The 144,179-nt window shown below is 41.4% G+C and overlaps 1 protein-coding gene across 1 annotated transcript; it reads right to left on the bottom strand.

The window, feature by feature from the left end:
- Nucleotides 1-24,134: 24,134 nt before the first annotated feature.
- Nucleotides 24,135-135,495, bottom strand: LOC124795760 (mucin-2). Its single transcript, XM_047259843.1, has 10 exons — nt 135,489-135,495; nt 124,985-125,157; nt 97,452-98,009; nt 73,000-75,824; nt 68,574-68,874; nt 55,412-55,482; nt 54,682-54,902; nt 44,305-44,432; nt 36,184-36,357; nt 24,135-26,970 (listed from the first exon to the last, which is right to left on the bottom strand). Exons 1-10 carry the CDS (start codon nt 135,493-135,495, stop codon nt 26,809-26,811), a joined length of 4,620 nt encoding a protein of 1,539 aa, XP_047115799.1. The 3' UTR covers nt 24,135-26,808.
- Nucleotides 135,496-144,179: the final 8,684 nt, after the last annotated feature.

Raw genomic sequence — 144,179 nt, 5'->3', positions numbered from 1 at the left:
TTCTGCAGAATAATACTGCAGCAACAAAACATGAACGAGAGGAAAAATGAACGAAAATAAAACTTAAGTCGCAAAGGAAATGTGCCATATACAACACATAGCAAAACATATCATACAAGCGTCTGCCAACAGCGAAGTGTGTCATATGCTTTAGGAAGACTATGCATTGCTTCCTAACAACACATTTCCTCTGATGAGCGTGACGTCAGAGCTGTTTACATTAGATTCGTTTGATCAGTTGCGGGCGGGCTCTTGTGCATGCGCAGATGAGTCGCATGTAAGTAGTACCTTCTCCCGCTTCTGGCTACGGATGTGTGGCTGGGCGCCACTACCTAATATTGTCCCGGTTTGGAAATGTAGATCCTGGGCTATGCACAGAGCAGTCTGAGCTGTAGTGGGGAGGTGGGAAGTCTCCACGTGACCCGTGTTTATGTTTAGTGATTTTGCTGTTTCCTCTTCATTTATTGCTCTCACATTAAATGAAAACAAAACGGATTTCTGTGACCGGGATCTATCAAATGAATTAAAATACGTTCACATGTTTATGGAAGGCTAAAATTTTCTCCACCTTTCTGACAGTCAAGCATTAATCGCCTTGCAGAATAATGGAGTTGTTTTTGTCGGTTTGCTAAAGAGATTTGACTTTTATTAATCTTGAGCGATGAGGCAGTCAATTTATTTGAAACGAAGTGTTTAATTTCACACTGTTGGTTAGTTTCAACTGTTCGCTGCATTTCAAGTGCATGTTTTCCATTTTCTAGCTCGCATGGCATTATGTCATAATAAAGAACCAAACATGAGACAATACAGTACTGGTACTCAAGAAAATTTACATCCGAATCTGGACATACGAATGTGCACTTTAAGCCTAATTATGCATTTCAGTATGGTTGACGAAATTCCTGTACTCTTGAAGTATCCTCTGATGTCTTGTTTCTTTTGTGAAATAGCGCGAAATCTTTTAATGTTTTACACGTACAAACATACGAGCTTCCTGCGTCATCGTAGCTGCGCAAGAGCAGGGGCGCCTGTTATCTGGCGCTCTCTGGCAACTGCTGAAACGAATCAGTTTCTAACACGTCACGGGAAAATATTGCGAATGGTGGTTTGAAAAGCGTTACTTTTTGAAAGTAAATTTCCTTTTACACAAGATGAACTATGTACGATGAATTTCTTAAATCACAGAGCGTTTGACTCTCAATTAAAAATCAACTCTTTGATGATGACCATCTAGAAGAATTTCGAGCCCAGAAGGTCAGAAATTTACGTCATTATTAAAAATTTTACTGGCACATTTGTGTGATATATCTCAGAGTGTAACACGCGCAGAAAAGATCAACATTATATGTGGAAGCTTAGCTTCTCTTGCAGTTTATTAATCTTCGAGACCACGGTTATATGTGAAAGCTTTGTTTTATTTGCAGCAACACTATGTATATTAATTTAAACCATTAACTTTTCCTATTTGTATTTTCGCACTACTTATGTGTGATCTTGCTATTGGCTGACTACATCACGTGTTGTATGCTGTCTTCGGCTGGCGAGATCACGTGACATCAGCTATTACTGGCTTACAAAATCGCGTCGCAATCTCGATTTCAATGCTTTGGAAAGTAGCATGAGCTGTTTGGTGGAATTTGAAGTTATACCTTCATAACAGGAAACTATGTAGCGTACATGTTGCTGCACATCAAAGATCTTTCCAAAACGTGTTTTTTCTCCCCTTAGTTTCGTTTTCTAAAGTGCCGGGAAATTCTACATCACCATATAAAACCATAAACATTCAAAGTACTGATAAATTTTACAGTGTCAAGGAAAAGTGTATTTTCACCCGGGAGAAAGTGTATTTTCAACCGGGAAAAATCCGGGAATTTTTTTCCCTCGTCCATGTATACACCCTGAATGTCTTCTTCAGTGCTGTCTGGTATCTGAAAGGAGCAAATGAGGGTGATGTGAGCTGTAGACGAGTCATCATGATGCTGAAGAGGAGTGGCTAACATGAAGATCATGCCATCACAGAGCTGGATAGGGAGGTCTGCAGCAGTGAAATAGGAGGCGTCAACTGTGAAGCTAGCTCCACTTGTAGATTAAGACTACGCAGATACATTGGAATCATGTAGCCTGATAATCTCTGCTGGACAAGTGTCACATGCGGCACTTGTGTCATGTTGTGCACTGGTAGGGGTGAAACATTGAACAGTCATCACTGCTTGCAGCAAGAACCTCATCATGCATCTGCTCCTGTGTTGAATCTGTGGTTGTAGGAGGGTATTCTTCCCATGTCCAAGCTAGTTTAATACTTATAATAGAAACTGTATCACATTTCCTATTGAGAAGGATGTCCATTGTATTATTTTCAGGGCTGAGTAGCCTATGTGGCCCAGAGTATCGAGGTTGGAGTGCTGTCTAGACTGTATCATCACATAGCATGATGAACTCACAATGTGTCAGATTGCTATGTAGAACATTCATGGCAGGAAGTGAGGATATGGGGCTGGCAAATGTACATGAACGATATGTGAGCGAAGCTGCTCAGCTAAAGTAGGAAACTTGTCCCAAGGCAGGAATTCTGTGTGCTTGACAAACTCTGCAGGTAGCCCTAGAGGCTCACCATAGAGGATATCATTGAGAGAGGCGTGCAGGTCATCTTTGTTAGCTGAGCAGACGCCAAGTAAGATCCACAGCAGGGTCTCTGCAGATGGTACACAGTTGTATGTAACTTGTAGACACCACACAAGTCACATAATCTGGCAAAGAGTAGAGACTCAAACTGGCATCCCTGGTCAATAGTGATGGAAAAGGGGTGTTCGGAAAGCGAAACCCACACAGAAATGAAAGTTTGCACGACAGAATCAGTCCGAAAGAGGTCTGTCCTCGACCCACCTAGTTACCTGGTCAGTAGCTGAAAGGGTGTGTCTGAACCCCTTGGATGAGAGAAGGGAGGCCACGATGTTGAGGTGCACATGTCAAAGGTGCCCCTTCAGTAAATCGGTTTTACCCAGTGGAGGTTGAGTATACCAGCCAACATTGTGTTGTTAACATAGTATGCACACACAAGTCCATAAGCAGCAGTCATTCTTCATACTGGGCCAAACAAAATGTTTCATGATGAGTTGGGTCATAGAGTCAATGCATGGATATGTGAGGTTGTGGAAAGTGGAGAAAACTGTCCAATGGACAGGAGCCAGAACAAACTGGCAGAGGTTGCCTGTAGACATGTTACTTAGTGTCAAGTGTGAGGAACTGGGGAGGGAGCAGGAAATTAAGGTCAGTACTGATTTAGGGTTCTGTTGAAGATTTTGAAGTTCAGTATCATCCACTAGGTGTTCATCCAAGTCCTGTGGAGAAGTGATGGAGTTCACTCATGACCGATAATCTCAACCACTTTGCCTGAACCTCTGATGTACTGAATGTTGGAGATCTACTGGCTAATTATGTCCATGTGATGGAATCTTCATGGAAGAAGGTCCTTTGCAGGGTTGTGAATAGTGGCAGCCAGTTGTTTATGATGAGTAAAAATCATAAGCTCATGCCCTTCAGTGTCATTGTGGAAATATTGTTGACCTTGTATACCGATATTAATTCACAGTTGAAAGCTGACCACATACACAGAGAAGCAGTGTTTCTTTGAGAAAAATTGAAGGGGTTGTGATGTATCACCAACATGCTGTTGTCGAACTGCACCATTCAAAGAGTTACTCCCATCAGCTGTGAAAGAGATGTGAGCGTCCAGTAATGGGTGCATGACTGTGAGAGTATATGAAATTCATCTGAGCACCATACCTTCCATGTCCCAGAGGTGTTCTTACTGGCCAGACCATCTGTCAACGGGGTCTGGAGAGAGGCGGCATAGGGCAATTGTCTACCATAAAAATTTATCATGCCAAGAAAATGTCACAAATTGCAATAGGTCGTAGGTAACAGGAGGTCATGGATAAACGCAATGTGGTCAGATGTCTGGTGGATAGATTTGGCAGTGATAGTATGGCCGAGGAAGGTGACACTCCTGTGGCTCAATTGTGATTTATTGTGGTTAATTTCCACGCTGTGCAGTGAGAGATTGTGTCAGATGTTGCTCATGTTTCTCAGTAGAGGGGGAGAAGATCAGGATATCTTCAAGGTAGGCATAGCAATAAGGCAGGTTAAATAAAACAGCGTCACTGAACCTTTGCTAAGTCTGAGCCACATTTTTCAGGCCATAAGACATATAGCAGTATTCAGATAAGCCAAACAGTGTAATGATTGCAGCTGTGGGGATGTCATCTTTGAACATAGGACTCTGGTGGTATGCTTTGCAACCGTCAAGAACACCAAACACTCATGCCCTGCTAAGTAGCTGGATGAATTCCTGAAAGTGGGCTCTGGGCAGATTGTCCACAATAGTTCAGGCATTAAGTTTCCGATAGTTACCACACAGCTGAAACAAACCATCCTTCATAGGCATGATGCGGATGGGAGAAATTACACTTAAAAGCTCATTAATAACTGCTGTAGCATGATGTAATGTTTTGGAGGTGAGGCAGCGTGAGGACCTTCCGTAATTGTTATCCTGTGATGAGTACCTTTAGTGATAGCACTTAGTTGTGAAGCCTGAGTATGCAAGGAAAGAACACAATTACCATCTCACAAAGACTTCGTACAAGGAGGCAAAGCACTTTGAGGAGGAATGTGACTCATCTCAGTTTGTGCAGACAGGGGCATGATGGTGGTGTGTGTTGGCTGTGAACTGAAGAGGTGGCTGAGTCTGTGTTGAATGTGTGCCAATTTCTGTGATGTGGCATTTAAAATGTTGGAAGCTTGGATTGTGTGCACTTATGATGTCTATCTCAGTGTGTTGAATAGTGAGCTCAAACAGGGTGTTGGTTAGGCAAGCCATCAGCATTGAAAACTCGGATAAATTTAGGAGACGCTGATCAGATATCGAGGAATACATTACAGCAGAAATACTGAAACAGTCTGGGATGTGAGAGCCTGTCACATGATGAATCAGGGATGTTGTCTGCAGGTTTGGAGACACAGATTTTTTTTGGAAAGTCAGTACCATGAACTGGGCTGTAAATGTCTGTGACGTGAAATGTCCAAATGAACTGCATCTGTGGTTAGAGATGGAGCCAGAGTTCCACTGTGCCACAAATGATGATGTGGAAGCCGTTAGATGCGTAGTGAGCGAGTTTCACAGGAATTGATGGAGTGAGATTGCAAGAGGATGGGATGACACTGACATCCACTCCAATGCCCATGAGAAAGTTCAAGTTTTTGTAGCAGTTTGAGATGTAGAGTCACCAGCAAGCCGTGGTTGCTGTACTCAATGACTGTTGTCCAAAACATTGCCCTGCAGGAGCGTTGCGAGCCATGGTGCCTATATTGGCTCATGCGTAGAGTTTGGGTAAGCACAAGGAGGACAGCAATTTCTTGTCACGCTGCAACAGGTAATGTGTAACTAGCTGAGCTTGGGTAAGGAGGTTGTCACCTGCGCCATCTGTTGTGCTATGCTGTGCTTCTCTTACCTGACCAGATAGTGAGCTGGCAGGACTCACTGGAGCTTGGAAATCTGAAGCTGGATGTGTCCAGCACTGGCTGCTAGTGGCTGCAGGCTACTTTGCTGTGGGAAGTCAGCTCTCATACAACCTCTACTATCTGAGAACATCTATGGAGAAAGGAGAGTGGAGCCACTGCTGCCAACTTAGTCATCCACCAAGATTTTGTATTTGAGAATAGTTGCCTGTGCCTGATAATTCTGTATGCCTGGTCTTCCATCCTAAGCTTGCTCCCCAAAGGGTCATCAGAATGGGAAAGGAGCTGCAGTTGGAATTCATGCAGAAGCTTGATGAGCCATGATGTCCAGATTGCAAAGTCAGGCATGACTTCAGGGCCCCTTGTGTGCTCGCAGGCGGCTCCACAGATGTGAAGGCAATCTTGGACTGAGGTGTTTTTCATGGATTATATGGTGTATAGCATCTGCCAGTGGAGGCAGTAGATGTTTGATGACTCTTTTTCCTTGCCATAGCATACTCGAGCTGTGCTGGCAGCCTCAGTAGTAGGTCGCTGATAATCATGTGATCACATAGGTGACTAACTAAGCAAATAAACTTGGCATTATTGTCCAGGATTCCATGTAAATCTAACAGGTTGTCGACCAGGCCAAACCAAGTCTTTGAATTTCCCTTTTGTAGTTGAATAAGATTGGGAAATCTGCTTGTGAGAAAATGTTGCATAGCCGATGGTTGAATTGCCATGTGTTGTGGAGGAGTCTTTGATATACCGTATTTACTCGAATCTAAGCCGCACTTTTTTTCCGGTTTTTGAAATCCAAAAAACCGTCTGCGGCTTAGAATCGAGCGCAAAGCAAGCGGAAGTTCTGAAAAATGTCGGTAGGTGCCGCCACAACTAACTTCTGCCGTCGAATATATGTAGCGCTACACAGGCATGGTTTGTAGGCACAAAGATAAATACTGGCGCCAAAACCTCTGCGTCAGTAAATAGATTTTTTTTTAAAAAAGGTGGAAGACGAGCTTTTTTTTCTCCGCCCCGAGTTTCGACCACTGCATTTTCATACATTATCCAACGAAGTAAATACAAACTCCGTATTGTTCATCTTCGAATGTAGCAGAATTTCAATGTACTACGAAAATCCGACTGGCAAGACCGTTTGGGACGTTTGTCAATATGGACAACTCTATGTTCTGAAATTTTTCCTACCTGTGACAAGAGATGGTTGCTAATAGGAACTTTTATGAATTGTGAATCACATGCAGTATTCTCTTCACCATAAGAATAATATGAATATAAACATTTTGCCATGTTTTCTTTCGTGTTTGCTGCTATCTCATTTAAATCCTGCCTGCCTAATAAACTACGAAACTAGAGTGAGACAACAGCAAATGCGGAAGAATATACGTATCATGTTTATATTCGTATTAAGTGACACAGTCAGAAATGAAGCACGGCAACTGACTAGATTTTCAAATCTAAGATGACTCTAATTTCTGTGCAGAATTTGATGTACTAAAGAAGCGGCCGCAAAGATTTTCAAACGGAGAAAAATTTTCGCCTAACTCTCGTTCAGAACATGTTCTATCATACGCAGTCTATTATTTGGTTCTTGTTGATCATTGTCAAAGAAAGCAGCAGTGTAAGTAACAACAAATAGCAGTCTCTTGCCATTGTTTCGCTAATGAGACGATTCCTCTCTCTTTTTTTTTATTGTCAGCAGCAGTAGCGCACACAAAAGCAAGCTATGCCGTGAGCGGCGACAGTCCGTAAACACGCACTATCAGAATGCGACAAACAATGCATGACACAGTACAGTAATGCATTTTCAGCTTAGAGTGACGTAAACACCTATAACAAAGAAAGCGGCACTTATCAGATCGAAGCAAAATAAGCAATAGATTCAAACCAGACGAAGCATGTGAAAAAGGAAGGGTACCCGTATAAATACGGACGGAGCGCCTGACGCATGCTAAGCATGCGTCTTCCCCGCATGCTAAGCTTACGACTCGAACCAAACTACTGTAGCTGTATCGTCATTCATTCGACCTAAATTGTGTCTCATATTACAATGGACCAACTTTGATTCGATTTGGACGTGCGGCCTAAAACTTTTCTCTCCCCTTGAATTTCGAGTCTCAAATTTCAGGTGCGGCTTAGATTCGGGAAATTTTTTTTCCTTTATTTCGAGTCTCATTTTTCAGGTGCAGCTTAGATTCGAGTGCGGCTTAGATTCGAGTAAATACGGTCGGTGGCTGCACTGGTACCTCCCTAGTAGATGGTGCAAAATCTTGTTTGGCAGTGTCATCTGAAGGGAATGTGATGCATCACCCAAGTTCACCAAAGTGGAGGTAGTGAGGCATTGTCTGCATGTGCTACATGATGTGGCAGGAAAGGATAAGGGGTTCAGGTGGGACGATCAAGGGTGGAAGGCTGAATGGTATCTTGCAACATGAATCTAGAATAATTGTCCTCCATCTGTAGTGGGTAGGATGTCAATTAAGGTGGTATGTGCATTGAGGTGAAAAGTTGTGATATATATTCCTGTTCCAACTGGCATAGGCCATGATCTGGTGTGTGGCAGATGGAACATGGTAGCCACCATACACTGCCATTTGGACTGCAGCAGTAGTACACGGATCCTGCCATTGTGATGCAGACAAGCTTAGGTTTGTAGCATGAAGGCCAGTGTGGCACATAGATGCATAATTAGGTGAATATGGTACTTGCAATGTTGTCGTTGCTTGTATTTCACAGTCAAAGACTGAAATATAGGGATGAAAATCTGGATCTGAAGCACTGCATGCTAGGTGATCCATTGTCTGTTGGCCAGCTACAAGTAAGAGTAACACCCAAAATAAAATGAATAATTCGCAAACGAAATTGTATTTGGAGTCTCCACTGTTGAGTATCACACTCTGTACTCAATGGGGATATGAGAAGACACCACTTTAGATATATAATTGACTTTATTGTCAAAGAAACTCAACACAGAAGCACAAACAGGAATGGAAAATAATATCAAAGGAATAATTTGTGTAGTTATCTGTAGCCACCACATGTTCCCAAAGTTTGTACCACTTACCATGGATGCTGTTATTGTGCGGGATGTTCTGCATTAGTTGCTTACTTTCTTCCATTATGATGGTTTATTGGCTCTATCTTGCAGCAGTTCAAGTGTGTTTTGCTTCTATCCCAGTTGCATATTTTCATACTTCAAGCCATATCCTAAAATGTATGTGCATTTTATGTAACACAGCATTGTCCTTCAACCTTTCCGATGATTTCTTTGGATCTCATTGATAACAACTAAAATAATTAGCAGAATAGCTTAAGTCAGGTCATATTGTTCTAGTCACATATAGCAAAAAAATATATTGATTCTCTGTAAGGCCTATTCTCATCAATCTTTTGCCATCCTCAACTTCTATGAAATTCAATCCCCTAGGTGTGTAACTTGGCTTGCACTAATTCATATCAAACCTCTTCAACTGATATTCAAAATAAGTTTTCTGATTAAAAATTATACCATCTTCCCTCTTATCTACAGTAGCATTGAAAAGTATTTTGCAGTAGGCGTTAGTCACAATTACATAAAAATAAGTGTGGAATAGAAAAAAACTGCCCATGGATAATTGAAAAGTAAGTAATTATAACCAATTTAGCACAAAATTATATTTAATTTTTTTAAAAAAATTACTATACATCAAAACTGAAGTAACAACGCTTCAGGCTCAAAAGTAATTATTAGTACATCTAAGTATGTAAGAACAAAACAAAAAAATTTTGCAATGTGAAGAACAACTTATTAATTTGTTGCATACCCATGGTCTTTCATCACAGCTGCACATCTATATGCCACTGAATATACAAGCTCTTGTAATAGATCAAGTGGGAGTTTTCGCCATTTGTCCAATAAGGCAGCAGCAAATTTATCCTTTTTTGAATAGCTTCTTTAATGAACATGTCAGTCCAATGCATCACAGAGGTGTTCAGCTGGATTTAGACCTCAGTGCTGGCTTGGCTGCTCAAAAAGCTTGACCCTTTTTTTTCCCTGAGAGTATTTTTTTTAAATGGCCGAAGGTGCATTTCAAATATTGTCCTACTGAAATATCCAATTACAAGGCATGTTCTTTCTCCAAAGTGGAACCAGATTCTATTATAAAATGTCACTGTACAGGAAATAATCCATTTTGGCTTCTATTTGGACTAGTAAATGAGCCTCATGTCTATAAAACAATCCCCACACCATTACGCTGCTACCACCATGTTTGATGTTTGGTATCTGGTACTTTTTGTTGTCCTTTTGGGTTTTTGGTCTATGTATATGTGCACACAATCAGAAGAAAATACATTAAATTTACTTTCATCATTCCTCACTCCATAAAACCTTACATCAATTTGTAGCATTTCAAGTTCGATGTTTCTTTGCAAACTCTATCCTGTCCTTTCAGGTTTTATATATATGACAGTCATATACCATTTAAATCAACAGCTATTAAGTGGCATTTTACAGTAGAAACATGTAGGTTCAGTCCATGAAGCTGCTCCAGTTCATTCCTGATTTGTCAGGCTCATTTTTCTTGGATCAGCAGCTGACTGCTTACAAATCATTCTGTCCTCCCTCTTTATTGTTTTTTGAGGATGGCCTGATGTTGGCTTATCAGCTACAGTTTCTTCCTGTCAACTCCACACACTTATTAGTTTGTGGCGCCGATGATATCAACACCAGTATCAATCTGAGCATCATCTTTGAACCTAGCAAAACATTATCTTTGTATAGTTCCGCCATCCAGTTTTCTGTAAGCCTTACTTGTGTAAAGAGGTAAATAAGTGAACTCCTGATTATAAGGTGTTGTTCGGTGTATCTCACCAGAGCATCCACCCCCCTGGTGACCCCGAGTTGTAAAGTATTCCGTTTTCGCCATTTTACTGTGTCCGTGGCCTCCGCATCGGTTATTTTCGCGTGTATTACATCAACACAATATTCGAACAATGGCTTCAGCCCAACGCCTAACGCCGGATTTTGTGATCGATATGCATCGTGTTGCAGGCGATGTACACCTGCCAGGACTGCAACACGATGCCTCTCACTCGTCGATTATGCCAATTTCGTTGGACGTTTTCGTGCCTGCAACAATAAGTGAGGTTAGGAGTGTGCATGACTCCGGCTATCAGACGCCTTTGTTCCCGCCACATGTGCCCTCCCTCATCGACAGTGCAGTTACCTCTTACGGATCTCTGTGCAGTGCGGGATCAATGTTGATTTCTGCAAATGCTCCGTTGGATAACCTACCACCGCCAGGACAACGGTTTGCCGCTCCATGTCGAGCAACTAGGCAATGACAACCCTTCACAACTTTGGAGACGGCTACGGGCCCTGGTCAGCGACGATCTACTTTCTGACACAGCTCTCCTTGCCATCTGGACAGATAAACTACCTCCCCACATCTGCTTTGCTCTGACTCAGAGGTCTCCCGAACCTGTCGAGCAATGAATGACAATTGCTGACAACCTACATGAGGCATCACTGCTCTATTTCGCCAGCCACTGCCTACCTGGCAAGTCTCAGGTTCAGGCTCCTCATCATGCAGCTGGACGCAGCCGGGGCCGCACTGTACCGAGCGTTCCGCTCCCTCCGGGACGCAGTATACAAACAGCTGGGACGTCACCGGCTCCGCCCTCAGTCACGCCCCCTCCTGCAACTGAACTGGCTACGGCCTCCAAACCTCGGCCACCACCTCTGGCAACAAACTTTCCGCAGGTAGCTGCACTACCCATACTGTTACTTCCACACCCAGTTTGGTGAGGCGGCACGGAACTGCAGACCATACTGCTGCTTCCCAAATGCAAATCGCAGGTAGGCCCGGGTGCCGCCTCCTGCGCACAACATGACAGGCACCTCCCAGTAATCCATTCTGTCTGTGAACAACTGGATAATTATGGACGATTTTATATTAAAGACATTTTGTCGGGATACTTTTTCCTAGTGGACACAGGCACCGATGTTTCACTGCTGCTTACGTCCTTAGTGTCGTCGAACATCCACCCTCATCATACTTCACTGCAAGCTGTGAATTCTACTAAACTACAATGCTGGGGTTCAACCTCCCACGTCATCTCACTCTCTGCAGACTGCAAACTGGAGTGGACTTTTTTAGTGTGCAATATTGAGGAACCTATACTAGGCATTGACTTCTTGCGACACCACAAACTTTCACCAGACCTAGTGTGAAATCACCCGTCCAAAACTCACTTCCCCTGTGCTCCGTCGAGCAAACCCCCCCCGTGACATCTCATCCGTACATGCTCGGCTCTGTCGATGATGTTACAAGAAACAACGCACAAGTACCTTGTCGAGCTTGAAAACGTCGCTCGCCTACGCAAGGAAACCTTCGAGCTCTCCCTCCAGCTCCACGAAACTCGGCTCCAGCTATACAATGCTGCAAAGTACGCAAGCACACTTCACCCCCCCTCGGCGCCTTTTCGATCCCTCCTTGGCGTTTCCAGCACATTCACATTGACATTGTCGGCCCTCTCCCCCCCTCTAACAGCTTTCGTTATGTTCTCTCGTCTATCGACCAAACAACTCACTGGGTCGAGGCTGTCCCACTCCCCAATATCATGGCTGAAACTGTTGCTCGAGCTTTCGTCAAGTCATAGGTATCGTGTTTCGGATGTCCAGCTATCATCACGACTGACCAGGGCAGACAATTTGAGTCGGCCCTGTTCGAGATTTGTAACATTTGTGGCATCCGGCGCATCCATACCACAGCATATCACCCACAAAGTAACGGACTAGTTGAGCACTGGCACCACACTTTCACGATGGCTCTTCGATGCCACGACTCTCTTTGGACAGAGGCCCTTCCCCTTGTACTACTCGGCATTCGTGCGATCTATAAGGAAGACCTCAAAAGCACAATAGCCAAGTTTGTATACAGCCAGAACATTGTTCTCCCTGGTGAACTTGTGAGCCCTTCCGCTTCTCTCCCTCAGTCTGACTTATCTTCCTTCATGGACCGCGTCAGACGCCACTTCATCAACCTCCACATCCCTCCGCCCGCCAGCCATTCCCGCCCTAAGGTTCACGTCCCAAAATCTCTGAACAATTGCGAGTACGTCATGCTCCGAGATGACACTGTACGTGCTCCCCTCCAACCCTCTTGTACCGGCCCGTACTGAGTTCTCCGGCACGCAGCCAACACCTATGACGTCCAGATAAAAGATTCAGCTGTTACGGTCTCTCTCAACAGACTTAAGCCTGCTCGTGTCAAGCCCACTTCTACCCTCTTTCAGGCTGCGACCGTGCCACTCACTGTCGTGGCTCATGATGCTCCGACCACTCCCTCCACATCGGACTTACTCACTCAGTCAAGTGACTTCCAGCTCCAATCATCGAGCTCTTCTCCGACCTCGCCCTCTACTCCAGTCTCACGCACTCAGTCAAGTGATCACATGCTCCCCATGTCGAACTTACCTACGATCACGCCTCCGCCGCCGGGCCCTTCTCCAGTCCCTTCGACCTCTCCCCCAATGCCTGCCTCGCCCTGTCAAGGTTTCTCACGCCCCCCATCTTGAACGTGCCCTCACTCGAGGTGTTTGTGCCTGTCCTCCCAGACATAATCCATGACATCTCTATAATACTATGCAATGACACACTGTCTGTCGTATGTTTCCCTTCATCCAGTGCTCATGACACAACCTCCACCATTTCCTGCCAACTGGTGAAATGTGTTCCCCTCTCGACCGACGTCAACCTGGACATGCTTTGTGTGTTCACCACGCCCAGTTGAGACATTGTCATCGTTGCTGCGTTCCTCCCGCAAGTCGCTGGCCTACCTGTCGCTGCATGACCAGCACACCCAGTATGATGTCTGGCGCGTTTCAACGACTTCCAGGTTCGGTGGCCGGACCTTCCTTTACGTCATCGACCAACACAGCTCCCCGATGATGCTGTCGAGCTGACCATGGTTTGGCTCCCGCGGACCATCCATTCCGACACTATAGTCACCCCCCACCCCCCCATGGCCTCTCAGGAGTACTCCATACTGCGGGAGGGGATGGGGCTATGGGGTGCCAATGAGATCGACACCAGTATCGATCTGAGCATCGTCTTTGAACCTAGCAAAACATTATCTCTGTGTAGTTCTGCCATCCAGTTCTCTGTAAGCCTTACTTGTGTGAAGAGGTAAATAAATGAACTCCTGATTATAAGGTGTTGTTTGGTGAATCTCACTCGAGCATCCACCTCAAGTTGTTGTGACATGCCATAGTCTCTAGCAACATTATACTTCAACTTTCCCTTCTTCAGGGCATGTAAAACAGTTTGTCTCATATCGACCATATGTTCTGTGTGTTTTTACATGCTTGTAATTGTCTCTACAAATAAACAAACACTATCTGAATGCCTAAGTAACAATAGCTAATGAACACCATTCCACCAGAGCACATTACAAAATACTTTTGAGCTAAAGGAATATATACTTACATTGTTATAGAATGATTTTGCTTGTTTATCAAGTACCTAATCACAGCAGTGTGAAGCTCTTAATGAGGTGACACAGCTATGAGCACTGATGTGTAGTGACTGCATGCAAGCAGTATTAACAACATAACACTGAAACCACAAGATGCTTTTGACCACTGCTATACCTTAGTTCCAAGAACAGTCTCAATTCCCCGAACCTTTCATTTTAAATTTACCTTGTATAGTTAACATGATGTCTTCAGTTTTCATCATACAATTTCCTAAAATGATAAAATCATCTACATATAACAAGACATAAGCCTTAGTGTTTACATTCATGTAAGTATGTAGGCACCCATCAGTATGTCTTCAAACAAAACCTAGATCATTAACAAACTAGTCAAACATTAAATTCCAACATTAAATCATGTTGGCATCTTTACATAAATTTATTCATCTAAATTTTCAATGAAGAAAAGCACGTTTCAAATCCATTTGATTTGCAATCAGTTTTTCATTAGTCAATCAGCAAGAGAGTTGCCAACCTTGCTGCAAGAGCATATTATAGTCAAAACCTTTTGTTTGGGAATAATCATGAGTAACTAATCTAGCTTTGTAACTACTAATACTGCCTTCATCTTCATGTTTCATTTTAAAAACCCACTTAGTGGCAATAGCCTTCTTGTTTTTTTTAGGTAATTTATATATTGTCCAGGTCTTGTTTTCAATTGTTACAGTCATGTCTTCTGCTACAGTGTGAAACTGTTCTTCTTTATTCAATTTGTAGAAGATGTCACTGAAAGTCCGCAGAACTTCCTCAACATATATCTTCACATTTGGTGCCAATACAGAATAGTCTTACACTTCTGCGGATCAGGAGATTTCATATCTTCAGTTTCATTATCACTTGATTTGGAGTCATTTACATAGTCATTGACATTTTCTTCATCAATGACAACCTTGTTCTTTTTGTCTTCTTCACAACAGAACCATCTTCACATTAAAATCAAAACGATTTTCATGAAACTTGAAGTCTTGTAAGAATGATGTGTGTCTCTTCTGGTCACCTTAAGAGAATCCATTAACCCAGTATCCAATAATGAAGCAGTTCTTTATTCTAGTGTCAAACTTTATAGCAATCTCTTTTCCAGGAAGTCTTCAATATGCTGTGCAACATAAGACTTTATGTTTCTACAACTTTGGCATTTCACCATACCATAGGGTAATGGGATCTGGTTTGTCTGCTCAAAAAGCTTAATTTTGTTTCTCTGAGAGTATTTTTTTTTTTTAAATGGCCAAAGGTGTGTTTCGAATCATTGCCCTGCTGAAATATCCAATTACCACGCATATTCTTTCTCACAAGTGTAGCTGTATTCTTTTACAGAATGTCGCTGTATAGGAAATAATCCATTTTGGCTTCTGTTTGGACTAGTAAATGAGCCCCATGTCTAGAAAGCTATCCCCACACCATGACGCTGCTCCCATCATGTTTGATGTTTATTATCTGGTACTTTTTGTTGTCCTCTTGGGTTTTTGGTCTATGTATATCTGCACACAATCAGAAGAAAGTACATTAAATTTACTTTCATCAGTCCATAAAACCTTACACCAATTTGTAGCTTTCCAAGTTTGATGTTTCTTTGCAAACTCTATCCTCACCTTCCTATTTTTTAAAATTTATGATTGGTTTATATGATGGTCATATACCATTAAATCAACAGCTATTAAGTGACATTTTACAGTAGAAACATCTAGGTTCAGTCCACAATGCTGCTCCAGATCATCCCAAATTTGTCGGGCTAATTTTCCTGGATCAGCAGCTGACTGCTTACAAATCATTCTGTCCTCCCTCTCTTGTTATTTTTTGAAGACGACCTGATGTTTACTTATTGGCTACTGTTTCTTCCTGTCGACTCCACACATTTATTAGTTGTTGTGATATGCCATAGTCTCTAGCAATACTATACTGCAACTTTCCTTCTTTGGAGCATGCAAAACGGCTTGTCTCATATCAACTGAGTCTTCTGTGTGTGCATGTTGGTGTTCTGTGTACCTTAAATAGCCGTCTATTACTGCTTCTGACCAAAAAAGATTTTCCAAGTTTACTATCCAACAACATGCTGCAAGCCTTGTTGGTGATGTTTCTTCAGGCACTCAATCACTCACTCAATTTTGTTGTACATAAATTCATACTGGAATCCCCCCCTCTCATGCTTTTTTTTCTCTTGAAAGAACCTTTCTGTTTTGTCTGTTTGTCTGTAGGACCCATGATATCATTATGTAACAGCTCCAAAAGACATTTTGCTCTTGCACTCTTCTGTTTGTGTGAAAGTCTTATTTTTTGCCTTCCATGCAGATGGTGCACAATTCTGATGTCTTCATGTTTTCAGTGTTCACTCTTTCCACACATTCTGGGTGTACTTTTAAATTGAGAGAATTTGTGTGTCCTAACCTATGGTGCCATATTGGCAGTGTTTCAATAAGAAATATCATACCATAGATCAGTAGATTTTCTTCCATTTTCAAATGTAACTTTGAAACCACTTGTTTCCAGTTTGTGCTCTTATAATAAATTGTAAGATAGTCCAACAAAAAATCAACAGACTGCCTTTCTGTTGACATAGCTGATAACAGTCATTTCACTGAATGGTGTTGCCTTCAAAACAGTTCCAGATTGCAGCATTAATGTATACCCGTCTTTCAACCATTTGTGCAATTTTATCAATGACTTTTTTAGTCATTCGCAAAGTATCAACTTGCACTTGAGTACAATTACCAGGAAACTGATTTATTAAATGCGGAAAAAAAAAAAAAAAAAAAAGCAACATGCATCCGAACTCACAGAATCCTCTTGAGAGTCACAGTTTACTGAGTTTTCAGAGACTTTCTTTTTTTGTTTCTGTTATTGCAGTCAATTCTTTTGTGTCCAAATGCACCACAGTTATAACATTTAAAACTAAACTATTTTTTGCTACTGAAATATGCTTGTCACTTCCACTGACATTCATGAGTTTGTTTTCCATTGAGTTTTCTAATGACAAACTGCTTCTGTACATATTAAACACTGTGTGCAGTCCTGAGTCACCTGCAAATCTCTTCTTAGAGGCTGCACGTTTATTTCTGTGATCCGTGAGCTTATTTTTCACAAAACTTAGCTTAGATATAATCTTGATTGCTGTTACTATATTATCATATTTTTGTGGCATTATTAACAAAAATAACTGTCACACCTGCTAACCAGAAGTCATGTATCATTTTTTCAAATTCTTAGAAATGCTCACTCACTGTACTTTTTGCTGAATGGAGCTTCAGTTGTAGTAACTGTACACATAAGTAACTGACTAGTGATGCTTTTTCTTTTAGATGTGTCACACAAGTGTTTCCACATTTGAAACATACTGCTGCTTTCTTTCACGTATTCCAGATGATTGTCCGCAATTAATCTGTTATTTTTGAACAACATTTTTAACTATGTTCTGTGAGATTTTTGAGTTGTTTTTCATTCTCAGTTTGTTCCTTTCTCCATATAACTATCTACAAACTTCACTTGTTCTGTATATTCTTCAGAAGTGAGCTGGAATAAATCCAATTTGTATAGCATACCTCGCATTTTAAATTTCCGGTTTCTGAAATTGTTTCCATCAAAAAGTGAAACTCAATATTTGCTTTCATATTCTTCTGATGTCTTGACATTCCAACCCGACAAACCAGAAATACTAAAAAACTTTCATAATAGTTACATTTTAACCTTCCAACTATTTGCTGCTGGACCCATATCCTGACGAGTAAAGAATCTAGTAGCAGAGCTTGGTCGAAGCAAGAAACTTCATTTTTAATTAATTTATTCACTGACAACAGTACAATAAGTTAGATTCACTTTGAAACAACAAATACCATACACACTTAAATGTGCAGAACAAGTCAGAGACTCTCCATTACCAAAGAGAAATACTTAACTAACAAATTTAAGGAGCATATGGCAGAAATAGAATTGCTGTTCTTTCACATTTTGCTTGCTTTAGTTTCTCCTTGTACTGTGGAAATCATTGTTGTTACAATTGCCTCATTGTCACTGATTCTACTTTCATTGTGGACATTCTCAAAGAGGTCAGTTCTATTTGTTGGTTGTAGATCTAATAAGACCTTATGACACAAGTCTAAGAAGTTGAAGTTGCAACTTAACTTGTTGTGGAACCTTCAAAACCCTCCACTTCACTCTAATTTAGCCTCACACAAGGAATTTAACAAAACTCACAGTCTGCAACAGCATTGTTCCCAGAAGTGGTCAAAGTCCTGTGGATCTAAATGCTTTTTTAGTACACTTGAAATGCCATCTTCTCCAACAGTTTTACATTCTGTTTTTGAAGTAATCTGTTGCATTCTGAATGAAAGAAAATAGAGAAATATCAGTACATGATCACAGCTGTCACTGCAAATTTACTGGATTACTTTAACATCTGCTGAAACCCCTTCAAAATTTATTTGTGTTTTTTGAAATGTTACTCTAACAATTTTTTGCTGAAATTTGTGTTGTTACTCTCTAGCTAGATATTTACTTCAATTAAGATTTATGATAAGTTGAAAATACCTTGTAGGCTGTGATAGTTGGTTACAATGAGCATCATGTTGGAAGGTGGCTCCATGCAGAAATAGGGAGTGATGTGGAAGCATAGAGGCTGAGGCTTGCATAAGTGTTATGGCAGAAACAGGGGAAACAAAGCCCCTGTTGCCAGACTGTGTTGTTGCTGACGACAGTCAGGTTCATTTGGCTATGTTACATTGTATTACATGCTCAAATTTATGAGGAGAATAACAAATGTTGTAACCAATTACAAGCAGTCATCTACAGGAGAAATATTACTTCAAATCCTGATGACATTGCATCAGCTGCTCCACAGCTACAGTCTGTGTCACATCGGTAGGCAAAAACAACTGATGCAGCTTTATGAAGATATCAAGCACAATTTTTCTCAAAAACTTGCTTATCTGACAACAAGGGCAACAAAACTCGATAAAATAATTTTTATTTTACTGTATCACACAGTCACTTATTGATAAGAACCTGAATTGGAATTCACTTGTTACAGATCTACATCTACATCTACATCTACATGGATACTCTGCAAATCACATTTAAATGCCTAGCAGAGGGTTCATCGAACCATCTTCACAATTCTCTATTATTCCAATCTCGTATAGCGCGCAGGAAGAATGAACACCTATATCTTTCTGTACAAGCTCTAATTTCCCTTATTTTATCTTGGTGATCATTCCTCTCTCTGTAAGTCGGTGTCAACAAAATATTTTTGCATTTGGAGGAGAAAGTTGGTGATTGGAATTTCGTAAGAAAATTCTGTGGCAACGAGAAACGCCTTTTTTTAATGATGTCCATCCCAAATCCTGTATCATTTCTGAGACACTTTCTCCCATATTTTGCACTAATACAAAACGTGCTGCCTTTCTTTGAACTTTTTTGATGTACTCAGCCAGTCCTATCTGGTAAGGATCCCACACCACGCAACAGTATTCTAAAAGAGGAAGGACAAGTGTAGTGTAGGCAGTCTCTTTAGTAGGTCTGTTACATTTTCTAAGTGTCCTGCCAATAAAACGCAGTCTTTGGTTACCCTTCCCCACAACATTTTCTATGTGTTCCTTCCAATTTAAATAGTTCGTAATTGTAATGCCTAGGTATTTAGTTGAATTTACAGCTTTTAGATTAGACTGATTTGTTGTGTAACCGAAGTTTAACGCATTCCTTTTAGCACTGATGTGGATGACCTCACACTTTTTGTTATTTAAGATCAACTGCCACTTTTTGCACCATTCCGATATTTCTTCTAAATCGTTTTGCAGTTTGTTTTGATCTTCTGATGACTTTATTAGTCAATAAACGACAGCGTCATCTGCAAACAACTGAAGATGGCTGCTCAGATTGTCTCCCAAATCATAACAAATCAGGAACAGCAAAGGGCATATAATACTACCTTGGGGAACGCCAGAAATCACTTCTGTTTTACTCGATGACTTTCCATCAATTACAGCTAACTGTGACCTCTCTGACAGGAAATCACAGATCCAGTCAAATAGCTGAGACAATATTCCATAAGCACGCAATTTCACTACGAGCCACTTGTGTGGCACAGTGTCAAAGCCTTCCGGAAATCCAAACATACGGAATCGATCTGATATCCATTGTCAATAGCACTCAGCACTCCATGTGAATAAAGAGCTAGTTGTGTTTCAAAAGAACAATATTTTCTAAACCCATGTTGACTGTGTGCCAATAGACCATTTTCTTTGAGGTAATTCATTATGTTAGAACACAATATATGTTTTAGAATCCTGCTGCATATCGACATTAATGATATGGGCCTGTAATTTAGTGGATTACTCCTACTACCTTTCTTGAATATTGGTGTGACCTGTCCAACTTTCCAGTCTTTGGGTACGGATCTTTCATTGAGGGAACGGTTGTATATGATTGTTAAGTATGGAGCTAATGCATCAGCATACTCCAAAAGGAACCTAATTGGTATACAGTCTGGACCAGAAGGCTTGCATTTATTAAGTGATTTAAGTTGCTTCACTACTCCGAGGATATTTACTTCTAAGTTACTCATGTTGGCAACTGTTCTTGATTTGAATTCTGGAATATTTACTTCATCTTATTTTGTGAAGGCATTTCGGAAGGCTGTGTTTAGTAACTCCGCTTTGGCAGCACTGTCTTCAATGGTGTCTCCATTGCTATCATGCAGAGAAGGCATTGATTGTCTTTTGGCTGCTAACATCCTTCACATACGACCAGAATCTCTTTGGATTTTCTGCCAGGTTTTGAGACAAAGTTTCATTGTGGAAACTGTTATAAGCCTCTCGCATTGAAGTCCGTGCTAAATTTCAAGCTAAAGTGTCTAAGCGCTGCAACTTTCCTGTTATGGATAACAGCAAACACTGGAGGAGAAAACGTCAAGTAGCTGAATTACTTTTTCTACTTTCATACACTGATCTGTTGTGGCATGATAGTCTTTGGTAACTCTTCTCAGAGGAAAAAAGTATTTGTTGCAGAAAAGCACGTAATTTGTGTAATATGTGATGTCCACTCTAGAACCTCTTGAAGATAGCTCATTAAACATAGTGACAACAGCCTTACATCACATTTATGACTGTATGAAGTTTGTTTTCAGTTATCAATAGCAATTTGAAAACAACAGTAACATTCATCATTACAAAAGTGAAAGAGAAATTCTTTGCACAGATCATCAGTCCTTCATCAAGTGGCACAAAAATGAGTGAGATGTTTAGCCACAAAAATCTTTGGCCGCTTGCCCATTGAAGTGAAGAATCGAATGGGTAATAAAATTAATTTCAAATGTAATCTGAAATGATTATATTTGCTTGACAACTCCTTCTACTCTACAGACCTTTCTTAAGGTGTAATTTTGTAATGGATGCATGTGTGTATTTGGATGTATCATTTTCAAGTAACACGAGGGAGTGCTCCCCTGTAAGTTTGTCATAAACCACCACTACCTTGACAGGTAGCCCTCCCTGTCACTTTAAGGCATTTTCCAATTGTGTGTTGAAAATGATGAGGTTACCTGTCAAAATATCAGAGTTTTTGATGAATTTATCTGGTGCTATTCTGACGATTCATTACCTTACTTTGTTCCAGAGCCTACATTATAATGCCATCATCACTGCTCTCTTAGTCTGTGTCCTAAGCATCCAGTTGTAACTTTGTGATAAGTCCAAGGCTTACATTCATCTTCACCACCTTATTCTTGGAACTTTTCAACATGCCACAGACAGTTTGCCCTTGGTGAACAGAGGATGATGTCTGTTGCCTCATGCACAAATGATTCATTGTCTGTTATCTTGAGACATCCCCCACCCCAATAGCCTTAACATGTGCCCAAATTTATTCAATTTGATTATACTGGCATTGTGTAGGGGTGAACACAAAACTGTATGACCATATTCACATGCAGTTAAGTTTGTGTGTTTTCTTGTTTAAATCACCCAGTGGTTTGTCTTTTGTCGCTTGTGCTGACTACTTGCAGAGGTAATGGTTGTCACCAAAAACTGTATGTGGACTGTTTCTTGAAAGGAGCAGTATTCATTTCAGAATGATAGTCACTGCTGTTTTTCTTACAACTAAATGAAAGTTTGCTCTCGGGAACAAAACCATAAGAATGACTATCCAAGAACCTTTTCCTGTGTGAAAACTGCCACCACCATCACCACTCATTTTTCAGCAGGCTTTCCTGGAATGATCCTGATTCACCCATGTTTCATCAAGGTAATCTTTCTCAGGAATACGGCTGTATATTCAGTTGTCATTTCTTTCCATTAAAAACGTCCTTGTATCATTACTTTTAACATATTTAAAACCAGTGTCTTTTAAAATTCTTTTCATTGATGAAGTGCTACCCTCAAAGCCAGTTTCCTCTTGAATTATTGTAACAAGTTTCTGTGATGTTGGATATATTCACCATATGTTTACATTTCAAATATGGAGGATCTTAAAGCACCCTTGACAAAATCATTCAGTTATGTTTTAGGTTTCTTGCAGTTTCGATGCTTTCCAGGTGATATGAGGCCAACTTTTCCTGATCTTCCTATGGCTCTGACACTTTTGTTTACAGTTCGCTGTTCAGTTCTCTTGCTGACAACATGCTTATGAAGTCTGTTCTTGTGTCTTCAAAATGTAAACAGTAGCTACACTGCTACAAGAAGATATCATCAGCAATTGAATGAATAATTCAGTCACTCTGTTAATGAAACTGTATTGTCACATAGTATGGCACAAGTGCAACCTGCAGGAGTGAGATCCTGGCCGTCTAGCAGTAACTTGTGGCTGGGTGCCTATTTACTCCATATTTGTTTTTGGTAACTGACTGTGTGTTATTTTGTAGTTACTACCAGTTTCTCTTCAAAAAGGGCACATGGCTAATTCTATCTACTTTCTGATATTATTCTATGTATTCCTTTCCCCCTTAAGCTTTACTGGTAAGGATGTGGCCTTCTGGAATGCCAATATTGAGTTGTTGCCTCCACCCCTTTCTGATGATGCTGACAGCCAATAACAAACAAACAAACTGTTGCATTCACAACTACTACACAACACAGGTGCACAATTTCCTCAAAGGCATTAAAACTCATTCAAAAAAATTCACTTCAGAACTAAGCAAATACTTTCTAGTTAGACCAGTAAGTAGACTGGCTCACTTATTTGTACTTGATTACCTACAAACTGAAGAACAACTGAAGAATATTTCTTGAATTATAAGTGATTATATATTGTACTTAATTATGCACCATTTCTTAAAAATATGCCTTGCTCAGTTTTGCAATCTAACAGGATCAGATAAAAAGCAAATCAAAACTGTTTTCTGTCTTTCCCCTGATTAATAAACTCTTTAAAAAACTGAAAATTTTATGATAACACAATTTTTATTTTACAGTGTCAGTTCCTTCAGGCATGCGTGCATGTCTGAAGGGATGGTGGTGGTGACAATTTGCAGTTGTGTTAATATTAAAAAATTTATTCATAATTATGAATAAATTTAAACACCATTTTTTCTGTGGTGTCTACCCTCTTTCCCTTTATCTATTGTCTCGCTAGTAGTACACTTACAGAACATTGTGGTAATTAAAGACGTATCTCACGGAAGTGTTATCTCCATCGGCATAGTGAATGAAGAACAGTGTCTGGATCACTACTTCATTTGTTAATGATGACTGTTTTTGATCTGGTGCCACGAGGTGTGGTTTGACAGTAGTAGCAAGACTGTTCCATCATATGAAGATGGTAGTCTAATCAGATTGAAACTGTTCATCATCAATAAAAAATATTTATACAGATGGTGTTTTTCATTCATTAAAATTCCGGAAATCTGAAGACATCAGAAAAGTCTCCTTCCCAACAACTCTTAATGACCAGTACTTCAGTGTGATACCAGCTAAAGCATAGTTGTGGAAAACCTTTTTGTTTCCCATTTGCAGTGTTATAATTAATTAATAAGAAGGCAGTCTACATACAGCTAAAAGCTAATTTCTTACAAAAGAAATGTACCACTGAAAATTGTTAATGTATCTTTTTATGGATGTAGGAGGAAATTGTGAGCATTATGTGAAATGAGAATAAATTGATACAATTTTAAACATTCACTCTGTTTATTGGTCAATGAAGTACAGTATATACAAAATATTTTAAACTTGACTTTGTACAGATTTATATATAATATACACACACACACACATGCACTCACACACACATGTATACATGTAAACAATAATATTGTTTCATGTGGCAAACATGTACAGATTGTTTGTAAAACAGATGTAAATAATAAATTTATTAGTAATTTTTTGTGAACAAATTCTAAGAAATTAATGATCAAAATATTTCTGGAAATGCAAAAAGTGTTTCAGGGAATGATATTAGTTTTTTAGCTTATTTCTCCCTCTCTTTTACACATTTATGCAGTTGCTGACGTTTAGTTCACCATATGAAGAGCCTATAGTACTCAAAATATAGTGAACATCCTTTGTGATTACAAATTCTTGGCCTATGTGCAAAGCTTCATTGAAATTCCATTAGGAATGGTCATGTCACCTGGCAAGAGTAGTGGCTGTTCCAGGCACCAGGCCTCCAGAAGCATAAATATTTAAACTGGATGGCAATGGGTGGAGTCACTGGTCATAAAACTGCCATGGTTATTATTATTAGAAAAAGTACACAAGTGGGAAGTGGGGGGAAAGGGGAGGTGGTTGAGAAAACACTATGAAAATGGCCAAGACCATCATCTCCATTTCAGCACATTTATTGACAAGCTTGAACAGTTTAATTTAAAAAGATATGTAAACAGTATACTCAAGGGTGCTAGCTCACATCATGTTACAACACAGCAAAGAGAAATCATTCATGATTCATATATGCAAACATAAAAGATCTGCATGGGGAATACTGGGCTAACTCAGATTTTGTGCTATTGTAGCAGTTGCTACTTCCCTTTTAAATTTGCCTAGAGTGAATGGATTAATTTGGAATTTGGAGATGGTCTAGCTCCATGGCAGTGCACTGATTTTTATTTGCAGCAGTTGATGAAGGCTAGGTGAGCACCTAGACATCAAATATCACAAAATTTCTTGCTCAAGGAGCATAACTCCACTAATATTTACAAGAAAATATTAATGAAGTAAGATGTTCATTGCTTAGTATGCTCCAAAGGAGAGAGATACATGTCAGTAGAAGTACCACAGTATATGTAATGTACCAATATCATAACTTATTGTTGAGTTTTCCCTCAGCCTGATTATGCAGTATGGACAGGAAGTTCAGGTGCTCAATGAACAGAAAGTCAATTATTTATGTCTATGACAAAATAAATCTAGTAATTCTGAAAATTTAGTTACAGCAGAAACCTAAGTTAAAGCGTGCACCTGTTTGCAATATCACAATAAATATTTATGCTAAAAGGTTTTTAATTAAACTGACACTTTTGGTTGGTGTTTTGTAAGATTTACCAAGTATGTTTGTTAAAATTCCATTCTTTTGTTAGTCTCTCACCTTACATTTTCCTGTAATGCTCTCACAAAAGGTCTTTTCAAGAATTTTAGGCAAGCTTGTGGAGGGCTTTGTACATTATTAGCACATTATGTCATATTTGTTGGTGTGATAATTTTGAGAGCACCTTGTACCTATGTAAAGAACTATTCTCTTAAATCATGTAACACTAGTCATGAACGATTACTACTACTGAAAACTATGCTGAATTCTTGAGTGTATCAATTGAGTCTGTTATACAAAAATATTTATTCCTCTCATAGCTTTTATTTAATTTTTAAGTTGCTTCTTCAGAATTAAAATATTCTACTCTGCACTGTAAATTTATGTATAAATAAAGCCAGCAGATGAAGAGTTTCTAGGCCCATTTAAACATACATCAGTTAAGAAAATATTTCACTGTGGGAAGTCATCATACTTTTACAGATTTTTGGTTGGATTTGTTCAAGAATGCTAGACCCTAAATAGTGATTAATTTCAGATCTTTTTGTGCATTCTATCAGTCCATAGTGTTATCAGCTGACTACTATCAGTAACAAAATATTTCTCAATTGGCATTCAGCTTACAGCTTCCTATCAAATGAGCAGAAACGTTCATGACTTATGTCATTTTGTTGATTTTCACAACATGTAGCACTGTTAAAAGTATATGGCATTTTGACTGCAGCCATTGAATCATTCCTGTTACTTAACATAAATATCTGTTCTGGACAAACAGTACAATTGAAGTTACAGGGAGTATTACTTGGAAGGATTTACTATATATTAAGTTTGATTACTAGATACAAAATCTTAAATTGAAAACAAGATTTTCAACAAAGATTAGGCAGCTTCTCTATTGGGACACATTTCACAGAGGACAATAATGGAGAAATTCGCCTGGATAAATATAATTTGTAATGAGGATAAAACCTCTTATTCATGAATAAAATTGTGTGTGCAACTATCAGATTTGCTTACAGTTATCACAACATTGAGCTAATTGTAGTTCTCCTCGACATTTATTTGTACAGCTGTAGTTGCTATCATGATTTAAGCATGGCCACATAAAATTTATCACAGTTTCCTGTTGCTTGTTAAATATCTATGGACTCCATTTTGTCACCTGACTAGAGAAATTAGAATGTGGACACACATTTCCAAATATCAGACTTACATATATTATTTACAGTTTATAGAAATAAGTAATTCCTGAAACACTGAACAACACAGATTTTTCTCTTTTCTAAGGACTATCAGACAGATGATCCTGGTATGCTTGTGTGGCCACAGATTGCTTACTTCAGAAATTTGTGTCATAGTCAGACCTCCTTCGTGCATACCCACTGGTACTAGATCCATTACCATTTCCATAATATGCATTGTAGTAGTATCCATTCCACTCAGAGCGCCAGCTATCATAAAGGTTTGCCATGCTGTTTTCTTGAAGTGAAGCTGATGAACGCTGTAATCCGAAAGGTTATTGAATGTAATCCTTAAATTTACAAACAGATGTTATACAGTGGAATATTATTACTAGTCAAACTTGAACTTCAATGATCAACCACTAAACTTATTCATGATGGAAGTGTCATGCAACTGAGCACAGCTGTTGGAATCATCACTACACTCTGGAGTTTTAAGGATAATTTAGAACACACAACTACGTTTGATGAATTTTACTATAGCTTCCTTATATCATGTGACAAACAGATTCATGTACAGAGTAAAGTTACATATCTTCCTATACTTTGATCTGCATTTTTTCATGTAATCCTATGCACATATGCTTATCACAGTTTATTAATAGTTTAAGGATAGTTATGAAAAATTAGTAAAAAAAGTGAGTGAACAAGTTTTGAATAGCACACTCTGAAGACATTTTGTATGAAGGACTCTAATGGGGAAATAGAGCTGACTGGATGTGTAAATTCAAGAGCATAGTCATACATTATGGGATGAACGGGAAACTGTTTGATTATAGTCTTAATATGACGGTCAACCCTTCACAACTGTCATAGCTTCTGCCCCTCTTAGAAGACTTACGTTAGGACACAGATGCAGTGGAAAACATAACAGCTGCCTGAATACTGTGAGAATGGATGCCAGAGTACTATAGCAAGCACTGTCATGCTACTGTCAGTGATTTTCAGTCTCCCAAGCCTAGATAGGTAAGTTGTAAGAAAGGCTGATAACTGTTGCATTTAATTGACTTTTTAATCTGCTTAGAGTCCCAATTTCTTGGCTTTGCCTGCAGGTACCATGTTCAAGACTGTTTTATTAGACTATACTATGTGATCAAAAGTATCTGACACACCTTTGTAATGCAGAATTGACCACTAGATGTCACAAGAGGCAAACTCACCCATGTAAAAGGAGGCAGGAAGTATTGTGTTTTAAGCAGAGAAGTTGTAACAACAGAAGAGCTCAGTGATTTTGATCATGTGCATGGATCTGAGAATCAGATCCATCAGGGGCATTTCTACCCATCTAAAGTTGCCCAAGCTGACTGCTGGTGATGTGACTGTGAAATGAGAACATGAAGCCTCATGTACTGGGACAAAGACTGTCAAGCATTTCATTGGATGGTTGTAAAAAAAATCAAATGAGCTCCAAAGTGCTATAAGTAGCCCACCTAGCACAATGACTATGCATAGGGAGTTATAAAAAAAATGTGTACAATGGTCGAGCAACTTCTCATAAGTAACAAGTTTCTGTAGTCAATGATAAGCGTCACTTGAGGTGGTGTGAAGAGTGACGTCACTGGTGAGTGGAAGACTGGAAACAAGTGGTTTGGAGTAATGAATCATACTACATCCTGTAGCAATCAGATAAAAGGATTTGGCTTTTGCAAATTCCTGTCATCATTTATTGTTACATTTGCTGTAATGAATTACAGCAAATGCGGTGTTAGTGTTTGGGGCTGCTTTTTGTGGTTAGGGAACGATCCCCTTATTGTGCTTAAGAAAATGTTAAATGTGGAAGGATGTGAACACATTTTACAGCATTGTGCACTGCATACAGTAGAGGGGCAGTGCATAGTCAATAACTATTTGTACGGCATTACAATGCATCCTGTCATGGCCTGCCCAGTGGCCTGACCTGAAACCAATAGGACACCTTTGGGATGAGTCAGAATATTGACTTCACTCCAGATCCTGGTGTCTAACATCACTACCTTCTCTGATTTTGGCTCTTGAGGAATAATGGCTGCCATTTGTCCACAGACATCTCACTGAAAGTATCTCCAGCAGAGTTCAAGCCATCATAAAGGTAGATGGTGGACAAACCTCATATTAATGCCTACTAGCAGGTGTTCAGACATTTTTTATCAGATAGTACAAGTAATATTCTTCTAAATCTTATGTGTGGAACAAAAGACGTCATGGGCTTTGTTTTTGATCATGTTTTAATTTTATATGTTGCTGTTAATTAAAAAGTAGTTTTCATGATTATTCAAAAGTGCTGATAAAAAATCTTGGAATACTACAGGGTTATTACAAATGATTGAAGCGATTTCACAGCTCTACAATAACTTTATTATTTGAGATATTTTCACAATGCTTTGCACACACATACAAAAACTCAAAAAGTTTTTTTAGGCGTTCACAAATGTTCGATATGTGCCCCTTTAGTGATTCGGCAGACATCAAGCCGATAATCAAGTTCCTCCCACACTCGGCGCTGCATGTCCCCATCAATGAGTCCGAAAGCATCGTTGATGCAAGCTCGCATTTCTGGCACGTTTCTTGGTAGAGGAGGTTTAAACACTGAATCTTTCACATAACCCCACAGAGAGAAATCACATGGGGTTAAGTCGGGAGAGCGTGGAGGCCATGAAATGAATTACTGATCATGATCTCCACCATGACCGATCCATCTGTTTTCCAATCTCCTGTTTAAGAAATGCCGAACATCATGATGGAAGTGCGGTGGAGCACCATCCTGTTGAAAGATGAAGTTGGCGCTGTCGGTCTCCAGTTGTGGCATGAGCCAATTTTCCAGCATGTCCAGATACACGTGTCCTGTAACGTTTTTTTCGCAGAAGAAAAAGGGGCCGTAAACTTTAAACCATGAGATTGCACAAAACACGTTAACTTTTGGTGAATTGCGAATTTGCTGCACGAATGCGTGAGGATTTTCTACCGCCCAGATTCGCACATTGTGTCTGTTCACTTCACCATTAAGAAAAAATATTGCTTCATCACTGAAAACAAGTTTCGCACTGAACGCATCCTCTTCCATGAGCTGTTGCAACCGCGCCGAAAATTCAAAGCGTTTGACTTTGTCTTCGGGTGTCAGGACTTATAGCAATTGTAAACGGTAAGGCTTCTGCTTTAGCCTTTTCCATAAGATTTTCCAAACCGTCGGCTGTCGTACGTTTAGCTCCCTGCTTGCTTTATTCATCGACTTCCGCGGGCTACGTGTGAAACTTGCCCGCACGCGTTCAACCGTTTCTTCGCTCACTGCAGGCCGACCCGTTGATTTCCCCTTACAGAGGCATCCAGAAGCTTTAAACTGCACATACCATCGCCGAATGGAGTTAGCAGTTGGTGGATCTTTGTTGAATTTCGTCCTGAAGTGTCGTTGCACTGTTATGACTGACTGATGTGAGTGCATTTCAAGCACGACATACGCTTTCTCGGCTCCTGTCGCCATTTTGTCTCACTGCGCTCTCGAGTGCTCTGGCGGCAGAAACCTGAAGTGCGGCTTCAGCTGAACAAAACTTTATGAGTTTTTCTATGCATCTGTAGTGTGTCGTGACCATATGTCATTGAATGGAGCTACAGTGAATTTATGAAATCACTTCAATCATTTGTAATAGCCCTGTATGAGGAATCTTCAAAATGTTTCATTATGTATTTTACACTGTAGTCTTATTGCATTCTTTGGCATGATAAATACTTTCATTACTAGTTGCATTGTTCCAGGAAATACTTCTATAAAATAACTGGCATCAAAAGCATACAAAGTAAATATACTATGGAGCAGTGGAAGTGGTGACTGGAGGGACAAGTATGGAAGTCATTCCCCCCCTTTTCCCTTTTCCAACCGTTCTGTAAACTTTGCACACTCATGTTCTCACTGGTAGACCTCAGCTGTCAGAAGATCCATGTTGAAATAAACTCAATAAACTTTGTCATCCAACAATAATATCAACGGTGCTATCTGGCATGGCTATGAGATGGCCGATGGCCGATTGCCATGCCCAACACATTATAAAGTGCTTGCTTGGAAGTTAAGTGTTTGACCAAACAGCAATCTGAAATAAAGATTTTACAGTCAAAAGCAGATAATGAGTTGTTTCAAACAATTATGGCTGCAGAATGATGTATCGACAAATCTGTTTAAGGCACTGCTGTAAAATGGAGGCCTGTTCAGATGTATTTTTGCATGAATTATGAATCATATTGTAGCAAAATACACTGTTATTATTCTTTTGTCAATGTACAAATCAGTTTCATTTTTCATTATATTGACATTTAAGTGTTCATGAGATATGCATGTTACATTTAACCCCTGCTCCCTGGAAATAAAATGAACAAATATGTCAGCACAGGCATTTTGAAAAATTGTTGGTATAATGAGAGGAAAAGAGGAAGCGGACATGAAAGGCAGTGGTGAGAGGAAACTGTGTTCACAAGTTTGAGTCAAGAGAAGAAAAAAAAAACATAGCAGTTAATCTAAGTTAATGTTTCTTAATTATCATCTTCTGGAGAACTAAGAAAGTCATCTACTTGCACATTTTCTTATTTTCTATTGGGTTGTATTGGCATTGTTAAGGGAGAAGCCTTAAAACCTTTTTGCCATTATGGATGATATTTAGTCAAGTTCAAATTGACTGTAAAGGTGCTTATGTCACCTGACTTCCTCCAATGCCTATGAGTGAGTACAGTAGCTCTAACATGAAATATTTTTCTCTTCTAGCTACTGCACAATTTCTCCCTTCATTGTGTTTGAATTATGACTTTTTTACTCATTCTTTGAAACATCACTGTCATTATACATGATGATGACACAACTCTCCTCTAAATCATGTAATAAAAAATTAAAAAGAAGCAATGTTCACCACATCTCTACTCATTTCCTAATGACAATCACTAGATTTGCTGAACATAAATATCAGTTTGTATATTTAATGAATCCATTTTCTGCTGATGCTATATGACATAAAAAATGTCTGTTGCCTTTCCCAGTCAGCACTTTCAAGCCACGTTTGTCTTTACATGTGCTTCCTGGCACTATTTTGATTGTCAGATCTCAGCAAGATGAATAATAGGGCAAGGAATATTTTCTTTCTTGATGTAGTGTAGTGTATTTTTCTTGTAGAAGTGGGTCTATTGCTACAGTATGGTATCTACATCAGAATGCATCTTCCTTCGCTGCATTTTCTGTATCAAAATCCCAAACATTTTAAAATATTGCCAGTTGAGTGGTAGCCCCCTGCGAAACCAGTCTTGTTGCATAAGACATCTGTCACTTTTTGTTATATGAAATATGAAGCATGACTGTGAAATTTAATTACATTACGACAAACGATCTCCGATTAGAAATTGTACAAATCACTGACAACTCTTCCTCTGCTAATATCCTTTCTTGGAGAATGAACCATGTATCTCGAATTCAGATTTCCTTCCCCTGTGCTTCTGCACATGTTATTCTCTGCACTGTTCAGGGTGAAACACCACAGGTCCTCAGTGTTCTTGCCTGTAGTGCCAACAAAATTTTATTTCTTCTGAGATTGTCTTCAATGTCACGAAAAAATTCGTATGTATTGCAGATGATACTGTTCATTTAATCCCATGTGTCTTATAACAGCCACTTTTAGTCATAAACAAGACTAGAAATATGCAATGAAAATCAAAGCTCTCTCAGCAAACAAACAACACTTCCATATAGTGAACACGTATGCAAATGATCAAAAGCAATTCGGTGACAAAGCCAGGCTGGTGGCAAACTAAATTATGGACAGTTGCCATGTAAATTATGTCAACAATAGGACCCAGTAGTTGTTGCTTATTATGATGCTATATGTGTAGCAGCCATGGCTTGCTGACACTGACTCAACAGTGTGCACTTAGTTGTGGACTCAATGAAAGACTTCTCATTGGCAGGTAAAGAAGTGGGGGAGGCACTGACTGAGAGAACTGACAATACTATCCCAGGTATCTCTTTCACTGCTACCTAGTTCAGATAATTTGGAAAGAAAACTACACTGTACTTAGTTCTTTGATTGACTTCATCTGCATATACATCTACATGACTGCTCTGTAATCCACAATTAAGTGCCTGGTAGAGTGTTCACCGAACCACCTTCAAGCTATTTCTCTACTGTTCCTCTCTTGAACAGCATGAGGGAAAAATGAATACTTAAATTTTTCTGTGAAAGCTCTAATTTCTTTTATTTTATTACAATTATCATTTCTCCCTATGTAGGTGGGCACCAACAAGATATTTTCACATTCAGAGGAGAGAGTTGGTGACTGAAACTTCATGAAAAGATCCTGCTGCAACATAAAACACCTTTGTTTAGTGATTGCCACACAAACTCACATATCATATCTGTGGCACTCTCTCCCCTATTTCATGATAATTCAAAACTAGCTGCCCTTCTTTGAACTTTTTCAATGCCCTCCATCAATCCTATCTGATATGGATCTCACTGTGTGAAACAGTACTCCAGAAGAGGGCAGACAAGAGTAGTGTAGGCAGTCTATTTAGTAAACCTGTTACATCCTCTAAGTATTCTGCCAATAAATTGCAATCTTTAGATAGCTTTTCCTGTTACATTTCTATGTGATCAACTTAACCCTCAGCTACTACGGATGTTGACAGGAACACAATTACTATGGGGAGGTCTCTCAGACTGCCTTTTTATTGTATTTTTTGTATAAAACCCCTGTTTTGATGAATATATATTTTCATGACTTCCTGTTGTTCGTTACACATCTTGAAAACAGACTTTATGGAAATTTGCATTTTTTAAACATCTACAGCTACATCTACATGGATACTGTGCAAATCATATTTAAGTGCCTGGCAGAAGGTTCATCGAACCACCTTCACAATTCTCTATTATTCCAATCTAGTATAGCGTGCAGAAAAAATGAACACCTATATCTTTCTGTACAAGCTCTGATTTCCCTTATTTTATCATGGTGATCATTTCTCCCTATGTAGGTCAGTGTCAAAAAAATATTTTCACATTTGGAGGAGAAAGTTGATGATTCGAGTTTTGTGAGAAGATTCCATCGCAACAAAAAACGCCTTTCTTTTAATGATGTCCAGTCCAAATCCTGTATCATTTCAGTGACACTTTCTCCCATATTTTGTGATAATACAAAATGTGCTGCCCTTCTTTGAACTTTTTCGATATACTCTGTTAGTCCTATCTGGTAAGGATCCTACACTGCGCAGCAATGCAGAATTTAAAACAGTTTGAAAACTAAAACACAGCAGAATTTGCAATTTTATTTTTACTTTATGTATTACTAAAATAAGAGCAGATAGTTACCTCTCTAACCACTCACAGATTATCGTCAGGAAGACAGTATTACAGATTCACTACATAACTGTAGGAAAACACATTTCAGTTATGACAAACTGTATTTGGAATCAGCTCTGAGTTTACTACTCATCATTTTAGCATTAGAGCAATTATTCTACCCCATTATTCTATCTAGGGAGAAATTTTGCCAAATTTTTATTTTAAAAATCAAGAAGATAGTAATTACCTTATGTATTCTTCCAAGGCCATGAATCAAATTCTAATTGCTTTCAGCCTTCATGCATTGCACACAGACCCTCCTACAATTCTCAAACCCAATCAAAGTGCCACACTATTGACAAGGATACCTTGTTTTCCACTTCAAATAAGGAAAACAAAAGGCTAGGATCATATCTCCAAAATAGAAAGTTTTCTACAAGACTTTTAAGAATCTGTTGCAGTTCAGGTAGCTGTAAGACAATGTTTAGTTGCCTTGTTCTTACATTAGCGGCTTCTGTTTTCTCCATTTTTTTCTTTCTGTTCTTAGCAAAGAAGTATGCTTCTCCATTGACATCATCCATCACATCTTCATGACTTTCAGTTTCTTTCTCTGAATCAAAGTCAGGGTCATCATTACTGTCAACAGAGCCTTCATCTGAGAATTCACTGAGATATTCTTGAATGCCCACATCCGTCTTGCAAAGACAACATTGCATTGAAGGTCTAGCTTTCCTCACCAAGGAGAAATGGTAAAATTCAACAAAAACACAACTCGCGAACACTATGGTACACCTGTGAGACCTCTCAAGGTCCAAAATAAACAAATTGCAAACAACAATGCCATATTTCTGGCATTTGTAGCCTGTCATCCAATAGGATGGTATGCAGAAGAGTGTACTTCATCTTGCTGGGGAGCGTGAAATATCAAAAGACAAAAAAATGTAGTAGCCTGAGAGATCATCCATAGTAGTTAAAGGTTAAGTTATTCATAATTATAATGACTCAAATATTCAGTTTGATTCATGATCTTTAGATTTGTGTAATTTATTGCGTAACCAAACTTTAACAAATTTCTTACAATCCTTGTCAGTACGTTTTCTTCCACTTTAGTTTATAATTTACTTGAACACCAATAAATTTTTCACGTCTAATTTTGTTTAATGTGTGACCATTAATGATTGTTTCTAGTTCCTCTGTATCATTATTATGTGTTTAAAACTGCATGATATGAATATTTCGCAAATCAAGTAAAATCTCTTTGCTTGGAACTACTTGTACAGAAGTTGAGCTGTTGTCTTGCAGTGACTGGCATGACTGAGTTGGTGTCCTCAGTTAATATACCTGTTCTATAAGCAAACGTCAGTTTTCAAGTAGTTCACTGACAAATTAAGCAGGCAGCTCATGATGTGGGCAAATGCAGAATATAATAGACTTAGAATCAATAGTTACAAAGGTTTTATCTGTGGTTTAGAGCAGATAGGGGTAGGGGTGGATCCCACTGTTATGAATGTCCAGGGAGTTTTAAATTCACCAGAGTAAATCTAGACACATACACCACATTCAGTTTTGAGCTTAAATTTTAAATAAGCCCCATGATTTCAAGGCTATACACACAGAGGATAACTAGGACATTGTAAATATTTTCCCTCGCTGTACAGTTGTCCTAATCAACAAATTTTTGTTCTGTTAGCCTTACATATTCAAAACAGCAGGGTAAGGCATTGGTTTTCTGCTTGGTGCTTGACTGGTTAGAAGTCTATGAGCGTTCTTCTATGACAACTTCAACAAAGCTACACCCTTGTATCTGTACAGAAGAGAGAAAATTCTCCTGTCCTATGTTTGTATTGAATATATTTCACTTACGTGTGCCTTCTCCATCAGAGGGTGGACCCATCTCCTTGCACTACTTGTGCCATACTGTGTCTTATATGGTTACAGTTTAAGTGAAAACTTGTTCATTATTGCAGATGATAACAGGACAAGTATGTTCTGAATTTTAATGTTTTGAGTGTTCAAGACTATTTCGTAAGACAAGACAGAGTCCCCCCCCACACACCTCTTAAAAATTTATGTTTGAAAATGGGGTGTGGGATTATGAGTAATTAAGTGGTTCAGATAATGTGATTTTGCAAATAGAAACACAAAAGTTTACCTAATAACAAGCTTTAATTTTTTAGTAAATATTGTTACCTTCTTTGGTGGTTTATCATATGGTTTGTCATTCCATACATCTTCCATATTATAGAGATCTTCTGCTCCAAAATTATCAAGGCCACCCATATGGTTTTTGTTTAATTCATTCAACATATCTTCTGTTAAAGGTGTAGGTTGTCTCTTTTTGTTGTTCTTATGGCGGTTCACAAGCTGAAAATATATCAATAAAGTTCAGAAGAAGTGAAAATCATGTACTGGTAGATATATGGATTCAACTGACACAAAATTTCTTCAGTCACTAATTTCTAAGATATATCCTGGTAAACAAAAGTAAAAACACAAACAAAAAAAAAGCTCTAATCATAAATTAACAATGACTGACAATATTTGAATTTCCTTTTTGAGTCATCAGTCTTCTGACTGCTTTTATGTGGCCCACCATCAATTCCTCTCTTGTGCTAACATCCTATGTCCCCAATTATTTGTTGACTATATTCAAGTCTCATAAGATGAACATTAACAAAAGCAAAATGAGGATAGTCAAATTAAATCAGGCAATGCTGAGGGGATTATATTAAGAAATTAGTCACTTAAAGTAGTAGATGAGTTTTGCTATTTGTGGAGCAAAATAACTGATGATGGTCAAAAGAGAGAGGATTTAAAATATAGACTGACTGTGACAAGAAAAGTGTTTCTGAAGAAGAGAAATTTGTTAACATTGAATAGAGATTTTCAGTGTCAGGAAGCGCTTTCTGAAATAATTTGCATGGAATGTGCCCATGTATGGAAGTGAAACATGGACAATAAATAGTTTAGACAAGAAAAGAATAGAAGATTTTGAAATGTGGTACTACAGAGTAATGCTGAAGATTAGATGGATAGATCACATAACTAATGAGGAGGAACTGAATAGAATTGGGGAGAAGAGGAACTTGTGGTGCAACTTGACTAGAAGAAGGGATCAGTTGGTAAGACACATTCTTAGGCATCAAGGGATCACCAGTTTAGTATTGGAGGGATGTGTGGAGGGTAAAAAAAGTAGAGGGAGACCAAAAGATGAATACACTAAGCAGATTCAGAAGGATGTAGGTTGCAGTAGGTACTGGGAGATAAAGAAGCTTGCACATGATAGAGTAGCATTGACAGCTGCATCAAAGCAGTCTCTAGACTGAAGACCACAACAACAACAACATTATTCCAGTCTCTGTCTTCCCCTACAGTTTTTATCCCCTGCAGTTCCCTCTAGTACCATGGAAACTATTTTCTGATTTCTAAACATATGTCCTATCATCCTGTCCCTTCTTCTTCTCAGCATTTTCCATATGTTACCTTCTTTGCCGATTCTGTAGAAAACCTCCTCATTCCATATTTTACCAGCCCACCTAATTTTCAACTTGCTTCAGTAGCAACACACCTCGTCTCTTCTGTTCCAGTTTTCTCACTCTCTGTTATTCACTAGTGTGACATTACTAGCAGCTGGTTTGACTGCTGTAAGATGGAGTGAATCTGACAGTTCGGCTGTGAAAGTGTGAATGTTCGTTGGGGCAGCTAAATGTCAGAGGGCAGTGACAGGTGAGCTGAGTGGAAGCAAAGATGCCTAGCAACCTGTGAGGCCCATTGGTCACTGGACTTTTCCAGGCAGGAAGAGCAGTGCATTCTGGTGACATGGTCATGGGATGAGGAAATGTGGAGGGACCTGTGGCTTCACCACTAATATGATTTTAATGAAATTACATTAAAACTCATTACAAGCATGCTAGAGAAAAACCAATGACAGTTTTGGAACTGCTGCAGTGGGACAAGCTCATTGAAAATAAATTCAAGCCTGAAGCTTTAATAGTTAAAGAGTTATTGACATCACCATCATCATGATCATCATGATCATGTTCATCATCATCATCATCATCATCATCATCATCTCAGCCTTTTCCCATGTCAGGTAGGGTCGGCATTGCTTTGCTGGATCCTTCTCTTCCATAAATGCCTATCCAGTGCTTCTTCTCTGAGCCTCCTTTTTCCTGTAGGTTTCCTGCTACCTTGTCTTTCCATCTCAGTTTTGGTCTTCCTCTTCCCCTTGATCCTCTGATTCCTAGGTCTTCAACTCTTCTCCTCACATAGTACTCCCCTCTTCTCTGCACATGTTATTGACATAATTACTATTATTGTTTATAGTAAATTGTAACAACTGAACTCATTAAAAAAGTCACACCCATTATACACCAGATGAGAGAAGACAATGCCTGCAATATAACGAACAGATTATTTTTCCAATTAAATAAATAAATATGTTATAAACAATTTAGCTTATTTAAGTTATCAGTGCCATAACTTTGGACTCCTCCACAGAGACACAAATGATCTTATCAGCATGAGTTCCTTTCCTTTAGGTTCCAATAACTTTCAACATGTATTAAATTGTAGTTGTGATTTACAAAATAGGTCAAGTTAGTGTTTCGACTGGAGTGCCAAATGTGGCAAATTGATGAATTGCTCCATGATGGATACAGTATCATAGAACAGAATGAGGTAAAAGTGTGGAGCAGCCAAAAGTTGCATACAACTTCCTTTATTACCAGTTTTACTTGTCAGATGTGAGCATTTTCAGTAACTTTTAATAGCTATCAAACAAATATAAAATGTATCTGGCTGTGTACAACACCAGTGTAAGACACTTCAGTTCAAAATTCAATATTTCACGGAATAATGTAGATGGAAGTGTAAAAATTGACATGCATGGTTGAAATGACATGGCATTCTACTGAAACCAAAGAAAGTGTACAAAATGAATGATGTCTGGTATTGGTGCTGTATGGAATCAGATACATTTACTGTGTGGACAGTGGCTACTAGTAGTTTCTGAAGATGCTCGGAATGATGTGTGGAACCAGTAGTAATGGAAATTGTGTGTGAGTTGTGGTTAGTTCACAATTTTGATTCATATGGTCACTGATCACCTCCCAGATGATGCCTGGTCTCTCTAGAAGTGTATACAGTTGTATGTGGTGGTTAGTAGTTATTCTTCCTAACAACATGTCATCTCCCATTTGAATTTCCCATTAGTGCTTTAATGAGCTTCATCCTAATTACCATCTAAGTCCCTTATCACCAAAATTCATCCAATATTAAGAATTCTTGGGTGCAATATAAATAATGGTACAGAAAACACAAACATTAGCATACAGAGGAAGCATTGCATAGTAAGTAGGCCAAAAATTCTGCTGCTGAATATTGCAGCTCAGGTTTTGAATAACTCACATCTACCATTACAGCACATGTTTATGCTGCAGATGTAAATGCTCTGCTAATTTTTAAGCATTATCCACTGCTCCAAGACTCTTGTATTTGGTATGTAGTGCTCTATTCTCAATGTGACCTGGATTTACATAGACATTCATGCCTCATGTAGAACCCATGAGACAAGCAATGTAGCATCACACTCCCAGAAAAATATCATCCCTACAATTCTAAAGATAGAAAGGGCAGATAAGTGCAAGTACTGACGCACAGTCAGTTTAACAGCTCATGTATTCAAGCTACTGGCAAGTGTAATATAAAGAAGAGTGGAAAAGGAAATTGAGGATCTATTATATGACTATCAGCTTGGCTTCAAGAACAGTAAAGTTACCAGAGAAGCAGTTCTGAAGCTGTGCTTGATAATGGAAGCAAGACTAAATCAAAATCAAGACACACTCATAGGACCTGTCAACCTAGAAAAAGTGTTTGACAATGTAAATTGGTGCAAGGTGTCAAAAATTCTGAGAAAGAAGGAATAAGCTGTAGGGAAAGATGGGTAATGTACAATATGTACAAGAACCAAGAGGAAACAATAAGACTAAAAGACCAGGAATGAAGCGCATGGATTAAAAAGTTTAAGGCAGGGATGAAGTGTTTCAGCCTGCTGATCAATCTATGCACTGAAAATGCAATGATGGTAGTACAAGAAACGTTCAAGAATGAGAATAAAATTCAGACTGAAAGGTTGATGAGATTCACTGATGACATTGCTGTCCGAGTCAAATCGAAGAAGGGTAACAGGATCTGTAGAATTGAATAAACAGTCTCATGAGTACAGATTATGGGTTGACAGTAAACAGGAGAAAGACAAAAGGAATTAGAAGTAGCAGTAATGAGAATAGCAAGAAACTTAACACCAAAATTGGTGAACACAAAGCAGAAAAAGTAAGGGAATTCTGATATCTTGGAAGCAAAATAACCCATGAGGGACAAAGCAAGGAGGACATCAAAAGCAGACTAGATAGGCAAAAAAGGCATTCCTGGCCAAGACAAGTCCACTAGTATCTAACATAGGCCTTAATTTCAGGGAGAAATTACTGAGAATGTATGTTTGGAACACAGCACTGTGTGGTAGTATAATGTTTTCAACGGTTCTCCAGAGTGTGGGCAATGTATGGCCATTAACTTTGAGTGTGGCTCACTAACATCAATAGGGGGTGGCCATACACCATTGCTCTTTAGCCCAACAACACAACATAACAATATTAATACTAAAGCCTTGTATTAGCAGTGATACATTAGTAAATAATTTAATAAAACATGTACTGAGGTTGGATCTGTTGGTCAAAATCGTGAAGAATAATAACATTGCTTGAAACAGAATGATTTTAATATTATATAAATCCCAAAACAGAATTGTTTTAAGATTTATGTAAATCACTTTTAATTATTTTTTTAGAGAAGCATAATATATGTGAATGGTGGCCAGAAACTAGTAACACATTGAATAATTGAACAGTATATATCACCAGAGTAAATTTTGTATTACTTTCTGCAGAAGCAGCAGTAATACCCAGCAACATGTGCTAAATTACAATGAACAAGTCCCGGTACATGAATAACATTCGCAGTATACACACTGCCCACAGCATTACCAGTACCAGACAAAATACCTCACCAACATTTCAGATGCAAGATGACAAGCAAAAGACTGTGAGCTCTGCCCCACACAGTTATTTAAAGGTTCAGTTACATGACCACTCCTTGATTCACTGCAGATACATTAATCCTGACCATCATTCATAATTTTCATGACAGTTTCACATAATTATGTACGATAGAACATACGAAAATCGTTGCAGTCATTTCCAATCTCTTAAGAAACTGTTATACATCATTTTACAATTTTAAAGAAATACCAAACAAAGAAATTGCCACTTTTGGCACTCTAATCAAAACACTAACTTGACCTATTTTATAAATCACAACTACAATTCAACACATGTTGAAAGTTATTGGAATATTAAGGAAAGAAACTCATGCTGATAAGATCATTTGTGTCTCTGTGGAGGAGTCCATAGTTATGGCACTGATAACTTAAATAAGCTAAATTGTTTATAACATATTTATTTATTTAATTGGAAAAATAATCTGTTCGTTATATTGCAGGCATTGTCTTCTCTCATCTGGTGTATAATGGGTGTGACTTTTTTAATGGGTTCAGTTGTTACAATTTACTATAAACAATAATAGTAATTATGTCAATAACATGTGCAGAGAAGAGGGGAGTACTATGTGAGGAGAAGAGTTGAAGACCTATGAATCGAAGGATCAAGAAGAAGAGGAAGACCAAAACTGAGATGGAAAGACAAGGTAGCAGGAGACCTACAGGAGAAAGGAGGCTCAGAGAAGAAGCACTGGATAGGCATTTATGGAAGAGAAGGATCCAGCAAAGCAATGCCGGCCCTACCTGACATGTGAAAAGGCTGAGATGATGATGATGATGATGATGTCAATAACTCTTTTAACTATTAAAGCTTCAGGCTTGGATTTATTTTCAATGAGATTGTCCCAATGCCGCATTGAGGAGTTTGTTTCAAACAACGGAAAATCCAGGATTGAATGTAACAATTTGTTTAGTGCAGTTTTTTGGAAGTAGCAGTAATGGCTAGATTTAAATCGTAACTGCTACTTTTATTTGAAGTACCTTTACCAGCAACAGATTTTTTAAATACAAAACATATTTCTTTTTCTGCCACTGTGTTTGTTGCTTCACAAATTCAGAAAATTCTTTTGGTTTTTCCTTCCACAAGTGTACACTGTTTTTAGTAGATGCTGGTCGGTGGCAAAGTAATTATCTTCTTCATGTGTACCACAACGTACATGCCTCATTCCAGTTCTTGAAATTCAGATTGTGAATAGTCAGAACAATACAGTCTGTAATATATGAGTGTGAATTCTTTGAGAGCAACAAAATGATTGCAGTGGAATGTTCTTTGCTTTGATTTCCATTGCTGGATTTGCCACATTATCCTTCAGGTCATTATCACACACACTGTTTATGAGTGCAACTTTTCATCCAATGAGAGCCATTTTGAATGTGAGAAAAGTGTAAGAATACCTTTTATTGCAAAGTTGGTTTCTGATCCTTTTTACCACAAAATGTACGTAGTTACTTTATAGAAGCAATGATTAGTAAGATAATTTTTTTGTAATTTGGTTTTGAATTATTAGGGATTCCCATGGGACCCTACTAATACCCTAGAAAAGGACAACCCTGAAGTAACCCACAAATTATTCACCAGTTGTTGAGGTACTCATTCCAATCCCTGGTTTTTATTCTTCACATCAGTGAAGGTTAATTTACAGAGTGACCCAAAAGTATGTTAACATTTGAAAGTTCAGTACTTCATGCAATAATGTAGGTAGAGAGATAATATTGGCACACTTTCTTGGGAAAAAAAAGTGACCCACAGATGGAAGTGATATGATACAAAAGCAGTAATGAGCATAACAACTGATTTTTAGCAAAGACGAGTTTCCTTATAATAAATGATCAGCATGTCAGCCATCATTCATCAACAATACATGTATTTGAGGAAAAATGCCGAGAACAGTACTCTACAGCATATTAGTAGGTATGATGGAAACTGCTGTCAGGTGTTGTCTTTTACATCCCTGATGTTGTTGGATGATTGCAGCAGACTTGCAATTTCAGGTAATTCACAACCAATCATCACACAGATTGAGGTCTGAGGACCTGGGAGGTGAAGCATGATGGAAGTGGTGGCTCAGCATGTGATGCTCACCAAACAATGTGCTCAAGAGATTTTCTACACATGTAGCAATGTGGGGTGGAGTGCCAGCCTGCATAAAAGTCATCCCTACCCGCATGTGTTTATCAGCCAGTCTAGGGATGGTGCAATTTTGTACCATACCAGTGTACCTTGCACCCAGTAATTGGCATGTCCAGTGACATCTGTTGGCTGATGTTTGCACTCATTTTTGGTTTCAATAAAACCTCATGTCATTTCAGGTACCTGTGTCAAGTTTTACCTCTCTGTCCACATTATTCCATGAATTAGTGCATGTTCAAATGTTAATGGTATTTTGAGTCACCCTGTGTACTTCATCTTGAATAATTATTAATTTCAAGGTAGGTTGATCGTTAGCAAACTGATCCATGGAATATAGAGATTTTTGAGCATATTTACACATACAGTCAGGCAGACAGATGGTGGAGGCAGTAACAATGAACAGCAAACCCATTACGGGTTATCTCGTCTACATAACTGTGAGTAATTAGTTGGGTCTGTATGTTTTAATATTTCATTTGATATCCTCATATAAGTTTACAAGCATATTTAACAAGCTGTCATATTATTATGTGTGATTATGGTGATCTTTCTAGATTATTCACAGCTGGCTAATTTCTATTTTATTTCATTCTCAACTTAGTTTTGCTTCACTACAGAGGTAGTGCTACTGAATGCACATTGTCTGTTACCTTTGTTGGTAATGGAAAGTTGTGCTCTGTGACCACAGCATGATTCTGAGGCAACCAGTAAATGGTGAGTAAGACATGTTATTCAGTTATGTTTGTTTTGATAGCTGTACAACCAACCAGCAGATGTCTATTACACTATTATTAATGTTCTTTTTCAGTAACTTTTGTATTTCTGAATCACATCATTTTAAATGGTGAAATTTTTGCCCACTGCTGCCCACAACAGTGAGGAAAGAATATCATCAAAGGCAGTACTTCTCCATCACGTACATGAACTTAAGTTGTGAAAAAAACAAAAAAAACTGTTTTCTGTTTCATTCTTAAAAAGCTTTACTTTTTTCTTGTTGTTCAGACACATGAGAGGTTTAATTTTTTTACATTTGACAAGATATTACATGGAAATACCTTCTACTTACAACAGTAACTCCAAATATGATGACAAACAGGAGAGAGGCAAGTCCGATGACAATACCCGCAATTGCCCATTGTGGAAGTACCATTTCTTCATCCAGTGTTATGGCAGGTGTGACCACTTTTGGAATAACTGTGAAAAGATTTGTGTTAACATACAGTCAGTTAAGGCTATTATGGTGTGTAAAAAAAAGAAAAAAAATGAAAATATGTGAGAAGGATGCTCTGTAACAGCATTAAATGTGTGTGCTAAAAGAAATACTTTATGTAATCAATCTGAAGAAAAAAACTAGTAGTAAGGGATTGCCTTTTACTCCAGAGGTATCCAGTGCCAAAACTTGGCAATGGAAAACAGTAAATGTCGTGGACTATCCCTTTGCACTCAATTAGCCTACTATTGTTGCATGGGAAGAGTCTAAGTTTGCTGGCTTGCTGGTTGGTAAGTGGTGAGGGTAACTAAGAATGGTACAAAATGAGGGAAACATACATATACCCAGATTTGTTGGCAGAGTACTCCAGAGTTTTTCGAATCCTCAAAAGAAGTGAGGGAAGAGAGGAACAATCCTCAGCACAGTGAAACTGGTAGAAGAGACAACCCATTTTTTTTGGAGTTGGTAAAGGAAGAATTGCTATGTTGTGGAGAAGATATGACTTCAAAGGCTAACTGAGCTGCTACCCACAGTAGGAAAGATATAGGGGCACCCACTGGTCTCACCTAACTGTGTATCAGCACTCCATACTAGGGACTCCCAACTTTTTCAAAAGACTACAGAAATGATCAGCTGGACAGATATATATATGAGAACAAGAAAGTAGGAAAAGGAAGTATGATTACTCACAGCAGGCAACCCATTACATGCAAGGAATAAATAAATTTAAAAAATGGAAAACTTTTTATAGGGTTTGGCAGAGATTTTACAGTTATTTAACAGACAAAAAAGAAAGAGGAAGGTTCAAATAACAAATTAGAAGATATCTGATGATTTAGTCTGTAGCTGAGATATAAATCACTAAAGAAAGGAAGAAAGATTAGAGTTTACTATTCCGTTGACAGCACAGTCATTAGGGAGGCAGCATGAGCTCATATTATGAAATAATGGGGAAGTAAATTGGCCTCGTCCTTTTCAAAGGTGTCATCCCACAATTTGCCTGGAGCAGTTTTGGGAAAGCATGGGAAACGTAAATCGGGGTGGCTGGACAATTTGAGCTGTGTTTCCCTGAATGTGAATCCACTGTTTTCAGAAGTTGGTATACATATGAAAGATTTTGGCAGAAAAAAAAAACAAAAACAAAACTTTATTCATGGGTAACTGACAGGACAGCAATACTACATTTAAAAACATAGTGGGAGTCTATCCAGCAACATCTGGAAACAGAGATGAAACAGAAAATTTCTGTAATAAATTACAAGAAAGAATAGATCAAGTAAAACATAAATGGCCAATCTGGAGATTTCATTGCAAGAATCAGAGTGCAGAAAAACAGTGATTCATGGAGGGACAGACATAAACAAAATGGAATTCGATTAAGAGATTTCTGCACTTGTAATAAATTAAGAGTATCCAATTTTGTTCTTAATCATATAACAATACACATATTTACTTGTCCATGGTGTGGATTAAAACCTTCAAATGATTATACAAGAAACTCTAGCTTTACATCCCAGATATAATGCAATATAAAGATGCTAAATAGGGTACTGGCCACTGTCTTCTGATAAGCAAAAGCAGACTGCTAAAACATTACCTAAACAAGAAACACTAAAAACAAGTACAATGGAATACATACAAATTAAACTAGTTGAACAAGGAGAATTACAGAAACAATATCAAGATAGACTACAAGCTTATATTAAACCAAGACTAGGTGATGCATTTCATTGTACAAGAGCTATCAAATCTATAAAAAAAAAAACCTGCAAAACAAAGTTTAAGCACACAGAGAATAAGACTCAGAAAATGTTCAGGAATTTGGAACAAATAATCCATTTATCCATTAAAAATTGAAAGGACACTTATCTGAAGTAGACAAATTCAGAAAGTGTAGAAAGTAAGCACACAGAGCATTATTCAGAAAAAATGGGAACAGGAGCACAAGGTTGGATTAGGGAAGGATGAAGAAGGAAATCACCCTTTCGGTTTCAAAGGAACCATCCTGGACTTTGCCTTAAGTGATTTAGGGATATCATGGAAAACTTAAATCTAGATGGCTGCATGTAGGTTTGAAACATTGTCCTCCTAAATGCGAATCAGTAAGCTGAAGTTGTGAAAAAATTAGAACAACATACCATTATAGCTCAGCAATATTATATTTCTTCATTTTTTAAACTGAAAAAAGACTACACTGCTAAACAAACTACAAATGGGATTACAGCTACATCTTATGGGTTATGATAAGAAAGAACACATAACTTATGATGCTACTGGATATAATGCCATCACAATATGTTAGATTACGTAGCCATAAAGAGGATGAAAAAATAAGTAAGCTGTTGGAGTAGACAGAGTGCCAGTGGGAAATAAGTGGGAAAGACTTATGGTACATATTAGATTTTTTCAACACTTTAAGTGATGCTGATGCTGGTCAAGAAGCCAATGCTGGTGCCCAGCTGCAGTCGCTGAGTAACAAGACTTCACAACATCAAAGCTGATACCCATTACCAACAAAACCTACCCTTGCAAGACCTGTTGCAGGCAGCAAGAAATCTGCTACTGCTCTTACAGCCCAACCCAACTATCATAGAGATTTTTTCCCCTTGGTTCTTGCCTTGGCACTTTTTTCTTCTGCCCTTCAAAATGCTACCCTTTGAAACTTGAGACCCAATCTATCCCCAGATGAGCATGTATTAATGGCTAAACATAATCAGATGTACACAAACATCACAGTATTCACACTGTGTGAGGCCTCACTCAATGGAAACTAACCAATATGTACAGATGGCAGTACACCTTTTGTGTTAGCCAGCTTGTTGACATGGGCATGGTAGTGCTCCACCCTATAAAAACTTTAATGATGTCTAATATTACAAAAAACAGCAGTAATGGAATATAAACTTGGAGGTGAACAGTGTTGAATTAAGGGGAGGTTTACTATCTTTTGGTTAAAAAAACTATGTTTTTAAAAAATTGCATTTTTGGATCCATAAAAGTGTTTAGAATCCATCCCTGAAACAGTTTTTCTGAACACGGAACGGAAATGTTTGTTATTCGCTTTTGAACAAAAAAATGCGCCTGCCTGAAGCCAGCCTTTTCCACGCACCTGTTGTTTTTTTTCTTTCAGAGGATGTGTTATTGTACTGGTGCTTGGAAGGAAACACACAAAATTCAAATGAAGTTTGAAAGCGTGTGTTTGGAAGTTAGCCCCCAATCATTTGCATTCTGGTGCAAAGACTGTGGAGATTGTAACTTTTCTGGCAGTGAGCAGCCTCAACAAAGGGTGTTCAGCGATTCTGAAGACCATGACAACAATGGACGTCACACTGGGACTCTAAATGACGCAGTTCGCCAAGCATTCAGACGACCACCGGATTCAAGCGACTGAAAACTGCATGTCACCGGCCGTATGAGAGGCTCTGGAACAGTGCAGGATGGCCCAGATCAAGCAGAACGCCCTCTGTGACAAAGAGGAAGAATTATTTTATGGGCCCAGAATAACAGATTGAACGTAAGTTGCATAATATTGCATTTATATGTGGTCAAAACTTCAAACGCGTTTTTCTCTAAATGATTTTTGTTCTATTGCGTGATATGGTAATTCAAATGTACTGAACTGATTGGCTTGATTCTTTGTTTCTGACAAAGCTAACTAAATTGTCTAGGAGCTGTACCACTTGTATTCTGACCCATCAACTATAAATATTTTTACTTGGCCGATGAAGTCGAAAAATCAATGTAAAAAACCTTATTATTTTCGAATGGCCGCCATTTTGTTTCTACAGATATCTTAAGCGAGGTACAACTCCTAAAGAATCTTATATACTTCACTAACATCAATTCAATTTTGATTTCAGACGAACCGGCTGACCTGTGATGTACCGCGCGTGGAGGTCTACATCAAAATTTTGTTTCATTCCGACGACACTTCCGCATATGCTCTTTGACATTTCCGGTCAGAACAATTACAGTTTGTAGAGGAAATATCAGTAAAGATTTTGACCAAATTTGACATTGATACCTATAACACATCCCAAGAAAAATTCTCAATGAACATACTTTTTTCGGGCCGAAGATAGTAAACCTCCCCTTAATCATAAAATGTAGGCCTTCACTGCAGATATTTGCATCCATGGTGATTAATTGGCATTAGGTCATCATCAAAGACATATTTACCTACATGATGTTTCAACCTCCAGTGCTGGAGTCATCATCAGAATCTATAATGACTAAGAAGCCAGTCAAAATCTCAAACAAGCTCAGCAAGTTGAAATTGAATCTAAATAATGTTATGCTCAGGTTTGATGTTTTGTCACTGTTTACTATGATTCCTCTTAATGAGATGATATCACAGTTGGAAAGCATTTTCATAAAGGATGTGGCAGATCTCTTTGAACATCGCCTCACATCAACTCACTTTCAGTGTGGCAACAAATTCTTGGAGCAAACTGAAGCCTCGGCTATAAGGAACCCACTCAGTGCAATTGCAGCAAACTTTTGTATGGTTATATTTGAAGAAGGACCCCTTCAGATGGCAAAGAAGAAAACTTTATCTTAGTTTTGGTACATTGATGACACTTCCATTATATAGACTCTCAGAATTTCTAAATTTTCTGAATGATATTAATCCATACATATTATAAAAATGGATGGATGTATTTATGTGTGTATGTATGCAATTATGATCCACATCTCCTCCAAAACCACTGGACTGATTTAAACCAAACTTGGTACACATATCGCTTACTAAAACCATTGCTGTTGGGGTAAGAACCACCTACCTATCAACAGGTGTGGGTGATCAGGAAAAAGCAGCGTACCCCACAATACGCAAATACCCATACTTTAGTCATTCAGTACTTAAGAATGATAGTACTTAGAGACTTGCAAACATTACACAAAATTTCCAATCTTTACAAAACATTTTCTTGCTGACAACCCCCACAAACTGAAGAAATGAAAAAAGTATATTGCTTACTACATTTTTGTTGTTCGTGCAATAAAACTGCCACATGAAGCATTACATTTTGATTGAATAATTCTTTACTACTAACTTCATTCATGTCAAATTTTTCAGACAGTATTCACACATACCACTGAAATATTATGTTATTGTATGACACATAGCTCAGGAGATATGATGTCACAAACTCTGAGATGTGTGAAAAACTGTTGCATCATAGATGTCATTTAAATTTCTCATTTTGTTGTACTGACAAAAATATATCATTGTATGACACCTAGTTCAGGAGATATGATGTCAAATACTGAGATCCATAAAAAACTATTACATCATGCATGACTTTTTAATTTTTTTCTTCTTTATTACTAACTCTATTCACAACACATTTTGCAGATAGTATCTACATATGCCGCTGAATGTATATATACAAATATATATTGCTGTATGACACACAGTTCAGGAGAAATGACATCATAGACCTTGAGGTTCATGAAAAACTGCCACATCATGCATGAAACTTAATTTATTATGTCTTTATCACTAATTGTATTCAAACTGCATTTTGCATACAGTATTCAAATATAGAACTGAATGTACATGCAAAATTGTATATTATACAGCACATAGTTCAGAAGATATGATGTCATAAAAATTGAGCTACATGAAAACAAAACTGCAGGACGAAATTCACTAGAGATATAGTTGAAATTTGTGTACAAGTATGTGTAAAATATTTTACACATATTAGAAATATATCTGACATGCATACACAGGTTGAGCCACATGTAAGAAGCCCTCCTAACCCCTGGAACAATTCCAACCAAATTTGGAGGGGAAAGAAGGAGATGCACAGAGATGGGGGAGGAAGAGATACACAGAGAGAAATGGAGGAGGGGATGGACAGAAAGAGGGAGGAGGAGAAGGTGGACAAAAATAGAGGGGAGGAAGAGATGGAATTAGAGGGAGAGGAGAGGATGGACAGAAAGGGAAGGAGCAGATGGTCAGAGGGGGATGGACAGAGGGGGGAGGAGCAGATTGATGGGGAGAGAGGGGGAGGGAGAAGATTAACACAGAGAGGGGAGCTGGATATGGTGGACAGAGTGGGTGGATGACATGGACAGATAGGGGGGGGGGGGGGTGAAGGAGGAGATGGACAGAGAGAGGGGGAAAGAGGAGACGATCTAATAGAAGGTTGGAATATATACATACCCCACCAGTGACAGGTACCCAGCTAGTTCTAATATAAAGTTCACTGCGGAAGAAAAGGAAGAATGTCAAATTTCAATTTTTGTTGTTCAAGTCCACTGACACAGACAGATACCTTCACAGAAATTTTAATCACTATACCAAGCAGATAAGTGGAGTGATCAAAACATTTGTGGACTGGGCTGAAAAAACCTATGAACTGCAGTACTTGGAGTACGAACTTGATCATTTGAGAACTGTCTTCAGATGAAACAGCTACTTTAGCAGTAAGATGAATAGGGCACTACACCCCCAGAGATCTGGAGCTTCTAGTGGAAAAGATTTGACTAAAGGTAAGGTCAACTACAATTCATAAAAAGAGTCACACATCGCATCTACATCTACATCTATCTCTATACTCTGCAAACCACCATGAGGTGCATGGAAGAGGGCACATCCCATTGTATCAATTATTAGGGTTTTTTCCTGTTCCATTCATATATGGAGCATGGGAAGAATGATTGTTTGAATCCTCTGTGCATTCAGTAATTATTATAATCTTATGCACACGATCCTTTGATCCCTATGTGAGCAACACATAGGGGGTTGTAGCATATCCCTAGAGTAATCATTTAAAGAAGTAATTCAAAAGCCAAGATCGCTTAAACACTGTTTATTGGATAACCGGTTTCAATGCACTAAAGGTGCCATCATCAGATCTGAATGGTTTATAAGTGTTAATCTACATTCAGATCCAATGATGGCACCTTTAGTGTGTTGATCTGAATGTAGATTAACATTTATAAACCATTAAGATCTGATGATGGCACCTTTAGTGCATTGAAACCGGTTATCCAATAAACAGTGTTTAAGCGATCTTGGCTTTTGAATCACTTATACAACAGAGTGATTGCCCCACTACACACTATGTGTTCACCGCATAATCATTTAAAGCCAGTTTTTGAAACTTTGTTAACAGACATTCTCAGGATAGTTTACATCTGTCTTCAAGAGTCTGCCAATTCAGTTCCCTTAGCATCTTAGTGGTAAGGGTTACCCTCCGCCACACACTGTATGGTTGCTTGAGGAATGTCTAAGCAGATTTAGATGTATCTCTGTGACACTCTCCCATGGATTAAAGACACCTGTGATCATTCATGCTGCCCTTCTTTGTACACATTCAATATCCCTTGTTAGTTTTATATGGAATGTGTGTCACACATTTAAGCAATATTCTAGGATGGGTTGCATAGGTGATTTGTAAGCAATCTCTTTTGTGGACTGATTGCACTTCCTCAGTATTCTACCAATAAATTGAATTCTGCCACCTGCTTTATCCACAACAGAACCTATGTGATCATTCCATTTCATATCCCTACAATGTGCTACAGCCAACAGTGATTCATTGTTATTATAGTCATAGGATACTACAGTTTTTCGTTTTATGATGTGCAAAATTTTTCATTTCTGAACATTTAGAATAAATTGCTAATCTCTGCACCAGACTGAAATCTCATCAAGATGTGACTGAATATTTATGCATCATCTCTCAGATAGTACTTCATTATAGATAACCGTATCATCTGCAAAGAGCCTGATTTTACTTTTAATATTGTCTGTAAGGTCATTAATATACAACATTAACAGCAAGGTCCCAACACACTTCCCTGGTGCACACCTGAAGTTACTTCTACATCTGACAATGACTCTCCATCCAAGATAACATGCTGTGTCCTCCCTACCAAAAGTCCTCAATCCAGTCACAAATTTCACTTGATACTTCATTTGATCATACTTTTGACAATAAGCATAGGTGTCATTCTGCATCAAATGCTTTTCAGAAATCAAGAATCACTGCATCTGCCTGATTGCCTTGATCCAAAGCTTTCAGTATGTCATGTAAGAAAAGTGTGAGTTGGGTTTCACATGATTGATGGTTTCAAAATCCATGCTGGTTGGCACAGAAGGGGTCATTTTGTTCAAGATACCTCACCAGCACGGTACTCAGAAGATGCAGTATTGACACATTGTTTTAGTGAACAAGAAAGGTGCACAAATCTTTAAACATTAAAACAACCTATGGCAACTGCTTATTACTCCAGGAGTATATACAATCCCTTGCACAAGCAAAGCAAAAATCCAATTCTGGCCCAGAAGTGCCAGTTGGGACCAACCAACCACCTTATCACTGTCTGCATTTGGCTGTGGTATGGAAGGGCATGGTGTAAGCACACTGCTCCCTTGGCCAGTGTTGCCTTCCTAACCCATGGAGCCGCTACTTCTCACTCAAGTAGCCCCTCAACCTGCATCGTGAGGCTAAGTGCATCCCATGCCAGTTGTCCCACCAAGGAAAATGCCTTGAGAATCAAATCAGTGTCCGCCACATAGCAGCCAAACATGCTGACCAGTGAGCTATGGAAGTGGGCAGATGTACAGAGAAACCTTAAAAACTGAAATTACAAAAACAATTTCAACAGAAAAGAAGAAGGCTTGAAATTAGACAAGTTGCTTTGCTTGTGCAAGGGATTTTATATACTCCTGGAGTAATAAGCAGTTGCCATAGGTTGTTTTAATGTTTAAAGATTTGTGCACCTTTCTTGTTCACTAAAACAATGTGTCAATACTGCATCTTCTGAGTACCATGGTGGTGAGGTATCTTGAACAAAATGACCCCCTCTGTGCCAACCAGCATGGATTTTGAAAACATAAATCATATGAATGAAATAAACAGTGTCAACTCTACCACTCTTCAAGCACCATAACACATGTAAGCATAATTTGGTCTTAGGCAGCATTCTGATGATTTCATGAACTGACCAGTGCATGAATATATATGGCTTGCAAAGCTTGTTTAAGACTATAACTGCTTACTGAGTCATTATAGCTCTGATGGTGTCTTCAACACTGGAAGATGAACCATTAGGCAGAGAAATATGCCTTGGATCATTTATCACCCAAAAAACAAATGTCATTGATGTGCATTTAGTAAAGGGGATGTTCATATTTAAGGCTGAACAGTTAACTAAAAAAAAACAGAGGGATTTAACACACACAAACCCACCCCAGATTTTGCTTTTCAAAATGCTTATGACCATGTCAAATGATATATGACGTGGGAATTAATAGAAAATTATCAAGTTGCAAATAATTTAACAAATACAATAAAATTGTATACCTTTATGCACACATAAAAGTTAAATAACCTCATGGAACATATGCAGAACACACAGAAATTAATCAAGAACTTCAACAAGATTGTGGTCTCTCACAGCTGTTATTTATTATCTATATGAATCAAATAATCCAAAATTTAAAAGAAACAAATCCACCCTGATGCAGAAATTGACAAAACATTTCTGTCAACATTATTATTTCCAGGCAACTATATATTAGTGGCTGAAAGTAAACCAATTTACAAAGATCTGCATGAAAAGTTTCAAAATATTTTCGAAAGGTATAGTATGATCAGTTCAGAAATAAAAACAAAGGCAATGACTACAACTTCAAGAAAGGTACAGTATGAACAGTTCAGAAATAAAAACAAAGGCAATAACAGCAACTCCAAGAATAGAAATTTGAATCAATTACTAGATAGTAAAACAGACAACAGATATTGTTAATTCGGGTAGACATGTTTCACAATTTACATATCAACCAGACATAGAGAAGGATCTTACCAAGTAAAATAAATTTAAAAAAATGTTAAAATAAAATTTTGCTAAACAAATAAGAAATTAAATAAAAATCAGATTCCATAAGTTTTATGAACACTGGCTTTTTATATGAAAACAAGTGTTGGAATCTATGTCAAGATGATAAAGCCAGAATAGACAGATGACAGATGACATTCTTATATAATATGATTGAGGGGCAAGGAAAGAAGTGAAAATACAGTGAAACAGTGGCATGTTGAAGAAGTGGCACATGATTTGCAGATGTATCAGTCTAAATGGTACTAGCATGTTAAGTGTATGTCAGAAGATATGTAAAATTCTCAAATTTCAACAATACGTTAGGTGAGGTTCAGGAAGAGGATGACAATGACTATCTCCACTATGAATCATAGAAAACCTTATACTCACCAATGAAATCAGTGTATTTTGGGTCCACAATGAATGTTCCCAATTTGAGCTTGTTTGGTTCTGCCTCAGGTTCAACTTCCGGGTCATCTATGTTGTTATCCTTTGGCACAGTTGTAACTTGAATCAGACTATCATGGAATAGGTTTTTAATTTCTTGAGTGTTTATTTGTTTCCCAGTTGTGTTTAATTCAACTATGTAGTCCACTAGAACACTGCCTTCACTGAAAAGTAGTTAAGGTTATGAAGAACAGAAGTCAACAGAAATATGAAAAAACCTATATCAGTACTTCAAAAGTTTGACTGCTCTTTAACTAAAAAGTCTAACTGCACTTCAACATTGAAATAAAATTAGCTGTTTACTGGCTTAGAAAGTAATTATGAATTTTCAATGAAATATCATTTATATTGTTACTGATATAGATAATTAATGTGGGCACTTATTTAATCGAGCATGGAGGAAAAACAAGTTTTAATATATCATAGTATAATCACATAAAATACTTATCAGTCAGTGTCCGACCCCAAATTTACCCATTACTTCAAGATCTTAACTTCCTCTTATGTGTGTGAATCCTTTCCTTAAAAGGCACTGTCTGCAGAAGTGTATTTAATAACATGGTGATTGAAATAAGAATTAGTTACATACATTTATCTGAATGTCAAATTCTAACCACTTTCCTTACATCACAAGGGAAGATTGAAGAACAGTTCATCATAGAATTTTACTTACCTAAATGAGTCAATCCTTAATGATTTGTACCATTTGCTTAGCTTATCTGATTTGAGGTATACTGCTTCTAGCTGTAACATAAGACATTCAGAACATAAGTATTTCATTCATTTTGTTCTGTTTTATAGCTGTAATTTGTTTTTCATTAATTTTGATTGAATTTTTGTATAATTGTAAGCAGTTCTTGATATGTAACAGTACGTGCCGGTATGATATACCAGTACCTCATCTCAAAAAAGTGTTAAAATATTGTTTTAAGACATCTAACTTTAATAAAGGCAATCCCCAGAAGGTCACAGTAACAGAACTTCTTTTTTTACATATCAAACACTTAGTATAAGAGTGAAGAGCGGGCCACTAGCATGGATACAGAATTTACTTTCCATTGAAAAATGTGGTGCAGTGGTTAAGCCAGTGGATTCATATTGCAAATGAGTTTCATATCCTTGCCAGACCACCCTGATTTATCTTCTCTGCCAGTTTCCTAAGTCATTTTTGGCCAATGCAATGAAAGCTTGTTAAGCAGGTCATGGCTGTTTCCTTTCTCGTCCTTGATCCAGCCAGGTTTCGTTTTGTTTATAAATAATTACATGGACTTTAAAAGGAGCTTAAAATACATTCTCTCCTTACAGAGACTGAAGCTGGCTTTAAAGGTATATTCTCCACTGAATGCAAATATTATCAAATGATGATTAAGAAAAAGAAATCAAGCTCAATCATGAACTCGTATTTAATTTTGAGTGTGATTGCAAAGAAGTCAGTGACTCCTCCCAGTCACAAAACCCAAAAACTACAAATACAAGAGGAAAACTTGCTGACTTGATTAAGACATGCCAGTGGTAGCAATAAAACTTTGTTTTGTTATGTTATAGATGTTTTGCAATAAATGATGTGTCAACATGATATGATTTGCAGTTCTTGCCCATAGCTTTTTATAGTAAGTGTGTTATGTCTGTTTCATTCAATTAGATAAACTAGAATACAGTGAAATCACAAAATTCTTTACTTTAGGCTGGGAGAACCAAGAATGCCACATGAGCAATGCTCTTGCTCACATGCCATAGCTCTCTTGTCTGGCTGCATACTTCTCCGACTGCTAGATAAAGCAGATAAGTAGTTGTTAACATCTCACTTAGACAGTGAACTGACATCACTTGGTTCCAGTAAGAGGGATGTAAATGGATAAGAGCAAAGTTTAAGCAGATTGTAAATTGTGGTCTGGAGAGTTTGTGCCCAGTAAGCAGTTAAAGGATAGAAAAGGCCCATCATGGTTTAATAACTAAATTCAGAGCATAGTGAGGGAGCAGGGTCTATTGCACTCTCAGTTCAAAAAAGAATGCACAAAAGATGACAAGTAAAGGTTAATAGAGATTTGTGCATCTGTGAAAAGATCTTTGCACAAAGTGTACAATGACTACCATCATCACACTTAGCAAAGGATCTGGCAGAGAACCCGAGAAAATTCTGGTCATATGTAAAATCGCTGAGTGGGACTAAGGCTTCTTTCTGTTCCTTGCTGACCAGTCTGATGTGGAAACCGAAGATAAGAAAATGAAAGCCAAACATTTAAATTTCACTTTCAAGAAATTGTTCACACAGGAGAATCATACAAACATACCTTCATTTGACTATCGAACAGACTCCCATATGTAAAACATAATAATAAGCATCTCTGGTATAAGGAAACAACTGAAAGATATGAAAGCAAATAAATCACCTGGTCCAGATGTATTCCCAATTCGATTTTATGATGAATACTCTGTGGCATTGTCCCTTATCTAGCCTACATTTATGGTGGGTTTCTTGCCCAGCGCAAAGTCACAAGTGACTGGAAAGAAGCGTAGGTGACACCAGTATATAAGAAGAGTAAAAGAATGGATCCAGAAAATTTCAGGCCAATAATCCTAACTTTGGTTTGCTGCAGAATCCTTGAACATATTCTCAGTTCAAATATAGTAAACTTTCTTGAGACTGATAAGTTTATGTCCACTAATCAGCAGGGTTTTAGGAAGCATCACTTGCATGAAACTCAGCTTGCCCTTTTCACACATAACATACTGTGCACAATGGACGAAGGGCAACAGACAGAATCCACATTTCTAGATTTGCCCCATTGCAGGTTCCTAATGAAAGTACAAGCATATAGAATAAGATTACAGATATGTGAGTGGTTCAAAGACTTCTTAATTGACATAAATCAGTATGTTGTCCTTTAAGGTGAGTATTCATCACAGACAAGGATACTGTCAGGAGTGTCCTAGGGAAGTGTGATAGGACTGCTGTTGTTCTCTATATACATAAATGATTTGGTGAACAGGATGGGTAGCAATCTGTGGTTTTTGCTGATGATGCTGTGGTGTATGGTAATGTGTCAGAGTTGAATGACTTTAAGAAGATAAAAGATGACTTACACAAAATATCTAGTTGGTGTGATGAATGACAGCTATCTCTGAATGTGGAAAAATGTGAGTTAATGTGGATGACTAGAAAGAACAAATCTGTAATGTTTGGACACTTTATTACTGATGTCCTGCTTGACACAGTCAAGTCATTTAAATATCTAGATATAATGTTGCAAAACAATTTGAAATGGAACAAGCATGTGAAAACTGTGGTAGGGAAGGCAAACAATCAACTTCAGTTTATTGGAAGAATTTTAGGAAAGAGTAATTCACTCGTAAAGAAGACAGCATATAGGGTATGGTGTGACCTATTCTTGAGTACTACTCGAGTGTTTGGGATCTGTAACAGGTCGGATTGTAGAAAGACATTGAAGCCATTCAGAGGTGGGCTGCTAGATTTGTTACCATTATTTCAAAACAACACTTAAGTGTTAGGGAGATGCTTCAGGAACTCAAATGGGAATCACTGGAGGGAAGGCAGCATTCTTTCTGAGAAACACTATTGAGAAAATTTAGAGAACCAGCATTTGAAGCTGACTGCCAAATGATTCTGCTGCTGCCAACATACATTGATGAATTCTGCATAAGGACTACAAAGATAAGATACAAGAAATCAGGGCTCTTATGGAGGCATATAGGCAGTCATTTTTCCCTCGCTCTATTTGTGAGTGGAACAGGAAAGGAAATGACCAGTAGTGGTACAGAGTACCCTCCACCATGCACCATATGGTGGCTTGTGAGAGTATCTATGTAGATGTAGATGTAGATGTAGACTGCAGATGAGGAATATACCAAAACATCTCCAGTGGCAGTCTATTGAAGACAAATGCCAATAAAGAGTTTCAAGACACAGTACTAAGTGGTGAATTTAGGAATATACTAGCCTCTAAGTACTGTTCCCATAGGGATTACAGAAGGAAATATTAGACTAATTATCAGGTGCACAGAGGTATTAAAGCAGTTATTCTTTTGTGCTATGAATTTGAAATTCATGGCACATTGTTCTTCCTGCTCACTCTGTCTGGTGCAGCTTCATTGTACGACGCTAATAGTGTGGTCAAAAGGTGAATTTTGTGTTGTGTAAGTTGCAACAGCGCTGCTCCAGGGCAAGATAGGGTGGTGTGACACAGAGGAATTCAGTGACCTGTTCCACTACAAATCTCCTGGAGGCCAGCACCTTAGCTGCAGTAGAATGACCAGGGAAACCTGTGGACAATCTCCGGAGGTCAGTGCAGGGTCTGGCCAAGGTTAGGAGTGACAGTTGACATTGTTGGTAAAAGTGGGCTGAGTCTAGAGGTGTCAGACAGCAGAACAGGATTGCGGCGATGACTACTAGAGCCTCTACCAGAAGCTGCAGTGCTAACGACTCACGAGAGTGGGAGCATTGAAGGGACTGGTGAGGGGCACTAGCCTGACTCATTCTGGATAGCCTTGGCAGGCCTAAGGTACTGCAGTCAGCCACAGTCAGAGCTACAAGAATGCTGCATTACATGGAGAGAGAGTTAGCTTGTGGCCAGCAGCTAAGAGAGAATCAGCTGGAACTTGATGTGCCATGGGGCCGGACTCTTTGAGGAACTAACAGTTGATGCAGGCTGGTAGGACAGCTGTGGACATCATCAATCAAGAGGGTGATCAGTGTCTTTTTGCCTGTGGCAGGAGAAGATGGAAGTCCTACCAAGATATGCAGATAAAAAGTTTTGTTGATACTGTAAAGGTAGAACACTAAGAGTCCGCTTTAGTGGCTGCAGTGATACTTTGTTAGTTGATGAAGGGATGATCAAATCCAGAGGCATGTACCATGAGTATTATGTATATTGTAGGAAACTGTATATGTGTTTGAGTGTAATGACCCATTGTTGTTGTTGTGGTCTTCAGTTCAGAGACTGGTTTGATGCAGCTCTCCATGCTACTCTCTCCTGTGCAAGCTTCTTCATCTCCCAGTACTTACTGCCTTCTTCTGAGTCTGCTTAGTGTATTCATCTCTTGGTCTTCCTCTATGATTTTTACCCTCCATGCTTCCCTCCAATATTAAATTGGTGATTCCTTGATGCCCCTGAACATGTCCTACCAACCGATCCCTTCTTCTAGTCAAGTTGTGCCACAAATTTCTCTTCTTCCCAATTCTACTCAATACCTCCTCATTAGTTATGTGATCTACCCATCCAATCTTCAGCATTCTTCTGTAGCACCACATTTGGAAAGCTTCTATTCTCTTCTTGTTTAAACTACTTATCATCCACGTTTCAGTTCCATATGTGGCTACACTCCATACAAATACTTTCAGAAATGACTTTCTGACACTTAAATCTTTACTCTATATTAACAAATTTCTCTTCTTCAGAAACAATTTCCTTGCCACTGCAAGTCTACTTTTTATATCCTCTCTACATTGAGCATCATCATTTACTTTGCTCCCCAAATAGCAAAACTCCTTTACTACTTTAGGTGTCTCATTTCCTAATCTAATTCCCTCAGCATCACCCGATTTAATTCGACTACATTCCACTATCCCCATTTTGCTTTGGTTGATGTTCATCTTATATCCTCCTTACAAGACACTGTCCATTCCGTTCAACTGCTCTTCCAGGTCCTTTGCTGTCTCTGAGACAATTACAATGTCATGGGCCTAACCTCAAAGAATTTAGTTCTTCTCCATGGATTTTAATGCCTACTCCAAATTTTTCTTTTGTTTCCTTTACTGCTTGCTCAATATACAGATTGAATAACATCGGGGAGAGGCTACAACCCTGTCTCACTCCATTCCCAACTTCTTTTTTTCCCTTTCATACACTTCGACTCTTATAACTGCAATCTGGCTTCTGTACAAATTGTAAATAGCCTTTCACTCCCTGTATTTTACCCCTGCCACCTTCAGAACTTGAAAGAGAGTATTCCAGTCACCATTGTCGAAAGCTCACTCCCTGTATTTTACCCCTGCCACCTTCAGAATTTGAAAGAGAGTTTTCCAGTCACCATTGTCGAAAGCTTTCTCTAAGTCTAAAAACTCTAGAAACATAGGTTTGCATTTCCTTAATCTATCTTCTAAGATAAGTCATAGGGTCAGTATTGCCTCATGAGTTCCAACATTTCTATGGAATCCAAACTGATCTTCCCCAAGGTCGGCTGCTACCAATTTTTCCAATCGACTGTAAAGAATTCATGTTAGTATTTTGCAGCCGTGAATTATTAAACTGACAGTTCGGGTAATTTTCACATCTGTCAACACCTGCTTTCTTTGGGACTGGAATTATTACATTCTTCTTGAAGTCTGAGGGTATTTCACCTGTCTCTTACATCATGCCTGGCAGATAGTAGAAATTTGTCAGGGCTGGCTCCCCCAAGGCTATGGAATGGAATGTTGTTTCGACTTAGGTCTTTGAGTGCTCTGCCAAACTCTTCACGCAATATCATATCTCCCATTTTATCTTCATCTCCATCCTCTTCCATTTCCATAATATTGTCCTCAAGTACATCACCCTTGTGTAGACCATCTATATACTCCTTCCACCTTTCTGCTTTCCCTTCTTTGCTTAGAACTGGGTTTCCATCTGAGCTCTAGATATTCATACAAGTGGTTCTCTTTTCTCCAAAGGTCTCTTTAGTTTTCCTGTAGGCAGTATCTATCTTACCCCTAGTGATATATGCCTCTACATCCTTACATTTGTCCTCTAGCCATCCCTGTTTAGCCATTTTGCACTTCCTGTTGATCTCATTTTTGAGATGTTTGTATTCCTTTTTGCCTGCTTCATTTACTGCATTTTTATGTTTTCTCCTTTCATCAATTAAATTCAATATATCTTCTGTTACCCAATGATTTTTATTAGCTCTCATCTTTTTATCTACTTGATCCTCTGCTGCCTTCACTATTTCAGCTACCCATTCTGCTTCTACTGTATTTCTTTCCCCCGTCTTGTCAATCGTTCCCTAATGCTCTCCCTGAAACTCTCTACAACCTCTGGTTCTGTCAGTTTATCCAGGTCCCATCTCCTTAAATTCCCACCTTTTCGCAGTTTCTTCAGTTTTAATCTACAGTTCATAACCAATAGATTGTGGTCAGAGTCCAAATATGCCCCTGGAAATGTCTTACAATTTAAAACCTGGTTCCTAAATCTCTGTCTTGCCACTGAAACTCTCTACAACCTCTGGTTCTGTCAGTTTATCCAGGTCCCATCTCCTTAAATTCCCACCTTTTTGCAGTTTCTTCAGTTTTAATCTACAGCTCATAACCAATAGATTGTGGTCAGAGTCCACATCTGCCCCTGGAAATGTCTTACAATTTAAAACCTGGTTCCTAAATCTCTGTCTTGCCACTATATAATCTATCTGAGACCTTCCAGTAGCTCCAGGGTTCTTCCATGTATACAACCTTCTTTCTTGATTCTTGAACCAAGTGTTAGCTATGATTAAGTTATGCTCTGTGCAAAATTCTACCAGGTGCCTTCCTGTTAAATTCCTTACTACATTTCATATTCACCTACTATGTTTCCTTCTCTTCCTTTTCCTGCTATCGAATTCCAGTCACCAATGACTATTGAATTTTCGTCTCCCTTCACTATCTGAATAATTTCTTTTATCTTATCATACATTTTGTCAATCTCTTCGTCATCTGCGGAGCTAGTTGGCATATAAACCTGTACTACTGTGGTAGGCATGGATTTTGTATCTATCTTGGCCACAATAACACATTCACTATGCTATTTGTAGTAGTTTACCCGCATTCCTGTTTTTTAATCATTATTAAACCTACTCCTTCATTAGCCCTATTTGATTTTCTATTTATAACCCTGTATTCACCTGACCAGAAGTCTTGTTCCTCCTGCCACTGAACTTCACTAATTCCCACTATATATAACTTTAACCTATCCACTCCCCTTTTTAAATTTTCTAACCCACCTGCCTGATTAAGGGATCTGACATTCCAAGCTCCGACCCGTACAACACCAGTTTTCTTCCTCCTGATAACGAGGTCCTCCTGAGTAGTCCCAACTGGAGATCCAATTGGGGGACTATTTTACCTCCAGAATATTTTACCCAAGAGGACGCCATCATCATTTAACCATACAGTAAAGCGGCATGCCCTCAGCCGTTCACAGTACCAGCACAGCAAGGCGGTGTTGGTTAGTATTACAAGGCCAGATCAGTCAATCATCCAGACTGTTGCCCCTGCAACTACTGAAAAGGCTGTTGCTCCTCTTCAGGAACCACACATTTGTCTGTCCTCTCAACAGATACCCCTCTGTTGTGGTTGCACCTATGGTACGGCTATCTGTATCACTGAGGCACGCAAGCCTCCCCACCAAGGTCCATGGTTCATGGTTAATTACCATTAATATATTACACAATGTGGCTGTGAGGCAGAGTAATCTGTCTCATATGATGTTTCCTTGTATGTTGCTGGGATGTGTTAATATTTCTCAAAACAATAGTTTGTGCATTGTTTGTTTGCCACACTGAGGGCATAATCCATATGATATGAAACTACAAATAATATAATTTTTAGTGACTACTGTTGTTCTTAGCATAGGCAAATTCATAGCCTGGTAGATAGTAGTAGTAGTGGTAGTGGTGGTAGTGGTGGTAGTGGTGGTGGTAGTGGTAGTGGTAGTAGTAGTAGTAGTAGTAGTAGTAGTGAGTTGTCAGTGAAGGTGCCAGTTAGCAGATGTAGGTGGTATTCTGATTTTATTAATTTGTTCTCCTGTGGTTGATGTGATGACCCGTTGCAACATCTGTGAGCTGAGAGTGTGAACATTTTATTCTTCATTTGCTGTTCTTGTTTGGTGCCACTTTATGTGCCACTGGGGTTGTATCTAAAAGTGAGTTGCCATCATTCTTTAATATTCTACTCTTGTAATTCATTTGTGGAAGGTACTTAAATTCTTGATAAATGTTTTTGGTAAAGTAATCCCATGCCAACATAACCCCCAGCTCAAAACACATTCCACCAAAATCATAACCTACACTTTCATGCTCCATACAAGAACTGAAAGTGATGAAATCTAACATATAGTACAATGCACTTCACAGCAGTTTGCAGGTTATAGATGTGGTTATAGATGTAGATGTAGAAGAAGCTTTTATTTCGGAGAAAAATCGATCTTTTTTATGGATAATGCAGCTGCACACCAAGGCACTGACAATGGGAAAATTAAGGAAGGTTAACCAAAAATTATTTTGACCTGCATTCTTTTCAACAGATAGGGCACTCTGTTACTTCCAATTATTCTGATATCTCAAAAATTTGTGACTGAAAAAAAATTTCATTTGATGCAATCACAGTTGCTTCAAAACCTTACATAATATCAATCTGCTTTCATCATCAGCAGAAACATAAGATAAAAGGAGCAAATGGTGATCGCAACAACACGTAAATTTGTGTCATATGTTTGATGCATTTTGTAATGGTGTCACATGAAAAGAGGCTTGCAGTTTAGTCAGTCATATTTGCCATCAGAAAAATGTCATTATTTTCCAGAAACAGTTTAATATTGCTTTTCTCATAGAAAAATTGTAATGCCATTCTCTTGGAGTGCAGGATTCCACCACTACTTCATTTATGCTACAGTGTCACTCATACAACCAAATTCAATTACAAAACATTTTCTTTTGTTTTAACTGACTATGCTAAGGAAAGTGGCAGTAATAACATGAACTGTACCATATAAAATCAATGAAATGCACCTTGTCGACTGTAACAAAATTCAGTGAAGACAGGCTTTATGTAGATGTTGCTAAATCACACCTGAGGAATGGAATCAGTTCACTGGAAAGAAATTGGGCAAAGTTCACTTAGGGGCTACCTAAAAGAGGATGGCAGTAGAGAATAAGTCTGTATTTAATCAGTCAAACACAGTCTTTCAGAACAAGAATTAATGTGAGAAGAAAGCAGATATGCCTTAATGGAAACTCTATTATGTAGTGAGGTGAATGATTCCAATGCTGCTCACAATCAAAGATCCAGAGGTGACTCAGGATTGCATCCTGAAATTTAAACAGCACTGCAGTGACAGCAGAACCACAGTGTGTGCCAGGAGCAATGGTACCAGATCCCTGAGGAGCCAGACACGAGATGCAGAAAGACAGCTGTTATGGATGTCTATTATGGCACTTTGTGTGTCTGCTGCTGGGTATGCTCCTCCCATGTGGAGGGCATTTGTACATTAAAGACAGTGGGGTACCTAAGTGAAGTCGGTGTGCATTGCAAAAGGCTGCTCAAATCCAATGCCAGTGCATAAACTGTACCCACTCACTGGCATTACTCCCCCTCATGTGCACCAGTACATTGTGTGATATGTGGAGAGGAAGAAGATTGGAATAGAACTTCACTACCCACTGCACAGACTGCAGCCAATTGGGAAATGCCCACAAGTCACAAAAAGCTTCTTGCTAAGAACTCTGGTTCTCTTCCACAGAGTCGAAAGGTGGAGGACAGAACAAGAGAACTGGGACATCCTTCTGTGAGAAGAGCCAGACTCTGGCAGTAAGCTCCCCAAAACTTTCGACAGAACAAGGGGGTGAGTGGCACACTGCAAGGCCAACATGCACAAGTGGGGCCTCCTCTCCTCTCAGCTGAAGCAAATAAGCTGCACCAGTACAGCAAGGTGCAAGGTCCATGCTACCTGCTGCAGTGCCTCCTCCTGGCTGAACTTTGCACACCTGAAGGTATATGATATGAATAACAAGGTTACTTACGCCACAATTTTCTGGAAACAATGATTTTGTGTTCCTTGTTTCAGGAAAGCATTTGATAATAGTTCTGCTTTGTCATTTAGAGAACAAAACACGATGTAACTGAGTATCAAAGCAGATTTAAGGTTGGATTCAGGACTCCTTTGCCGACAGAACTCAAAACGCCATTTTTAATGGAACAAAACTGACGGATATAAAGGTAATATCATGAGTATGCCAAATAATTGTGACAGGACCATTACTGCTTACAATATACGTGATCTAACAGATAATAACTGAAGCACCATGAGGCTGTTCGCAGACAAGGAAGTTATCTACAGGATAAATAGTAATGCCAGAACTTGGTTGCAAACTGCAGGAAGACCTGCAGAAGCTCTACAATTGGTGCGGGGAGTGGCAGTTGACCCCGAACGTAAATAAAACTAACGTTTTGCGCAAAAGTAGGCGAAGAAAACTACTACTGTTTGGTTACACTACCAACGAAGAAACACTGGAAACAGAGCTACAGTTGAATGTTTAGGAGTAATTGCAGTGGAGGTACGAACCATCTACCTGTCAAAGGGGTGGGTGTGGGTGTGAAAAAGAAGCATAGCCCTCGCCGCGTGAATTGCAGAATTATTTGAGACTCTCAGCATTTGCGTTTTGCAACAAACTTTACACACGAGTTTAAATCTTTACGAAATTTTTTCTCTCTGGCAACCCTTACAAACTGAGGAAAGGAAAAATGTTTATCGCTTATTATTTTTCCGCTGTTCATGCAGTAAAAGTACTGCTTGAGGCATGACGGTAAAATTTATTACTTCTTTACCACTAACTGTACTCGCGACACATTTTACAGACAGCATGCACATGTACCACTGAATGTAAGTGCAAAATTATATCATTGTACGACACATACTTCAGGAGATATGACGTCATAAACAATGAGATGCGTTTAAAACTGTCGCATCTTGCATGACGTTTAAATTTATTACTTCGTTGCTACTAACTCCATTCGCAACACATATTGCAGACAATATCCACATGTGCCACTGAATCTTACTACAAAATTATACAATTGTGCGATACATACTGCAGGAGTAATGACGTCATAAATATTAAGCACAAGGCCAGACGCACAGCCATAAACAACACCAGGGCAACGCCACATTTCTCCGCTAGTGATGATATAAAAGAAATAGCAGGAAAAGCACATGCCAGGCTGAGATTAATAGGAAGAATCTTAAGGAAACACACTTGTGTACTGTTCATCGCTCTGGGAAACTTACAACGTTGATATAAAGAAGAGATAGTAAAGATACAGCACAGAGCTGTGCATTTCTCCAACGGATTTTTTAAAAGCTGGCACTGGAGCGTTGCGGAGATTCTCAAGAAACTTCAGCAGGCGCATACAGAGAAGTATACTTTTCTGAGAGTATACGTTCCTGGAAGTGTTGGGCAACATATTACTCCACATACGTCTTGCAAAATGAGCATAATGGAAAAAAATCAGAGAAATACGGATGTTTATCTACAATCGTTATTACGATGCATCATTCGCGATGGAACATGGAAGGGAACAAAAGATAGTGGCAACAAAATATTACCAAAAGTTATCTCTGTCACATATTGTAAAGTGTGGAAGATAGATGTACACAACTGGCCATTAAAACTGCTACACCAAGAAGAAATGCAGACGAGAAACGGGTATTCATTGGACAAATATATTGTACTAGGACTGGCATGTGATTACATTTTCACGCAATTTGGGTGCATAGATCCTGAGAAATCAGTAGCCAGAACAACAACCTCTGGCCGTAATAACGGCCTTCATACGCCTGGGCATTGAGTAAAACAGAGCTTGGATGGCGTGTACAGGTACAGCTGCCCATGCAGCTTCAACACGATACCACAGTTCATCAAGAGTAGTGACTGGCGTATTGTGACGAGCCAGTTGCTCGGCCACCATTGGCCAGACGTTTTCAATTGGTGAGAGATCTGGAGAATGTGCTTGCCAAGGCAGCAGTCGAACATTTTCTGTATCCAGAAAGGCCCGTACAGGACCCGCAACATGCGGTCGTGCATTATCCTGCTGAAATGTAGGGTTTCTCAGGGATCGAATGAAGGGTAGAACCACGGGTCGTAACACAGCTGAAATGTAACGTCCACTGTTCAAAGTGCCGTCAATGCGAACAAGAGGTGACCGAGACGTGTAACCAACGGCACCCCATACCATCACGCCGGGTGTTACGCCAGTATGGCGATGACGAATACACGCTTCCAATGTGGTTCACCGCGATGACGCCAAACACGGATGTAACCATCATGATGCTATAAACAGAACCTGTATTCATCCGAAAAAATGACGTTTTGCCATTCATGCACCCAGGTTCGTCGTTGAGTACACCATCGCAGGCGCACCTGTCTGTGATGCAGCGCCAAGGGTAACCGCAGCCATAGTCTCCGAGCTGATAGTCCATGCTGCTGCAAACGTCGTCGAACTATTCGTGTAGATGGTTGTTGTCTTGCAAACGAGGCCGTTGGGATCCAGCACGGCGTTCCGTATTACCCTCCTGAACTCACCGATTCCATATTCTACTAACAGTCATTGGATCTCGACCAACGCGAGCAGCGATGTCGGGATACGATAAACCGCAATAGCGATAGGCTACAATCCGACCTTTATCAAAGTCGGAAACGTGATGGTAAGCATTTCTCCTCCTTACACGAGGCATCACAACGACGTTTCACCAGGCAACGCCGGTCAACTGCTGTTTGTGTATGAGAAATCGGTTGGAAACTTTCTTCATGTCAGCACGGTGTAGGTGTCGCCACCGGCGCCAACCTTGTGTGAATGCTCTGAAAAGCTAATTATTTGCATATCACAGCATCTTCTTCCAGTCGGTTAAATTTCGTGTCTGTAGCACGTCATCTTCGTGGTGTAGCAATTTTAATGGCCAGTAATGTAGATGTACAAACAACCTGTTAATGGGACACGGGGAGGCAGAGGCGGACGCTGCCTCCCGACGAGTGGAAGCGCCCTGGAAAGTGTCAGGAAGTGGACCGGGTGACTTTGTGGATGGCTGGGAACGCACCTGCTGCTTGACGTCGTTGGCGAGCTGCTGCCACTCGCGCGTGTTGTGGTCGAGCAGCTCGGGCACCCACTCGACGCCGCCCACCAGCCGCACAGTGCCCACGAAGTCGCAGTCCTCCGTGCAGATGCCCGGCGTTGTCGGCCGGGGCGTCGTCGTCGTCGTCGTCGTCGTCGTAGTCGTAGTGGTGGTCGTAGTCGAGGAGGTCGTTTCCGCCTCGGCGGTCCGCGCCTGCTCCAGCAGCTTCTCTATCGAGATGGGAGTAGTTGACGGCGTGGGCCAGCCGGTGAATGGCGTAGTCGACCTGCAACACAAGCAGACAAGAGATTCGTGCTGAAGTGCCATTTGCGGAACCACAGGTCGTTGGCACCTACTGAAAATTCGACATGGCGGAAAGCAATATTCTGCAACTAACAAGCCACGCTGCTCATCTGTGATTCCACCCACCGTGGAAATCAAATGTCAGTTACACCTTGACTAGAGTGTTGTGCGCCTCGCACTACAGTTGCTGCTGACGTACAGATATTTTCGCTGCCAGGAGAACTGCAGCAAATACAATGTGGAGCATAGTCCCATGGAGCGCTCACAATGTGTAACAAATTAGTTTACGGGCTATTTGATTAATCCGTATTTAACTATGAGTGCATGATAACCATTTGCAGAAGAGTCCACGAAAAAAAGCTACAATTTTCTAAATAAAAATTTTGCAATGACATAAGCACTACACGGAAGGAGCTTCCTCAATTTGCTTTCAAATTTAGCTTCGATATCTGCAAGGCATTTTCTAAATGATCAAAGATTTTGGCAGCAGTATTCAAAAATGGTTCAAATGGCTCTGAGCACTATGGGACTCAACTGCTGTGGTAATCAGTCCCCTAGAACTTAGAACTACTTAAACCTAACTAACCTAAGGACATCACACACATCCATGCCCGAGGCAGGATTCGAACCTGCGACCGTAGCAGTCGCACGGTTCCGGACTGCGCCCCTAGAACCGCGAGACCACCGCGGCCGGCGGCAGCAGTATTATTCGCCCCTTCTGAGCCACATCAATTTTAATGAAAAGTTATCAAGGTAATTTTTTATCGTTTATCAGTTATTATATTATTAGCAAAACTATACTCAGCAGTGCTACAGAATGTTTCCAGACCCTTGAACTGAGAAAACTACGGACGAATTAATGGAATACATTTGAGCCATATTCGTTTTGCTTGCGATATTGTACTGTTTGCCCCTAGCGCAGGGAATCCTCAACAGTGAATGGAAGAACTTAATAGAGTAAGTTTGAAACTAGGACTGAAAATCAGTTATAATAATACTAAAATCATAGTCATCACGTTGAAAAGAAACTAGTATAAATTCACAATAAAGTCATAGAGTTGGCTGAAGAGTATTTGTATTTACGGCAGCATAATTTAACGATTGCATGAACATGAAAAGAAATGAAGAGGACGTTAAAAAGCGTCTGATGTGTTTTGGTAAACTATATGAAGTTCCCAAAACTAAATGTTTGGTATGTCTGAAAACGAAAGTTTACAGTTAATGTGTTCCACTAGTTTTTACATAAGATAGCGAGGAGTAGAAAAACTGATGAAGACTGTCTGCAAAGGCATCTGACCACGCCCGGGTTCCCGGGTTCGATTCCCGGCGGGGTCAGGGATTTTCTCTGCCTCGTGATGACTGGGTGTTGTGTGATGTCCTTAGGTTAGTTAGGTTTAAGTAGTTCTACGTTCTAGGGGACTGATGGCCATTGATGTTAAGTCCCATAGTGCTCAGAGCCATTTTTTCTGAAACGTCAATATTTTCATCCCGTATGACGCGGTCACACGTTTTACAGAAATGAACTCCATCCACGAAAACTTGCATTCTAAGAAAGATGCACCTTATGAATTACAAGACATGAAAACCTACAAGTGAAAGACGTAATTCTGACTGCAATGAAAACGGAATGAAGCTAGTGGGGACGTACAGTAAGGAAATACTTTGCTGGATTGCAAAAGAGAAGACAAGACAGAGAATATCACCAAATAGAAGATGACTAGATAACATAGAGAAATGTGAAGGAGCAACATGGATACGTATGGCCACCGACTAAAAAAACATGAGGAATTCTAGATGTGTTTATTGAGCAACGGATGTTGCATTGATCTTGATTTTAATTAATTAATTTTGTAGTATGGGAATGTGTTGCCGGTCAGTCTGTTGACTGTTTACACTTTTAAAAATTATTCATGACGGTTTGGGTGATATAATCCATATCGTATTTCAGTTACCATAAAGATGAGCGAAGTTATAAATACGGAACTGGAAAGTAAAAAAAGCGCCTCGATCTCAAAAATATTTCAAAGTGAAATAAATAGTTAATTTGCCGCATGCTGCAAGTCCAGATTCGATGTTTTTTGCGACACTTTTACTGTGGCGTACTAGAAAACCATGTCAAGATGCTACCGTACCATAACCTATTACAACACTCAGCAATGCGATAAAATACCGCAAATCCTAAAAAGAGAAATGGCTGTCCCAGCCTTTCCAACGACAAAAAAATAACGACATACAAGCTTTGACAGTGTTGCAAACAACCGAAATGTCCTAGCTCTTAAAAGCCTTAAGCTAAGTTCATCAAATACAAATTATTAAGATGCCTAGGAAACGAGTGAACAAAATCTACTGTCTTTTGAATTAGATCTGTCTGTAGCAAAGAAGGGAAAGCAGAAAGGTGGAAGGAGTATATAGAGGGTCTATACAAGGGCGATGTATTTGACGACAATGTTATGGAAATGGAAGAGGATGTAGATGAAGATGAAATGGGAGATATGATACTACGTGAAGAGTTTGACAGAGCATTGAAAGATTTGAGTCGAAACAAGGCCCCGGGAGTAGATAACATTCCATTAGAACTACTGACAGCCTTGGGAGAGCCAGTCCTGACAAAACTCTACCACCTGGTGAGCAAGATGTATGAGACAGGCGAAATAAAAAAATGGGTCAAATGGCTCTGAGCACTATGGGACTCAACTTCTGAGGTCATTAGTCCCCTAGAACTTAGAACTAGTTAAACCTAACTAACCTAAGGACATCACACACATCCTTGCCCGAGGCAGGATTCGAACCTGCGACCGTAGCGGTCTCGCGGTTCCAGACTGCAGTGCCCAGAACCGCACGGCCACTTCGGCCGGCACAGGTGAAATACCCTTAGACTTCAAGAAGAATATAATAATTCCAATCCCAAAGAAACCAGGTGTTGACAGATGTGAAAATTACCGAACTATCAGTTTAATAAGTCACGGCTGCAAAGTACTAACGCGAATTCCTTACAGACGAATGGAAAAACTAGTAGAAGCCGACTTCGGGGATGATCAGTTTGGATTCCGTAGAAATATTGGAACACGTGAGGCAATACTGACCCTACGACTTATCTTAGAAGCTAGATTAAGGAAATGAATACCTACGTTTCTAGTATTTGTAGACTTAGAGAAAACTTTTGACAATGTTGACTAGAATACTCTCTTTCAGATTCTGAAGGTGGCAGGGGTAAAATACAGGGAACGAAAGGCTATTTACAATTTGTACAGAAACCAAATGACAGTTATAAGAGTTGAGGGGCATGAAAAAAAATGGTTCAAATGGCTCTGAGCACTATGGGACTTAACATCTATGGTCACCAGTTCCCTAGAACTTAGAACTACTTAAACCTAACTAACCTAAGGACATCACACAACACCCAGTCATCACGGAGGGGCATGAAAGGGAAGCAGTGGTTGGGAAGGGAGTGAGACAGGGTTTTAGCCTCTCCCCGATGTTATTCAATCTGTATATTGAGCAAGCAGTGAAGGAAACAAAAGAAAAATTCAGAGTAGGTATTAAAATCCATGAAGAAGAAATAAAAACCTTGAGGTTCGCCGAAGACATTGCAATTCTGTCAGAGACAGCAAAGGACTTGGAAGAGCAGTTGAACCGAATGGATAGCGTCTTGAAAGGAGGATATAAGATGAACATCAACAAAAGCAACAACACAACAACAACTGTCTGTGCTAGCGATGTTTTTACATTTCTTTCACGGTAATTCATGTCATTTGATAATTTACTAATGCAAGGAACGCAAAACATAACAAGTATTTCGTTAATTAAACAGAAAAATTAAAAACAAACGCTGTCCTTACAACGCAGGTAACAGTCTGATTTCTCACCGCTTGGAGCGCTGGCGTCGCTCCAACTGTCAGACGGCGCCTTTCGCACCAGAGTGTCGTGGTTAGATTGCGAGTTTAACTGTGATTGTGAGGTTCAGTTGTCACCCTAAGACCCAAGAAGATGAAACCCTGTTCGTGATTAAATAATAAGGGCAGGTACAGACAACCATTCTCGAATATGTCAGGGAGCGGATGCTGACTGTGTCAGGTGTACAGGGATGCGTGGCGAGGAGTGTACCTACCTGGTGCCCCAGCCCTTGATAGTGGGGACGGGCGGCCTGTTGGCCTCGACGCTCCTGGCGGTGCTGGTCCTGCCCAGCGGCTTGCGCACTAGCCCGGGCCGCGTCGGCGCCACGAACCGGTAGGTGGCCTGCGTGGTGCTGGACACCATGGCCGGCGTCGGCGCGCCGCCCTCCTCGGGCTTGTAGCCCGGCGGCAACAGTGACGTCACGTCCTTGAACTGCACCTTCCCCAGCAGCGCGTCCAGGGCACTGCCACTGCCACCCTTGTCCTCCTGCGCAGCAGACGAATTCTTGGCGAATCCTGGCGGAAGGAACGAGCTCACGTCCACCGGCTTCACTTTACCCAGCAGCGATTCGAGGATGCCCGCCTCTTTCGACGTCGTCGTCGCTACAGAGCTGGAAGGTGCAGTCGTCACTTCCGCAGCCAGCTTCTTGTAGCCGGGAGGCAGCAGCTTGTCGATGCTGTCTACCTTGGTGACGACCGGCGCGCCCTTTGGCTTGTCCCGCGTCGTATTAGTATCTTTACTCATTTCCTTGGAGGCGTTGTAGCCCGGCGGCAGTAGAGACGAGGGCGCGGATATTTTCACCTTTCCTAGAAGCGCTTCCAGCGTGAGGGCTTTTTCGGTGGCGTTAGCTTCCTCTGGAGGAGGCTTGTATCCTGGAGGCAAGAAGGCGCTCACATCTTGGACTCTTATTTTGTTTCGCAGACTGCTCGGACCACTGGATCGTCCGGTAGCAGTGGCGTTCGTAACGATGGGCTGGTCACCTTGTGGCATATCCATCATGTTTATTGCCGAGGGGGCGGCAGTCGTGGTGGTGGTAGTCGACGACTTACTTCGGCCGGAGAATCCTCTCGGTTTGAAACCGTTCGGCAGAAGGCCGTCGAGATTGTCTCTAGGAATGGTGTCGATACTGACAGGCCGCTTTTTCGGCCTGGGGGTCGTACGAGTGTGTGGAGTGAATTTGCGGATGACGACGGGCGACCTGTAGGTAGTTGTCGTGGGCGGTGTCGTCAGCCTCGTAGAGTTGGGCGGCTTATCTGAGGTGTCCGTCAGTATGTCTATGTTGTCAGCCCCGTTCCGGAACCCACCGAGGAAAATTCCACTGGCCAGTTCGGACTGTACTCTGTCGAGTTTGTCGAGAATACTCTCTGTCGAGGACTGTGTCGTGTTAAAAATTTTGGTGGCCAGTTCAGACTGCACTCTGTCCAATTTGTCGGTAATACTTTCTGTGGAAGACTGTGTCATGTTGGATATGGAATTGTTGTCACTGGACATGGAAGGGGAAACTGCTTCAGGGGCGCGTTCCACAGTTTCTGGTGCTGGCAAAGAACCCTCAGACGTTTCGTTTTTAGCGGGAGGATTCTCCGATTCGTCGAGAACTTTCTTTGCAGCCGCGGCGTCAGACTTTTCCTCCTGTTTGATGAGACCAGACGGCAAGTACCTCGCACCGGAGACGCTGCGGCTCGTCACGACAGCGACGACGACAGAGCGCTCTGTTTCTGCGTCCTCAGCGGTATCTGGCGCGTCCTCTGACGCCTGATCACGGGAGTCGGCTTTCTCTGCAGACGACGTCACTGGTGGGAGTGTCACGATGGTGGAGGTACCATTTATGACGCTCTTGGTGGTGACGACAGATATTATCGGCTCACCCAGGGGCGGCCGGTCGGCCGGTTCGGCTTTCAGATTTCGCGGCACCAGCGCGGTCTCTGCAGGTCGCTTCATCGTGACAGTGCTCTTTACAGAGACGGCGACGGTGTCCGATTCTTCTGTGGTGTGTTTCGACATTGTCGGTGGCTGGTGAGGTGAGTCTGTGGCGTCGATCAGGTAACTGTCGACGAAACCCTTAAAGTTGTCTTGCTCGACCAGAGTGTGTCTCGGATTCATCGTAAGAATCTCGAAAGCGACGGCCGACTTGTTCGCGCTGGGTTCCGTCTCTATCTGCAGCTGAGCGGGCGGGTATTCCTCCGTGGCAGGAGGCACGTACTCCTGGGTAGTTGCGATCGCGGGCTGCGTGTCCGCAACTTCTGTTCCTTCCGCACGCTTCTCTGTGGCGGCGACGCCAGACGGAAACCCAGACGCACCGCTCTCGGTGAGGACGCCAGGTGACTCCCTGCTGGCATCGGTAGAGTATTCGTACTCGCCGTTCTGCAGAGTGGTCGGTATCTCCGACAACAGTGTCGTCTGCTCTTTCCCGACACTTGTGATTGCCTCCTTCTGATCCACGGGGAAAGTCGTTATTTCTCCCATTGGGATGTAGTTGTTCACCTCGGATTTCTCCGGGAGTGCCGCCACTGGCTGAACCTGTTTCTCTCCGGGAAGTGGTCGCTCCGAATTGGGGCGAGGGACGGTGACGTTCCCGCCGACAGCGGCGCCGTGACCGGTGGGTACCTGATGGTGGTGATTTGGGTGACGGTTGTGGTGAGACACATCTTCGTCTGCAGCATCGTCGTTTTCCAGATCGTAAGAGTCGTCGTAATAATACTCGGCTTTGGAGTCGTATTCGAGCGGCGGGGGCGGGACAGCCGTGGTTGTGGTGGTCGTGGTAGTGGTAGTGGCGGTCGTCCTCGTGGTGGGCGGCTCCGCCTGGAGACCCCGCTTGGGCACGAACGACACCTTGCTGGGTCTGGCGGCGCTCAGCTGTTGCTGCTGGGGCGGCTTTGTGGCCGTGGCGGGCCGCCCCCTGGAGGCTACCGTGCCGCTCGTTGACGACGACGTCGTCTGGTAGCGGCTGTCCGGCTGGCGACCGCGCGTGTTGCTGCGCAGGTGGGTGAACGGGTTGTACGTGCTGACATCCGGCTCCCTCGGCGGCGGTCGTTGCTGCTCCTGTGGATGGAAACAAGCCAAGGGTCTGAATGTAGATCACGAATAGGATTAGTAGGGTTTCATAAAGTTGTATTCAGATTAGCAATTCACAATTGTATTTACACTACTAACCATTAAAATTACTACACCACGAAGATGACGTGCTACAGACACGAAATTTAACCGACAGGAAGAAGATGCTCTGATATGCAAATGAATAGCTTTTCAGAGCATTCACACAAGGTTGGCGCCGGTGGCGACAACTACAACGTGCTGACATGAGGAAAGTTTCCAACCGATTTCTCATACAAAAACAGCAGTTGACCGGCGTTGCCTGGTGAAACGTTGTTGTGATGCCTCGTGTAAGGAGGAGAAATATGTACCATCACGTTTCCGACTTTGATAAAGGTCGGATTGTAGCCTATCGCGATTGCGGTTTATCGTATCGCGACATAGCTGCTCGCGTTGCTCGAGATCCAATGACTGTTAGCAGAATATGGTGGGTTCAGGAGGGTAATACGGAACGCCGTGCTGGATCCCAACGGCCTCGTATCACTAGCAGTCGAGATGACAGGCATCTTATCCGCATGGCTGTAACGGATCGCCCAGCCACGTCTTGATCCCTGAGTCAACAGATGGGGACGTTTGCAAGACAACAACCATCTGCACGAACAGTTCGACGACGTTTGCAGCACCATGGACTATCAGCTCCGAGACCGTGGCTGCGGTTACCCTTGACGCTGCAACACAGACAGGAGCGCCTGCGGTGGTGTACTCAAGGACGAACCTGGGTGCACGAATGGTAAAACTTCATTTTTTAGGATGAATACAGGTTCTGTTTACAGCACCATGATGGTAGTATCCGTGTTTGTCGACATTGCGGTGAACGCACATTGGAAACGTGTATTCGTCATAGCCATACTGGCGTACCACCCGGCGTGATGGTTTGGGGTGCCATTGGTTACACGTCTCCGTCACCTCTTGTTCGCATTGACGGCACTTTGAACAGTGAACGTTACATTTCAGATGTGTTACGACCTGTGGTTCTATCCTTCATTCGATCCCTGAGAAACTCTACATTTTAACAGGATAATGCACAACCGCATGTTTTAGGTACTGTACGGGCCTTTCTGGATACAGAAAATGTTCGACTGCTGCCCTGGCCAGCACATTCTCCAGATCTCTCACCAATTGAAAAAGTCTGGTCAATGGTGGCCGAGCAACTGGCTCGTCACAATACTCCAGTCACTACTCTTGACGAACGGTGGTATCGTGTTGAAACTGCATGGGCAGCTGTACCTGTACACGCCATCCAGGCTCTGTTTGACTCAATGCCCAGGCGTATGAAGGCCGTTATTACGGCCAGAGGTGGTTGTTCTGGGTACTGATTTCTCAGGATCTATGCACCCAAATTGCGTGAAAATGTAATCACATGTCAGTTCTAGTATAATATATTTGTCCAATGAGTACCAGTTCATCATCTGCATTTCTTCTTAGTGTAACAAGTTTAATGGCCAGTAGTGTACAATAAACGGCAGTTATATTGTTTTGTTTGATAAATAGCTACTTCAATTTCGTGGTATTTTGACCTTACATATAAAATTCGCAGCAAACTGTCTTCTTTCAAGAAGTGGCTTCTTATCATTATTTCTGTCTCTGCTTCTGCTGTAAGGATAAAAATACACTATAAAATCTGAGAATGTTTTTTATGTCACTCATAAAAGTTTTTGAACTATAAACCTTTTTTCCGAGTACCCTTTCCAGAGCGTTTGGTTCCACCGAATGAGACTTGTCAACAACTTCTGTACAGATCAGGCTAATTGTTACAGGATAATTCAGTCTACAAGGACAGGTGCATTTCCAACTGATCTGGTATTATTAGAAATTCATTCTGTAAGCCACTCTCGGTGGTTGACAATTCCAAATCGGTTTTGTCGCATATGGGTTTCAAAACATGGACGTAATGGCAACGAACTTGAAAACGTTACAACTGCTTGTGGAATACATTGCTGGCGTTTACTATACCTCCTGGTTTAGAATCAAATCGCAAGTCCAACGTTCATAGTGGTTTGCATTTTGTGAAACGGTGCTTCAGACACTTTTATCGTTGGAAGGCGAAGAAGAAAGGAAAACAGGGGTCCAGAATATAACTGAATTGAAGAATGAAGATGATGATACACCAGGAAACCTATCTGTCGACCGTGCGAAAACACTTTCAGTAAATCCAAATGGAACATCACTTTTGGAACTGATAGACAGGTCAGAAAAAGTGTATGAACCTCCAGTTACTTGTAACCTCAAAATATCAGAAGTAAGAAGGTTCTTTCAAGAGCCAGTGCAAGTTCCAAAGTGGTCATGGTATGGACAGTCCACAGAGCCGTGTGTGAAACTTATAACAGAGACATCTGTCGAAGTGTGTACTCGGGTGAAATGAGAAGGATGCATTAACGGCAACATTTGGTGAATATTATTGGTTGAAGTTTTTTATAATGTATTTACAGTGTTTGGTAACAGAGACAGAATACAAACAAAATTTTTTGAGTTCATTAAAACATTGCTTAAGCAGATTTTGGGGGGAGTTTATATTAATTTGTGTTGCTGTGTCAGAAATTTCAATATAAATTATAATCAAGGGCAAATTTCCAAAGCTAAATGTTTATCAATAAAGATAAACCTTTTAAATTAGGATATTGCACATCAAAAGGCACTTTATGGTCCCCACGTTTACAAAAATCACGAAATTTTACTTTTACCCTTTAAAATGACACATCCTAATGGATTAGCTACAGCAATTATAGATACTGCGGCTCCAGAAGAAGTCGGAAATAACATACTGATTGAGTAGGAAAGTGATTCAAATTGCTCCAAAAACATTGCAGAAAACTGGTTCCTCATTTCCTTACAAACTAATGCTGACATTGGTTCAAATTTTGCGAGTTGATGCGAGTTTTTTCTATAGTACATACGTAATCTCTTAAATGCAGCAACTACATCTACATCTAATCTACATGATTACTCTGCAGTTCACAACTAAACGCCTGGCAGAGGGTTCATCGAGCCACCTTCAAGCTACTTCTCTACAGTTCGACTTTCGAACGACGCCCGAGGAAAACGAGCACTTAAATCCTTTAGCGCGAGCTCTGATCTCTCTTATTTTATTACAATGATCATTTCTCCCTATATTGGGGGACACCAACAATAGGAGGAGAAAGTTGGTAATTGAGATTTCGTGAGACGATCCTGCCATAAAGAAAAATCCATTTGTTTTAATGACTGCAGCCCAATTTCGCATAACATGTCAGTGGCATTCTTTCCCCTATTTCGCGACAATACAAAACGAACTGACGTACTTTAAACTTTTTCGTGTTGTTCGTCAGTTCATACGATGTTGATCCTATACCGCACAGCAGTACACCAGAATAGGGCGGACAAGCGTGGTGTAACTAGACTCTTTAGTAGACCTGTTGCAGTTTCTAAGAGTACTGCCAATAAATCGCAGTCTTTGGTTGGCTTTCCCCACAATATTGTCCATATGAAGGTCGCAATTCTAGTTATTTGTAATTGTAATCCCTAAATATTTAGTTGAATTTGTAGCTTTTAAGATTTGTTTCATTTATAATGTAACCGAAATTTAGCGGATTTCCTTTAGCAGTTGCTCATGTGGATGACGGATGACTTCACACTTTTTGCACCATCAGATACCTAAATCATTTTGCAAGTACTTGAGTGAGAGACGGGTATAATCTCTACATGAACTTAAAAAAAGACGAAATGGAAATAACTTTTCGTGTCGATAGTCTTCTATCATCTAATATTCAAAAAGTTTACAGTTGTGTAGTAACATTTATTTCAGAAATCGGGCCGGCCGGAGTGGCCGAGCGGTTCTAGGCGCTTCAGTCTGGAAACGCACGACCGCTACGGTCGCAGGTTCGAATGCTGCCTGGGGCTTGGATGTGTGTGATGTCCTTAGGTTAGTTAGGTTTAAGTAGTTCTAAGTTCTAGAGGCCTGAAGACCTCAGATGTTAAGTCCCATAGTGCTCAGAGCCATTTGAACAATTGGTTCAGAAATCGGACGAAAAATCTAAATTCAGATTTTGTGTCTTTGAATCTTGGGAATATACTATTTAACCTCTGTGTTAAACAAAACGTTTTATCTTAAATAACGGGCATATGATTACTGTTGATACTTGCGAAAATTTGCGTAATAAGTCTTAAATTGTTGTAATCGTTACAAATTTGTTGTGGGTGTCAAACTGAACAAGTTTTGACAAGAGTGTTACAATACTTTTCGTAATTTGACTTTTTATTGTACAGCGTGATGACTTTGTGGTGCAGCAGCAACGAAGGCTACATAAAGAAATAAAAACAATAATGTAATCTGTATAAATTATCATCTTTGACATATCCGTCTTTTCCTCTGTACAGAATTGTAGTCTTTTACATATCCATGTTTGTTTATAAACATTTTACCTTGTGTGACAATCCTGTGTGAGGACGAGTTACTGCAGCGTCAAACATCTATTACACCCGAAAATAAACATTACCTCAGTTTAATTATTGAATTACATAGTTATTAGTAATGATCTTTAGTTCGGTTTTCACTTTGCAGCAAAAAGATGAAGAGGAACGTAAAATGTTGCACCTCGCTAGGGAATGATGTACATAATTAGACAATCATATATAAGAGGCAATAAAAAATTTTCCGTTTGAAGAAGTTACTGCAGTGTATAAGCAACACAGCGCGACTCTGGGCAGGTATATAAGCACAGACGTTTAGGCAATGCATTGGTGAGGTACGCGTGTCTTTCCGACTTCCGTGCGGTAAATGCGGGAATAGAGGGCCAACGTGATGTTGTTCTTTTCTTGGCTATCGAAGGACGAATACCGGTAGACATTCACCGGAGGATGAAGAATGTGTATGGGGCAGCATGTCTGTCGAAAACGACCATTATGGAATGATCCGAGAAAACTGTGACTAGCGGTGTTGCTGCTTCATGATAATGTATGCCCCATATCGTAAGTGTCGTAACGCAGAAATTACCGCAGCTCCAGTGGGAGGTACTCGAGTACCCGCCCACAGACCTGATTTCTCCACATGTCCTTATCAGACCTTCGGTATCTTAAAAAAGGGCTTCAAGGATCGACGATTCCTGTAGGACGAAGACGTGCACCAGGCAGATACGGACTTCTTCACGCAGCGGGACACGGTGTTTTGCCAAATGGGTAACATCAACCTGGTGCGTCGATGGGATGATTGCTCAATGTTCGCGGCGAGTTTACCCAAGTGGCATACCGATTCTGGACTGTACGGCCTTCGAACGGAAATTTTTTGGTCACCCGTTAGCATATAAGGTTAATTCTGAAAAGGGGTTGGGTTGTTTGGGGGAAGAGACCAAACTGCGAGGTCATCGGTCTCATCGGATTAGGGAAGGATGGGGAAGGAAGTCGGCCGTGCCCTTTCAATAGCTGAAAAGGAAAGCAAATTATAAAACTCATTGTGGTTATTAAAATAAAACTACTATTTTTTTTTTACTTTCACAAAGTGAATGTTAAACAGAAATCATTTTCTTTGTGAGAAATAACCCTGTAAATAGGCCCACTGTTAAAAGTTTGACATAGGCGATACATAACAGTTATCACTGGTGAGGCAGGGAGAAACTGTAGTGCAATTATTCTGTCTGCAGGCGCGTGCAGCAATGCAGCTAGCCCTGTGGTGGTGTGGTCTTCAGTCCAGAGACTGGTTTGATGCAGCTCTCCATGCTACTCTATCCTGTGCAAGCTTCTTCATCTCCCAGTACTTACTGCAACCTACATCCTTCTGAATCTGTTTAGTGTATTCTTCACTTGGTCTCCCTCTACGATTTTTACCCTCCACGCTGCCCTCCAATACTAAATTGGTGATTCCTTGATGCCTCAGAATATGCCATACCAACCGATCCCTTCTTCTAGTCAAGTTGTGCCACAGATTTCTCTTCTCTCCAATTCTATTCAATACCTCCTCATTAGTTATGTGATCTACCCATCTAATCTTCACCATTCTTCTGTAGCACCACATTTGGAAAGCTTCTATTCTCTTCTTGTCTAAACTATTTGTAGTCCATGTTTCACTTCCATACTTGGTTACACTGCATACAAATACTTTCAGTAACGACTTCCTGACACTTAAATCTATACTCGATGTTAACAAATTCCTCTTCTTCAGAAACCCTTTGCTTGCCATTGCCAGTCTACATTTTATATCCTCTCTACTTCGACCATCATCAGTCATTTTGCTCCCCAAATAGCACAACTCCTTTACTACTTTAAGTGTCTCCTCGTAATTCCCGCAGCATCACCCGATTTAATTCGACTACATTCCATTATCCTCGTTTTGCTTTTGTTGATGTTCATCTTATATCCTGCTTTCAAGACACTGTCCATTCCATTCAGCTGCTCTTCCAGGTCCTTTGGTGTCTCTGACAGAATTACAATGTCATCGGCGAACCTCAAAGTTTTTATTTCTTCTCCATGGATTTTAATATCTACTCCGAATTTTTCTTTTGTTTCCTTTACTGCTTGCTCAATATACAGATTGAATAACATCGGGGATAGGCTACAACCTTGTCTCACTCCCTTCCCAACCACTGCTTCCCTTTCGTGGCCCTTGTAGCGGGACTTTGAATTTCGCCGCGCTGCACTCGTTCCCTCAGATAAAAAATATCCCGTCGCAGCGCTATGAGCGCTCGACGGCAGAGAAACTACTAAAATTGTAACTATTTTTTTGTTTTCTATTCGTTTTCTTAATTGTCTCTTGATAGCCGAAGCTGAAGGCAGGCGTGACCTGATTAAGACGAAAAAAACTTATTAATGTGTAGACATTGTGGAAGTTGTTATGAAATTCGGAGGATGGAGAGAAGCAACTAAAATAAATTGTATTTAAGATCAAGACGGTTTTGTATACATTAGAAATTCCTGGACAATGAAACTTATTGCAAGATTTCGGAGCAGACTTTTCGCGCAGAAATGAAGTAGGAGATTTTTGAAGACCTGGACGCCACATGAAAGAAGACAAGTTTACCTGGTAAAGGATGAACTCTTATCTACGTCATTTCCCCCTGTCAGTTACATTTTGTCATTCTCTGTTCTTTTTCAATACTTTTTGTAGTGGAAATTGGTTTAACTTTTGCTCAAAAACGCCACAAGGACCACCCGAACAATAGCTCTACTGTAATGCGATGTCCGATTTGCTTTTTATTCTTTCCTTTTCTTTTTTTTTTTCACGGTCATTTACGATTTTAAAACCCCTTTTCTTATTCACGATTTCTTCCACATTTTCAACCTCTTTTCTTCTCTCTTATTTTTCTTCTCTTTTTTATTAACCACTACAACTGGCGACGTGACAGGACGCAATTTTCGGATGTGTCGTTTTTGAGCAAATTTGAAACTTTAATTTGTATTTTCTCCCAACAGAGAATATCCAAAAATCCTGAACTTTAAAGGGTAACTAAAACACCAACTTTATTGTACCTAAGCAAATGATCATGCAACAATATTGTAAAGAATTTTTGTAACTAATTCAATCTGTTTTCCTTTACATGGGCATATATTGATGCAAAACTTATTTTGAGACCTTTTGGTGATTATCCGATGGAGATGTATTAAGAAAATCCATATTTTGACGAATACGATTTACGCAGAAGTGATTGACCAGCCGCTGCAGGACAGAAAATTTAATGGTGAGTCACACAATTATGTTTCATTCAAGCATTCAATAGCCAACTGCAGAATCCATTTTTCCCTTTCCACACATCCTGTAGTTTTCTTCTAGATGTTTCCAAAATTATCTCTCTCTATTGTCGTTTGTGGTAATTATAGTATTGTTGTAGCTGCATATGAAGATCGTGAATTTGACTGCCACACAGTCATTTGTTACGAAAAATTTAGTCCGCCCTGCTGCATCTTTCTCAATCATTGTTTGCAATAGAGCAATCATTTACATTGACGAGAAAATATTTCAACCTAAATTTGAGTCAAATCTTTATTAATTAGACTCATATTATTCCCTTTTGACTTACGATTATACATCCTATTACAATGGAACGTGGTAAGGTAGAGATAGTTTCGGCAGATGAGTTAAGTGAAGTAGATTCATCTTTCAACCAACAAGAAAGTCCGCGTTTCCCTCCATGGACGAGTTCACAGATCAATGCAATGATTTTGCCTCAAACTCGCAACATTTGTGATAATACACAGATGGCGACTTTAAATGACGAAATGTGGAATGGACGCGAGACTAGACCGTCAGCGCCATTGTTAACATCAATGTCAGAACCGAATATGAGACAAATTCAGCAATGTGACACAAATCGGACACAGGAAACTGACAAACTGGACCGACTATTAGAGTTATTTGCAGACATGAAACGAGACGTTAGTCAGAAAATTGACATATTAAACCATACTATGACCGAAAATTTTGAACGGACGACAAAACAGATGACAGAATTAAATAACACCACTCAACAGCTCAGCCAGCGATTTGAGACATTGTCCGATCGAGTCACTAAACAGGAAGAAACTTTGGTTACATTCACACATGAAACAAAAAACAATATCACCCGATGTGAGAATCAGTTAACTGAAATAGTTAATATGCAGCAGGAAGTGAACACTCGTGTGGAAGAGTTAGCTCAGGCCCACACTTCAGCTAGCTCCACCCAAGAAAAGCTGACTGAAGAAGTGGGAAATATTACCCAACAGCTTACAATGGTAGTTCTTGAACAAACCCACCTCAAAGAAAAGATAGAAAAATTAGAAGATCGAGCAGACCTCGCGTCACTAAACAACGACACCAACATGGCCGAAAGAATTGTACACGAATGTAAATTGTGTGACGACTATCTGGACAAAAAACTTGAAACAATTACACAGGATATACTTTCAAAAGCAAAGACACATGTTAAAGACGAGACAAAACACATAGAAGACGAAGTGACAAAATTACGAGACAATGTTGTGCCGTGTTTGGTGATTGGTACAAACGCATCGTCAGGGAACGACAAAACAGCTAAAACCATGGCTAATGACACAGACAGAACACCTATTGTGGAATCACCTATTTCCAATCAAAATTACAATGTGCCGCCTTCTTTTCCACCAAACGAGCAATATTACGATACGACACCTAGAGTAGCAAGTGACACAAACTACGTCGATACAGTTATGCCAACCGGAATGGCCGGTGACACGTTTGTAAGACATAGGCATTTCCAGACATTTTCCAGTGAGGACAAGCACAAAGTCCACCCTATTGTGTTTATTAGGTCATTTGACGGTGTTTTTCCACGTAGTTGGTCACAAGTCGATAAAATCAGATACGTCACCAATCTCATGAGAGGACGAGCAGCTAAGTGGGGTGCCGCTATGAAACGGCGGTGCCTTACGTTTGAACAGTTCGAACAAGACTTCTTGGACGAATTCTGGTCCGAGAATGAGCAACAAAGTCTAAGGAGAGAAGTGTGCAACCCCGAGACCTATGATCCTAAAAAAGAGACATTAAGACAATACTTTGAGAGGTACCTAGACAAGACACTGTACTGGTCCAAACCAGCCGACTTGCCAGCGATAATTGACACTTTAAAGAGCCACTTACCCTTTCCATACCGAGACAGATTAATGGGAGTACCGGATAATGACATTAAGAGTTTTTTAAACTTCTTAGATCAAATGGACGTAGTTTACAGAGGCGATTCATGCCATTCAAATTTTACTCACATTACTAACCAAAATCAGCACCCACCCCAAAGGAACCGTAGTGACGGTGGTTGGTGGAACCATCCGTCCGCGCCGCGACACAATACGATGCCTGCGCGCGAAACATATTCAAATGGAAACGTGTATGACAGTAGGAACAATCGCAGAAATTCGTGGAATAATAATAACAACAATAATTATCACCCATATCAAAATTGTAACTACAAGCAAAATGAAAATTACAGACAGTACAACAACAACAACAATAGGAGACGTGAGAATAACCGGTACAACCCGGGCTACTTTGACAGGAACATGACATATAACAGACATAATTACCACCAAAACAATAACAGTCCCAACAATCACCGACAGAATATGTGGAACACACAAAATTCACGTATGACAAATCATAACCTTCCACGGAATCCACCGCCGTTCCCCAGTACAGTTACGCACTCCCCGCCACGAAGTAGCAATAACAATTGCGGCGCGCCATCAGCTGACGCGTGGGCGCCAACCGGCCGGAATATAAACATAGTGGAGCTGGTCAATGAACCCGGCCAAACACAGCAGATGACGGAAAACAGTCGACGACCGAGCTAAGCGCTCGTGCTTCGGTCGTGAGGTGTTGTAAGAGCGCAACGGCTGAGACGGTTTGTTTCCTCAGGTACGATGACAAAATGACAGCAGAACAGGAATTAACCGACGAGATAAACATTAAATCAGACAATTGTGTTAAAGAATTCATACAAGCTACGGCATGGGTTAAGTTTAACGATTATGATGTACAAATTTTATTCGATACTGGTGCTGTTGCAAGTGTGATGTCAACCGCATTCTATAATGAATTGAAACAAATTATAAACATACCTACATTACCTGTACAAAATTGCCACGTGGTTAGTGCCACAGGTACTAAATCTAAGAACATACGCATGCAAGCCCTTGTTAACTTCACATTTTCCAGTACACAGTTCAAGTGTAATTTTCTGATTGTAGACAAGCTTATCGTACACTGCATCCTAGGGATGGATTATTTTAATGAACACAAAGCAATCATAGATTTAAGTAATGGCATATGTCAATTATCCGTAGGAGAACAACTAATTAATGTTGAACTTAACAAGACGATTGAACCACGACAAAAACATTACGAAGTAAGTCAATTTCAATTGGTATATCCTACCATAGTTAGTGTATGTAATTTAACACTTGTAGATTCAGACTATCAGGAGATTGAGCAGGATTTATTATATTCAGGTCCTTTCAGAATAGCAAGCATACCTCACCCAGGTTGTTACTCCCTAGAATACCCGTTATCTCACAAGCCGAGGGGGCTGCATCCCCACAGACATTTGAAACCCTTTGTGCACTAAAACAACATAATATAATGACAACTAATTTGAACATGAACAAGTTGCTGTGAAAACGAGATCATAAATATTTGTATTGAATACACGAACATTAAGTTATACAGCCTATACGAACATTCATTTATGGAAATTATATACTGCAGTTACACTTGTATACATAATTATGAAGAGAATGTAAACCCAGGTGAGTACACTTACTGAATGAGAAAAGATATTCATATAGGAATGAGATCTACACAGATTACATTTGTTGTTAATTGTAAATTATAAGGTGAATCAACAATTATTTAGTTATTTCAAGACACTCTAATGACAGGAGATAATAGCTATTGAGATCAGTAATGACATAGGTATGTAGCAGAATGAATGAGGATGTAAGAATGAATGATCAGTATGAATGAGTTAATATTTAAGTTAATATAAGAAGGTAAGTTACTGTGAAGTAGTTGATGGAGACAAGAGATTATTTGAGGAAAATATTATTGGAGTTTTATGAGAATGGAAGTGCCAAATGGCCCCACGTATGTGATATATTAATGTTTGATGAGGAATATGTTTAATGTATAAGGATATATATATATATATATATATATATATATATATATATATATATATAATGATGAATATGTGAGTAAGGAATGAGTGAGAATGTTTTGGTAATATTGTGCTACATAGAGAAGTGAGTAACAGTCTACATCTTTAAGATTACATAAGAATTTCAGTTTGAAAGAAAACATTTGTGATGAGTTAGAACACGTAAGTACAAGGCGTTAAAGGTGAATCTATTTACAGTGCCCTCGAAAATGAACGAATGCAAGAAAAGCAGAGTGAACATAATGATGATTACAACTGTGGAAAGAAGTGTAATAAGAATGTGACTCAGAAACACATAAGCTTTAATTTATTTCAGAAGTGTAACTTAGTAACCTTTCGTTAAGTTTTGTTAAGCCATTGTGTGGAAGAAAACATTTATAGTTCGTGTTCAGACAGGAGAATGATATTTTAAGGAACTTAAGTTGGAAGAAATATAGTTTTTACACAGCCCTCATGTGAATACATTTGTATAAAATTTTGTTTTTACGAAAGTGAAATTTAGTGCCATGTTAGCCTTTATTATACTTATACTTACATATGACAGAAAACCCTGAGGAAGCAAAAGATAGGAGAGTTATTAAGGCTGTTTTTGCGACTCGTACAACACCTCCACTTAAGCGAACAGATGACAAGATTACATCTATGTTGAAGACAACATTTGACTTTTCAGGCTATGCAAGGTAAGTGCAAAGGAGAAGTGACCACCCGTGCAGCCGACGTCGAGCAACGGACACTGAGAAAGAGACATTTTACTGTCAATTATAAGACTACGTTCTTTATTTATGTTTTATAGAAAGAAATGATATATATATATATATATATATATACACAACATACATAATGTTTAACCTTCATTAAAGTAGAAGAAAGTTCATGGTTGAACTCTTGAGAGGAAATCTGATATGTCATTATATAATACACATTATGAGAGAGACAATCTCTGAGATACATTTTCCATTTGTATAGACGGTATCCACAAGAAGTGGAGATATTGAGGAAGTACTGAGCAGATATGCGATTCACTCATGCAAGGATTTGTTAAGGTATAATACACTAAGTCATATGAACAATCACAACACAAACAGAGAATCTGTCATGATGTTACACTACACAGACTTGACGTAAGGACACTTACATTTACCCATGATTTGGTAAATTGTAAGCACTTCCTTTCACACACCCCTTGAAAGTGATGCAAACGTTATAATGTATTATGTTCTCTTTTTTTATGTATTATCTGTAGGATTTGGTAGTTTTTAGGTAGTGAATAGTTTCTTCCAGTCTATCTTTCTTTCTTTCTTTCTCCATTATCCTACCACCTCCTGCAGCTGGGTACTGTTTGTTTATGGAATGTATGAATATACTGTGTGACAGTAAACTTTCAGGTATGAATAAAAAGACATGAAGAAAACTGAGTATGGCATTACAAGCCTGGTCAACCACTAGCCGGTTAAGGCGCTCAGTCCGGAACCGCGCGACTGCTACGGTCGCAGGTTCGAATCCTGCCTTGGGCATGGATGTGTGTGATGTCCTTAGGTTAGTTCGGTTTAAGTAGTTCTAAGTTCTAGGGGACTGATGACCGCAGAAGTTAAGTCCCATAGTGCTCAGAGCCATTAGAACCAACCACTAGCCAAGATATGGAATCAAAAGAAAGAGATAAATAATAAATGAAGGAAAGCCCGTGCTTTAAATGTTAAGTCTGATATCCCTTGGCACGCCCAAACCTGAATAAAAAAAAAAAATTAATACCCCAATAAAAGAAAGCCAATGGGACTTAGTATAATTTTTTAGTGTAAATATTCCACATGCAGATTCTTGTAAATTTATATGTATTTGTATATGCATTAAAACTTTGCATATTGTCAACATATTTTGAAATGTGACCACGAAATGTAAGCTTTCAGAATTAACGATGTAAACATGCTTGGACAAAGTGAACTTCGTTAAAATGTAAATATGGCAAAAAAGTGTTGCAAACTGTGTTAAACTGTGAACGTTATAAACGACGAATTTTGTGTTACTTGTGAAACTTATGGTGCATAAACCAAATAACTGTTTGTAAATCGATATAAACTGCAATTTACTTCGACGATAATGAGGATTTTCACAAGTGTATACAACGTGATGATACAGCTACCTTTGCGAACATCGACGCCGTTGTTCCTGACCGGCCTTCAGATGCTTTGGAGACAATAAACTCAGCACCTGTCGTAGGCGATGTGGAGGCTAAAAACTGCATGGAGCATATATGCCCCGGGAACAATAGTCATGAAAACGCACAAAGACCTGGAGTGTTATGTCGTAACAGAAGACATAGACATTGCTTCAGATCACGCACATGCTCAATCTTATGGTGTCACCGGACTTAACACGCCATTTATGCTGGAATAACAACTTGTAATGAACACTATGTGAGAGTGAATACTGTTCAAGACTGTCATAACACAGCGATTTTGAAGCTGCCGCACGCGAAATTCAGTGATGCTACTGCGCGTGCGCAAAGACTACGCGCTGCCAGAGATGCATTGGGAAACCAACGCTGGGAGCACACAGCATTAACTGCGCTGGCGAGCAGCTTGTTCAAACAAACTGTATGTAAATATATATATTAATTGTGTACAAAGGATCCAAATTGTAATAACTGTATTTAGTATATAGGTTTAGAAAGTAAGTGTTGGGAAAGATTATCCCCTATGGATGCACGTGGCCTTTCCAATGAAAATATGCATATATTGACTTTTAGGTTTGCTAGCCTGCCACGCTAAATGTTTTAGCGTGACAGTCGAGGGGGCGATGTAGCGGGACTTTGAATTTCGCCGCGCTGCACTCGTTCCCTCAGATAAAAAATATCCCGTCGCAGCGGTATGAGCGCTCGACGGCAGAGAAACTACTAAAATTGTAACTCTTTTTTGTTTTCTATTCGTTTTCTTAATTGTCTCTTGATAGCCGAAGCTGAAGGCAGACGTGATCTGATTAAGACGAAAAAAACTTATTAATGTGTAGACATTGTGGAAGTTGTTATGAAATTCGGAGGATGGAGAGAAACAACTAAAATAAATTGTATTTATTTTTCTTCTCTTTTTTATTAACCACTACACCCTCGACTCTTATAACTGCCATCTGGTTTCTGTACAAATTGTAAATAGCCTTTCGCTCCCTATTTTTTACCCCTGCCACCTTCGGAATTTGAAAGAGAGTATTCCAGTCAACATTGTCAAAAGACCCGGAGGCTCGAGTTATCACCTGAAAGAGAAGTGTGCTCACCGCAAGCCTCTACAAGTCGTGGCCGCGGAACCGCCCCCTGAGTCTGGTCGCAGAGTCGGTAGGCTATTTGTTACTAGTTCAGCGCTATGTAATGGGACAGCTGAAAGCTAGTCTCTGTTGTCGCGCCACCCGCTAAATGTCCACGAGAAACATTAAAGAAAGCTAGTCAGGCAAGGCTGGCAATGGCAAGGAAACCGTTTCAGAAGAAGAGAAATTTGTTAACATCGAATACACACTCCTGGAAATGGAAAAAAGAACACATTGACACCGGTGTGTCAGACCCACCATACTTGCTCCGGACACTGCGAGAGGGCTGTACAAGCAATGATCACACGCACGGCACAGCGGACACACCAGGAACCGCGGTGTTGGCCGTCGAATGGCGCTAGCTGCGCAGCATTTGCGCACCGCCGCCGTCAGTGTCAGCCAGTTTGCCGTGGCATACGGAGCTCCATCGCAGTCTTTAACACTGGTAGCATGCCGCGACAGCGTGCACGTGAACCGTATGTGCAGTTGACGGACTTTGAGCGAGGGCGTATAGTGGGCATGCGAGAGGCCGGGTGGACGTACCGCCGAATTGCTCAACACGTGGGGCGTGAGGTCTCCACAGTACATCGATGTTGTCGCCAGTGGTCGGCGGAAGGTGCACGTGCCCGTCGACCTGGGACCGGACCGCAGCGACGCACGGATGCACGCCAAGACCGTAGGATCCTACGCAGTGCCGTAGGAGACCGCACCGCCACTTCCCAGCAAATTAGGGACACTGTTGCTCCTGGGGTATCGGCGAGGACCATTCGCAACCGTCTCCATGAAGCTGGGCTACGGTCCCGCACACCGTTAGGCCGTCTTCCGCTCACGCCCCAACATCGTGCAGCCCGCCTCCAGTGGTGTCGCGACAGGCGTGAATGGAGGGACGAATGGAGACGTGTCGTCTTCAGCGATGAGAGTCGCTTCTGCCTTGGTGCCAATGATGGTCGTATGCGTGTTTGGCGGCGTGCAAGTGAGCGCCACAATCAGGACTGCATACGACCGAGGCACACAGGGCCAACACCCGGCATCATGGTGTGGGGAGCGATCTCCTACACTGGGCGTACACCACTGGTGATCGTCGAGGGGACACTGAATAGTGCACGGTACATCCAAACCGTCATCGAACCCATCGTTCTACCATTCCTAGACCGGCAAGGGAACTTGCTGTTCCAACAGGACAATGCATGTCCGCATGTATCCCGTGCCACCCAACGTGCTCTAGAAGGTGTAAGTCAACTACCCTGGCCAGCAAGATCTCCGGATCTGTCCCCCATTGAGCATGTTTGGGACTGGATGAAGCGTCGTCTCACGCGGTCTGCACGTCCAGCACGAACGCTGGTCCAACTGAGGCGCCAGGTGGAAATGGCATGGCAAGCCGTTCCACAGGACTACATCCAGCATCTCTACGATCGTCTCCATGGGAGAATAGCAGCCTGCATTGCTGCGAAAGGTGGATATACACTGTACTGGTGCCGACATTGTGCATGCTCTGTTGCCTGTGTCTATGTGCCTGTGGTTCTGTCAGTGTGATCATGTGACGTATCTGACCCCAGGAATGTGTCAATAAAGTTTCCCCTTCCTGGGACAATGAATTCACGGTGTTCTTATTTCAATTTCCAGGAGTGTAGATTTAAGTGTCAGGAAGTCGTTTCTGAAAGTATTTGTATGGAGTGCAGCCATATATGGAAGTGAAACGTGTACGATAAATAGTTCGGACAAGAAGAGAATAGAAGCTTTCGAAATGTGGTGCTACAGAAGGATGCTGAAGATTAAATGTGTAGATCACATAACTAATGAGGAGGTATTGAATAGAATAGGGGAGAAGAGGAGTTTGTGGCACAACTCGACTAGCAGAAGAGATCGGTTGGTAGGACATATTTTAAGGCATCAAGGGATTACCAATTTAGTATTGGGGGGCAGCGTGGGGGGTAAAAATCGTAGAGGGAGACCAAGAGATGAATACACTAAACAGATTCAGAAGGATGTAGGTTGCAGTAGGTACTGGGAGATGAAGAAGCTTACACAGGATAGAGTAGCATGGAGAGCTGCATCAAACCAGTCTCTGGACTGAAGACCACAACAACAACAACAAGTCACGCAAGGGAACGCCTGATGTAGCACTTCTGACGACTGCCTACATCACAGATTTGGCGCAAATAAAGTAGGAAGCCATCTTTTGCCCATTCTAAAAGCAATAAGGGGATCTAGAATAAGGCGACGTATTCATTTCCATTAATTTTATAAAATACTTGCAAACAGTCGTGCGCATTTTGCAACTGAACAAAATTATGTAAAATATTTTTTTATCCAAGAAACCGCAGGCGAAACCTACCCGATGCGCAAAGTGCAGGATATTTCACAACGTTTTGACGATTTCAAATTTGAATAACACACATACCAATCGCGAAAAATAGTCGAACATTTTACACTTATTCGAGTTTACTTGTGAAATATTACATCGGACAATGACGACCATTCGCGGTCAAACAATACTCGAGGCCTATCACCCAGTTTTTGAACATATCTTTCGTAACTGTTGGAGGAATTCTGGAAATTTCATCGCGAATTCTATCTTGTAACTGTTGCAAGCTTCTTGGCCGGTTGGAGTCCACTCTCGCCTTCGAATAACACCACAGGTGAAAGTATGGTACGGTTAAATCAAGCGGGCGAAGAGACCATTAGACACAAGCGCTTTTGGAAGTTATGCGGTTACCAAACGCTTCACGGAGAACTTCAAAGTCTTGTTGAATGTGTGACATATTGCGACGTCTTGTTGGAACGTTTTCGTAACGAACGACAAGGGCCCTGCCAGGCACTGAATCGCAAATTGCAGAGCAGTCATTTAGATGTAGATGAAGTCACCGCGACTTATGATGGTTCCTGGACATTACAAAATGTTAGACATGGTTCTTGATGGTGTCTGTCATTGCCACGGACGGCAGTGTTTGTTCTGCAATGTGGTTCCATACTGGTCAAAGGGTGGTAAGGAGTTCTTGTTGTGGGGCATTCCAGTCTTCCACCAGCGTGGTTGACTACTGCAGGATCGTCGTCGTTGTATGAGGATGTGCTGCATGCAATACGTGTCCCCAACGCGTCTCACCCATGCTCAGTGGGGTTTAGGTCGGAGGAACGGTCAGGGCAGTCCATTCGCCGAATATCCTCCCGTTCCTAGAGCTCCTCCACCTGCCCTGTTCAGTGCGGCTGCGCATTGCCGTCCATAAAAATGAAGTCAGGGCCGGATGTAGCCCTGAAAACATGCATACGGCAAAGGAACACAGTGTCACAATACTCGTAACATTGACCGATGAGTACACAGTGTTCGATGGTTTGGAGGTCAGTACGTGCATGCAACATTGTGATCCCTCACACCATAACGCCTGGACCACCAAAACCATCACTTTCTATAATGTTGGACGTAGCCTCATATGGGAATAATCATGCACACAAGAATATGATCGTTTTCGTTGTCCAGGTGTTATGGTGCAGGGAGGCTTAGCGTTACATGGTCCTACTGATTTCCAGATGTTTGAACGTGGCACACTCACCAAATAACTTTATTGTGAAACAGCGCTACTTCCCCACGCGCGTCTTTTGAGAGCTGCATACTTCATTTTTGCGGTTGGTAATTCGAGCCTGCATCGAATTGCGCAGTTGGAGGAGCTGTTGGAACGAGAGGGTATTCCGCGAATGGACTGGCTGCTCGTTCCCCCGACTTAAATTTCATCAGCACGTATGGGATGCGTTGGGGGGACGCATTGCGGCACGTCCACATGCACCGACGACGTCCAGCAGTTGTCAACCAAGCTCATGGAGCAATGGGACGCCTTGCCACAAGACCTTCTTACCACCCTTATGACAGCGTGGGAGCATGTTGCAAAGCATGCACTACCACCCGTGGTGATCACACATCTAATTGAGAAACATGTCCCGCCTTTTGTAATGTCGAGAGCCCATCACAAATCGCGGTGACGTCAGTGTCATTATTAAAAGGAAGGTGAGTCGAGCTTGGGTAGCTCAGATCGTAGAGCACTTGCCCGCGAAAAGCAAAGGTCCCGAGTTCGAGTCTCGGCACACAGTTTTAATATGCCAGGAATTTACATATCAGCGCACACTCCGCTGCAGAGTGAAAATCTCATTCTAGTGTCATTTTTGTCTTTGAACAGAAGAGTCATTTCTGCTCGCCTCATTTGTTTCGGTTACGTTCTGTACTATATTGTAAAAGTTCTTTCTGTGTATGTTCCATCTTTCATCGAGCTGTGTCAGTGACATATCATGCGGGAGTCACCTTCGTTCTTAAGTTTTGCATACAAGTTCATTTGGGACCAGCTGAAAAATGCTCTTGTCGGAACACAAAAAATGCGAATGTGTTCCTGTATATTTAAAATACTTTGACTGGCAAGTGGGGTACCAGGTGCCTCATTCTACCAGCACCTTTACAAATTTTCTCAAACATTTTGGCATGCGAACTTATTCGCGCTATTTTTAACATATAACACACCTAAAACTCCCACAAGCTCCCCTAACTGTAACTCACTCGCACCCACTAGTCCATCGCTGTGTCATTCATAACCATCCACTTCCAGTTTCCCTTTCTCACTCACTCATTCAGCCTAACACATTGTCGGTATCTCTTTGTGTCTCTCTGTCATTGTCTCGTGTGTTACAACCACAGTCCCTTCGTTCTGTGCTACTACTACAGTCTCTCCTCACTGTCTCCCTCTTGCTCTCTTTTTCTCTTCTCACTGTCACTATCTCTCTCTCTTCCTCATTGTCATTGTCATATACTCTCTCTCTCATTATTACTAGCTTTCACTCATTTACATTTTCTCTTTCACTTTCTCTTTATTCCTCCCCTCCTGGCATTTTCACCTTCACTCTTTTTCAGGCACTGTTCTGTCACTGTCAACTATGTTCCATTACCACTGCGTCCCTCTCTTTATCTCACACTGCCATGGTCTTCTTCGCTCTTTCTATAAGAGGATAACTGTCTGCTACCTTCCAGTATTTATTACTTTTTGTCTCTTTTCCACTGCAATCCTTCTTCTCTCTCAGCATAAAAAAGCGCGAATATGTTCGCATGCCGAAATTTTTGGGAAAATTTTTAACGGCGCTGAGAAAGGTAGAATGGGGCTACTGGAACCCCACTTTCAAATCGAAGTCTTTTAAATAAAAACAGCAACACATTCGCATTTTTCCGCTGGTTCCTTCTTTTCCCTGCTGCAGCAGGACCTATATAGCCCGCATGCAAAGTAATGTATTGGTCAGTGAAATTTGGATAGTTTACTTACGTGAAATGGAAATAAGGCAAAACTAATTTTACATATCAGACCGGATTTTACGTGCAAAAATTTTTTGCATGTGCTTCCGTACTACAACATAGGGTTCCCAGATGATAAGGGGGACAGTTTACAGCATATTTCTCCGTGCTATGACACTTTTTAAACTACGTTTTCACCTCACACAGGATTTTACGTCGGTATTTGACGTGTACAAGTAGTGTAACTTTGAACCACTATATCTCCGAAATGGATAAAGACGTCAAGAAAATTTTCAATGTCTTTCAAGCCCAGAATCTTACAATACATCGTAAAAATTACAGCCGTTTGCTGTGCACAGCCGACTCGGAATCCGCGGCTGGGTTTTGGTCCGCTGATGACGGCGAAAATATAGTAAAATTATCCTTTTTTATGGGTTCTTCCGATGGATCTCCATGAACTAATGGTGCCTCCATAAGTCCCATCAAGCCCACCCCACACCATGTCAAATGCAAAAGGAACCAACCCATTTTCTACATTTGCCTAAGCAGGAGGAAGTGTGTAATATTCGCACTCTGACCCTATACCGTAGAATAGCGACACTAAGACGATGTTCTGTTTGGTATACGAACAATCTCTAGCCCAAGGGCTATCAAATGGCTCTGAGCACTATGGGACTTAACTTCTGAGGTCATCAGTCCCCTAGATCTTAGAACTAATTAAACCTAACTAACTTAAGGACATCACACACAGCCATGCCCGAGGTAGGATTCGAACCTGCGACCGTAGCAGTCGCGCGGTTCCAGACTGTAGCGCCTAGAACCACTCGGCCATCCCGGCCGGCTCCCCAAGGGCTACCCAAAACGCTTTCAGTTTACCTTCTTTATCACCAACATAACACGAGGTATGAGCACCGGATAATCCCATTTTCATGCCCGGCGTTTTGGAACATATTAGGAACGCATGCTGTTGCAGGCATACCTATTACAGAACGACCGACCATCCGTCTCGATGTATGACGTAGCCCCCTTCTCACCCTGCCCTCCCAGGCGCGGTCAAAAATGATATGTTAATCACTATCTAAATGGTTCAAATGGCTCTGAGCACTATGGTCTATGGGACATAACATCTGAGTTCATCAGTCCCCTAGAACTTAGAACTACTTAAACCTAAGTAACCTAAGGTCATCACACACATCTATGCCCAAGGAAGGATTCGAACCTACGCGGTTCCAGACTGAAGCGCCTAGAACCGCTCGGCCACAGCGGCCGGCTAATCATTATCGTCTAGAGATAAGGGCCCAGTTGTGAATCCCAGAGAACATATTGTTTTAAGCACTCTCCAAGTTTCCCGATAGCATATGCTGCACTGCAGAAGAAACATTTTGGAAAGCTTACCTGCTGGGGTGCCGCGAGGAAGTTGGTATTGCCGGGTTTCCTGCGCAATGCCGCTTCCGCCAACTTCTTGGAGGGCAGCGACGATCTGTACGTGGTCGGCTGCAAAACTGTCGTCCTAGGATCAGGTGTGAAGGCCTCGAGATGCTGGTCGACGTAGGCACTCACGTCCTCTCCGGGGAATGTCTGAGGCTGAGGTTGAGGTTGGTGTCTGGTGGGGGGCGCGGGCTGGCGGCCGGCGTCGAAGCCCCCGGGCCTCACCTGCGGCTGCGGGGGCCGCAGCTGCGGGGGCGGCTGCTGGCTGGCCTCGAAGCTCTGCAGCAGGCGGAGGCGGCCGGGCTCCCGCGGGGCGGGGGCGGGCAGGCTGGGCTGGCGGCTGGGGTCCCTTTGGAAGCTGCTGGGCTCCCGCGGGGGTGTCAGGTAGCCGGGTGGGCCGGCCGCCGAAAACCCGCCGGGGCTAAGTGTGATGTGGTCCAGGAAGGAGGGCGCGCGCTGCGGCGGCACCAGCGACGCCGAGAATTCGTGCGGCTGCGGCTGCGTCTGGAACGGCTGCTGGAACACCTGTGGACACACACACTGGCGTGGAGACAGCACTTCAACTGCGCGCTATGCTCAAAAGCCTCATACAACTCTATCCAATTGGACATTACGACACCCTCACAGTAAAGTACACGGAGGAGACAAAATTCATTCGATGGCAATATGCACTTATACAGACGGGTAATATTACGCACACGACGTAAAAAAGGACTGTGCATTGGTGGAGCTGTCATTTGTGCTCGGGTGATCCACTTGAAAAAGTTTCCGACGATGGTAATTAACAGACTTTGAACGCAGAGTGGTAGCTGGAGCTAGACGTATGGGGCATTCCATTTCGTAAATCACTAGGGAATTCAGTGTTCTCAGATCCACAGTGACAAAAGTGTGCCGATAATACCAAATTCTATATCTATATCTACATCCATACTCCGCAAGCTACCTGACGGCGTGTAGCGGAGGGTACCTTGAGTACCTCTATCGGTTCTCCCTTCTATTCCAGTCGCGTATTGTTCGTGGAAGGAAAGATTGTCGGTATGCCTCTGTGTGGGCTCTAATCTCTCTGATTTTATCCTCATGGTCTCTTCGCGAGATATACGTAGGAGGGAGCAATATACTGCTTGACTCCTCGGTGAAGGTATGTTCTCGAAACTCCAAAAAAAACCCGTACCGGATCAGGTATTAACTCTCGCCACGGACAACACAGTGGCCGACGACCTTCACTTAACGACAGAGAGCAGCGGCGTTTGCGTAGAGTTCTCAGTGCTAATAGACAAGCAACACTGCATGCAGTAACCGCAGAAACCAGTGTGACACGTACGACGAAGTATCTGTTACGACAGTGCGGCGAAATTTGGCGTTAATGGGCTATGGCGGCAGACGATCGACGCGAGTGCCTTTACTATCAGCACGACACCGCCTGCAGCGCCTCTCCTGGGCTCGTGACCATATAGTTTGGACCCTAGACGACTGGAAAACCCTGGTCTGGTCAGATAAGTCCCAATTTCAGTTCGTAAGACTGATGGTAGGGTTCGAGAGTGGCTCAGACCCCACGATGTCATGGAGTCAAGTTGTTAACAAGGCACTGTGTAAGCTGGTGGTGGTTGCATAATGTGGTGAAGTCCATTACGTGGATTTCAGTAGCTTCCTTGATGATTATATCCAAGAAGAAATATGTGGATGCCAGAACTCGAACGTTATCATTGTCCATTGATATCAATGCAATGTCTGACCGCTGGAAATTTATCAGGCTGTAGGAACAGCCTTCTGATACAGGCAGACAAATGAGTGGTAGCTGCACTTCAAAGAACTTTGAACTGTGACTGACGCCCGAACAACAGGGACTTACATGCATTGAAGATAGAAAATAGTGCACTGAGAATGGCTAGCTACAAGCCAAAATGTGGATTTGCGTAATAAAATCTAAAAAAGGACCACTGATTGCTGCACTCTATAATTTATGTCACATAACAGTCGCCCACTTTCCGAATGGAAGGCAACCTGAGGTTCTTAACTCACTTGATTGCTGGACTCTCTACTTCTGAACTGCCAGAAATTTGAAGGTTTCAGGCTGCTAATGCTTTGCGTATGACAACTGCCATTAATAATAATAATTTAGAATAGCAAAGATGTTCGTAATGTTTTTGTTTTGCCCGTTGGTATTCCTGCTGCTAAGGATTTATTAATCGATTGTCACTGTTTCTATCTGAATTTACATTTTTTCATTTGGTGACAGTGAGTGGACCCTTGGACGCTAGAAGTGCCAAGTGAAGAAATCGGTGTATTTCCGACATATTCTTCTGTATGAGTTCAGTAGTGGGGTGACAGCAGCAGAGGAAGACACAAACATTTGCGCCGTTAATGGGGGCTATTTCATTGGACATAGCACGGCTAGAAAATGGTTTTCTCGTTCTAAGAAGGATCGCTTTTGACATTAGTGACTTTTCACGTTCAAGAAGATCTTCGGGGTTTGATGAAGATCGTTTAAACGCATTAATCCATAATGATCCACGCCAGTGTTCTCGAAAACTGGCAAATGTGATGAATTGTGATCACTCCACTATCGTGCAACATTTACATGCATTGCGGAAGGTTCAAAAATTGGATGTATGGATACAGCGTGCTCTAGATCAAAATCACAAATATCAGTGAGTGGACATATGTGCATCTACTGGCGACGATAATGGCGTCTTTATGCTAAAGTAAGGAAAATAAAGGTATGGTTGAGCCGAAACAGAGGAGCAACTATTCTCACAAAGACCTGCGCGCATCCACAGAAGATAATGTTATTAATGAGATGGGACAGCCACGGTGTGGTATACTACGAATTGCTTCCCCGAGGTGTAATAATCACTGCTGACTTTTACTACCTACAACTGAGACGCCTTGCAGACGCAATGCAAGCACTACGACCAGGAAGACTGCGTTAAGTGATGCTACTTCACGATAATACCCACCCGCATTCTACTAGACCGACAAAAAATACTACACATGAGTTGGTTTGGGAAGTCATTCCTCACCCAATTTGTGTCCTCAGATTTTCACCTTTTCCGCTCTTTATCGAACAACGTTCAAGGAACTTCTTTTGGCCGGCCGGGGTGGCCGAGCGGTTCTAGGCGCTACAGTCTGGAACCGCACGACCGCTACGGTCGCAGGCTCGAATCCTGCCTTGGGCATGCATGTGTGTGATGTCCTTAGTTTAGTTAGGTTTAAGTAGTTCTAAGTTCTAGGGGACTGATGACCTCAGAAGTTAAGTCCCATAGTGCTCAGAGCCATTTGAACCTTTTTTTTGAACTTCTTTCCCGGATGAAAACGCGCTTCGAACATGGCTCGACGAGTTCTTCATCTCAAAATTACGTGATTTCTGCAGTGGAGGAATCGAAAAGATTCTCCAGCATTGGCAAGCTGTTGTAAATAGTGAAGGAGAATATATCATTGGTGACAAAAGTCTCTGTTATTAACCTTATGGAAAAACGCTACGAACTTATGCATCAACCCAATAATAATGCTGTGTAGGCCCTACAGTCGGGTGGTAGCCATTGTATAGTTACTGTTACGCAGTGCTATCGATTAGCTTGTTTATCCTTTGCTAAGAGAATAATGAGGCAATTTATGGCCCATTGTGGGAACTACCTACAACTCGGAGAAGGCATTTTAATGAGATATTTAAGCTTATGTCATGTAGATATCTCAGTTTTAGTATCAAAGATGCATGGTACAAAGTAGAAAGTGTGTGTATAGTGGGTGGAATATCTGACAAAGAAGACGTTCGTACATTTGTTTCACAATCTTGGTTTGATGCGAGCATTTGCAAATAAATGTTACTGTCAGTACCTTATGCTCTAATCAGTATTACAATCTTACGAAATAGTGATGATAATAATGATATTTTAAAAATAATTTTGTTTCGTGACCGAAACACAATCAAAGTCTTTCGTTTTTACGCCTCAAGTGGTGATTAACACCCCCCCCCCCCCCCCCCCCCCCAGACTAGGAACCACTGGTCTAGATGAAAGCCTCAATACATCGTTCCATGCACTGCCGCCAAGGAAATTGATGATTGTTGAACCCAATTTGACAGAGAACTTGACAGCAACACTTTTGTTGGGGCTGATTTCGATGTCGTAGGTTGCACCGAATCGTGTCGACAGCGTTCAGGGCAATCTCCGCGGCCGACACCCTAGGCGCGCTGTTGGTGCAGCGAGAGTACAATATGGGTCCCAGCACGGAGCCTCGCGGAATCCAGGCCACAGCATTCCTGGCCGCGCTAACATGCTTACCGCGAATCGGGAGTAGCTGCGTGCCACTAGCGTCAGGAGCGGATCAATTGGCGACCCCTATCCGTGATGTGCTCTGAGTGGTTTTTGCATTTTTAACGAAGTACTCCTTTCAGTCAGTTTTTAAGAAGTTTATAAGTAAGCTACATGTGCGTTAGAGCATTCCGGATTATTAATGTCGTGCCATTTCTCAAATACAGCTTTGATAGTTAGACCCTTAAGACGACGGCTTTATAATGAGATAAAACAGTCGTGAAATAGCTCCTAATATCGCGTCGGACATACTTTTCCCCGGCGTAGTGCGACAGCTCGACGTGGCATGGACTCACAAGTCTGCTACACAGCAACATCCCACAGTTCCAACAACATAGACGGCAACTGGGACTCCTGTCAGCCACCAAGTTAAGGGAACCTGCCGACCATGAAACGAATTTTGAAGGAACGACCTACGGCTTTACACGAACTGACTCGTAAAAGTAATTGTTTTTCTGAATTTTTCAGCCTTGTGTCACACTAATAGTGCCATAACCGGCATGAACTCCTTACCAAGTCATCATCAGTTAGTATGTTTAAAAAGAAAGCAAAAGGGGGTTATTGAAATACTATGAAACTAAATTACAAAATCTAAATAACCTCCACACACAGTACACTTTTGTTAACGTTACGGAGTAGGTTGTCAAAGTACAGCTGAAGAAGCCAGGAGAGACCTCAAACATGCAGTATTGGACTGTGATTGTTGCAACAGAAGGCTACAGTTGGCTAAATGACAGTAAAAAAGTGATACATTTGTTATCGAAAATGCAAGAAAGAAAAATTCACAACATACGAGGGATCGGAAAAATCCACGAAGGCTTAATAGCCGTATTAGAAAGTTGCTATGGATGCAAAGAGAGCGTCATGAGAGATTTAAGCAAAGACAAAACCCTAGCTTGCAAGCAAAAGGTGAACGGAACCGAAAGTGAGCGTGATGAAAGCATAGAGAGAAGCGTTCAATAAATTTGAAAGTAAAATTTTGCCGACTCACTAACTAAAAGCGCCGGCCGCTTTGGTCGAGCGGTTCTAGGCGCTTCAGTCCGGAACCACGCAGCTGCCACGGTCGTAGGTTCGAATCCTGCCTTGGTCATGGATGTGTGTGATGTCCTTAGGTTGCCGACCGGGGTGGCCGAGAGGTTCTAGGCGCTACAGCCTGGAACCGCGCTACCGCTACGATCGCAGGTTCGAATCCTGCCTCGGATATGGATGTGTGTGATGTCCTTAGGTTAGTTAGGTTTAAGTAGTTCTAAGTTCTAGGGGACTGATGACCTCAGAAGTTATCCCATAGTGATCAGAGCCATTTCAACCTTCTTCGGTGCACTTTCGCCAGCCTTTGTTATTGATTTTAGTGCCGTTTTGACTCTGGTGTGTGATGATGGATCAAGGTTTCATCGATAGTAACATATCGGTGCAAAATGTCTTGCGGATTGGGAATAAACAACACCAGACATTGTGTTGAAATGTTGTGCCGAATGTGCTTTTGGTCGGCTATTAGCAATCGCGGCACACATCTCGCACACAGCTTCTTCATAGCCAATTCTCCGTGCAGGATGTTATGCACTCGTCAGCCGACATGCCTACAGTCTCACGAATTTTTATTCGGCGGTGTCGCATTACAATAACATAGATTCTGTCAATGATTTTTTTTGTGACGAACTCAACTGGACAGTCGGAGCGCGCTTCGTCTTCGGTGCTTGTCCGACCACGTTTAAATCCATTGATACAAAAGTAAATGGTCCTCAGTGATGATACAGAGCCCGCGTCAACTTCATCCAACATTGTTTTGTTTTCTGCACCAGTCCAACCCTTCAAATGAAAATGTTTAATGACACCACGAGACTCCATTTTCTCCAGTTTCAACCGCAGCCCACATACTGCTGACCAATTCAGACGTCTGTCTACAATGCACTGTACTCTATACATTGTTGAAATTCTTTATACGATTTTTGGAATAATCATGCTCGCCAACTTGAAGGTGCAACAACAGTGTTCCATTCTTTCATGGAAATTTATCAGGCTTATCAAATCACCATCATGTATTATCGCGAAATAGGAGAGATAGCGCCACAGACATGATACGTGAATTGGAGTGGCAATCACTAAAACAAAGGCGTTTTTCGGTGCGACGGGATCTTCTCATAAAATTTCAATGACAAGTTTTCTGCTCCGATTGCGAAAACATTGTTAGCACCCACCTACATAGGGAGACATAATCATCACAATAAAATAAGAGATATCAGGGAGCGCACAGAAAAATTTAAGTGTTCGTTTTTTCCGCGCGCCTTTCGAGAGTGGAACGGTAGAGAGACAGCTTGAATGTGGTTCACTGAACCCTCTTCCAGGCAATTTATAGTGAATAGCAGAGTAATCACGCAAACGTAGACGGAACGAGAGCGTTGTGGAGGTGCGTACCAGAAATGCAGAGGCACACACTACAAGAGAGACGTTGTGTACTGAATTTCCGTGAGAGTAGGTTCCGGGAAGACCAGGTCAACATACTACTTCCTCCTACATGCGACTAGCAAAATCCAAGAAATTAGAGCTAATACAGAGGTTTAACGATAATCAGTCGTCATACGGGGATCTGATTGTGGTACCAGAAATACCTTGCGCCACACGCCGTGAGGTGACTTGTGCTGCATAGCTATAGATGTACATACAGTCATAAATTTATAATTATCACCTCAAAAAATAAAGTTACATACATACTTTCTTGTTTGCTTTTTTTCAGGTACTGTCTGCAGTCCTGGAACACATTGAATTCCACGTGCCATAGTCTCCTAGCATGCCGCCAGAGATCAAAACAAAGTGGGGCTGCCAACAGATAAAGTGGAGATAGACAGCGCCATTTTGTTTTCATCTGTGGCGGCATGCTGCGAGACTGTGGGGCGCGGATTTCATTGTGGTCCAGGACCGCAGACAGGCACCTGCAAAAAATCAAAAAAATAATTATGTAACTTTATTTTTTTGGGCTGACAATTATAACTTTACAATTACCTCAAGTACATTTTCAAACCTATTTTTTTCGAGGTCGTAATTAATTCTTTTTGAATAATTATCGTAAAACTATTTTCATAGTGGAAAATAGTAAAAAAAAAACGTATTTGGTGATGAAATAAGCTAGACGTCAGTAGCAGCAGGATAGAAAACGTCCACCTAAAGGTGTGATCCAAGAATGCTTGAATGCTCACAGATGGTCCTGTGTGTACACTAACCAGCCAATATCGGAGAACTGATAAATTAAGCTACTATCAGACAAGTGCAAGCCGGCAGAAGATGGAACTACAACAAAGGAAAATGAGAAAAGGTTTCAAAGCAAATCGGAAAACACTTTCGAACATGTGTACACTGATGAGCCGATACATTACGACCACCTGGTTAATAACTTGTTTGTCCGCCTTTGGAACGAAATGCATCACTGAGTCCGTCCTTTAGGGATCCGACGGTTTGTTGGTAGGTTTGTGGAGGCATGTGGCATTAGATATCTATGCATAGGTCACGTAATTCGTGTAAATAACGGTCCGCTGATTTTTGTACACGGTGACGGCGCCCAATGGCGACCCAGATGGGTCCGACATCAGCGTGAGATCACTACAACGCTCCTCAAACCACTGTAGCACGTTCTGGCTCCGGGACACGCACATTTATACAGCTGAAAGACGACATCGCCGAGGCTAAGACATCAAGCGTGAAGGGATACACGTGGTTCGTAGCTGTCAGTGTATCTTCGACTACTACCATAGGTCCCATGCAAGTGTAGGAAAATGTCTCCCACAGCGTAATACTGTTTCCACCAGCCAGTGTTCGTGGCGTGCACCATGTTTCGAGCTGCCGTTCACCTCGATGACGGCGTTAGTGGAGACGACCATCGACTTAGTGAAGCAAAAACTTGATTTATCCGAAGAGCCGACACGTTTCCATTAATGGACTGTCGAATCCCTACGGTCCTGTGCCACAACTGCAATCGTAATTGACGGTGTCGTTGGGTCAACATATGAACACGTACGGCTGATTCACTGTGGAGCTCCATGTTCAATAAAGGACGATGAACGGTATGAACCGAAACACTTATTCGTGCACCAGCATTCTGCTCTTTCGGCAGGGATGCCACAGGTCACCATCTATCCTACTTTACAAAACAGGCAAGTAGTGGACGTGCAGCCATTTAGCACCGAGTTTCACTGTTCTACCTCATTCCGTAGATGTTCACGACAGTAGCACGTGAGATTCGACTAGCTTCACCGTTTTCGAGATACTCGTTCAAGGACTCTGCATAATAATAGTCTGCACTTTGTCAAAATCGCTTATCTCAATAGTTTCCCCATTTGCAGGCGATACTTTCACTAGGGTAATCCCTCGTTCGTGTCTGCTCCTCCTGCATACTTTTGCTACCGCGTCACGTGCTCGCAACACCAGGCAGCATCCAATGTCGCCTTGGGCAGTGGTCATAATGCGTTGACTGACAAGTGTATGTCCTGCTTGGACTCTTATTACACTACATACATTTCGACCGAGTTGGGAAGACATACTTTCTTATGGTAAGAGTAATACTGTTGCACAGAAATAATGTTGTTGTTGTTGTGGTCTTCAGTCCTGAGACTGGTTTGATGCAGCTCTCCATGCTACTCTATCCTGTGCAAGCTTTTTCATCTCCCAGTACCTACTGCAACCTACATCCTTCTGAATCTGCTTAGTGTATTCGTCTCTTGGTCTCCCTCTACGATTTTTACCCTCCACGCTGCCCTCCAATACTAAATTGGTGATCCCTTGATGCCTCAGAACATGTCCTACCAACCGATCCCTTCTTCTGGTCAAGTTGTGCCACAAACTTCTCTTCTCCCCAATCCTATTCAATACTTCCTCATTAGTTATGTGATCTACCCATCTAATCTTCAGCATTCTTCTGTAGCACCACATTTCGAAAGCTTCTATTCTCTTCTTGTCCAAACTATTTATCGTCCATGTTTCACTTCCATACATGGCTACACTCCATACGAATACTTTCAGAAATGACTTCCTGGATGTTAACAAATTTCTCTTCTTCAGAAACGCTTTCCTTGCCATTGCCAGCCTACATTTTATATCCTCTCTACTTCGACCATCATCAGTTATTTTGCTCCCCTAATAGCAAAACTCCTTTACTACTTTAAGTGCCTCATTTCCTAATCTAATTCCCTCAGCATCACCCGACTTAATTAGACTACATTCCATTATCCTTGTTTTGCTTTTGTTGATGTTCATCTTATATCCTCCATTCAAGACACTGTCCATTCCATTCAACTGCTCTTGCAAGTCCTTTGCTGTCTCTGACAGAATTACAATGTCATCGGCGAACCTCAAAGTTTTTATTTCTTCTCCATGAATTTTAATACCTACTCCGAATTTTTCTTTTGTTTCCTTTACTGCTTGCTCAATATACAGATTGAACAACATCGGAGAGAGGCTACAACCCTGTCTTACTCCCTTCCCAACCACTGCTTCCCTTTCATGTCCCTCGACTCTTATAACTGCCATCTGGTTTCTGTACAAATTGTAAATAGCCTTTCGCTCCCTGTATTTTACCCCTGCCACCTTTAGAATTTGAAAGAGAGTATTCCAGTCAACATTGTCAAAAGCTTTCTCTAAGTCTACAAATGCTAGAAATGTAGGTTTGCCTTTCCTTAATCTTTCTTCTAAGATAAGTCATAAGGTCAGTATTGCCTCACGTGTTCCAGTGTTTCTACGGAATCCAAACTGATCTTCCCCGAGGTTGGCTTCTACTAGGTTTTCCATTCGTCTGTAAAGAATTCGTGTTAGTATTTTGCAGCTGTGACTTATTAAGCTGATAGTTCGGTAATTTTCACATCTGTCAACACCTGCTTTCTTTGGGATTGGAATTATTATATTCTTCTTGAAGTCTGAGGGTATTTCGCCTGTTTCATACATCTTGCTCACCAGATGGTAGAGTTTTGTCAGGACTGGCTCTCCCACGGCCGTCAGTAGTTCCAATGGAATATTGTCTACTCCGGGGGCCTTGTTTCGACTCAGGTCTTTCAGTGCTCTGTCAAACTCTTCACGCAGTATCATATCTCCCATTTCATCTTCATCTACATCCTCTTCCATTTCCATAATATTGTCCTCAAGTACATCGCCCTTGTATAGACCCTCTATATACTCCTTCCACCTTTCTGCTTTCCCTTCTTTGCTTAGAACTGGGTTTCCATCTGAGCTCTTGATATTCATACTAGTCGTTCTCTTATCTCCAAAGGTCTCTTTAATTTTCCTGTAGGCGGTATCTATCTTACCCCTAGTGAGATAGGCCTCTACATCCTTACATTTGTCCTCTAGCCATCCCTGCTTAGCCATTTTGCACTTCCTGTCGATCTCATTTTTGAGACGTTTGTATTCCTTTTTGCCTGTTTCACTTACTGCATTTTTATATTTTCTCCTTTCATCAATTAAATTCAATATTTCTTCTGTTACCCAAGGATTTCTACTAGCCCTCGTCTTTTTACCTACTTGATCCTCAGCTGCCTTCACTACTTCATCCCTCAAAGCTACCCATTCTTCTTCTACTGTATTTATTTCCCACATTCCTGTCAATTGCTCCCTTATGCTCTCCCTGAATCTCTGTACAACCTCTGGTTCTTTTAGTTTATCCAGGTCCCATCTCCTTAAATTCCCACCTTTTTGCAGTTTCTTCATTTTTAATCTACAGGTCATAACCAATAGATTGTGGTCAGAGTCCACATCTGCCCCTGGAAATGTCTTACAATTTAAAACCTGGTTCCTAAATCTCTGTCTTACCATTATATAATCTATCTGAAACCTTTTAGTATCTCCAGGGTTCTTCCATGTATACAACCTTCTTTCATGATTCTTAAACCAAGTGTTAGTTATGATTATGTTGTGCTCTGTGCAAAATTCGACCAGGCGGCTTCCTCTTTCATTTCTGTCCCCCAATCCATATTCACCTACTATGTTTCCTTCTCTCCCTTTTCCTACACTCGAATTCCAGTCACCCATGACTATTAAATTTTCGTCTCCCTTCACAATCTGAATAATTTCTTTTATTTCATCATACATTTTTTCAATTTCTTCGTCATCTGCAGAGCTAGTTGGCATATAAACTTGTACTACTGTAGTAGGCGTGGGCTTCGTATCTATCTTGGCCACAATAATGCGTTCACTATGCTGTTTGTAGTAGCTTACCCGCATTCCTATTTTCCTATTCATTATTAAACCTACTCCTGCATTACCCCTATTCGATTTTGTGTTTATAACCCTGTAGTCACCTGACCAGAAGTCTTGTTCCTTCTGCCACCGAACTTCACTAATTCCCACTATATCTAACTTCAACCTATCCATTTCCCTTTTTAAATTTTCTAACCTACCTGCCCGATTAAGGGATCTGACATTCCACGCTCCGATCCGCAGAATGCCAGTTTTCTTTCTCCTGATAACGACATCCTCTTGAGTAGTCCCCGCCCGGAGATCCGAATGGGGGACTATTTTACCTCCGGAATATTTTACCCAAGAGGACGCCATCATCATGTAATCATACAGTAAAGCTGCATGCCCTCGGGAAAAATTACGGCTGTAGTTTCCCCTTGCTTTCAGCCGTTCGCAGTACCAGCACAGCAAGGCCGTTTTGGTTATTGTTACAAGGCCAGATCAGTCAATCATCCAGACTGTTGCCCTTGCAACTACTGAAAAGGCTGCTGCCCCTCTTCAGGAACCACACGTTTGTCTGGCCTCTCAACAGATACCCCTCCGTTGTGGTTGCACCTACGGTACGGCTATCTGTATCGCTGAGGCACGCAAGCCTCCCCACCAACGGCAAGGTCCATGGTTCATGGGGGGAGGTTTAATACGGATAACTAATAAGAAGGGAATATGCGGTGGAGAATGTATGATGAAAGAAAAATTTAAGGCTTTCTCTATTACTCGCTACAACTTTCAGTTTGCAAACTAAAAGATTGTGAATCAAACTGTAACTCTTTTAGTTATTTCTGTTGAAAATGAATAAATACTACGATATTTATTGGCAGTTTTCGTTGTTTTTAAATCATTAGAGCCTTCGTGAACTCCAGGTACGTACAAGCAATAAATTATTTACTGTTATGTATTGTGACTGTGACTGAACCAGTTATGAAATGGACATAATGTTATCGCTTGGAACGATGTAATAAATTCTTATTTATGGACGATGGTTTGTGGCCTTGTAGGCTGAGTGGTGCTGGTAGTAGAATTAAAAGTGTTCTGCACAATGAATTCACACAGCTAAGTGGATCTGCAACGTTAAGAGATTGTAAGCACAACAACCCAACAACAAGTTAAAACACAATTCATTAATTCATTTACTCATTGTTTCTGTAGATTTAATGAAACAGGGGAACTTTAAGGGATGTAGAATGAAACAAGGTAGTTAGCCATCTAAATTAATTTTGTGCATTACTAAGAAGGTTGCTAGTTTGAAGAAAGCTACTGTCTCAGTTTTATCATGCAGCAACTGTTGATCTGCCACAAATCCTTCTAAAATCAGTGTGTGTGTGTGTGTGTGTGTGTGTGTGTGTGTGTGTGTGTGTGTGTGTGTGTTTTTGGGATCTCCTCTGAAACCCCTTGATCGATTTCAACCAAATTTGGCATAGAAACATCAGGTATCCAGAGTATCAGCACTGTAGAGTTTATAACCTCCTACCTCCAATAAGAATGGAAATATTGGCAAAAACGTGTTTTTCCAACTCTTGGCATATAGACTGCCTTGCAACTCAGTCCTGTTGTTTGTGAACGGTATCAACCTGCCAAATCAAAGTGCTTTGTAGGGCAGCCGACATGTCAGGGGCAAGAAATGATTTTTCTGGACCCTGAAATGTAGGCTGCTCTACATGAAGGTGTGTTGCATTGAAATAGTATCAGCTTACTTTATGGGCCCATTTCGCAAGGCAGTCTGTATGTCAAGGGCAAAAAAATGATTTTTGAGCCCCCAATTTGTAGCCAGCCCTGCAGGACAAGCATGGTGTGGGAATTGTGTTCGCTTGCTTTATTTAACTGTACTGGTGGTGCTACATGTGCCAAATAGCATGGCTGGGGACAGGTTGAGGTGGACAGAGGAGGGGATGGGCATAGTGAGAAGAATAGGAAATAGCCAGAGAGAGGGGAGTAGGGGGAGATGGATGAGACAGGTGATATGGACATGAAAAGTGTGATGAGCAGGAGGATATGGTCAGAGGGAGGGGGAGTAAGTTATGGTCAGAGAGAGGGGGTAGAGGAAATGTGCAAATGCATGGGGAGTATGAGATGTTTTCAATATGTCTATCAAATGCATTCATGGGCGAAGCCACAGAAAAAGTTACTACATTAAAATTTATTTGATTTCATTCTTGTTTTTCAAAGAAAATATTTTTACATCATTAAAGTGTGAGTGCTGTTTATAGTACATCAAGATCTGTCATACACCTTTATAAGAAAAGCTGGCGCTTGTCTTACAACTAACACAAACTTTAAAACCCTTAATTTAGATATTCACATAATTTATAGAAAGAGTGATTATCAGGACATGTTTTCAACTTTCTTTTGAAAAAGTAGGGATTCTCAATTCCTTGCTGTATGTTACACAAGAGCTTTTTGAATGTCTTACCACCAGAGTACATAACCCCTTTCTGAATCTTGTACAATGTGGCAAGTCTACATAAAAATTATTTTTGTGTCTTGTGATTGTTTGTATCACAGTTCAGTGTAAACTAATTCATCAAGCTGTTTAGGTCTTCATGTCAACACAATGGGAGATACTGCTAAGGGCATAACACACAGGAGATTCTTCATGAGTTTATACATGTTTTGACGACATTTTAATTTGTTATCCAGCTGGACCTCAAGGAATTTTACATACTGTGCTTCATTCAGTGTATGGTCTTAATGACTGCTTATGATTTTAAAGGGTGATTACTGCCTCTTTGAAAGTGCATATCTGAGTATCTGTGAGGTTAAGACTTAACTGTTAGCTGAGAACCATTTGTAGGCTTGTTCAACCGTCATCTGAACTGTGACTGTTAAGGTTGAGTGTGGAAACTTGTGTCATCAGCAGACATTACAGATTTTTGAACTGTCCTTTAAATTCATGGGCTGGTCATTTATGTAGGTTAGAAACGAGAATTTGCCCAGCAACGATTATGTTATGTTCTCCCATTCTGAGACTATTTTCAATTCCTGAATACAGTTTGTTAATGAGACTCCTCTGCATTCCAGTATGGAGGTAAGATTTCATCGATATAGGATGGATACCATACGATGTTAGTTTGCCAAGTAGAATTTATGATCCTATCAAGCTAGCACAAGGTTTCAAAATTCTACTTCAAACATCACTACAACCAGCAGGATTACTACATTTTAATAACCTGATGAATTTTGTAATATCCTTAGAGTATGTATATTTTAAACTGATGTCTGTTGCGGTGCATGCAAGCTCTGCACAAAAAACACTAACGTATCTATATTTGGCTGTTTAATACTGGTTCCAGTGTTTGCAGCCTCTGATAAGTAATAGTCATTGAATTTGGTGACCAACGGTTTGAAAGTATCACCATTTCCGTCATAGCTACACTGCTGGTCATTAAAATTGCTACACCACGAAGATGACGCGCTACAGACGCGAAATTTAACCGATAGGAAGAAGATGATGTGATATGCAAATGATTAGCTTTTCAGAGCATTCACACAAGGTAGGCGCCGGTGGCGACACCTACAACGTGCTGACATGAGGAAAGTTTCCAACCGATTTCTCATATACAGACAGCAGTTGATCATCGTTGCCTGGTGAAACGTTGTTGTGATGCCTCGTGTAAGCAGGAGAAATGCATACCATCACGTTTCCGACTTTGATGAAGGTCGGATTGTAGCCTATCGCGATTGCGGTTTATTGTATCGCGACATCGCTGCTCGCGTTGGTCGAGATCCAATGATTGTTAGCAGAATATGGAATCGTTGGGTTCAGGAGGGTAATACGGAACGCCGTGCTGGATCCCAACGGCCTCGTATCTCTAGCAGTCGAGATGACAGGCATCTTATCCGCATGGCTGTAACGGATCGTACAGCCACGTCTCGATCCCTGAGTCAACAGATGGGGACGTTTGCAAGACAACAACCATCTGCACGAACAGTTCGACGACGTTTGCAGCATCACGGACTATGAGCCTGGCGACCATGGCTGCGGTTACCCTTGACGCTGCATCACAGACAGGAGCACCTGCGATGGTGTACACAACGACGAACCTGGGTGCACGAATGGCAAAACGTCATTTTTTAGGATGAATCCAGGTTCTGTTTACAGCATCATGATGGTCGCATCCGTGTTTGGCGACATCGCGGTGAACGCACATCAGAAGCGTGTATTTGTCATCGCCATACTGGCGTATGACCCGGCGTGATGGTATGAGGTGCCATTGGTTACACGTCTCCGTCACCTCTTGTTCGCATTGACGGCACTTTGAACAGTGGACGTTACATTTCAGATGTGTTACGACCCATGGCTCTACCCTTCATTCGATCCCTGCGAAACCCTACATTTCAGCAGGATAATGCATGACAGCATGTTGCAGGTCCTGTACGGGCCTTTCTGGATACAGAAAATGTTCGACTGCTGCCCTGGCCAGCACATTCTCCAGATCTCTCACCAACTGAAAGCGTGTGGTCAATGAAGGCCGAGCAACTGGCTCGTCACAATACGCCAGTCACTACTCTTGATGAACTGTGGTATCGTGTTGAAGCTGCATGGGTAGCTTGCTGTATCTGTACACGCCATCCAAGCTCTGTTTGACTCAATGCCCAGGCGTATCAAGGCCGTTGGTGGTTGTTCTGGGTACTGATTTCTCAGGATCTATGCACCCAATTTGCGTGAAAATGTAATCACATGTCAGTTCTAGTATAATATATTTGTCCAATGAATACCCGTTTATCACCTGCATTTCTTCTTTGTGTAGCAATTTTAATGGCCAGTAGTGTATTTTCTGGAGGATTAATTTCATTTAGATTAAAGGTTTTGTTTGTTATTTCTTTAATAGTGTTCCAAATAGTTTTTATGTTATTCTTAGAAAGTTTTATTTTTTGAGCACAACAAAAGAGTTTTACTTTTTTAATGGCAGCAGAGGGTTGGACAATACTGGTAGTAATGGAGGGCAAAGGTTGACTACTTCTTGTTCTATAAATTATGTAGAATAAAGACAGTAGATGATTAGGCAGAATAACGATTATTAATCTAAGGATGCCACCACGCCTAGAGAACGATATGAGTTTAGAGATACCTCGTGTACTAGTATTCTTATGCTGCTGAACTTACTTAAGAAGACATATTCGTTCTGTGATCACAGTACACGCTGTATCGCTGTCAGAAACCAAACTCACTGATTGGAGGGATTACAGTGCGGTGACAAAAGTCATTGGATAGCAATGTGCGCATATACAGAAGGCAGTAGTATCGCGTACGCAAGATATATAAGGGTATTGTATTGGCGGAGCTGTCGTTTGTACTCAGGTGATTCATGTGAAAAGTTTTCCGACTTCATTGTGGCAGCACGCCGGGAATTAAGACATTTTGAACGTGGAATGGTAGTTGGAGCTAAATGCATGAGACATTTCTTTTCTGAAATCGTTGGGGAATTCAATATTCCGAGATCCACATTGTCAAGAATGTGCCGAGAATACCAAAGTTCAGACATTTCCTGTCACCACGGACATGCCAGTGACCGACGGTCTTCACTTAACGGCCGAGAGCAGCGTCGTTTGCGTAAAGATGTCATTGCTAACAGACAAGCAACGCTGAGTGAAATAACCGTAGAAATCAATGTGGGACGTACGACGAACATATCCCTTTGGGCTGAGAGGCGAAATTCGGCGTTAATGGGCTACGGCAGCAGACGACCGACGGTAGTGCTTTTGTAACAGCACGGCTTCGGTTGCAGAGGCTCTCCTGGGCTCGTGACCATACCAGTTGGACCCTAGATGGCTGGAAAGCCGTCACCTTGTCAGATGAGTCCATATTTCGTTTAGTAAGAGCTGTGGGTTCGAGCGTAGCGTAGATCCCACGGAGCCGTGGGACCAAGTTGTCAACAAGGCAATGTGCAAGCTTATGGGCTGTGTTTGCACAGAACGGACTGGGGCCCCTCTGATCTAGCGGAACCGATCACTGACGGGAAATGGTTATGTTCGGCTACTTGGAGACCGCGCCACAATTGTTCGCCATTGGACTGAAGAACATTGTGGACGTTTGATTTGGCCACCCAGCTCGCCCGACATGAAGCCCATCGAAACATTTATGGGATGTAATCGAAGGACCAGTTCATGCACAAAATCCTGCACCGGTAACACTTATGCAATTATGGACGGCTGTAAAGGCAGTATGCCTCAATGTTTCTGCAGGGGATTTCCAACGAGTTGTTGAGTCCATGTTACGTCTAGTTGCTGCACTGCACCGGGCAAAAGGAAGTCCGACGCGATATTAGGAGGTATGCCAAGACTTCTGTCACCTACTGTAGGCTTTATTCAAACTCAATAATCATGTAATGTTCTCACTGCTTCTGAGCCGCGCACGGCTTGCGTTTATCCCATTTATTGTTTGTCATCTTCTATTACGGTACTGCCGCCTCGTTTTCTTATTCCACTAACTGGCGTCATTAACTTCCTGCCTTACTTGCCCGTGAGTGGCAGCAGCAGCGCGTATCGATAAGTGCACTGTCGTACCATCTCTGGAGCGACCGATAGTATTTCCGGGTCGTCGTGTGTCTGGCAGTCGTTTGGAGACGGACTAGCAGTGCAATCGGGACGCAGCAGCAGTGAAGTCGGGGACGGAGCGCTGGTGAGGCACCGACAGCCAGTGGTCGCCGACCGCTCGCGACACACGTGAACTGTCCGACGGAGGGAGATTTGAGCGGGACGACCGTTGGTTGGTTGGTCGTTCGGTTGGTCGTCTCATCGGCCGACGTATATTTGGTCTTTTCATTGTTTCCGGGCCTGGGCAGTTGATCGGTTGGCGTGGAGCAGCGAGGAACCCTCCATGGCGTGTGTCTGGCAGGCGGCGCTGGCGGGGTCCACGCGCGGTCGGAGTGTGAGGGGCTCTTCCCATTGCTACGAGGCCCGTTGCTCACCGATCCCCGACACGAAAGTTAAGTCTTTACTTAATCTACCAGCCAGCCCCAACTGTTCACATAGTTTCGTTTGAATTTCGTTGTGGGCTGTTGGGACATCCTGTCGCTTGGTCCGTTGATTCTCGGTTGGTTGGGTTGTCGTCGGATCGTGAATGCTTGGCCCGACTGCCTGTCTCACCTAAGCGAGCGTTAGTGTTTGAATTCCAGGCCGACCCTTGAACATCTGAGCGCCCTTAGATGTACTGCCTTTTTTATTTGTTAATGTTGTTTGTACTTGTATTTCTTCTAGCCGAGTTTTTTAAATTGAGGTTGTTTTGCCCTTAAGGCGTAACATTCTTTAGGCATTCAGCCTAATCTAAAGAACTGTTTCACGTAAGACTTTTGGCATTTTAAAGGTTTTAATGTTGTTGAATTTTAAGTGTTAGGCCTTCAGCCGATTTGAATTTAACTTGTTTGCTCTTGAGGTGTCTGATTCTTTGGGCCTTCAGCCTAAATAAAGAACTGTGTAAGATAAGGCTTGCCTTTTAAATTTCTGATTATGCTTGCGTTTTAAGTTATTGGGCTTCAGCCGTTTTTAAATTAAAGTGGCTTTCAGCCGATAATTAAGTCCCAAAGATTGAAGCTGTGCGTTTTAAAATTTTTTTTTGGGGCTCTTTTAGTGTTTGATCAAATAATAAAGTTGTATGTTCGAGTGTGACAGCCCCTTATTTTGGCCCCTTTCCACAATTTAAACTACCTGTCCTGTCCTGCGGGTTAAGCGGGGCGTCTCAGTTTCTTTCTTAATTTTATTGGAGTTTTTGTAGTAGGAAAATGTCGGGTGCAAGTGTAATTGTGAAAACTCGATCGTTTGTCAAAGTCAGTACGTAAAAATTATCAACATGACTGCGGAATCCCTGTTACACAAAACAGTGGTCGCAGTTTGTTTTTCTGCTTTCGCAATTCTGGGCTCTTTCATTTAATTCCCACGCCCCACAAACAGTTGACAGATGAGCAACGAAAAGAGAAGTAAGACACGATTAACGGCATTTTTTTTTTTTTTTTTTTTGCCAGCACGAGAGGCATTTTGGCGGATACTGGCGATGCAAGCTTTCGGTGTGACACTTTTACAGTCGTACTCCGTGATGAACGTTTGATTTTTTTCCCCAATTCTCGGTAGATAGGATCAGTGAAATTGAGTTTTAAATGTGCTGTGTGATTCAGTGTAGAGGGACCAGCCGTTAATCATGAAAATGCACCACCATGTTGGCTTCGATGAAAACTGTGTGTACTTAAGAGTATTCTAGAGAGGAGTCGGAGCCTAGCCATGAAACAGTTCGGACGTGTGTAGCAGTAGTTCCGATGGAAATAAGTTGCCGGATCTAGCAGTGTTTCATACATCAAAAGCGTTGTAAGGTGACGGCATAATTATTCCGATGGGTATGTAGAAATTTCGGAATTTTTAAGTGAATTTTGTGACGAGAAAAGACATAAATTCCCCGTGGCGTATTGAGCAGGTCAGTGACTAAAAACTGACTGCATTAGGTACCGACAGACTTAATATTTGGCTAGCATTCTCAATCAAAAACAATCCGTATTTTTGTAGCTATTACGTTTTCGAGAAATGCAACACCATAAACTTGCTAACGTGAGTGAAAGGTATTGTGAGTGACTGTGTTAAGACTAGCACGGGGTTGGCAGTGATACTTGTTCACCTAAGTTTCAGAATATATTAATTAAGGACAAAATTTCCAACCTTTCATTTCGTGTGAAAACTTTCTCCCGAAACTTAGATTACTGACTTTGATTGCAACCTGGATCACGTCGAAGTACAGTAGGTTTCTCTCGGATTCCCTACTGATGATCTGCTGAGACAATGTTCACAGGTAGGTGCAGGTTCGTCGTAAAGGGACGGAAGGAACCGCGCTGCCGCAATGCGTCCAAAAACCTACCAACAAACTGTCGGGTCCCTGATGGACAGAATCAGTGATGTATTTCGTTCCAAAGATGGATAAAAAAGCTATTAAGCAGGTGCTTGCAGTGTTTTGCCTCATCAGTGTACTTCGCAAGTATCACATGAACTAACAATAAAGCTGGTAATGAACTGCCACCAGTTACAGGTCTGACCTCAGCCAACAAAAAATGTCCAAATGTGTGTGACTTCCTAAGGGACCAAATGCTGAGGTCATCGGTCCCTAGACTTACACACTACTTAAACTAACTTGTGCTAAGAACAACACACACACCCATGCCCGTTGGAGGACTCGAACCTCCGGCGGGAGCTCAGCCAACACCCGTCACGATCTACAAGCGTACGTTACACCTATTTGTATCTTTTCAACAGACTGCGATGTCAAACATGTCCCTTTACTTAATATTCATAACTTAGTTGCACTGATTCTCCACATCTGTACCTCAGGCATAAAATCATTCGAAATCCGTCTTGTAATAACTTTGCAATTGTTCTGCCTGCTACAAAACCTATTTTTATGGAAGGACTATTTGTTTGTTCCACCCTCCATGGCCCCCCCAACGATCTAACGCACCAATAGGATAGAATTTGGCACGACATTCGTCAGGTGGACATACAACATTTCTGTCAATCAATGCCAAGCCGAATAACCGCTTTAATAAGGGCCAGAGGTCGATCGGGGGCATTATTCACTTGTTCAGTTTGTGCTGCTCTTACTCTTGACTAATCGTAAATCTTCCATTTTGTCCGCAGATGTATATCAAATCTACTCATTTCCGTCCCATTCGGATAATTTTTTCGTGGTGCATTGTTTTATTTTGTCTTAGAGCGTATTACATGAAATTGGACCGAAAATACTAATCCGTTAATATTTGTTCTTGTCTACCACAAACAACTACATTTAGAGCCCTAATATCTACTGCAAACCATAATGCTCTGCGATTTAAAAGATTCTGACGATCGATTAGCTCTGAACACCTCAGTTTGTAGCCTCAGCGAAAACAAACACGTAAGGCAGGCACACACAAGAAGACTGGTACCGTCCCTCAAAGTGAAATTTGATGGTATAATGGGTGGACAATGATAGAACCTTCGTCCTCCGAAATACGACACCGGCGTCTCGGCTGACCAGTGCACCGCATCCGTCGGTCTAACAAGAGCGGCATTACTACAATTGTCCCTGCGGTTCCTACATTTCAAATAGACGCCACCAGCTGATATCCTCTGATATCGATACGATGTATTGCAGCTGAGATAAATGAAACAAACGTAGAGCTTTACTAATTATTTTTAACTTGCTGTCGAAAGAATCTGCGCATCCATTCGAAAATGTTGTCGAACCATTCGTCTTTGTGCCACGCTTAATCAGTTGATTTATCCGATTAAGTCTTCTCTACCAGCCGAGAAAGGCGCGCGAAGAATACTACTCTACCATTGGTCAGTTTACTCAACAGCCAATAGCAAAACAACATCCTCCCGCGTCAGTCCACGCTTCTCATCAATAACCAATCCCAAAATAGTAAACATAACGACTGCACTTTTTACCGACGTAATTATCTAATATGCTGAAGTTTTGTTTATGCACAAAGTTATTTACTATTGTTATTTATATCTGAATTAACTTTCCTTTTACCATAAACTAACTTTACAAATCTATTCTACAAAAATCCCTTTTGTCCACATCCATACTTCTTCGAAATGTTCCCACACTAAATCCCACTACATAACTCGTTAAACAGTTATCTTCATATTAACCTTAAACCACACTCATGCATCATTCATACTGCTAAAACACATTTATAACATTTTACATACACAAAAAGACATAACAACACTTTATGAAAATACTAGAACAGTTTATGAAAAACATTCTATTACTTTAGTGCACTCTAGTTTATTGATGTCAGCTAGATCGGAATATTGCGCGGAATCGGCGGCGACGAGTGATAATGTGTACCGGACCGAGACTCGAACCTGGGTTCTGCTGCTTACTTGGCAGCTGCGTTAACCATTGCGCCACCCGGACACAGTGTTTATCGCAACTGCACGCTGACACCCCTCTTACAAGGGGAGGCCGCCAATTGTGAAATTCAGATTCGATTCATACTGCGCATAATAAAAGCTCATGGCCAGAGGTGTAATGTGGCAAAGCATCAAGATGCACTTCTGAGCCGTTGTCGAGAAAATCGACAGTTAAAAGAAACCGCTGCTATGAAATACTCTCTACGAATAATAATTTACTACAGCGTCGTGGCGCAGCGGTAAGCGCTCGGGTTCGTAATCCGAAGGTCGCCAGATCGAATCTCGTGCCATGCAATTTTTTTATTATTAGTTTTTTGTTATATATATATATATATTTGAATTACAATATGAATTCAAAATATCCACGGGTGTACTGCCTGTCTACAGTGTCCAACTGGGAATCCCTGTTGGACACTGTAGACCGGCAGTACACCCGTGGATATTTTGACTATCAAATACGCCGGGAGAAACTCAACAATCACACAATATGAATTGCTTATGCATGTTGGTGAAGGCGGATCGCTCTCCAATTGTACCGCCTCCATTTTTCCGTTTGTTTAACAGGGTGTGCCAAAGCTCTCACGTCCGCACCGATTTTCGACGATGTTATAAGTTGCGCTATGGACCGCATCTACCTTCTTTCGAAGTTAGCAGGCAACTACGCTGTTACGCAGCGGCTCGTTTCGGCCCATTCAACATCTGTCCTTCAAGTGTAACGAGCGAGTAACGGAGTTTATATTTCATATCTGCCACAGCAAATTTGTGTTCGTGGGGTCTCTATTCTAATTCGAACGTTTGACTTACGCTACACGTATTCGTTTCGGAATATCGTTTTTACGTCTTCCGTTAACTATACGTGGTTAACATTATGAGGACAATTAATAACATTTATGAAATACAACTTCGTTTGCGGAAAACATAATGATGTTCGAAGTCGCCAGTTTTTCCACGACAAACCACTTTCAACAACTTATTATATGCATAATTGTTGCAACAGATTGCCGGGAATTATATATATATATATATATATATATAATGTGTGTGTGTGTGTGTGTGTGTGTGTGTGTGTGTATATATACACACATTCGAATTACAAAAAAACAAATACAAAAAAAAGGTTGCATGGCGCGAGATTCGATCCGGCGACCTTCGGATTACGAACCCGAGCGCTTACCGCTGCGCTACGACTCTGCATAAAATTATTAATCGTAGAGAGTATTTCACCGCAGCGGTTTCTTTTAACTGTCGATTTTCCCGACAACGGCTGAGAAGTGCATCTTGGTGCTTTGCCACATTACACCTCTGGCCATGAGCTTTTATTACGCGCAGTATGAATCGAATCTGAATTTCACAATTGGCGGCCTCCCCTTGTTAGCCGACCCACACTCCGAGCTAGCGACATCTACTCGCAGTCCTTGGTGGGAGCGTTGGTCGGTCGAGAGCGTGCCGAGATAGCGCGCCCAGTTGTGATTAACACCGTGTCCGGATGGTGCACTGGTTAACGTAACTGTCACGCAAGCTAGAGGTCCTTGTTTGGAGTCCCGGCCCGGCACGCATTTTCACTCGTCGCTGCTGATTCCGCGTAATGTTCCAATGCATCTGACGTCAATAAACGCTTTCCTTTCCTCTCTCCCTCTTCTGCCTTCAGTTTACATGTAATATATGATAGCTGCAGATTCCGCGTAGTGTCTGTTCTTTCGGACATGTTCACCATCTGTATATGTGCATATCGCTACGTCACGACTTTTATCACCTAAGTGTACTCATTTGTTCCAGCCAGAGAAATCCGCAGTGGCAGAACACTGTCTTAATGAGGGTCATAAGATGTTTTATGATGAGACGCAAATGATCGCTCCTTCTTCCCGCTGCTGAGAGCGTTTTCTAAAGGAATATATTGAAATACGATCATCTATTAATATCATTAATAGGAAGAGGGGTTTCTCTTTAAGTGGAACGTGGTATTTGAATTTAATATATTAAAGAACAAAGGTTTTTATTTACACTAGAGCAGTGGTTCCCAACAGGTGGTCCGCGGACCGCCAGGGGTCCGCGATGTATGCCACAGGGGTCCGCAAGATGCTATTAGAATAAAAAAATATGTGAAATATATTTCGTATTATAACAGATTTTTTGTTTTGGCCGCTTCCTGCATGAGCAGAGCTTTAGCGAAAGCTAACTTCTGCGACTAGCGTCTTCCTAGAGCTAACTGACACTAGCACATTCTAGTGCAAAACTAGAATTAGATGCAAATAGTTCTGCTGTATGCCGTTAGATTACGCGCGCTGCCTCTTTGCAGCTGACAACTGACAGTCACATTACACAGAAACTCACATTTCACACGACCATCGGCCATTGTTAATTTATTTCCAGTGCTTTCACAGACCGTATTGTTTACATATTCAATATTCTGTATTAAAACAGTAGTGTTTGTAAAGCATTGTTTTTTGGGGAAGCTACAGTTCGCACAGTTAAAAATAGACCGTTGGTTAAAAAGTGGTTCGTTAAAACGAGAAAGGCCTACCGATGAAGAGGAAGGTAATGCATTTGTTATACTAAATACCCAGATTCGAAGACAAAGATTTTGAGCAATAATCAAAAATTTAACAATAGCAATGATGGCTAAATTGAAAAAGTTTTAAGCTCAATATTTTTTCAATAATGAATATGTCAATGTTTTTTCTAAGTACCAAAAATAGATACCGTATAAAAAGACTCTTAATTTGGCTTTTTAGGTACTTGATACTGTGATATGACAAGGTACCAATCATGCTCGAAGAGGGGGTCCTCGAGAAAATTTTTTGGGAACCCCTGCACTGGAGGATTCTGTTAATTAGTGAATAAACTTGTAGTATCTGGGATTCAGTCATAAAAAATTTTTTGAAGGCCATCATCTTTACGCCAGTGACTGATATAAGTTTTTATTACACTATTGCAATTTCGACCTTAGGCCATTATCAAGTGATATTATGGCTTTAAGCCATGTCAACATAATGTAAGCTGACACATTTGTATGTCGTATTTAACAGTATTGACAACGACATACAAATGTGTCAGCTTACATTATGTTGACATGGCTTAAAGCCATAATATCACTTGATAATGGCCTAAGGTCGACATTGCAATAGTGCAATAAAAATTTATAACAGTCACTGGCGTAAAGATGATGTCCTTCAAAAAATCTTTTAATTAGTGTCCGTTAGCGATATATCTTTTTGCCTGTTTTTTCGACCTTGTCCGCTACAAGCTTACTGCGCTTGAGGGCAGCAGTGGTGAGGCAGCCGTGATGTATAAAAGAGCCGCCGATTCTGTTCGAAGGTCAGTTCCGGTAAGATGGTGCATCAACACACTCACATGAAGACGACAGCCAGTTGGTCCGTTGAAATACGATTGCACGTGTCAAGACGATTGCACTATCCGGCTAGATACCCGAGAAGAGTATTATCAGTTATTACACTGGAAAAGTCTGTGTAATCACACATGATGGGTTCTTCTTTGCCGGCCAACCATCCTCTTCCCATGCCCATATTTTAATTCAAAGACTGTGTGTGTACTAGCAGTTTGAGCGCAACGTCAGAACGAGTGCAGAACACGTTGCAACTTGAGTGATAACGGACCGAGTTGCATGAATCAACAGGTAGGTCCTTTGTAACACTAGATCACGCGCAACTCTTACTCTGTCACTTACGGCTCCAGAGAGTTCTTTTCCATAGAGACGTTGGCAGCTTTAGTCCGTTTCGGCTTTCTTGTAAAAATCGATGCATGAACATTAAACGACAAGATGTAAACGTTTACAAAATTTCCTCGTACGTGGTAATGTTGTTGTTAAATTGTTACTGATTTCGTCGTTTGGCCATCGCACGGACTCCCGTGTGGACGACGTAGTAACAAGCATCGCTGGTTTAGAGGACCAACTGAAAGAGTTAGGAACAAGTAAGGAGCCATCGCCCGATGGAATTCGAATTCGGTTTCACAAAGAGTACTTTACAGCACTGGCCCCTTACTTAGCTTGCATCTATCGCGAATCTCTCGCACAGTGCATAGTCCCAAGCGACTAGAAAAAAGGTCAAGTGACTTCTGTAGGTAAGAAGTATAACAGAACGGATCCACAAAATTATAAACTAATACCTGTAACATCGGTTTGCTGAAGAATCCTTGAGCGTGTTCTCAGTTCGGATACAATAAACTTTCTTGAGACCGAGAAGCTTCCGTTCACAAATCAGTGTGGTTTTAGAAAGTATCGTTCACGTAAAACTCAGCTTGCCCTTTTGGCATATGAGTTCTTGCGAACCGTGGGTGAAGGGCAACAAGCGGTTTCCATGTTCCTAGATTTTCATAAGGCACACTGTCGACTTTTAGTGAAGGAACGAGCTTACGGATTAGGTTCCCACGTAAGCGTGGACTTCTTAAGTAATAGAACCCAGTGTGTTGTCCTCAACAGCGAGTGTTTGTCAGAGACAAGGGTATCATCGGTAGTGCCCCGAGGAAGTGTGAGAGGAACGCTGTTGTTTTCTATATACGTAAATGATCTGGCAGACAGGGTAAGCAGCAGTGTGTGACTGGTGATGCTGTGGTGTATGGAAAGGTGTTGTCGCTGAGTGACTGTAGGATACAAGATGACTTTGACAAAATGTGTACTTGGTATGATGAATGGCAGATAGCTCTAAATGTAGAAAAATATAAGTTATGCACATAAATAGGAAAAGCAAACCCATAATGTTCGACCACAGCATTAGTCCTGTGCTGTTTCACGCAGACACGACGATTAATTAGTTAGGTATAACGTAAAGCAATATGAAATGTAGCGAATATATAAGAATTGAAGTAAGGAAGACAGATGGTTTTGGCGGGTGTTCTGTTTCCAGTCGACTGTCCCGCACATTTCTATTCCAACAGCCAATTGAAAACGACTCAATTGAGTCAATACTGGTTGTGCGAATAAATCTACAACATAACTAGCAACTGGAGCGTCAGATTTAAGTAAACGTGCCATAAACAGTTAAGTAAGAAGTCGAGAGCTTCGAGCAGTGGCAGCTCAACCATTGGCTCAAGTATGAGACGACACTTTGTAAAGTGCATAAAACGAAAATGAAGGCGAGTACTCACGCTGGAGGGCTGCTGGAAGGGGGCGGGCTGGTGCAGCTGCAGCTCGAGCTGCCGAAGGAAGGTGTCGTACTGCGACTGCGTCGGCTGCTGGAAGCCAGTTTGCTGGAAGCCAGGCTGCTGGAAGCTGCCCGCCAGCTGCGGCTGCGTTTGCGGCTGGTAGTAGAACTGCTGGCCTGCGGACAGAACAAAACAGTGGAGGTCTGAGCCATCTGTAGGAAAGCAGTCTTGTCGATACACTGTTGCTACTGAGTGAGTAGCAGTAATTATTGTATTACTGTGACACAACATAAATACGGTGTTTATTTTAACTTGAGTCAACTAAATATCTCGGAAACGACGCATCGTACGAAAAAAAAGGTCTACGTGAAAAAGCTAATGTTAGTATTAAGGGGACATTTGTCTGTGCTGCAACTGGCCATCTCCTAACCACCCATCTCCGTGCGTGGGGCCAACTTTGTATTTCCAAACGGGAACCCCTTACTTTTATTTCGTATTCGGTTTATACGCCAAATATACGTACGCTTTACGCAAACCATTGTTTCTCATTCGTGGTAGAAATCAAGTGTGCTAGTTTTTGCGATTAAGAACCGACGCATTTGATACTACATTTCATTTACGATGCAAGTGTAGAGCTTTGTGTTGTAATGGTTGATATTTATGTCCGCAATTTACTTTAGTGATGCAAATTTGACTGTACGGCACAATATGGTTAGCCGTTTCAATGTCCGGATGGAAACTACGTTTAGATTGGTCCAGGCACAACGACTTGGATGTAATAATTTTCTGTTCCCATCGGGATGCTCGATATTAGTCCCCTTGTCTCTTATCATTGGAGTAACATGTTGTTTTGTAGGGCGGGCAACCACAGCCAAACCTCGACATTTTTTCAAAAAAATTCCGCACTGTGTGTATGAAAGATTTTTATTCAATCTGCGACCGGTTTCGCACCACTTCTCGGTGCATCCTCAGACAATATACGCTATCCATAAAATAGTAACGTTGAACATTGACCAGTAGCCACTCCCCACCACTCACGTCCAATAGACCGTCATCTGGTGAAGATGGTAGTTAAAATTTAAAATTTTTTTAAATGATGGGAGCGGCCATGACCGTGAGGCAGCGGACACGGCCTGACTGGCCGCAACCCATGTATTGCCTGAGGATGCACCGATAAGTGGTGCGAAACCGGTCGCACATTTAATAAAATTCATTCATACAGCCAGTGCGGAATTTTTTTTTTTTTTTTGAAAACATGTCATTGGAGTGTTTGATTCCAGTGAGTCCCTTGCCTCTCACCACTGGGGTGCTTGATTCCGTACGAATATCCACGGCAGGTGCGCCTATCAGTATCTCTTCATGGACGTTTTACTTTATTACAATGGTTGTGGTTTGTATTCCACCGGTAGCCGCGTAGCGGCCAGCACAAGAGTAACGGCGTTTGGACTGAAACACACCGAAATCAGTCACCCTGATGGCGGGATTCGAGGCCGGCCATCGAGATCAAGCATTGCGGTAGTTTGGGGACTCACCACAATCAACCCCGCATGGAACAGAATACTACGTAACCATACAAGTAGTTTATTTGCCAGAAATGTCAGTCTAACCACGTTATTTCTAATGTACAATCACATTCACAACACTGAAGTAAAGTTTGAACATCAGCATCAACCTTTAGAACATAAAGGTTTACATTTACATCGTAAATGAAAATAATGTAGAACCAAATGCGTCGCTTCTTACTTACAATAACAGGCACACTAGATATCTGTCGATTACTGCGTCATATATGCTTGACATCGTCAATCTAGGGGGCGATCTAGAATAAAGCAGAAATAGAAGTACAACTTCAGACAGCCAAGATTGTATTGTATAGTCTTTATTAAGATGGTTGGTTTCAGCAAACTACATCTTCTTTTTCTTGTGCCTTTGTCCAACATTTTCGCAGGGTCGTCATGGTTATTGTCGGATGTGGCATGGCTAATTTAAGGGGTGGCCGGTTGCCCTTCCTGTCGCCATCCCGTTACGCCGATGATGATGATGGTGGTGGTGGTGATGGTGGTGGTGGTGGTGGTGATGATAATGATAATGATGAAAGGATGAGGACAACACAGACACCCAGTCCCCGGGCAGAGATAATCGTCAACCCGGCCGGGAATCGAACCCAGGACCCCGTGATCCAGAGGCAGCAACGCTAGCCACTAGGCCATGAGCTGCGGGCTTTCAGCAAACTACATTGCCATCATGGAATCTACAAAGCACAGATCAACGTCTTCCAGCACACTGGGATCTTTGCTTTACAGGTCTGGTGATAGCAACGTACTCGTAGTTTGCTGAAACCGGTCATCACAATAAAGGCTGTACAATAGCGATCTTGGCTGTTTGAAGTTGTGCTTCTGTTTCTGGACTACAGTTACATCTACCACGAATGGGAAACAATGGTTTCAGTAAACTACGCGTATTTTTGACGCAGGAACCAAATATGCAATAAAATGGGGGGTGGGGGGGGGGCGGGGGGATTCGCATTTGAAAGTACATAGTTGACCCCATCCACGCAGGAGGTGTGGTTAGGAGGTTGCCAGTTGTAGCACAGACATGTGTCCCCTTTACCAATTTTAACTTTCCGCCTAGAACGTTTTTTTCCGTACGATGTGTCGTTTTTGAGATATTTAGTTGTCTCGAGTTAATACCAGGACACTGTATAAAAGGTGCATCAAAGTCTTTGCATCAAATGTCAAGGAGTGACATATCACATCATGAGGAACAACTTTTGTTAGAGACAAAATGTTCGTTGACACTTCCTGGCCACATTAGGAACCCTTTAGTATTTGCCGGCCCCGGGACGACAAGATTTCACCGAACTAGCAGAGGCCACTAACTCGGTCTGCAGCATACTACCTTCACCATAAACTGATAGTGATATTCAACAAGAAATCCTCCAGAATGAGTGTCTCTAAGCGTAGAAAAGCATTTTAGAAGCAGATCAAATGATTCAAATGACTCTGAGCACTGTGGGACTTAACATCCGAGATCATCAGTCCCCTAGAAGTTAGAACTACTTAAACCTAACTAACCTAAGGACGTCACACACAACCATGCCCGAGGCCGGATTCTAACCTGCGATCGTAGCGGTCGCGCGGCTCCAAACTCAAGCGCCTAGAACCGCTCGGCCACCTCGGCCGGCCGTTTGAGGGGGAGGGGGGGGGGGACTAGAACCTGTCGATTGCTTTCCTGCTTGTATACGGTAGCTTGTCCGATCTATGTATGTAATCAGACAACGAACTTACATTGCAATATTGACGTTAGATGTAGTTGAGAGTAACTGCCTGTGGCAAAAGATTTGAGATAGTTATTCAGTGGACTTACGGGGTGACAATTATTGAACTATATGAAATAAAATCGTCATAATTTCTGAACGGTTTATGTTAGGATGTTCAAACTGCACCGTTGGTAGCGGGGCATGATGGGAATTAGTATGCGCAGTATGGTTTGGTTTAGCGACGAAGCCCAGTTTCATTTGGATGGCTTCGTCAATAATCCGCATTTCACTATCGAGGATTCTCTTCACCCTCAACGAATGACTGAGTGGTGTGCAATGTCCAGTCACTGAAAAATTGATACAATATTCCTTGATGGCACGGTGACTACCGAACGGTACATGAAGGTTTTGGAAGATGATTTCATCCGCATTATCCAAAGTGACCCTGATTTTGACAAGATGTGCTTCATGCAAGTCGAAGCTCGACCCCATCGAAGCAGGAGAGTGTGTTTGAAGTCCTGGAGGAGCACTCTGGGGACCGCATTCTGGCTCTGGGGTACTCAGAGGTCACTGGCATGGGCCTCGATTGGCCGCCGTATTCTCCAAATCTGAACATACGCGACTCCTTTTGTGGGGCTAGATTAAAGACAAGGTGCACAGAAATAGCCACAAAAGCATTGCTAAGCTGAAAACAGCCATTCACGAGGTCATCGACAGCATCGACATTCCGACACTCCACCAGGTCATGCAGAATTTCGCTATTCGTCTGCGCCACATGATGGCAGGCATATCGAACATATCATAACCTAAATCCGAATATCTGTAGTGACATTTACATGTTGAATAAAGTGTGTTCACGCCGTAATTTGTAACTAATTTACGTTGTTTTGGTATAGTTCAATAATTGACACCCTGTACTTACTAAGAACTCAGCAGAATTGGAAAGCGTCATTTCTATTGTGTGGTAAATACGTGACACATATCTAAGAGGTGATTTGGTGTATTAACGCCTGGTAACTGATTTCTTGATTTATGTAGTCGTCTTGTCAATCTGTGGCCGTGTTGTAATCAGACAAATAACTTAATGTTACAACCTGTCGATGGATTTAATTGAGGATAATGGCCTGTGGCAAACGGATTTTTGCAGTTATTCAATCGACTATTTATTATGAATTTGGAAGTGTCTTTTCTGTTATGTGGTAAGTAAGTGATAAATACCTGAGTTCTGATTTTTGAATGTATGTTGTCTTGTCTCTCTGTGCCAGTACTGCAATCAGACAACTAAATTATATTGACAACTTGACATGGAATGTATCCACGGGGAATCGTCTGTGGGGAAGAAATAATTATGTTTATTTAATTGATTTGTTTGATACGGATTTAGCAACGTGGGTTCGTGTCTTCTTGGGGCGGAAGGATGTCAGTTTCCGATAAATAAAATGTAAATGTCGTGCGATTAAGGCCTCCCGTCGGGTAGACCGTTCGCCGGATCTTTCGATATGACGCCACTTCGGTGACTTGTGTGTCGATGGGGATGAAATGATGATGATTAGGACAACACAACACCCAGTCCCTGGGCGGAGAAAATCTATGACCCAGTCGGGAATCGAACCCGGACCCTTAGGGTTGACATTCTGTCGCGCTGACAATTCAGCTACCGGGCTCGGACCTCCGATAAAATAATAAATGTTTTTGTGAACCTGCCTATTTCTCTCTCAACCCACTGGGAGCCTGTTTTATACCAGGGCATTTTTACTACGCCGTCGTCAGCCGACACCTCACTGAGTACACCCCGTTCCAGTCCTCACAGCAAGGAAAAATCCGTGGCAGTCAGACACGCTGTAAACCTGGATGAAAAGGCTGGTAGTTGCCCACACTATTACGAACACCAGAAAGCTTATCCGGTGTTACGGTGAATCCCGCTGCCCGGGGCGGTGAGGCTTCACTCCAAGACTTTGCGAGTAAAAGCGGCGAGGCTGCAGCCGCGGAGCGCCTGCCGCACTCTGACGAGGACAGAGTCCGGCTTCTGGCCCGGGATTACCCGCGCCGTCTATTCAGGAAGACTCGCCTCGCTGGCTTCGGCCTTCTGCTATTCCGCCGGCTCGCCCGACTTGAATGCCGAGAGGTACTTCAACGCCAAATGTCGCCGATCCCGAGCAGACTTCTGCAGGCGCTGATGAGGGTCCACTCCATTCATACTACTTGCGAAGAACGCTGCAACACTCAGTTAACTCGTCTCGTTATTGCTGCGGAATACTCCGTAGAAATATAGTGCTCCATTCGCCTGATGTCTACCCTCAAGAACAGGGTGAATACGAAACTGTGCGCAGTCCGAAAGTTTGCCAAAAATAATATACTATTCAGTGAGCGTCCATAACGATGTATTTCATTATTCAAAACTAATGCATATGATAAAAGAAGTGATTTTCTTGTAGAGCTTGTTCTTTGATCTCGAAATAAACACTTTATTTCATTTTTCATGATAGCCATAGACAGGACGATGAATTTAATGGAAAACTTCATCATAAAGCCATCTGTAGTCTTTTATAGGGGATTTACTGCAGGGTTGGACAAAAACATGGGAGCACCAAGCATGCTTGAACATAAATGCGGATGCTAGCCAGACCTGCAGATTGCGCTGTTATGTTTGACTGCGAACGGCATCGGGAGTCTACTGTTTGCGTATAAGGCTGCTAGAAGCTCAAACTGAAACTAACCAAATTGAAGTTGCAAAACTAACGTGGGGTACCGTATATTGTTGTAGGTAAACGTAGACCACGCTAGTTTGTCTCGTAGCTTTGATCAGTTAAGGTCCTACGCTCCTTACCTGTACATTACGTCTGTTGTATACATATCGGACGTTAAGTCATAATGATCGCTTTCTTTGCGTATGCAACAAGTGTATTACTAGATTCTCCCAGAAACCGGAAACGGCGAACCGTCTAGAAACTGAATAAGGACAGATAAAGGGCTAGGGCCCCTATAGAACATTGTTCTTGTACATAATTATCCTCCTGTCTGTAACTGAAAAGTAAACGGTATTTGTAGCACAGCTAAAATTTCCAATGTTTAACTCAGGTGTCATGTGAAAACTGTTTGTCTGTAACGTGAAACAGAGGGATGTTGTAGTAAAAATAAAGAAAACAATACCGGTTTATCATATAGCGCTAGAAAACGCAATTTCGTCAGCAAAATGGCAAGATAAAAATAACCCCACAAAACAAAAATGTATCAAGTTTCCCTTCAATAATTCGTCGGTACCTATATGAAAGAACTCTTGCCTTTGATCATGATGAAGAATGTTCTGTTGAGTACAAAATAACACCAATAATTACATGTTTATGTTTGTGCGGATAAACTGTACTTAAATCGAAAGTAATTCCTTTCGTTACAGAAAACCGCAGAAGTTACGTAATCAGTTAATTTTTATTACTTATAAAGTGCAATTTATATTCTGTAAGAATATAAAATACACAATGGACTAACAGTGAATGATGTGCGGTTCTAATTATGTGCCAAACAGACAACCAAACAAACATAAAAAGAAGAGAAATCGTCGGCTCCAAGTTTTTCTCTTATCTGTTCATTTATGTTTATTCCCTACCAAGCTACCTATACTACCGGTAATCCTGCCATTTACTACATCATTCCTGTACTGTACTAAAACTAACGAACTGCAGTTTTGGTAGAGCGCAACTCTAAACGGAATACGACGTCCTCTATGCTGTAATTATAATCCCTTCTTGGAAAGTTATTTGTAGAGAGCTCCTGGAAAGCGGAAGTACAGTTACTTCTTGGAAATTTATTTACAATCCCAGATTTTTACCTTTGCCTTTCCTTCTCCTGCCTTTTATGAAAATGTGACTAAATACAATATATTCATAATTATTTCTTTTTTTGCAGTGTAAGTAAAGTAAAAATGGAAAATAAAGGAAGTTACACCGTAAGGATTCGACCTCTGCGCGAATGTCTGTTGTCGATGCTAAAGTAAATGATTGAATTCTCTCATTTTCTCGAGAACTGAATGACGATCTATTGATTTGTTAAAAAAACCATTCAACAACGAAGATCGCATACAATATTTTTATCTAAAACAACCGGTTTCAACAGACTATGCTGTCATCTTCAGGTCTTTAAATGAAATGTTGAAATTTGAGTTCCTAAGGGACCAAACTGTTGAGGTCATCGGTCCCTAGACTTACACACTACTTAAAGTAACTTCCGCTAAGAACAACACACACACACACACACACACACACGCCCACACACACACGCCCGAGGGAGGACTCGAACTTCCGGCGGGAGAGGCCGCGCAATCAGTGACATGGCGCCTCTAACCTCGCGGCCACTCCGCTCGGCTTCAGGTCTTTAAATCTTTTGCTGTGAAATATGTTCATTTTAGGCTGACCTCACGCACAAGATGTCAAGAGGATAACAATAGCACAGTCGCAGTGACAAACCTTTTATAACGTGCTATTTGTATCCACTTGATATCTTGTACGTGAGGTCAGTCTAAAATGAACAAATTTTACAACAAAAGGTTTTAAGGCCTGAAGATGACAGCATAGCCTATTGAAACCAGTTGTCTTAAATAAAAAAAAATATTTTATGCGATCTTGGCCATTAAAAGGTTTTTAGCTAACGTAAATGGTTCATGTCTCGCTCGACCCTCGCCAAATACGATTTTTTTTTCTAAAGTCTTGGCCATCTGGAGCTTTCACTTCTGTCACATTCATTTCTGCCAGAGCATATACCATAAATTTGACGAAATCGGCGATGAGGAATGGAAGTGGTCACCTTTTCTCTCCGAATGCTACCATTTGTCCCTTGTAACTCGGTCACCCCCACGGCCTTGTATTAGTTTTTCACGGCTCTTATTTCCCAATAGCCACAGGGCTTGAGACCCTGATTTCTAATGCCTCGCGCACTGACAGTGCCTTGCGTCTCTTCTTTTAGTTTAGCGTAGAGCTCAGGTGACGCGGTGTCGTGTCCCAGACTTCACCGTCCCTCTCCAACCAGCCAGCTGTCTGCTTGCTGAGCGGACTGCATCCGTTGTAAACGGGGTCGTGGCCCGGTGTGGTGTTAGGCCCGTCTGCCCGCCACCCCACCCTCTCCACTGCTACGGATCTGCATTCATTGGCGAGGCATTAACGCGGTTATCCTGGCCCTGGGCTGGAGAGCGGCAGGCGCGCGCTTAATTCCCACACACCGCAGCAGGGCTGGAGTAGAGGGCTCTAGTGGTCCGCGCCGATCCGGAGGTCCAGCGCGCTCTGTTTCCCATGCCATGTGGACGTCCCGTGTATTGCATGAATGGTCCAAAAACGCTTCTGGGGCGCTTCTCTTTATTTAAACTGCTGTAATCACATGACAGTAAAACTGAAAGGCGTAAAATAGAAAAAGTTGGTACATTTGTTATTTACGTATGTTACATCTACATATATACTCCGCTAGCCACCAAGCGGTGTGTGGCGGAGGGAAGAATTGGTGCCAAAGTCATAATTCCCAATTCCCTCCCCCCCCCCCCCCCCCCTCTGTTCCACTCGCGGATCGCGCGCGGGAAAAACGACTGTCCGAACGCCTCAGTACGAGCTCTTATTTCCCTTATCTTTGAATGATGATCATTACGCGATTTGAAAGTTAATGGTAATAATATATGTTCTACATCCTCGGTGAAGATTGGATTTCGGAATTTAGTGAGCAGCCCCTTCTGTTTAGCGCCTCGTCTATCTGCAAGTGTGTCCCACTTCAAACTTTCTATGAGATCTGTAACGCTCTCGCGATGGTTAAATGTACCAGTCACGAATCTTGCCGCTCTTCTTTGGAACTTCTCAATCTCTTGATTCAGACCCAACTGGTAAGGGTCCCCTACAGACGAACAATACTCTAAGACTGGACGAACTAACGTATTGTAGGCTATTTCCTTTGTTGAATGAAGGACTGCATCGCTTCAGGATTCTACCAATAAACGGCAATCTAGAGTTCGCCTTACCCGTTACTTGTGTAATCTGATCATTACATTGGAGATCATTTCGAATAGTCACACCCAGATACGTGACTGATGTTACCGCTTCCAAAGAATGATCATCTATTTTGTACTCAAACAATAATGGGGATTTTCGCCTTATTATACGCAGTAGGTTACACGTACTAATATTCAGAGATAACTGCCAGTCATTACACCACGCATTTATTTTCTGCAAATCCACACTGATTTGTGATACTGCTTTCCTGTAGACTACAGCATCATCGGCAAACAGTCTAAGGCTGCTGTCAATACAATCAACCAGATCGTTTATGTAAATCGTAAAAAGCAGAGGACCTATTACGCTGCCCTGGGGCACACCTGAAGTCACTCTTGTTTCTGTTGAAGTTTTCCCGTTCAGGACGACATACTGCTCCCTGTCTGTTAGAAAACTTCCTATCCAACCGCATATGTCACTGGATACACCGTAAGCGCGCACTTTTTGTAGCAAGCGACAGTGCGGAACTGAGTCGAACGCCTTTCGAAAGTCGAGAAATATGGCATCAACCTGGGAGCCGGTGTCTAGAGCCTGCTGTATATAATGCACAAAGAGGGCCAGCTGTGTCTCGCATGACTGCTGTTTCCTAAAACCGTGCTGGTTTCTGCAGATGAGCTTCTCAGAGACTTCAAAGATCATTATGTCTGAACACAAAATATGTTCCATGATTCTACAACAAATCGACAGCAGTGAAATTGGCCGGTAATTATGTGCATCCGATTTTCTACCCTTTTTATATATTGCTATGACCTGGGCCTTCTTCCAGTTCCGTGGAACTTTCCGCCGTTCCAATGATCTCTGATAGATGCCGGATAAGACTTGTGCTATATTTGTAGCATAGTCAACATAAAATCTTACGGGGATACCGTCTGGGCCAGATGCCTTTCTGGCGTCTAAGGATCTTAACTGTTTTACAATCCCAGATACACTAAACACTATGTCAGCCATCCTTTCGTTTGTTAGATAATTGAAAGAGGGAATGGTGCTGCAGTCCTCTATCGTAAACGAGTTTTTGAAAGCTAGGTTTAGAATTTCGGCCTTCTGTTTATCTTCATCAGCTACATTACCCCTACTGTCAGCAAGAGAAGTTATTGAATTATTTGTAGCATTCCTAGATTTTACATGCGACCTAAATTTTTTGGGGTAATTTTTAGAATCTGCAGATAAAATGTTAATTACATCATAGAACATATACGGCATCGAAGTCTGTCTAGGTCCACGTAAATACCTCTCATTACCCGCTAATGACGTACGCAGCTCTACAGGACGGCCCAGAAACGTTGGGAGAAATTCGAGGGGTTGCAGAGGGGGTCTTGAGGAACAAATCGACGACAGCAGCCCGTGTACGGAAACGTCATCCAACGACGCTACACAGCGTCGAAGTTATAGACGTTGCGCCTGCCGCTAGCTCTCCCCTTTGGCAGTAGTTTCTTACCAGACACTGCAACGGCTAACCATATTGTACTGTACAATCAAATTTGCAACCCCAAAGTAAATTTCGAACATCAAAGTCAACTGTTTGAACAAAAAGGTTTATATTTACATCGTAAATGAAATGTAGAATCACATTGTCGATTCTTTATTGCAAAAACGCGCACACTTGGTATTTGTCGATTACAGCACCATCTACCACGAATGGAAAAATATGGTTTGTGTAAACTGTAAGTAATTTTGTGGCATAGACTCCGAATATGCAATGAAAGTCGGGGGAGGGGGGTTCCCATCTGAAAATACAAAGTTGACTACGCCCAGTTGTAATAGGGTCAGATGTCTCCTTTACTAATATTAACTTTTCACCTAGAACATTTTTTTCGTGCTATGCGTCGTTTTCGAGACATTCAGCGCCAAAGAAACTGGTATAGGCGTGCGTATTCAACTAAAGAGATATGGAAATAGGCAGAATATGGCGCTGGGTCGGCAACGCCTATGTAAGACAACAAGCATCTGGCGCAGTTGGCCGGCCGAAGTGGCCGCGCGGTTCTGGGCGCTGCAGTTTGGAACCGCGAGACCGCTACGGTCGCAGGTTCGAATCCTGCCTCGGGCATGGATGTGTGTGAAGTCCTTAGGTTAGTTAGGTTTAAGTAGTTCTAAGTTCTAGGGGACTAATGACCTCAGAAGTTGAGTCCCATAGTGCTAAGAGCCATTTTTTTGGCGCAGTTGTTAGATCGGTGGTGTTATAGTCGCAGCACGAGCGGTAGGATACATCTCCGAGGTAGCGATGAAGTGGGGATTTTTCCGTACGACCATTGCACGAGTGTACCGTGAACATCATGAATCCGGTAATACATCAAAACTCCGACATCGCTGCGGCCGGAAAAAGATCCTGCAAGAACGGGACCAACGACGACCGAAGAGAATCATTCAAAGTGAAAGAGGTGCAACCCTTCCACAAATTGCTGCAGATTTCAGTGCTGAGCCATCAACAAGTGTCAGCGTGCGAACCATTCAACGAAACATCTCCGCTATGGGCTTTCGGAGCCGAAAGCCAACTCGTGTACCTTCGATGACTGCTCGACTCAAAGCTTTACGCCTCGCCTGGGCCCGTCAACACCGGCATTGGATTGTTGATGACAGCAAACATGTTGCCTGGTCGGACGAGTCTCGTTTTAAATTGTATCGGGCGGATGAACATGTTTTGGTGTGGAGAAAGCCTCATGAATCCATGCACCCTGCATGTCACCAGGGAACTGCTCAAGCTGGTGCAGGCTCTGTAATGGCGTCGGGCGTGTGCAGTTGGAATGATATGGGACCCCTGATACGTCTAGATACGACTCTGACAGGTGAGACGTACGTGTGCATTCCCACGGACTTGGGCAATTCCAGCAAGAAAATGTGACACCCCTCACATCAATAACTGCTACAGAGTGGCTCCATGAAGACGCTTCTGAGTTTAAACACTTCAGCTGGCCACCCAACTTCCGAGACATGAACATTATTGAGCATATCCGGGATGCCTTGTAATGTAGCCTGCCATTGTGACCGAGCGGTTCTAGGCGCTTCAGTCCGGAACTGCGCTTCTGCTACGGTCGCAGGTTCGATTCCTGCCTCGGGCATGGATGTGTGTGATAGGAAATTACATTTTTCATGAACATTTAGCTGTGAAAAAAAAACATTCTCTGTGGATTCCGCAAGCATTTACCGAATGGTAACTCCTTCGTGTCAGCTGGTGTTAGGAAATGCTAAAAAATTCGATCTAGGGCACGCGAAATCCTTATAAACATCGTAACGGGAGACGAAACTTGCATATAACAGTCGCAAAATGAGCAGCAATCTGATGGATGTTTCAAGAGGAACCGAAAAAAACAGAAGCGGTTAGTTCGCGACGCACGTGAAATAAAATGATCGCTAGTTTCTCTGGCTACACTGGACATGTCGTGACCAATGCGTCAGACCTAATGCTGAATGGTATCCAACCATTATTTGGTCTACACTTAATCTCGAAGAAATCTGGAAAAAATCGAAAACTTCGCATTATCCCTCATCGTGTCAATACCAATTGTTTCACAGCACTTCAAAACCTATGTTACTAAACGAGGCTTAAGTGCCAATCGCAAGTTACCTATTTAACAACTTCCAGGTCAAGAAAAATTTGATTTTCAATGTTTCGTACAGTTACTGATCAAATTTAAAAAATTAAAATGCTATCATAAATTTCTCTGCTTACATTAAAGGTTTAACGTAGTAAGTCAAGTATTACGGTTGGAAATAGCATATATATATATCTTGAGGCAGTGCAACTCACAGCACACGAGTTACCCAGAATATATTCATCCAGCGTTTGAGAGTATGAGCTCTTGGTGACTCCCAAAATACACAAAATTTCATAACTTGAAAGACGTGCGCTTGTTTCGCACTCCTTTTATAATTTATATACATTGTAATATTGCGATGACATGCTCTTGTTGCTCTTAATTCGTTACATCTAAATTACAGGAATATTTGAGGGAGAATGAGAACAAGGTACTTTGTTTTATTTTTCCTTAAATGCAGCAGTCCATCTCATATAATGATAATGGATTCCTTTTTCCTCCTTGACCGTTTAGTCTCAAACATGGGTGAGTGGTTTCAATGCTTTGTACAAGCCAAAAAAGTTCATTTACTTATCCTTCCAAGATGCAGTGCCAACATTTAGAACTTCGATTTTCATTTATTTTTGGTGTCGCATTGGCTAGTGGAGCGGGCGCCATCTCTCTATCCTGAGAAATTCGGCTTCCGCTCTGAACGATGGACAGAGGTTAACTTTGTGTCGGGAAGTCGTGTTCCAGCGCCTGGTCGGTAAGCATGTGTGTTCCAAGTGGAGACGAAATTAGATTAACTGGTGATGAGCTTGAGTCAGCAAATCAGTGAACTTGAAAGCAAATACTCAAATATGTGTGAATTCCTAAGGGACCAAACTGCATAGGTCATCCGTTCCTAGACTTACTCACTATTTCAACTTAGTTAAACTAACTTATGCTAAGAACAACACACACACACACACACACACACACACACACACACACACACACACACACACACACGCCCGAGGGAGGACCCGATGCTCCGGCTTGAGTGGCCAAATTGAAAGCATCAGCACTTTCTTGTTCCCCAGTAAATTCTTTGCGTATTTTTCTATTTATTGCGTGTAGAATTCACTTAGTTTTGAGCCGCTTTGGACGTTTTGCTTGTGCCTTGTCCTAATTCAGTTTTCGTACACGTGGACCTACTGATCACCTTCGCTAGGTAACGCCTTCCGCAGTTATTTTGTTCAGTTTTGTCTCTAGTGATTTTTCCCGCCTGTTCTTTAATTTATGTAGAAATAATTAAATACTGCTTACTGGATAACCGGTTTCAGCACACTAAAGGTGCCATCATCGGATCTGAATGTAGCTTAACATTTATAAACCATTTGGATATAACAAGATTTTAAAGATTTTAAACATGGCTGCAGCAGCAACTGTTAAAATTCTTCACATTTGGATATAATGTTAAGCTACATTCAGATCCTATGATGGCACCTTTAGTGTGTTAAAACCGGTTATCCAGTAAACACTATTTAAGCGATCTTGGCTTTTGAGTTATTTCTACTACAGAGTGATCGCCCCACTACACACTATGTGTTCACTGCAAAGTTTAATTTTTGTGTTAAATGAATATTTCCGGGTGTGTAATTTATTTTGGGAGATAGAATCTTGTTGCTTTGTACGCGATCTCGAGATCACGTGGCGAGTGGATAATTCGATAGTATAATTGAGTTAACTGATAAAATTTCGTGTTCACCGAAAGAACTTTGCTTTCAAATGATCCGAGAATCGCGTGAAGAATTTGCGCTAAAGTTACGTAAAGACGTGGACACTTCGTTCTTTTAACAGTGCCGTAGCGAGTTTTCCTTTCGATGTAGTTTTCACACTTGTTATTGTCAGTTCTTTTCAAACATTATCGTAATTTTCTTTCCGCAACCGTCAAGCTCCCGCACATACTCTCCTTTTCACGTCTATTCATTGTATGTTATTCCTTATCGAGAGAGCTGCCACTGCTGAGATAGGTGTCAAGTCAATCGGATCAGATTAAATGTGAATACAGTGAATTCTAACAACAAGCCGTTTTTGTTTTTTTATTCAAAAATAAGATAATTTGTGTAATAAATTTGATGGTTGCCTGTGAAATCTCCTTTCAATGGTCATGTTACCGCTTCCCCCCCCCCCCCTTCCTCCCCCAAAAAAGTAGATAGTTAACGTATGAGAATTCGCAAGGCACTTGTTAGCAATTTTATGATACTGCTAAAGAAACAAATGAAAACAGAATCGTGTCGTCGGTCAGATGGTCGGATCTTGCGTTACCACTGCTTATTCTTTGATGAATTAGATTCATGATAGGGCTTCATATCTTCTCCGATTCAGCGCGACCATTTCACATGCGATACACACTACTATAAAAATATTCATTTTCTTTTTTTGTAATTCGGTGTTATTCAAGTGAGTATCTCCATAAGGCTTCTACCGCCGATGCTTCAGTAACTGACATTTAATTATAAGGAATCGAACTAAGGGTGAGGGATTTGTAATAAATCTTTAATTCTGCGCTGCCTTGAAACGGCATACTGAAAGTTCTAATACAAAAAACAGCTAAATACGACCGAACCAATATGGCGTCCGTCGCATCGAGTGACACGTCATTCTGACGTCACTTCCGGAAATTGCCGGTAGGAGGAAGAGCGGAGGCACCTGGGTAAGGTGAGCCGCACAGGCTTTAACGTTCGTGGACTCCCCCACTCTCTTCACCTGACCAGACGCTCGCTTTAGTTCCCACGTTGGACGCCAGTCTGACTGCGCCCTCTTGTAGCAACCCTAAAAGACCCGCTGCCGCCGCTATTCCGCTTTGCGCCTCTAATTAAGGGAATTCCGGCAGCGGCACAAGCCGGCAAGGCGACAAGAGGCTCTCTTCCCCGTCACCCTCTTTCTTTCTTTCTTTCTTTTTTTATTTAGGCCTTAATTGGACACCTCAATGTGGCGCGTTCCGAGTCCAACTCGCAAACTACGCTGCCGAGGTTTCGTGTTCAGGAAGTGCACACTGTACCCTGCCCGCGTGGTCGCGGAACCCGGTCTCCTCTCAATGGAAGCGGTCCCTTTTGTTTATCCGTATACGCAGTGTTCACCTGTGCTGACACATATATCTCAATTTACCGAGAAACCACTCATGTCCATATCTCTCTCTCTCCCCTCCCCTCCCTCCTTGTTCCTCACACAGTAGCAGAGCTGTCTCGCTAAGTAATCCATACAATGTTAATTTCGGAAAATGTTAAAAATTTCCAAACAAACATTTTAAAGAGTAACAGCACGCAACGGAGTTAAAGTTTGCAGTATTGGTTATGTTGGTGCGCGTCTTTTTTTGTCTGTGGAGGTACTGAACCAACTATGCTGCATTGCAGGTGATGTGTTCCGTTTTATAGTATTCGAAATATATTTAAAAGTGTATTGCAGGGGTATGATGCTCGTCCAAGTGAAAATTTACATCTTGAGTATGACGGTCATAGCAGGCAGCAAAATGCTTCTTCCACTCTGTTACCAAATGGTTATTTCACAGGGCAAGGTTAGTGTCTTCATATCTTCTCTCACATTTGACGAGGCATCCATAGTGAGTTCGAATTACAGTATGCGTAGTACATAAGCAGTACATGAAAGTAATATTATAAAGTAACATACACTGAAGAGCCAAAGAAACTGCTAGATCTGCCTAATATCATGTAGGGCCCTCGCGAGCACGTAGAAGTGCGCTACGGTCGCAGGTTCGAATCCTGCCTCGGGCATGGATGTGTGTGATGTCCTTAGGTTAGTTAGGTTTAAGTAGTTATAAGTTCTAGGGGACTGATGACCTCAGAAGTTGAGTTCCATTGTGTTCAGAGCCATTTTGAACGTAGAAGAGCCGCAACACGACGTGGCATGATCTCGACTAATGCCTGAAGTAGTGCTGGAGGGAACTAACACAACGAATCCTCCAGGGCTGCCCATAAATCCGTAAGAGTACGAGGGGGTGGACATCTCTTCTGAACAGCACGCTGCAAGGCATCCCAGATATGCTCAATAATGTTCACGTCTGGGGAGTTTGGTGGCCAGCGGAAGTGTTTAAACTCAGAAGAGTCTTCATGGAGCCACTCTGTACCAGTTGTTGACATGTCGGATGTCGCATTGTCCTGCTGGAATTGCCCAAGTCCGTCGGAATGCACAATGGATATGAACGGATTCACGTGATCATACAGGTTGTGTACGTACGTGTCTCCTGTCAGAGTCGTATCTAAACGTATCAGGGGTCCCATATCACTCCAGCTGCACACGCCCCACACCATTACAGAGCCTTCATCAGCTTGAACAGTCCTCTCCTGACATGCAGGGTCCATGGATCCATGAGGTTATCTCCATGCCCGTACACGTTCATCCGCTCAATACAATCTGAAACGAGATTCGTCCTACCGGGCAACGTGTTTCCAGTCATCAACAGTCCAATGTCGGTTTTGACGAACCCAGGCGAGGCTTAAAGCTTTGCGTCGTGCATCAAGGGTACACGAGTGGACATTGGGTTCCAAAAGCTCATATCGATAACGTTTCGTTGAATGGTTCGCACGCTGACACTAGCTGATGCCCCAGCATTGAAATCTGTATCAGTTTGCTGTAGGGTTGCATTTCTATTATGAGTGATTCTCTTCAGTCGTCGTTAGTCTCGTTCTTGCAGGATGTTTCTCCGGCCGCAGCGATGTCGGAGATTTGATGTTTTACTGGATTCCACATATTCACGGTTCACTCGGGAAATTGTCGTAAGGGAAAACCCCACTTCATCGCTACCTCGGAGATGCTGTGTCCCATCGCTCGTGCGCGGGCTATAACACCACGTTCAAACTCACTTAAATCTTGATTACCTGCCATTGTAGCAGCAGTGACCGATCTAACAACTGCGCCAGACGCTTGATGTCTAATATAGCCCTGCCGACCGCAGCGTCGTATTCTGCCTGTTTACATATCTCTGTATTTGAATACGTATGTCTATACCGGTTTCTTTGGCGCTTCAGTGTATATGGAGAACTGTGGTGTCTGTTTTTTCGGACATGTCAGAAAGAACAGACAGCATTTTGATCCAGCAGTCACTATGAATTAGGGCATAGAAGAATTACAGGCCTTGGCTGCGAGTGAGCATTGATTTAAATCAGCGGGAATAAACAGAAGACCTGTGTTCGAATTCCGGTCTGGCTCAAATTTTCAACTTTTCCCATTGATTGTAATCAATGTCCACCCATAGCCAAGGCCTGTTATTCGTTTGTGTCTTAATTTATGTGTAGTATTCCAGTAAATAACAATCATATTAACATTATGTTAAGCATTACGTCTTTATCAAAAGAGAGCAATGACTTCTAAGGGAGCAGCAGAAAAGGAATTATGTGTGAAGAGGAAGTTGACTGGTCAGAGTTCGAGCGAGGAACAATAGAGTAAGGATGGCAGTTGAAAGGAAGAAAATAAGACACTGACGGATTAGGGAGGCATGGATAGTGTTAAAATGTGACAGTGGTACTGGTTCACGGTTGGACACGAGGAAAAGCAGGTGGGACATGGAGAGAAGGAAACTACATCAATAATAAGAGGTAAAGCTTCGATCTCTTGTTGAATGGAGAGTGCCTTTGGATAAAAGATTACTGAGTAGTCTGTGCCATAGCTGGAATTGAAATAAAATTATTAATATAGGAGTAATAGAAGTAGTAGGTGAGGCATACGCTGTTCTCTCATATCAGCTGAACATCGAGCTATGAAGGTAATACGTCAGTAAGAACACACAGATACGTTACAGACATCTACACGAGTACAGGTCTGCGAAGTGGAAGCATCTGTTCATTTTACGAGGTTGCTAAGTCGCGCCTCTGCTGTGGCGCTGAACTACGAGGTAGAAAGTTCGATTTCTGGTGGGGAAAGAGATTTTCATCGCTAGTGTTTGCCCGGCAAAGGGAGCAGAGATAGTGGCTTACAGTTCCGGACCACTGGGTTTACTTTAAGTCCTCTCCCAGAGTCAAGCCAAGTGAGGGGACGTGACAGTGTCCGTCCCTGCGATGTAACCATTAAGTTCGATGGTTCCTTGGGTGCTATTCGAGATTAACAGGCTGTGTGTAGGTCCCTTCTGTTTCGTCGTCGTCAACAACACAAACACGACGACAAAACCTACACGCTGTCATTATAATCACTTCTACCGAAAACTCAGAACACACACTTCACGGAGAGGAATCCTTTTCAATTAGATTCCTAAACCCACAAAGCCCCCCCCCCCTCCATTAAACCAGCAATCCTATACGACCTTTTTTGTTATTGCTCTCTTAATGAAATATCACATTCTTCATTCCCTTTTCTTAACAGGAAGGAAGTTAAGTTCATATTTTATTTCATTGCCTTTGAGGGCATTAGCATAG

Source organism: Schistocerca piceifrons, chromosome 4 (genome assembly GCF_021461385.2).
Source record: "Schistocerca piceifrons isolate TAMUIC-IGC-003096 chromosome 4, iqSchPice1.1, whole genome shotgun sequence".
NCBI classification, from domain to species: Eukaryota; Metazoa; Arthropoda; class Insecta; order Orthoptera; family Acrididae; genus Schistocerca; species Schistocerca piceifrons.
Note: the sequence above shows the minus strand (reverse complement) of the source record. Positions and strands in the feature narration are given on the sequence as shown.

Coding starts and splice junctions, on each gene's coding strand:
- LOC124795760 (XM_047259843.1), bottom strand. Junction 98,010..124,984: donor CCTTCCAGCAGCCCTCCAGC/GTGAGTACTCGC, acceptor GTGTGTCCACAG/GTGTTCCAGCAGCCGTTCCA. Junction 68,875..72,999: donor ATCAAGGGCTGGGGCACCAG/GTAGGTACACTC, acceptor CTTGTGTTGCAG/GTCGACTACGCCATTCACCG.